Below are 144,179 nucleotides of genomic sequence, written 5' to 3'. Positions count from 1 at the left end.
CACACACACACACACAGCAGAAGGATGAAGTAGCCCTCAGAAGGACTGTTTGGGGTGCTTTAACAGCAAGTAAGTCAGCGAGGATCAAAATAAACAGGCCTAGCTAACGCTTTCCCTATCTTCAGCAAGCTCTGTCTCTTCCTCTTACTATTCCAGGCAAAGGCAGACTGTAACATGGCGGGCGCTGCAGCGTTATTATAGGGGGTGGAGTGGTCTGTGAGGGAGTTCAGGCTGATTGGCTGTCATGTGCCTGCTGACTGTGATGTAAGGGGTCAAAGTTTAGCCCAATGATGCTGTATGGGGGGCGGGTCGAATATCGCCATGGGTTCATAGCGAACATAAATACCCAATCTTTGCGGAATAGTGCTTGCCAGCGAAGCTTTCGGGCCATCTCTATTGGCAGCCTCCATATCCCTCTTACCTCAGGTGTGCTTAAATGGAGTACTAAAGTGAGGATATTGTAGGCCCTTCTTACTAGTCACTTAAAAATATTAGATCTCCACCTAGCTTATATCTATATTTCATCTCAGAGGTATAAATCTAAGTTTTTGAATCATTATAAACCTAGAGCAAGCATGCTGCCAGTGCTGTTTCAGTGAGGTCAAAACACTTTAACCATTTAAGCCTTCTGGAAGTAGAAGGTTCAAATGGCCATGTGCGCTCCCAGCTGCGGATCAACAGCCCAGGAATCAATCAATCGGGACAATGATGCCCAATGATTGATTCCACTCCCCTACAGAAAAAGCGACCGCTTCTCTCGGAAGCCTCGCTTTTTCTGCCTCTTGCGTCCCCCTATGTCCCTCTAAGCGTACATGTTACACTTAGAGTGACGTCATGTTAACAAACTCATGGCTGCCATCTTGTGGCCAAAAAGTAAAACTACATCTACATGTAAAAAATAAATAAAAATAAACATATTTACAATAAAAAATTACTGTTTACATCCCACCCTCCCACCCTCCCAAAAATACCCAAATAAAATGTTTAATAATAAAAAAAAAATTGTAAAAACATGTAAATATTTACCTAAGGGTCTAAACTTTTTAAATAACAATGTAAAGATGAAATATTTCTATATATTTTTTTTATTATAAGCTTGTAAATAGTTATGGATGCAAAACGGAAAAAAAATGCACTTTTATTTCCAAATAAAATATTGTCGCCATATATTGTAATAGGGACATCATTTAAATGGTGTAATACCCGGGACTATTAGGCAAATGCAATACGTGGGTTTTAATTATGGAGGCATGTATTATTTTAAAACTATAATGGCCGAAAACTGAGAAATAATGAATTTTTTCCATTTTTTTCTTATTCTTCCTGTTAAAATACATTTACAGTAAAGTGGCTCTTAGCAAAATGTACCACCCAAAGAAAGCCTAATTGGTGGCGGAAAACAAGATATAGATCAGTTCATTGTGATAAGTAGTGATAAAGTTGCAGGCTAATGAATGGGAGGTGAACATTGCTCGGATGCATAAAGTGAAAACGACTGAAGGCTGAAGTGGTTAAGTGCATACTAATTAGAGATGACTAGCAAAGCAGCCTTGCTTTTTCAAAATTTTATCAGCAGGTATTACTTGAGTACCCCAGGTGAATATCAGCATTTTAAATACCAGTAATGACTGTTTTAGTGACTAGTAATGGATGGGTATTTGAAAGTGTTGAAATTGAATTTGCATAGAACTTGTCATTTAATTTTCAGCAAAATCTTCCCCCAAAATTGCATGTAATTATTTTTTTTCTAACCTGAACAATTCATTAGGACAGAGATCAGGATTATCCTATGCCTGGTGTAAATTGCTCACAGTGGGCCCAGGCGTTGCCCTCTCCTGGGTGCCCATTAGGGAAGCACTGCCACTACTAAATAGGCAATCAGGGCTGCCTGAAGGAAAACTAGGAGGAGGTCTATTATGAAAGATGTGATGAAGGCACTCTGGCTTAGCAATATGCTATATTGTCTGTGCTGCACATCATGTTTGGAGTGCTTTTCTCTTCTTCGGATGTACATCTGAAGGGGAGCAAAGCACTTGACATATTCTTTTTGACAAAACAATATGGCCAATCAAAAGTGGCGGCTCCTTTGCTCGTTTCTTTTGTGTGGAGTAGTGAACCACTGAGGGGGTGTATCAGCAGTCAGGTGTGCTCCAATTCAGGTGCTTTAGCTGTTCAGCAACTCTGAAACTAATAAAATGATGATAACCCCATTATTGGCACAAGCAGCGTGGGTTAATTTTTGTGAGTGCCTGCTACGCATAGTCTTGTCAGCGTTGCGTGTGCTCTTAATTTACACACAATCCTTCCAACTGCCACACACTGTGCTTGTGTAAGAAACATGGAGGAAGCAGCTGCGGGCGGTCTGGCGTCCTCCGCAGCTGCCTCCATTCCGTTGCCCAGTGGCGTAGCTAAGGAGCTGTGGGCCCCGATGCAAGTTTTACAATGGGGCCCTCGAAGCACTCTATACATAACAATTTATATGACGCACCAAAACCTGCCAATGGCAACTACAGTGTCAGAGGTGCAAGAAGGGGATGGGGAGCAGTTTGTTAATGATTACCACTATTCAAAGTATCTATAGAAGTGATTATTATGAGCACAGGACCAATAGAGGGGTAATACTGTAGTTGAGGGAGGGCCCTTCGGGCCCGGATGTGGTCGCAACCTCTGCAACCCCTATTGCTACGCCCCTGCCACTGCCCAATATGTCACCCGTGCCTCCGGCGTCTAGCATGCCGAGGATGGGTTTGTCAGCCGCACATAGGGTTGCATTGTCGCGTGCGAGCGCGCACAGACAGGACCTTTATGCGGGGAGGAGGCGCGTCAGCTGACCAGAGGGTCGGCTGATGTCAGAGGAGACATTCGCCGCTCCTCATTGGCTCAGAGGAGTGGGCGTGCCAATTGGGTCTCCTTTGCTTCTTAAGCCTCTCGGCTTCACTTGCAAACTGTCTGCTGTTGCGAATGCTACGTGTTAGCACTCAGACCTTCGATAGATCCAGTGTGCTTTGATCCGGGAGGAAACCAGGGATTTCACGCAAGACTAGGATTTAATATTGTTATTGATATATTGCTTGATATCCTGTGTTTGACTCTGGCTCACTTCTGACTTCCCTTTCGCTTAACGACTCTGTACTTTAGCCCATCTGATCCTGTTGCTAACTCTGCCTGAATTATCTCTATCCTCTTGCCTGCCGATTTTGTACTGTATCTTCCTGTCTGTTGCCGATCCGATCTGTCTGACTACTCCACTCACCAGTGAGTCCTTGTCACTGGTGAGGTTCACCGTTCATTACTGATAGTACCCACCAGCTCCTCTGGTGAGGGCTTCTGTACTGATATTACCCACCAGCTCCTCTGGTGAAGGCTTCTGTACTGATAATACTCCCCAGCTCCTCTGATGAGGGCTTCTGTACTGATAATACCCTCCAGCTCCTCTGGTGAAAGCCGCTGTACTGATAGTACCCACCAGCTCCTCTGGTGAGGGCTTCTGTACTGATAATACCCACCAGCTCCTCTGGTGAGGGCCTCTGTACTGATAGTACCCACCAGCTCCTCTGGTGAGGTATTGCCAGCTATCAAGTACTACTGCTGCACCAAGCACTATACATTGTATACCTCCTGTGTGTGGCTACACCTGTTACACCATCTGTATTTGTTGTCACGGCAGCTTCTGATATACCAGCATTATAGGTGATTCTGCAGATCACCTTATAATCAGGTATTTATCTGCATTATAGGTGATACTGCAAATCACCTAATAATCAGATTCTGCCTCTTGCTGACACAGATCGTTACAGCTTGTAACACGACTGCAATACTTCACTAGCGCGGCTGCTACTACTTTAACGTAGCTAAGTAGCTAAGGACCTTTGCTAGTCCACATGTTCCCATTTTTGAATTTATAAACCACTGCGTGTATGGTTTGTAAAAAATATGGAAGATTTTCCAAACTTTGAAGTGTGTGTCCTGTATTGTATTTCACAGTGGGACGCACAGTGCGCTCCTAGTGGAGCGGCGGAGAGATTGTGACGTACGCCAGCGCTGGTGTGTTTTCCAAGTTACCTCCCACTGTTACCATCACCCAGTCAGCATTCTGGCCGCTAGTACTCATGACAACTTCCTATTTCCGGTACATGGAGCGCCGATGCGTCTCCAAGAAGTGGCTCAACAGAGGGGATTGTATTCATCTTCTAATGAGTGAGTATATTTAAGGGCTTGTTGTTGGGGGGGATCGGTGTCCTGAGGAAGTGCCCCATTGCAATGTGTGCGAAACAGCTGTCAACCTCCTTTCTTGCTGTACCCTCTCTCCTTTGCTACCGTGGCTTGTATCATGGATGGATCTTTTAATGATTTTTGAATAGTTAGGTGTTTTAATTGGAAGTGCCCAACAGCTTTTTCTCTTCATACAGTTGCAGTTGCATTTACGCTGGGCTTTGAGTACTGCAAAAACGCTACTATAGCTGGCTTGTGCACCATTTCTTACGACTGCGTGGATTACAATTGATTTTGTTTCTTGGGCCGCATGGACTGGCTTGTTACTTGTGTGTTCAGCAAGTGACTTAGAAGATGTCACAGTCAGCATTTAAAGAAGGCCGCCAAGATGTGGAGATTTTTCGAGGATGATAATATTACACCCAGAACTCAGGAAATAAAAGGCCTGGAAAGTCACCTCTACAATATTATGGAAAGAGAGGTGAGAAAATACTGGAATATTGTCACCTTAAAAAAGTACAAGCATGTTAGGAGAGATCCGAGAGGAGTTAGATTTTATAAGAAACTTTTACAGGCCAAAACTAGGCCTTCTGCAAAAGAGAAGTGTGATGCCCTGTTCAAAAGATTAGTTCTGCAATACCTTGATGTGGTGATTGAAGAAAACTAAATTGATTATGCTGAAATTACAGCTGAAATAGAAAAAGTCAAAGCTATGATTGCTGCAGTTTCAATTGAAGACCATTTGCAGAAATGTGTGGAGCGAATTGAACAAAAATTGATCTCAATCCAGGAACAAGTTAAAAAAGACAAAAATGAAAAATTCATCAGGGACCGCTTGGATTACGAGCAAGACAAGGTTTTTTCTTGGAAGATTGGCTTTTCAAGTAGAAATTACTCCAGCCAAAGAAAAGGCAGAAGAAAGAGACATAACTCCAAAGGCAGGGCACCTCGGGGGATCCTCGGGGGGTTCTCTCATGTCGGGTAGAGAGGCTAACAGTTCTTCAGATGAAGGTTCCCCTTTAGGAGAAGGAAAACCAGGTGGGGGAAGAGGAGGCACAAAAGGCATTCTCAAATATGTATATTGGAACAAGAATCATCCACGGAGATCGAAACACAACAGGAGGAAATAAAAGTATACCATCTATCCGGTCACAATTTGGATGCTGCCTGCCTCTCCCTGCTCTCGAAAGGTTTAACTTTCTGTCCGATGTCCTCCTTCGATGCCTTTAAAAATTTGAGCAGGAACTTTTCCTTAATACCAGAAAACTTACACTTCACCATTTTTTCCAGAGTCAAAAGAGATCTCAGTCACAAATTACTCCACACATAGTTTCGACTATTGGCTCCTTGACAGAGGCTCTTGACCAATTCCTAAATTTTAAACTGAGACCCCTTCTCAGATCCATTCCATCTTATGTGGGTGACACAATAGAGGTGTTAAATGTGTTGAATTCCTTTGAATGGCAACCAGGGTTTCACTTGGTCTCCATTTATTATGTTGTATCTTTCTTTATACAGTAAAATATGTCATATTGATGGTCTAGAGTCAGTTCCCAATTTTCCTCCTGTCGTGCAATACTCGGCATGTGAACAGCATTTTCTTTTGGCGGGTCTGGAGTTTATCCTTACTAGGAATGCGTTCCTGTTTGACCGCCAGTGGTACCGCCAGGAGGTCGGCACGGCAATGGGGAGCCTGGTGGCGCCCACCTATGCCGGCCTCTTCATGGGCTACTGAGAGGCCAACTACATCTTTTCGGTGGGGAACGCATTCCTGGTGAGGATTAAACTCTGGATACGTTTTATTGATGACAACCTGCTTGTTTGGGAGGGGGAACGAGACTCATTTGAAGAGTTCATGGGATGCATCAATCACAATAGTGTTAACATGGCATTTACCCATACGTGGTAGGGTTAGAGGATAGAATTCCCAGATTTGGATATAGATGTCAGTAGGGACTCCCTGGTGACTAAAACATACAGGAAACCTACGGCTGTGAACTCAATCTTGCATGCAATCATCTAACACCTTTTTTTTGTTTTTTTATTTTCGCTGCCATGCCTGCAGGTTACCTAGGTGACCGAGTAGCTAATTCATGCCCCTTCATTTGACACGCCTCCTAAGTGTGTTCATTGTGGGCATGGAGAAGATATTCCTTATTGCTAACCCTTAGAGCGGATAGCAGGCAGCGCTGATGGCACCATTTATCTCACTATGCCGTCGCCTCTTATGGCCGGTATATTATTGGCTGTCCTCTGTGGATTTTTTTTTCATATTGTATTTCACAGTGGGATGCACAGTGCGTTCCAAGCGGAGGAGAAGAGAGTTTGTGATGTACACCAGCGCTGGTGTGTTTTCCAAGTTACCTCCCACTGTTACCATCACCCGGGCAGCCCATTGGCCGCTGGTACTCATGAAAACTTCCTATTTCCGGTACATGGAGCGCAGATGTGTCCCCAGGAAGTGACTGACGTCCTGGCTGCACAGATGTAGCGTGGTCTGGCGTCCTGGCTGCACAGATGCATTTCATCTTCTAATGAGTGAGTATATTTAGGGGTTGTTGTTGGGAGTCTTGGTGTCCTGAGGAAGCGCCCCATTGCAGTGGGTGCAAAACAGCTGTTGACCTCCTTTCTTGCTATACCCTCTCTCCTTTGCTACTGTGGCTTGCATCATGGATGGATCTTTTAATGATTTTTGAATAAATAGGTGTTTTAATTGGAAGTGCTCAGCTGCTTTTTCTCTTCATACAGTTGTGTGTCCTGTAGCAATGTTATATCTGTTTTAATTCTGAATGATTTTTCAATAATCCTGCCTCTGTTGCACCCCAAAGTGGTATCTTTTACATTCAATATTTAGGATTCCAAATGACCAGTGTACCATAAAAGACACACACAAACACCATCCATCCACACTGAAGGTTGTGTAACTCTGCTTTAATTTTCTTTGTTGGGTGAGAAGGGGGGGGGGACCTACTACACATAGTTTGCACCCAAGATATAAGCCAGTATTTTCCTGGCACACCTGTTAAGGTGCTAACAGGGCAGGGTGGCCTATGATGCCAGGTGACGCAGGTGCGTCAGGCGGCATAGGCCCTTGGGCAGCATCCAGCCCCCACTCTCTCCCCACAGCATCCTGATCACCCACCTGCCCCCTTCACTCCCCGCGGCCGCCACTCGTGTTACCTTGTGAGCTGGCGGCCGCTTCCTCTAGCAAAGTCCCTGGCTGGATCCTCTTGTCAGTCATAGGCTGGAACCACAGCAGCACGGCCCGCGGCTGCTGTGTGCAGAGGAAGTAGGACAGTGGTTCCCCTGCTAACGGTGATATACATGAAGTTCCACCAAGATCCTAGACTCTCTCCAGGCCCTAAGCAACTGCCTTGGATTGCGTTGTGAATGATCCGGCTCTGATCGTGACAACAAGAGTCTTATTTCAGGACATCTGTGTTCTTGATTTGAGCACAAATTCTCTTCCTACCCATTTTGTGACTGTGAGCCTGATTGTGATGACTGGGGGTTATACTTTATGACCACCAAGAGCAACAAGGCTAGTGGCTGAATAATGGAAGAGGCTACACAGGTTGCCCAGAGCAACTTCAGCTCTGGGCTTTCGATATCGCTACAAATAAGACACAATGGCAGCGCAGTGCGATGTTGCGCTGCCTATGGTCTGACTAACCAGACAAATAATGAACAGACAGACTGACTAACTGACTGTTGCCCAGGGCGGATGCCGTCTGAGCATCTGGCTAAGTAACAAAACAGATACAAGAAAGACAGACGGAACGCTTGCAAGACTAAGCGCTGCCCTAGCGATAGCAAGTATTCAGACAGGTACAAGACAGGACTATAGATTGGAGCATAACTAGTAGCAACCGCAGCTCACAGTCACGTCTACAGAAGCAAAGCAAGCAGGTTAGCAACCAGTCACCAGTAAGCATCCACACAGACAAGACTACAGGAAAGAACGTAACTAATAGCAACCGCAACCTATAGTTGCGTTCCCAGAACTAGAGTAGCAGGAATACTACCAGTCACTAACGTGGTGATAGCAGAATCCAAGCTATCAGGATAGTGGACTTCACTGAGCCACCACGGATGCAGAGAACGTCCATCAGGCATGGAAACAAGGCAATACACAATAATACAGAAAAATAACAAACAGCTCAACTAACGGATAAATATATATTAGCAAGTCTGCATATATATTTATCAAGAAACTAGCTAAAGCACAAGTAATAAGGTTGCATTGAACTACAATAACAGATCTATTACAGAGTGACAAAGTGCTCAGCAGACCAGCGTACTGACCGCTATGTCAGTCTGAAATGGGAGGCAGACTTTTATATGGACCTCAGCCAATGAGCGCAGGCATGCAAACTCCCACACAGCTGAATGGTAATCACTCAATCCTGAGTTAGTCTGATCTGCTAGCTGGCTGCGAATGCAAAGGACCTTCATAAGAAATACATGCAGTATTATGTAACAACATGCATGCAGGAAATCCAGGGCTATCCGGCCGCAGCTCAAATGCAGCAAGCTATTGGTGGAATGATGACAGCATCCTAAGCTGCCCTGAACTGCAGAGCGATCGCAAATGACAATGAGACGCATTGCAAATGCACAACCAAATGCAAGCAGATAAGTCAGAACTGCCCAATTTCAGCTCCACTGCAAGCAAGGCCGGCGCTACCATAGAGGCAAAGAGGGCAATTGCTCCAGAGCATGTAGGGGCCCCCAAAGTGTCTCCCCCATCTTAACTGTTGCTCCCTGGGGCCTCTGTAGAGTCTTTGGCAGTTTAGCGTCGCACCTGTGCTGGTGGGCAGGTGAGACACTACACTACCAAAGATTCTGCAGGGGCCCCAGGGAACACAGTTAAGTTGGGAGGGTACACAGCTGGCCCAGGGGGGAAATTTTGCTGCAACAAAGAACCCCTAATGCCGCTTTTTGGTCGAGGGGTGTCTGTTGGGCAGGCCCTGGGCTCATTTTGCCCTGGGGCCCCATTGTTACTAGAACCGGCCCTGACTGCAAGCGACAGAACATGCTACAGGAGAGATTCTGACACTGATACATTTTTACTTTAGATGACATCTCTCCTTCAAGGGCACACTGAAAAATGTTGTGAACCGTCACTGATAAATTTCTTTAGGGTATCTGTGAGGGGAGACCCCTTTTTCTGAGGATGTTTCTTCTGCTCCTGTTTTCCTGATTGTTGTGTTTTGTAGTAAACTCTGTAGAGAATCAGTATAGTACCGCGGAAATCAGAATTCTGCGGAACACAGAGTACCAAGACTCAACATTTTTAGGCCAATCACAAAACTCAGAATTATTAGGCCAATCAGAGAATTTGGAAGTGTACTGCCGTTGCCAGTCAGAAATGAACAATACGCAGATATTGGAAAGACAATTCTCGGAATGCGGAATTTCATTGGAATCAGAAATTGTCATTTCCAAAACATTCCTAATTGTCAAAGAGATACAAATAATTTTGAATTTGCACTTTAATTTCATGTAAATTGAATTCTACTGTAAATTGGATCAATAAAAATCAACAGGAAGTTGTTTACATTGGTCAAATACTTTCAAGCTTCATACACATTTCAGGAAATTTGATTTGCAGTCAAAATGATTTGCATGCACTTACCATTGCTAAAGTGGAGCAGAGGATTCTGATTTGTCACTTATGGTACCCATACATGGTACAAAAAAAAAGTTTGCTTTTCGTGTTTATTCGACCAAAATTATCAAATGAAAGTAGAAAATAATCTTTTTTTCGATCAAGAAAAATGAACGTTTATCCCGTTTTTCTATAAAAATCTGATTGCACATGTTGGAAAAATCTTTATAATCGATCTAACAGAATAATTGAACGAAATGATCCAATCGAAAAAATAAAAAAAATTGTACCATGTATGGGAACCGTTAGGCCTTGTTCTTATTCCCGTTACGCTCTTGCCCGCACTGATGCATTAATATTTTTTGAATGTTAACTGAATGTTATAAGTGCTTTAGCAGAGCCAGGGCCGGATTTACCATAAGGCACTGTAGGCACGTGCCTACAGGCGCCTTATATGGGAGGGGCGGATCCAGTGCCCGAATGGCCGCCTCCTCCTCTTTACCAATGCAGGGAAGGATGCTGTTGCGCTCCCTTCTCTGCAATACTATGCGGCCAGCCGCTCAGCTCCGCCCCTCCCTCGGGTGTGCGCAGGACTGGGGAAGTAAGATTGGAGAGAAGAAGCTACTCTCGTGGGGCGGAAGGGGAAGATTTGTCAGCCACTTCCGTCTTTGTTTGTCACTTCAGTCCCCGAAGACTCAGCAAACAGGAGGCCGCCGAGACCACAGCCTAGCTGGGACAAAGCCTCCCCCCCGGAAGACATCAGCAGGCAGTGATGGTAGCCTGTCTCCCCTCGTGCTCCACACACCTCAGACCTCACTGGAAACCCCGCCCCGGCAGCCAGTCCCGGCAGAAGAAGTGTGTGAAGTGTGCTGCAGTGCCCGCCCACATGTCACAGGAACACAGCTGAGTTCCAGGAGCAATACAAGGAGGAGTGCAACCCCCTGCCCAGACCAGCTGCAGTCCCTGACAGGAGAGGTCACCGAGCAGCAGCAAAGCTACAACTTTCAGGTGATCTCCCATCATCCTTCACTGCTCTCTCCTCTTCTGTTCCTCATCCTCACTGCTCAATATCATCCCCATCCTTCACTATCATCCTCATCCTTTACTGCTCTGTCCTCATCCTCCTGCTTCACTGCTCTGTCCTCATCCTCCTGCTTCACTGCTCTGTCCTCCTCGTCCTTCTGCTTCACTGCTCTGTTCCCATCCTCCTGCTTCACTACTCTGTCCTTCTCATCCTCCTGCTTCACTACTCTGTCCTTTCCATCCTCCTGCTTCACTGTTCTGTCCTCCTCATCACCCTGCTTCGCTGCTCTGTCCTCCTCATCCCCCTGCTTCACTGTTCTGCCCTCCTCATCTTCCTGCTTTCACTGCTCTATCCTCATCCTTCTGTTTCACTGCTCTGTCCGTATTCTTCTCCTTCCCTGCTCTGTCCTCATCATCAGCCAGCTTTCGCTGCTCTGACCTCCGCATCCACCAGCTTCACTTCGCTTTCTTCCTCATCTTCCAGCTTCACTGCTGTGTCTTCCTCATCTGCCACAGCTTCACTGTTCTGTCTTCCTCATCCCCAGCTTTTCTGTTCTGTCCTCCTCATCCTTCTGCTACACTGCTCTGTCCTCCTTATTTTCCTGTTTCACTGCTTTGTCCTCATCCTCCTGCTTCACTGCTATGTCCTCCTCATCTATCCGTTTTACTTTTTTTTTTCCTCATCATCCTGTTTCAACGCTCTATCCTCATCCTCCTGTTTCACTGCTATGCACTCCTCATCTTTCATTGCTACACAGCTTTGTCCTCCTCATCCTTCACTGTTATACTGCTTTGTCTTCCTCATCCTTCATTGCTATGTCCTCCTCATTCTCCTGCTTTATTGCTCTGTCATGCTCATCCTTTACTCCTCTTCTCTCCTCATCAGCCAGATTCCCTGTTCTGTCCTCCTCATGCTTCACAGCTCTGTCCTCATGTGCCAGCTTTACTGTTCTCTCCTCCTCTTCTGCACTGTTTTGACCTCCTCATCCCCCAGCTTCACTGCTCTGCCTTCCTCTTCCCCCAGCTTCACTGCTCTGTTTTCTTCATCCCCCAACTTCACTGCTCTGTCCTCCTCGTCCCCCAGCTCCACTGCTCTGTCCTCCTCCTCCCCCAGCTCCACTGCTCTGTCGTCCTTATCCTTCACTGCTCTTTCCTCTATCCTTGCCTTACATCACTGACTTCATGATCTTACATTCTAATCCCTGCCTGGCATCACTGACCTCAGGAGCTTACACCATAACCCTTCAAAAATATATTCTAAACTCTGATCCCTGTGTCATGTCACTAACTGTCCTTAGGATCTTACACTCTAAGCACTGTCTTGTGGCATCTTTAGGACACTTAGGACAAGGACAGTTAGTGACATGATGCAGGAATTCAAGTTAAGAATATTTTTATTTGGGGTGTGGCCTGTGTTGAGGGGCGGGGTTCAGGGCGCCAGAACATCTGTGCCTACAGGCTCCTAAATTGTAAATCCGGCCCTGAGCAGAGCAATTATTTAAAACACTTCCTGACATCAGTCAGGAAGTAATTACTTTGCCCCCGGAAATGAATACAACAATGTATTTATTCATTAAAGCGCTGGGGAAATTGCTATACAAAGCGCTTTTTCAAGCACTTTGCAATTTCCCTAACCCTCCATTCAGGGCAAATCACCCTGAAAATGGTACATGTAGCGCTTTTGTCAGCGGCAAGCAAACGGAACGCCCCAATGAGAACTATCTCATAGAAAGCATAGTGTAAGTTCTTTTAGGGCGACCTAAAGACCGCCCCACGCCAATGGGCGTGGACGCAGTGGCAGCCCCAGGACAGCCTAATGCCAGTTGGCGTCAGGTCCTGGAGCCGGCTACTGAAGGAGATCGCGCGTAGGGTGCACGTGCATCTCCTTCTCGGGGGCGGAGCTCCGCCCCCTCTTCAGTCTCTGTTTTGGGAGACTGTTAGACGACGTGATCGCCGTCTATTTACATAGTGCAGCGCTGCAATCAGCAGCAGCGCTGCACTGGAGACAGCCCTGTGACACGGCTGTCCCCCTGGGGGACAAGAGAGTGATCGGCTCTCATAGGCAGAAGCCTATGACAGCCGATCGCAGGATTGGCTGGCTGGGGGGAGGGAGGGATTTACAAAACAATAAAAAAGGAGGGATAGTAGAAAAAAAAAATCACCAAGATAAATATTTATTAAAAAAACAATAAACACAGGGGGGGCGATCAGACCCCACCAGCAGAGAGTTCTGTTGGTGGGGAGAAAAGGGGGGGGATCACTCCTGTGCTGTGTTGTTCGGCCCTGAAGCTTGGCCTTAAAGCTGCAGTGGCCAGTTTAGTAAAAATTAGCCTGGTATTTAGGGGGGTTTAGCACTGTGGTCCTCAAGTGGTTAAAAAAATCCCCAAAACGCCTCTAGTGTGAACGAGCCCATAGAGAAGCTTTTCCCATTTCCCACCAGCTTTGCACCAACTTTCCATGCATGGGTTTTGATAAATCTTTCTGATGGTGCCCATACACGGTACAATAAAAACGTTCAATTTTTCTGTTTATTCGACCAAAATGATCGAATTGAAACTTTTTTTTTGATCAAGCAAAATTAAACGATTATTCATTTTTTTCAATAAAAATCCAATCGGACATGTTGGAAATATCTTAATATTCAATCTAACGGAATAATCCAACAAAATTATCTAATCGAAAAAAATGAAAAAATTGTACCACGTATGGGCCCCATGAGTGAGATGAATATATCAGCTTTGATATTTGTAACAACAGTAACCTGAAACTGACCTCCTGAAAAAAAACAGGACTTTTAAAAAATGTCATTGCTATTTGTCTCTTGCAATTAAGGAACAAGGAATTAAACTGAAACAATGCAAAGACATGCTGCTAATTACATAGTACCTTATGCTGGGAAAACACCATACAATTTGCTGTTAGATTTACCTGCCAGATAGATAAAGTTCAACATGTTGGAAATGTATCTATCTTACCATCTATCTGTGAGCAATTAGGCATTGTTCTACTCAGCAGGAGATAAACAGAAGACAATGCACAAGAGATAATGACCAGTCTCTACAGAAAAAAATCGAATTATGCATACTAACAGAAAATCTAACAGAAAAATCTAACAGAAGAATCTAACAGAAAATGTATGGTGTATTCCGAATCCCAGCATAACACTCCAAAATATTCCTTCGCTGTTATATTGTCGTCAGCAGCACAACAGTTGCCTAGTTTTTAAAATAATGTTTATTCTTTTTGTATGGCTACATTTTCCCATACCATGTCCATGAATATATTATTATAGGTGCATCTTGATGGTGTCATATCATTGTAGCGCTAGTGATATACATTAAGGGCTTGTTCACACTATGAGCATTTGCATATTTTTTTAAGCGCTGATGATTTTAGAAATCACCCTAAAAACGCTTGTGCAATTCCAAATGAGTGTGTTCACATATGATCGGTTCGATTGCGATCCGCTTCCAAAAGCACTGCCTGTACCATTTTCTGAGCGCTTTGGCTCAATAGAAGGTACAGGGAAATCGCAAAGCGCTTGAAAGAGCGCTTTTTATAGCGATTTCCCGAGTGCTTTCACGAATAAATACATTGGGCTCGATTCACAAAAGCGTGGTAAGTGTTAGCACGCCTGTGAAAAGGCCCTTAGCACGCCTAAAGGGCTTTAGGTCGCGCTAAGCTTTGCGCCAAGTTATCGCATGCAAAGTTTAGCGGTGCGCAGTGCGGGCGGAATGTGGCATCAGGTGAGCTGAAAACGGCCTATAACGTTGCAACGGGTGCAGGGGCGTAGCTAGGGGGGGTCAGGGTAGGACACGTGCCCCCGGGCGCTAGGTCCCCAAGGGCACCCAGCTGAGCTGCAGGGGTTTTTTTGGGAGGGGAGCAGCGCAGAGAAGAGGGAGAGCTGTGAGCAGCGGTGGAGAAGGGGGGCCATCTCCCCCCCCTTCCCTCACCTTAGTGCTCTCCCTCCCTCACTCTCCCCTCCACAACTAATGTCCGGGTAGCTGGTGCAGCGGGCGGGACTTACCTCCGTCTCGCTCCTGCGCCGGAAGTTCGGGTCCTGCAGCCGCTGCTCTGGACCAGACCAGAGTAGCGGCAAATCCATCCCGCGCTGCGACGAGACGCAGGTAAGTTCCGCCCGCCGCTGCCAGCCACCCGGACATTAGTTGAGGAGGGGACAGCGAGGGAGGGAGAGCCCCCTAAGGTGAGGGAAGGGGGGGGAGACGTCCGCCCTTCCCCACTGTCCCCATAGCTCTCCCTCCACTGCGCTTCTCCCCTCCTGCTGGGTGGACACCTGGCTACCTAATCTGGGGACATATACCCCTGCCTACATATACTGGGACATATACACCTGCCTACATATACTGGCCACATATACCCCTGACTACATATACTGGGCACATATACACCTGCCTACATATACTGGGACATATACCCACTGACTACATATACTGGGCACATATACCTCTGCCTACATATACTGGGACATATACCCCTGCCTACATATACTGGGCACATATACCCCTGGCTACATATGTTGGGCATATACCCCTGCCTACATATACTGGGACATATACCCCTGCCTACATATACTGGGACATATACACATGCCTACATATACTGGGACATATACCTCTGCCTACATATACTGGGACATATACCCCTGCCTACATATACTGGGCACATATACCCCTGGCTACATATGTTGGGCATATATACCCCTGGCTATATATACTAGGCACATATACCCCTGGCTATATATACTGGACAAATATACCCCTGACTATATATACTGGGCACATATTATACCCCTGGCTACATTTACTGGGCACATATAACCCTGACTACACATACTGGGCACATATACCCCTGGCTACATATACTGGGCACATACACACCTGGCTACATATACTGGGCACATATACCCCTGGCTACCTGTTCTGTGGACATCTCTACCCCTGGCTACCTGTTCTGGGGACATCTATACCGCTGGCCACCTATTCTGGGGACATCTATACTGCTGGCCACCTATTCTGGGGACACCTATAGACCTGGGGCTACCTATTTTTGGGGAACCACTGCTGTCAGATTGAGTGTATTTTGGAGAACTGCTGCCAGGTGAGAGGTGTCTACCATATTAAAGGGGCATTCTGCCTATTTATGTGAAATGCTGTCTATTTATGTACCCCATGACTGCTGAATTTGTCTTGTTGGGGGCCTCATGGTTACTGAATTTGTCTTGTTGGGGGCCTCATGATTTGTTGGGGGACTCAAGATCGCTGAATTTGTCTTGTTGGGGGCCTCATGATTGCTGAATTTGTCTTGTTGGGGGCCTCATGATTGCTAAATTTGTCTTGTTGGGGGGGCTCATGATTGCTGAATTTGTCTTGGAACGTGCTGGAAGGTACATACTGAGGGAGGGTGGGTGAGCGTGAACCTGCTAACTTCCTGTACATTTGGCTCCACCCATAACCACACCCACATTTTTATGTGGCCATGCCCCTTTTTTGGCGCTGCGCGTGGCGCAGCCTTCACCTTAGGGGGGCGCATTAATAGTATTTGTCCCCGGGCGCTGAAAGCCCTAGCTACGCCTCTGAACGGGTGCGCCCGAAACGTCGCACGGTGCGACGATTTGGGCGCACCCGGTGCAACGTTATAGGCGTACCCAGTGCGCCGTTTTTGGCGCACCCGATGCCACGTTCTGCGCGCACTGAGCGGCACTAAACTTTGCGTGCGATGAGCTAGAGTACTTAGCACTGTAGTTAGCATACCCAAAGCTTTTAGGCATGCTAACTTAGTTAGCATGCTTTTGTGAATCAAGGCCATTGTATTTATTAATTTCCGGTTGAAAGAGATCACTTCCTGACTGATGCAAGTTAGAAAAGAGCTTAGAAACGTAGAAAAGCGTTTAGAAAGCGCAGGGAAAAGCAATTAAAACAATCTCAATAAATCACTCAGTGCTTGCAATAGCGCTGGCGATTTATAATGTGAACATAGTCTAAAAGGATATTTTTGTTTTTTATTTATTTATTTTTAGTGGCTTTCAGTTGAAGAGATGAGAGAGTTTCCAGAAACTGATTCTGACATGACTGAGATCTAGTTTTTTACCATGTTTGTATTTCTTCAGGAGATCCATTTAAAATCCAGCCATGTGGGATTCTAGCAGTACATGTACTATTCCTTCCTGGTTCAACCTTAGCCAATGCGGTGTTCCCAGGTGTCATGCAACCCATCCTTCACAGTGGCGGGCGCACGCCAAGGCACGCGGGGGCACTTCCCTCCTTCCCCAGGAATCAAATCACTGCACCCCCCACACACACACTTAGTATCACACAGTTAGCCGTTCCAGGCTCCAGCAGCGTGCAGTGAACAGGATAGGATCTGTAAAAAACTCTCCATGTCAGCCTGAGTCTATGTAGGGGTTAACTAAACAAAGGGTCTTATCTATCTGCAATAAACACCTCACATTAATTTCAAGGGAACTGGCAAGGATTGTATCTGGATGACTCTAAAGGTAGCCATACACTGGTCGATTTGCCATCAGATTCGACCAACAGATAGATCCCTCTCTGATCGAATCTGATCAGAGAGGGATCGTATGGCTACCTTTACTGCAAACAGATTGTGAACCGATTTCAGCCTGAAACCGTTCACAATCTGTTGTGGTGGTGGTGGTGCTGCCGCCGCTCCCCCCACCCGCATACATTACCTGCTCCGCCGGTGCGACTCCAGTCCCCAGGTCTCCGCTGTCTTCTCCGCTCTGGTCTCCAGGTCCGGTATGCTTTACTTCTTCCTGCCCGGCAGTAAGTTTAAACAGTAGAGCGCCTTCTACTGTTTAAACTTCCTGCCGGGCAGGAGGAACTGAAGCATGCCGGAGACCAGCGCGGACACGGAGCAGCGGTGACCGGGGGTAGTCAAGCCAGCGGAGCAGGTAATGTATTGCCGCTCTATTGCGTCGGTCGTCGGGCACTCGAACGCCGCTAGCGATGCGCTCCCTACCCGCGGGCGATCGACGGTAATTTTCCGCATGGAGCGATCGACGAGATCGGACGAAATGGATCAAAATTCGGCGTGTAGCGCGAACGATTGGCAGCAGATTCGATCCCAGTGATCGGATCTGCTGTCGAAACGGCGGCAAATCGGGCCAGTGTATGCCCAGCTTTATGCTGGGAACACACGTTTCGTTTTTGCGGTAGAATCGTTCTGATAGATGCCTTCGATTGAAAAATTCTGTCATGTCCGATTCTCCGATAGATTGTTTTCCGCTCGATTTCTCATAGAAGTGATTGGAAAAAAGATAAGAAAAACGAGTGGAAGATAAGAGAATCGAGCAGAGGATCGAATGGTAAATCAATCGCGCGGAGAATCGACCACAAAAACATATTGTGTGTTCCCAGCATGAAGCCTGGTACACACCATGCAATAGATGAGTCAAATAGATCATTTCTGACAGGTCCGATCTGATTTCAGATTGTTTTTCTAATTGATTTGCATAGAAGTGATCAGAAAATTGATCAGAAAAACAATCGGAAATCCGATTTGTTGGAAATTATCTATCGACTCATCTATCTGATGGGAAATTGCATGGTGTGTACAGTCATTTACACTCACCTAAAGGATTATTAGGAACACCTGTTCAATTTCTCATATAATGCATTAAGGCAAGGTCCACACTAGACCCGGTTGCAGGACGGACACTGCAGTCCGGATCAGGGGAAGTACCCACCATACTGCAAACTGATGAAAGTGCATCAGTTTTGCATCAGTTTCCGTTCAGGTTTTTCCCTGACAGAAAACGTCTCCATCATTAGGAAGGAGTGGGAGGATTTTTTTGGGCCAATCATAAAGCTCAGGCTATCCGTTTTAACATCCGTTTTTTGCCTGTGGAGCTGGAGATGCGTTTTCTCATTACTTTCACTACCCCTGCGTGTATCCGTGGTCCTGATCCGTTGCGTGAAAATGCAGCAGATCCGGACCTTCCGTTCAGGTTTTGAAAACGGATCCCCGCAAACGCAGACGGATCCGTTTTTTACTTGGGTGAGGCTGGCTGCTATTTTCAACATTAGTATCCGGGACTCCGTTTTTCATCAGGTTTGAAAAACGCAGCCACGGATACGTTTCTGGACCTAGTGTGGACTGGCTCTAATGCAATTATCTAATCAACCAATCACATGGCAGTTGCTTCAATGCATAGGGGTGTGGTCCTGGTCAAGACAATCTCCTGAACTCCAAACTTAAAGGTGATTTAAGCAATGTTGAGCGTGGCATGGTTGTAGGTGCCATATATGCCGGTCTGAGTATTTCCACAATCTGCTCAGTTACTGGGATTTTCATGCACAACCATTTCTAGGGTTTACAAAAGAATGGTTTGAAAAGGGAAATGCATCCAGTATATGGCAGTCCTGTGGGCGAAAATGCCTTGTGGATGCTAGAGGTCAGAGGAGAATGGGCCGACTGATTCAAACTGATAGAAGAGCAACGTTGACTGAACTAACCACTCGTTTTAACCAAGGTATGCAGCAAAGCATTTCCGAAGCCACAACACGCACAACCTTGGGTACCACATATCTCCACTACAAATAGAAAAAAGAGGCTACAATTTGCACAAGCTCACCAAAATTGGACAGTTCAAGACTGGAAAATTTTTGCCCTGTCTGATGAGTCTCAATAGAGTCAGAATGTGGCGTAAACAGAATGAAAACATGGATCCATCATGCCTTGTTACCACTGTGCAGGCTGGTGGTGGTGGTGTAATGGTGTGGGGGATGTTTTCTTGGCACACTTTAGGCCCCTTAGTGCCAATTGGGCATCATTTAAATGCCACGGGCTACCTGAGCATTGTTTCTGATCATGTCCATCCCTTCATGACCACCATATACCTATCCTCTGATGGCTACTTCCAGCAGGATAATGCACCATGTCACAAAGCTCAAATCATTTCAAATTGGTGTCTTTAATGTGCTACAATGGCCCCCACAGTCACCAGATCTGAACCCAATAGAGTATATATGGGATGTGATGGAACGGGAGCTTCATGTCCTGGATGTGCATCCCACAAATCTCCATCAACTGCAAGATGCTATCCTATCAATATGGGCTAACATTTCTAAGGAATGCTTTCAGCACCTTGTTGAATCAATGCCATGTAGAATGAAGGCAGTTCTGAAGGTGAAAGTGTTAGTATGGTGTTCCTAATAATCCTTTAGGTGAGTGTATATTTGCAAAAAATCTCTCTGCCTCTTTTTGTGTATTCAATGTTCGTAAACTGTGTGTTCTGACATTGTCAGCCTACAGGAATAGAATCTGCAGAGGCTTATTAGGGAAAAGCTTAGTTTTTCTTTCAAGCTAGCAATACATGATGAATTGTCTTATCCTGATTCCAAACTTACTCTCTCTTAAAAAAACAAACTCTCTGACCAGCTAAACCAATAACAGACACGGGGCTTGATTCACTGAAGTGTGCAATGTGTTAGCATGCCAGTGAAAAGCCACTTTGCACGTGCTAACATGCTTTGCACATGCTAACTAGGGTGCTAAGTAGTTAGCAACACGTGCAAACTACTTAGCAACGTAGTTAGCACGTGCAAACTACTTCGCACCCTATTTAGCACATGCAAACTACTTAGCACCCTTGTTAGCACATGCAAACTACTTAGCACTGTAGTTTGCATGTGCTAACTAGGGTGCTAACATGCTTTACACGTGCTAACTACGGTGCTAAGTAGTTTACACATGCTAACTACGGTGCTAAGTAGTTTGCACGTGCTAATTACTTAGCACCCTAGTTATCATGTGCAAAGTTTTTAGGCATGATAACTGAGTTATCACGCTTTTGTGAATCAAGCCCACTGTTTATCTCCATCCTTCCTCCTCCCCTCACCTTAGATCAGCTTGTAGAGTGGCAGCCACAGGCTGGGGGCTGAAATGATTGGTGTGTGGTCTGTCCACGCAGACAGGAGAAGCTTGTTAGTGAGAAGGAATTGAAGCATGCTAGCCATAGGTAAATCATGCAATGTCTGGGAAAAAAAAGCAACATGGTGTCAGTTTTTTTTCCAGTGCATTAAAAAAGCATTTGGTGTAAGCCAGTCAACTGGTTAACAACAGGGACTGTCAGAACGAATGCATTTTCGTGTACAGGAAAAATGCAGACAGCCACATGTAGAACAAATGGGGTCTTATTACGGAGGCATTAGCAAACTGCTGTCTAAAGTTTGCTTAGCCATGAACTGTAACGCTTTAACAGATTCGATGTTTGAGGTGCTAAAAAATGAAATTGAAAAAAAAAAATCAATGAAAGCCTGTTCAATAGATATTGAACATATTGATCAATCATTCATCGGAAATTCCTTTCTTTATCTCAATCAAGCACAGGCGACAGAACAGAGGTAATGAAGTATGCGTACCTTTGTACGTCACTGAGCTCTATAAAGTGGTGGAAACACTTTGATACATTTTCAAACTGATTTTTATTTTCTTTTGGCAGAAATTTGTTTGATATTGATTGGCTCAAGGTAGAAACCATCAGCCGTGTTCTGATCAGGCATTTCCCAGTGGATGACAGTACAATTGTGGTGCTATCATCAGCACCACAGTGTGGTCAGAGTTTCTGACAATGATCACTCTGTAGTTAGCTACACCCTGTCAGTAGGTACTGCGGGCTCAGAAAACAAGGAAGTGGTCACTAGTTTGGGGGTCAGAAAGGTCATGTCAAGTAAGAGGTAGGTTCATTTGGGATTTCATCTTGAGTTCTGTTCATGTAAAGGCTAAGATCTGCGACCACGGTATCCCTCCCTCCTTTCCCTCCTGATGTAAATGTGTACTAGGCCGCAAGGTATGTGGCATGAAATATCTGTTGGACACACTTTACATACTGTAATAGATTATTATAGGTATATTTTTTCCCTATCATGTGACCAAATGGGCCCCACCAGCAAGCCATCATGCCCCCTTTGTGCCCCCCAAAGATTTAAAGCTGGAGCCGCCACTGTTCAGCCAACTGAACCATTCTCAGGATGGAGCACAGCAGGTATAGTTTCAGTTCTCGCTAAACTGTGCTCAATCATTCCTTTCAGTGTTATAGTGGTATGGACCTACTCATTAACAATAATTCCCCCATTTTGCTAAATTGTAATCTGAGGCATAGCAACAACATTTTTGTGGGACATCAGTGATCCATGATCCAGAGACCCCCTTAGTGATGTTTGTTATTTACTTTATGGGATGCTGTAATGAGAGTGATTTTCAGAATCCTACTAATATAATAAATGGGAAAGTTCGGATGTTTGGATGTTTGGATATTTGGATGTTTGGATGTGTGTTACTCGATCACGCAAAAATGGTTGAACGGATTTGAATGAAATTTGGCACACACATAGTACATTACCTGGAATAAAGTATAGGATCCTTTTTTTCCCATAACCAAAATGGGGGCAGAGACAAATACAAATTTCACTGGAAAATGTAAACTGCAGCCATTCTTACACTGTTAATGGTAGAGTTCTCAAACGTTGCACAGTTGGTGACTGGTATTAATATTCAGAAAAGTGGGTGGAGTCTATAAAAGCCAATCAAAATTAACCTATTGATTTTCCAGAGGAATATTTACATTGCTGCCATTCTTGCACTGTTAATGGCACAAGCCTCAAACCTGGTACAGTTGATCATTGGGTGACTGGGGTTTAATTTCAGAAAGGGGGTGGAGCCACAAACAGCCAATTAGATTTGTTTCATTTCAATGCAAATTATTGATGCCAAACACTGCAAAGATCACAAACTTGGTAATTGATTAATTGTGTGTTAGGGGTAGAAAAGTAGGCACAGTCAACACCAGTCAAATACATAAGCGGGCAACGCCGGGTCATAAGTGGGCGGAGACAAATACAAATTTTACTGGGAAAATGTAAACAGCAGCCATTCTTACACTGTTAATGGTAGGGTTCTCAAACTTTGCACAGTTGGTTACTGGGTGACTGGGGTTATTATTCAGAAAAGTGGGTGGAGCCTACAAAAGGCAATCAAAAATTACCTATTGATTTTTAAGGGGAATATTTCATTGTTGCCATTCTTGCACTGTTAATGGCACAAGCCTCAAACCTGGTACAGTTGATCATTGCGTGACTGGGGTTTACATTCATAAAACAGGGTGGAGCCTAGTGTTGGGCGAACACCTGGATGTTCGGTTCGCGAACGTTCGCCGAACATGGCCGCGATGTTCGGGTGTTCGCGCCGAACTCCGAACATAATGGAAGTCAATGGGGACCCAAACTTTCGTGCTTTGTAAAGCTTCCTTACATGCTACATACCCCAAATTTGCAGGGTATGTGCACCTTGGGAGTGGGTACAAGAGGGAAAAAATTTGAAAAAGAGCTTATAGTTTTTGAGAAAATTGATTGTAAAGTTTCAAAGGAAAAAATGTCTTTTAAATGCGGAAAATGTCATTTTTCTTTGCACAGGTAACATGCTTTTTGTCGCCATGCAGTCATAAATGTAATACAGATAAGAGGTTCCAAGAAAAGGGACCGGTAACGCTAACCCAGCAGCAGCACACGTGATGGAACAGGAGGAGGGCGGCGCAGGAGGAGAAGGCCACGCTTTGAGACACAACAACCCAGGCCTTGCATGAGGACAAGAAGCGTGCGGATAGCAATGCATTTTGTCGCCATGCAGTCGTAAATGTAATACAGATAAGTGGTTCCGTAAAAAGGGACCGGCAACGCTAACCCAGAAGCAGCACACATGATAGAACAGGAGGAGGCGCAGGAGGAGAAGGCCACACTTTCAGGCGCAACCCAGGCCTTGCATGGGGACAAGAAGCGTGCGGATAGCAATGCATTTTGTCGCCATGCAGTCATAAATGTAATACAGATGAGAGGTTCAATAAACAGGGACCGGAAACGCTAACCCATCACAGATTTTCATTGTTCATGTTACTTGGTTGGGGTCCGGGAGTGTTGCGTAGTAGTTTCCAATCCAGGATTGATTCATTTTAATTTGAGTCAGACGATCTGCATTTTCTGTGGAGAGGCGGATACGCCGATCTGTGACGATGCCTCCGGCAGCACTGAAACAGCGTTCCGACATAACGCTGGCTGCCGGGCAAGCCAGCACCTCTATTGCGTACATTGCCAGTTCGTGCCAGGTGTCTAGCTTCGATACCCAATAGTTGAAGGGTGCAGATGGATTGTTCAACACAGCTACGCCATCTGACATGTAGTCCTTGACCATCTTCTCCAGGCGATCGGTGTTGGAGGTGGATCTGCACGCTTGCTGTTCTGTGGGCTGCTGCATGGGTGTCAGAAAATGTTCCCACTCCAAGGACACTGTCGATACCATTCCCTTTTGGGCACTAGCTGCGGCTTGTGTTGTTTGCTGCCCTCCTGGTCGTCCTGGGTTTGCGGAAGTCAGTCTGTCGGCGTACAACTGGCTAGAGGAGGGGGAGGATGTCAATCTCCTCTCTAAAGTCTCCACAAGGGCCTGCTGGTATTCTTCCATTTTGACCTGTCTGACTCTTTCTTCAAGCAGTTTTGGAACATTGTGTTTGTACCGTAGTTCCAGAAGGGTATAAACCCAGTAATTGGTGTTGTCCAGAATGCGCACAATGCGTGGGTCGCGTTCAATGCAGTCTAGCATGAATTGAGCCATGTGTGCCAGAGTCCTGCCAGAATCCTCATCATCCTCTTGTGAGCGTTGTGATAGTTGTGATGCATCATAGTCGTCACCTTCTTCCTGGTCTGCTTCTGCTGACCATTCGCGCTGAATTGTGGAAGTCCAACGTGCACCGCTCTGGCCCTCGTCAGTGGTGGCATGAAATTCCTGCTCCAACTCCAGCTGTTCCTCCTCCTCTTCTTCGTCATAGCTGCTGGGGCCGGCGTTTCCTAAAGCAGATGGCCTGATGTTGGTATCATCACGCTGATCGTTTTCTCCTTCAGATTCCCCCAGTTGCATCATGACAGCTGTTTCCTTGATTTTCAACATTGACTTCTTCAGTAAACACAGCAGTGGTATGGTAATGCTGACTGAAGAGTTGTCACTGCTCACAAGCAACGTGGATTGCTCAAAATTTTGGAGGACTTGGCAGAGGTCCAACATGTTGGCCCAATTGGATCCACAGAAGCTTGGCAGCTGTCCGGATGCGCCTCAGTACTGCGCAATCATGTACTGGACCACTGCACTCTTCTGCTCGCAAAAGCGGGCTAGCATGTGCAGCGTAGAATTCCAGCGTGTAGGGACATCACACAGCAAGCGATGGTGGGGGAGATTGAAGCGCTCCTGCATCTTGGCGAGTGCCCCCGAAGCAGTACTGGAATTTCTACAATGTTTGCCCACTCGTCGCTCCTTCAACAGAAGATCGGCCATGCCTGGGTATGTCCTCAGGAACCGCTGAACTACTAGGTTCATCACGTGCGCCAGGCAAGGGATGTGTGTCAGCTTAGCCAACCTTAAAGCGCGAATGAGATTACTCCCATTATCACACACAACCATGCCCCGTTTCAGGTCCAGCGGTGCCAGCCACAAATCCGTCTGTTCCTTTATTCCCCTCCAAATTTCCTCCCCTGTGTGCTGCTTATCCCCAAGGCAGATCAGCTTCAGCAATGCTTGCTGACGCATGCCAACAGCTGTGCTGCACTGCTTCCACGATCCTACTGCTGCTGGGTTAGCGTTTCCGGATGAGGTACAGCTTTGAGATGCGTTGGAGGAGAAGGAGTCAGAGAGGTAGGTGCTGCTGTTGTTATCCAGTGGGAGGGACGGCGGTGCAGCTGTTTGCGGCGTGGGCAACACCCGCGCCGTAGCAGGTGAGGAATCGCTGCCAGGCTCCACAAGGTTCACCCAGTGCGCGGTAAGGGAGATGTATCGACCCTGGCCGAACGCACTCGTCCAGGTGTCAGTGGTGAGGTGAACCTTGCAGGCAACGGCATTCTTCAAGCTTTGGGTTATTTTGCTGACCACGTGCTCATGCAACTCAGGCACTGCAGAGCACGCAAAGTGGTAGCGGCTGGGAACCACATAACGTGGGATGGCCACTGACATCATGCCCTTGAAGCTGTTTGTCTCCACCACTCGATATGGCAGCATTTCGCAGGCCAGAAGCTTGGCTATGCTGGCTGTTAGTGCCACGGCCCGGGGGTCATTTGCTGGCAATTTCCTCTTGCGCTCAAACATCTCCGAGACAGACATCTGAACCGTAGGGCTGCACACTGAAGGGCTGTTGGTTGTTGTGTTTGATGAAGACTGGGAGACCTCAAGAGCACTATTCCGGAAAGTGACAGTGTCAGCGTCGTCTGATGTTTGTGAATGTTGTTGTGAACCACGCAATGGCTGGGCTACTGCTGCTGCTGAGGAGGGTCTGGTGGTGAGTCTGGTGACCCCAAGGGAGGCAGTGTTGCTGGTACCCTGTCCTGCCGCGTTTGCCCACAGAGTGGGATGTTTGGATACCATGTGGCGGGTCATGCTGGTGGTGGAGAGGTTGTTAATATTTTTCCCCCTGCTCAGGCGGGTCTTGCACACCTTGCAAATCACCATGGTACCATCCTCACTGCAGTCTTCAAAGAAAGGCCAGACTTTGGAGCACCTGCCTTGCTGGCGATTTCTGTTTGCGCCTCTTTTGCGTCTCACTTGAACTTCCACGCTTGTGGTGCCTGAAATTTCGCGCCGCCTACCTTGTGGCACAAGGCGAACTCGTGCAGCAGTGGGTTCTTCAACAGACTCATCTGTGCTGCTACGACGGCGATGTTCTCCTTCACATACAAAATCTGGGTCTGTGTCCACATTGTCCAAACCCTCCTCTTCCATCTCCTCAAACTCGTCGTATGTGATTGTGGGCCGCCGCCGTGGAGTAGAGCTCCCCAGAACAACCTCTGCGCAGCTCACTCCAACGTAGTCTTCCAGATCTTCTCGGCCGACCTCCTGCAATTGAAACCCCTCCTGCCCAATTTCCTCTGGGATTTGGGTTTCAAAGTCCTCGGACTCGCCTTGCATTTCAGTGCGCGGTGCATTTCCCACAGTAAATGGTTGTGAATCCGGGCACAACATTTCTGGCTGTTCCATTGACCTTTGAAAGGTGGAAGTTTGTTGGGCTGGGAATAGCTCCTGCGAATACCCCATTGTGTCCTGAGGAAATTCTTCGGACTGGTTATTTGGCAGTTGTGTGCGTGGTGTCGCTGCCGGTTGTGTCAGCTTTGTGCCCACTGGCTCCTTGTAACTGGCTGAGGACTCGGACCTCGTGCGTGATGTGCTGGTGCTGCTTAACCTACTGCTGGACGCTTGAGAGGTCATCCAATTAATTATCTGGTCCTGTTCTTTTGGATTTGTGAGGGTTGATTTCCTGGACAACATGGGCGGTATTGAGTGGGTTTTCTTCGGTGCTCCACTGTGGCCTGTACGTGAACCGTCAGGGGAAACACCTCTTCCCTTGCCCCTCCCTCTTTCACAGGATTTCTTCTTCATTTCACTTATCCTTAAAGTACACGCTGACTGGCAGCAGTACAGTGGCAGTACAGAAATGCTATATAGTGGTGGGTGAGCGGTGTACTACTATTATCAGCAGCGACACAGAGCACAATGCTATACAGTGGTGGGTGAGCGGTGTACTACTGTTCCCAGCAGCGACACAGAGCACAATGCTATACAGTGGTGGATGAGCGGTGTACTACTATTCCCAGCAGCGACACAGAGCACAATGCTATACAGTGGTGGGTGAGCGGTGTACTACTATTCCCAGCAGCGACACAGAACACAATGCTATACAGTGGTGGGTGAGCGGTGTACTACTGTTCCCAGCAGCGACACAGAGCACAATGCTATACAGTGGTGGGTGAGCGGTGTACTACTATTCCCAGCAGCGACACAGAGCACAATGCTATACAGTGGTAAGTGAGCGGTGTACTACTATTCCCAGCAGCGACACAGAGCACAATGCTATACAGTGGTGGGTGAGCGGTGTACTACTGTTCCCAGCAGCGACACAGAGCACAATGCTATACAGTGGTGGGTGAGCGGTGTACTACTGTTCCCAGCAGCGACACAGAGCACAATGCTATACAGTGGTGGGTGAGCGGTGTACTACTATTCCCAGAAGCGACACAGAGCACAATGCTATACAGTGGTGGGTGAGCGGTGTACTACTATTCCCAGCAGCGACACAGAGCACAATGCTATACAGTGGTGGGTGAGCGGTGTACTACTATTCCCAGCAGCGACACAGAGCACAATGCTATACAGTGGTGGGTGAGTGGTGTAATACTGTTCCCAGCAGCGACACAGAGCACAATGCTATATAGTGGTGGGTGAGCGGTGTACTACTATTCCCAGCAGCGACACAGAGCACAATGCTATACAGTGGCGGGTGAGCGGTGTACTACTGTTCCCAGCAGAGACACAGAGTGGCAGTAAACACAATGCTATACAGTGGTGGGTGAGCGGTGTACACAGAGTGGCAGTAAACACAATGCTATATAGTGTGGGTGAGCGGTGTACTACTGTTCCCAGCAGCGACACAATGACTGGGGGGACCCTGGCTAGCCTGGCTGGAGAGAGAACTACCCTGCCTGCCTACCCAAAGCTAAACTCACAGACAAATGGCGGAGAAATGACGTGGATCGGGTATTTATTTACCCGAACCACGTGACCCGTTCGGCCAATCAGAGCGCGTTCGGGTCCGAACCACGTGACCCGTTCGGCCAATCACAGCGCTAGCCGAACGTTCGGGGAATGTTCGGCCATGCGCTCTTAGTTCGGCCATATGGCCGAACGGTTCGGCCGAACACCATCAGGTGTTCGGTCGAACTCGAACATCACCCGAACAGGGTGATGTTCTGCAGAACCCGAACAGTGGCGAACACTGTTCGCCCAACACTAGTGGAGCCACACACAGCCAATATGATTTGTTTCATTTTAATGCAGGTTATTGATGCCAAAGACCGCAAAGCTCACAAACTTGGTCATTGAGTAATTGATTAATTGTGTGTTAGGGTTAGAAAAGTGGGCACAGCCAACACCAGCCAAATACATAAGCGGGCAATGCCGGGTAATAAGTGGGCGGAGACAAATACAAATTTTACTGGGAAAATGTAAACAGCAGCCATTCTTACACTGTTAATGGTAGGGTTCTCAAACTTTGCACAGTTTGTTACTGGGTGACTGGGATTAATATTCAGAAAGGTGGGTGGAGCCTATAAAAGCCAATCAAAATCCATCTATTGATTTTTCAGGTGAATATTTAATTGCTGCCATTCTTGCACTGTTAATCACCTGTACCTGGTACAGTTGGCCATTGGGTGATTGGGGTTCAAATTCAGAAAAGGGGTGGAGCCACATCCAATCAGATTAATTTTATTTCATTGCAAATTATTGATGCCAAAGACCGCAAAGCTCACATACTTGGTCATTAAGTAATTGTGTGTTAGGGTTAGGAAAAGTGGGCAGAGCCAACACTAGCCAAATATATACCCGGGCAATGCCGGCCGTCCAGCTAGTATACTATAATAAAGACCAGTCATCTTGTATACCACAGAGGCAGGCTTTAAGAGCTAGTAAACAAGCCTCTCACTGGGGGTCTAATGACAGCTAAGCCACCGATTGGCTTGGACATTCTTTTCATCCACTGGCTTAGTTGTCCTGAGGGGTCAATCAGAGATTTTTGGGACTGCGTGATTTTACAGACTTTTCTATACACTATAAACATCGTCATAACTTTCAGTTTTGTACACAGTAGAAAGGAATGGCAGCGCATCTAAACCATGCTTCACCTGACTGACACATCCTGCATAGAGCTGCAGGGCCTCTTAAAGACCCAACTGTGGTGGTTACAGCTGAGACAGGTGCTGCTGAACAGCTAATGGAGGATGTTTGCTTCCAAAATAATTTGCATGCAAAAGATTTCATATTAGACCCTTCCACCATGATGAGGTCATCCTGTCGTAAGGGACCCTAGCAACTAGCTATTCAAATGTAGGAAGGGGTGCAGCGTGGGCCTAGCTCAAGTCTAACCTCTGTTTAAATTGACCCAAAAGACTGATATGCAAACATAAGTGTTGACCTAGGAGCAACTAGCCATTAAAACTGAGTAAGGGCCCCGATGAAATAATATAAGATGACCATTTAGCATATAAGGGGACCTTTTAAAAGTACTTTGTTGCTAGTTAAATGTTATGGCTGATTCGCAATGGATGTTGCTAAAGTTTAAAGCTAAGGTTTATTGGCAATGCCACATACAAAATTTAGACAATACTGAGGGGCTGTGTGGGCGGAGGTATGCTCTACTGAGGTTGGTACTTCACTCATGACCAATGGCATCTTCTTTCCCACATAGGGTACACAAACTATCCCATTGCCATACTACGGTGATGGTTAGTGTTTTGCATTTCTTCCACTGGAAGAATAGATCTACTTGGCCCAACTCTCGTTTGGGCTATGAGCTTCCTGTACAGACAGGTTGTTATACAAGTGTGGCGTGTCGTCTCCTAGTTCTCTCTGCTCTCTTAATATGGCGCTCATGAAGGTGATCTCAGTCAATTCCAGAGGACTGAATATTCCTGAAAAAAGGAGAATATTATTAAAGGATATGAGGAAACAGAGGGTGCAGATCGTCTTCGTGCAGGAGACGCACTTCCAAGGCAACAATGCCCCTAAGCTAACAGACAGGAACTTTCTTATCAGCTACACCAGCAATTCCCCTGACACAAAAACAAAAGGGACTGCAATCCTCATTAGTAGAGACCTAGCAGTTTCCGAGTTGGGAAAGCTAGTGGACCCCAATGGTAGGTATGTGTTTCTTAAATGTTTGATTAACGAACAAAAATACACTTTGGGCTCAATCTACGCCCCTAACTCCGAACAAGACACATTTCTAGTAAAAACTCTGCTGGAATTGGACTCTTTTTCGGAGGGTAGTGTCATCCTGGGCGGAGACCTTAATATGCCTCTCAATCCATCATTAGATACTTCTCAGGGTAAGTCTTTGATAGCCTATTCTAAGCTTAACAAAGTGAAGAGGGCACTACACGACAGACAGTTAGTGGACGTCTGGAGAGTGACACATCCCACGGACAAGGACTATTCATTCTACTCTCCAGTACACAAGGCCTACCCGCGCATCGATTATATACTGATGTCACATAACTTGCTCTCTGAGCATATACAATCAGACATCGGAATAATTTCTTATTCCGATCATGCGCCGGTTAGTGTATCTTTAAACGCTGCAAACAAAAAAAGGAAACCCTTTACGTGGAGAATGAATGTCTCATTACTTCAGGATAATCAAATTTCAGAAGAGTTAACGCAACAAATTAATGAATACTTTAGTCTAAATGATACTGGGGATGTGTCACTCCCGGTTCTATGGAATCCCACAAATGCGTCCTCAGGGGGACATTGATCAAATTTGGCGCTAAGCGGAAAAAAGAAAGAGCAGAGGCTATAATTAGGTTATTAAAGGAGATTCGAAACCTTGAACGTAGACATAAACAGAATACTTCACAGGACAACCTGATCCCTCTCCTAGACTCCAGGAAAAAACTAAACACAATTTTACAAGATAATGCAAAACATGCAGCACATAGATGTAGACACACCTTCTTTATGTACGGAAACAAACCTGGAAAGCTGTTAGCCAGAGCTCTAAGACAGCAACAGCAAAAAACATATGTCGCACAGATTATAGATTCTAAAGGCAACAGACATAACAGAAGTGAATCTATTGCTCTGGGCTTCAGAGAATTTTATTCTAAGTTATATAACCTAAAACAGGCTTCAGGAGCTGACAGACAAGATAGTCTCGTAGTCGCTATAGACAAATACCTTGATCAAGCTAACATGCCTAAATTGACTGCAGATATGATCAAGGATATGTAAGCACTTTTTACTGAAACTGAGATTAGAAAGGTGATAGCGGGCATCAAACCAGGTAAAGCCCCAGGACCTGATGGTTACCCTATCGAATATTATAAAAAATTTAAAAACTTACTGGTCCCCTATTTATGTAAACTGTTCAATGCCCTCGCAGATAGCGATCAGAAAGAGATATTACCTCTCCAAACTTTAGAATCGCATGTGACAGTGATAGCGAAACTAGGTAAAGACCCCGCGGCATGCAGCAGCTATCGCCCTATATCCCTTTTGAACCTAGATCTGAAGATCTTCTCTAAAATTATAGCCCAGCGTCTCTCAGAACATATGGAATTCCTTATCCACTGGGACCAAGTGGGCTTTGTCCCCCATAGAGAGTCCAGGGATAACACTATTAGGGCATTGGACCTGCTCCAGCTCGCCCGGTCTAAGAAAATCCCATGTATGTTACTATCTACAGACGCTGAAAAAGCCTTCGACCGGGTGAGTTGGCAATGGATCCATTCTGTCCTGCATAAAATAAATATTGGAGAGCACCTGATGTCATGCATTGGGGCCTTATATTCACACCCCACGGCACGAATCAAGGTCAATGGCCTTTTATCAGATCCCCTTACAATAAAAAATGGAACGAGACAGGGATGCCCGCTGTCACCTTTAATCTTTGCCCTGGCTTTAGAACCCTTTTTGCGCCATGTGCGAGCAAAAGAAGACATAAAGGGTATTGAATCTGGTAAGACTAACCATAAAGTCGCTGCCTATGCTGTTCTTTCTAACTAATCCCCTGATCACGTTGCCTAATCTATTACGGGAATTTGACACCTTTGGTAAACTCTCCTACTTTAAAATTACCAAAGACAAATGCGAGGCTTTCAATGTAGGCCTGCCACCTGAGACCAAAGAACAATTAGAACATAACTTTCCATTTAAATGGAAACACCAACACATAAGATATCTTGGGACGAATATCTCAGATTCCCTGAGCAATGTCTACACACATAACTTTCCCCCGATCCTACAGCAATTGACGGCAGACTTAAAAAAAATTGGATCTCCCTCAGCTTTCGTGGCTAGGCAGAATTGCAGTCATAAAAATGAACCTCATGCCCAGACTGTTATACCTCTTCCAAACACTCCCGATCCCAATACCAATGTCATTCCTACAAAAAGCACAGTCGACATTCAACAAATACATCTGGAGAGGCAAACACCCGAGGATTAGAGGAGAGATCTTGTATAGGCCCAAACAGAATGGAGGGTTGGCAGTGCCAAACGTGGCTTATTACTGTTATGCCGCAGTTCTTACTAGGGCAGTAGATTGGATTAGGCACACTCAGTCTAAACAATGGACAAATTTAGAACAAGAGCTATCACCCTATAACCTATGTAATCTGATGTGGCTGACCAGATCTTCTTCTAATCATTAGTGTCTTCCCCCTCTGTGCGCTCGGACGCTCCAAGTATTTGCGAAAGTGAGGAAACTAGCGGAGATCTCTCCCTGGCCTTCCCCTCTATTACCACTGATTGATAATCCTGACTTCCCAAAGTGCAGTGGGACGGGTGCACACGGGACCTGGAAGGAGCTTAAATCCCTAAATTTAACTAATATCGCGGGAGAAGGAACATGGCTGTCCCTATCAGACCTTAGGCGCATACACGGGAAACCAAATCTAGATTGGTGGGGTTATTTCCAAATTAGATTCATGATTCATGCTAAGACGCAAGGTTAAGGAAATTAGCTGAGTTTGAGGACCTATGTAATGGATCTGATCCAGTTGAAAAAGCACTCTCCAGGATCTATCTCTTACTAATTACACAAATCGACCAAAGTGCACCATTTTTTGACAAATGGGAAAGAGAAATTGGTAAAACATTTACTCTAGCGCAACAAGAAAAAATATGCATATATGCCCATAAGACTTCCTTATCGGCCAAAATCCAGGAAACCAACTATAAAATTTTATCTCGGTGGTATAATACACCTAGTAGGTTACTGTAATGATCCGCTCAGCTGCCTGCGCAGGCAGGCAGTTTTTTGACCACTGTTCAGGTCTGCATTCTGAAGGTCTCTGGAAGAGAGACCTTTTGTCAGTTTTGCAGCTTGCTGCTGCTGAGGAATTTGCATACGTTTGTCATGCAAATTGCCTAGCCACATCCTCTGGAGGTTTGTACTATAAATACCATGTGATATCACAGACCTGGGCTGGTCATAAGGGTTTGTCCTGTGAAACACTCCTGGAGTGTCAGCCATGCTTATCGTTTGAAGATTAGCTTAGAGTAATTCCTGGGACTGCGCTAGGCATCCTTGCTAGTGCAGTCAGGATTGTATTATTTGTATTGCCTGTTCTGTCTCTCTTGCTGTATTTGGATCGCACTTGCTCTGGCGGAAAGAGCAGTGAATTCAGCTCGCTCTGTTTCTATACTTGGATCACACTCGCTCTGGCAGAAAGAGCAGTGGATCCTGCTAAAGCTATCTTGCTGTACTTGGATCGCACTTGCTCTGGCGGAAAGAGCAGGGGATCCTGCAAGCTTTGTTCCTTACTTGGATCGCACTCGCTCTGGCAGAAAGAGCAGTGGATCGTATCTCTCACTTATTCCTGTTTTCGTGTATCTGTCTTGTCTGATACGAACGTTTGCTGGAGGCTCGGTGAGGTAACCGTTAAGCAAGCGCTCGTGTCCTATGTTTCATGTTTGTCTGTCAGTGGTTAGTTAGGCGTGCTTGTCTCTGTTGTGCTTAACACGCGGATACCGCACAGTAAACGCGTTCGCTGTTGCGAATGAGTGCGGTGTTCGCGTTTAGTTAGCGTTTGTTATTTTCCTTATCTTCTCATTGTATGATTTGCTGTGCCTTTGCTACTCTCGTGCTCTGCCTTGCTGTAGCCTTGTGTCACCTCTGGCCTCTCTCGCGATTGCGTTCCTACTTCATATCTGCTGTTGGGTGTGCACCGTCATGGGTTGGCTACTAGATTGGGGCACATACATACATTCTATCCCTGTGCTCATTCTCTTTCGCAATCGCTTTTCTTGCGATTGCGTTCTCACTTGGTTTCCTCTGTTGTGTGTCCGCCGTCGCAGGTTGGCGGCTAGATTGGTGGACATACATACATTCCTCATCTGTGCTTATTCGGTCTTGTGTCGCTGTTAGCAACCGCCATCTCTGGCGATTGCCTTCTCACTTTATCTTCCTGGTTGTGTGTCCGCCGTCGCAGGGTGGCGACTAGATTGGTGGACACATATACCCTCTGTCGCTTTGGTCTCTCTCTTTCAGGGCTATCTTGCCCTGCGTTTCTTCCCTTCGTGCAATTCCTGTCTGGCGTCTGTGGCAGGGCAGAGGACCTGTTCCTCTGTACTCCACAGCTCCACCTGCCGACAGGAATTTCCCTCTACAGGTGCATTGCACCTTTTGCTGGGTTCCCTCAAATTATACGCTTGTGGAGGATTTCCGCAGTGTCAGCGCACGTCTTGTGCGCTGATCACGGAGAGAATTCCACAATCGTTACAGTTACATAATATATTTCCAGAGTTGGATGATAGATGCTGGAGATGTGGTGGAGACACTGGCTCACTTCTACATCTCTTATGGACCTGCCCACTCCTTTCAGGTTTCTGGAAAAAAATAGAAAGGCTTCTGAAACACGTTACCGAACGAGAGGTACCATTCTCCCCGGAATTTTACCTCTTACACCACAATTCATGGTCAATGAAGGCCTATAAAAAAATCGGTAGTGTGACACATATTAAACGTGGCCAGATGTGTACTAGTGCGGAAATGGCGAGACGTTACTGTACCTAGCACAGGGGAATTAATAACAGAACTAGATCACATATACTCAATAGAACAACTAACACACTGCGCCCTGAACAGATCAGAAGCCTTTCGCAAAACGTGGTCGTTCTGGAGTATGTTTAAGGAATCTGAAGACTTTATCAAAGTACTTGAGGGGTTAATGTGAATACAATGACACAGAGGTCCCTGGGGATTCCCTGGAGTTGACACTGGAGGTTTTCTTTTTCAAACTACTTGAATAGATTGGGGGGGGGGGGGGGGGGAGACGACGCGCCACACCTAATTGGGGCATGCAGAACTGCATGCTCACCTTAGTTTGATTTAAAAGTGTAATTAAAAATGTTTACCTTTAATGTTTATGCTTTTTCTGCTTAATAAAATCTTCACTTGTTGTCTATATTAGGACTTCTGTTAATAGGTAATACCACTCCAACGGTGTCTCTAACTTATGCTCATATTAACGGAGCTGCGTCCCCAGATGTTTCATATGTTAAAAGCTCGCCTGTGGATAATTATTTGCTGTCCTGAAAATTATAACTCTTTCTGTATCAACAGTTTAAAACAAAATGTAATAAAGAATATTAAAAAAAAAATTGAGTAAGGGGTACAGCGTGGACCGTGCACTCCCTTTCTCCATTTTAATGACTAGTGGGAGAGTGCCCACTGCACTCCCGCAGGACCATCTCACACATGTTCAGTAGGTGGAGTAGCACTAACAACTTTTCTATGGGAGCAGAATATATATAGTGCATCTGTTTAGGTGCAGTGGGCACTCTCCCATCGTAAAAATGTGCTACTTTTACATGGATTGGCTGGGAGAGGCAGTTTAGGGATAGATGATGAAAAACTGCCATTTGTTTTGAAAAGCTAGTGTTAGGCATCAAAGAGGAGAGGTTAGTGTTAGGAGGAGGGGAGGAGAGGTAAGTGGTAATGTAACCGTCTAAAAGAGGGTAATGTTCTGTGTTAATGCATTTGTATGTGTGAGGTAAACTTAGCATCTAAGGTTAAAATTCGCTCAGATGGTTGCATAGACTGGTTGCTAAGGCGACCATATCAACAAAGCAGTGGAACCTTCTGGAAGCTCCACGCGGCCAAGCAAAGAGCACAGAGCAGGCGCGGAGGGGCAGAGCACGTGAGACACAGCCAGAGGGAACCGGTTTAAACCAGTTTCCAACTTTCCATCATCGCTATCGAGTCAGTCAGAAGGCGGCGGTGAGAGGGGAAGGAGGCTGGATAGAGAACCTCCACAGCAGTCACCCCATGAGGCAAAGCGGGGACCCGGCGGCAACCTAGAGACCACCAGCAGAGAGAGGAGGGCAGCGGTAACAGAGCCAGGCAGTGACCAGAGGCCAAGTGAAGTGAAAGCAGGCAAGATCCGAGCTAGTGCGGAAGGAGAGAAATCCTGTCAGGCCAGATGAGTTGTAGGCTCTGCGCCAGCTTCAAGCCACAGTGTGTGTTCAGAAAATGGCCAGCGTTCAGTGGAGGTCAGTGGCGTACCTAGGGTATTTGACACCCAGTGCTAGGTATTAAGTGACACACCCCCCATAAAAGGGAAAGCAGTGAGTGCAGCCTATCGAGCGCACCATGGGGGGGGGGGTAAAGCCAGGTATAGATCGAATGGAATAGTTGCTGCCAGGTATAGGTGCCCATTGTACAAATGATTGAAGTGTCTTGCTGGGAGCTCTATTCTATTGTGGAGAGCCAGGTGATCAATGTACCAAGTGAGTTCAGACCTGAACTGAAACGGATATGGATGCTGACGTTTATTTCCTTTTAAACAATGTACATTGCCTGGCTGTCCTGCTAATCTCCTGCCTCTAATACGTATAGCCACAGACCCTGAACAAGCATGCAGACCAGATGTTTCCGATTGAAGTCTGACTGGATTAGCAGCATGCTTGTTTCAGGTGAGTGATAAAGACACTACTGCTAGTATTGTTTAAAAGGAAATAAATATGGCAGCCTCCATATTAGATTGTGAGCTCCTCAGAGGACAGTCAGTGATATGAGTATGTACTCTTTAAAGTGCCGCAGAAGATGTCAGTGCTATATAAATAAACTACTACTATGCTACTAATAATAATAAAAATAATAATATAGAACATTAGATTAGCTATGGAAGGATTTATCAGATCGCAGGCAAATGACAAATACAGCAACCATGAGCCCTCCAAGTGATCAACGCAGCAACCGTGAGACCTCCAAGTGACCAACGCAGCAACCGTGAGCCCTACAAGTGATCAACGCAGCAACCGTGAGACCTCCAAGTGACCAACGCAGCAACCGTGAGACCTCCAAGTGACCAACACAGCAACCGTGAGACCTCCAAGTGACCAACGCAGCAACCGTGAGACCTCCAAGTGACCAACACAGCAACCGTGAGACCTCCAAGTGACCAACGCAGCAACTATGAGACCTCCAAGTGACTAACGCAGCAACCGTGAGACCTCCAAGTGACCAACGCAGCAACCATGAGACCTCCAAGTGACCAACGCAGCAACCATGAGACCTCCAAGTGACCAACGCAGCAACCATGAGACCTCCAAGTGACCAACGCAGCAACCATGAGACCTCCAAGTGACCAACGCAGCAACCATGAGACCTCCAAGTGACCAACGCAGGAACCATGAGACCTCCAAGTGACCAACGCAGCAACCATGAGACCTCCAAGTGACCAAAGTAGTAACCTTGAGACCTCCAAGTGACCAACGCAGCAACCATGAGACCTCCAAGTGACCAACGCAGCAACCATGAGACCTCCAAGTAACCAAAGTAGTAACCTTGAGACCTCCAAGTGACTAATTTAGCAACCATAAGGCCTCCAAATGACATTTTTAGCAACCATGAGGACTTCAAGTCACCATTTTAATAACTGTTGGCACACAAGTGCATATGGACATTGCCATTTGGCTGCAGTAAAGTAAATGGGAACCGCTATAAAAATAAAAAAAATAACCAGATACTTACCCAAGGAGAGGGAAGGCTCTGGGTCCTTCCTGTTCCTCTCATGGATCCGTCATTCCAGCACTAGTTCCCCCGGTGACAGTATTTGATTAAATTAGTCAAATACAGCTTTCTGCTGCCAAAAGAGGCTTCAGAAGTCTTCGGGGAGCCCCAGTGCTCACGAAGATGAGCGGCTCCGTACTGCTCGATCACGCAGGCGCAGTAAAGAGCAGTCGGTTCCTGAAGTCTTCTGAAGTCCCCTCGGCAGGGGATTCAAACGGGGGAGCCAGCGCTGCAACGAGGGACCCGGAAGAGGCTCTATAGGACCTAGAGCTTTCCCTCTCCTTAGGTAAGTGTCTGCTTCATTTTTTTAAGTGATTCCCATTAGCTTTAAACTGCCAGATGAAGGCATTCTTTGGCTGGAAAATTGCAGGCTAAACCGCATGCTTGATCCAGTCTGCTGCCTGACATCCTACGTATGATGGCAATTTAATACAAGTCTAGCAGAAGGTTTATAACCATGTGTGTTTGTTAAAACACAGAATGCTTACATGGCAACACAAAAGCAATTCTAGGTGCAGCTACAACACAGCTCAAATGTGCATGAAGAAATGGGTGTCACACCCCGGTCCATGCCAAGCAGTTGCTAGTGCTTCACAGTAACATGAGAGCAGCTGACAGTTGGTAGATGTGCCACATCAACTACTCATCTAAACAAGACCTAATGCCTGGTACACACAATGAGATTTTCTGCCAGATTTACCGCCAGATCAATTATTTCCAACACATCTGATCTGATTTCTGATCTACAGTATTTTCCATAGAAGTGAATGGAAAATTGATTTGAAATCAGATCGGACATGGTGGAAATAATTAATCTGGCAGTAAATCTGCCAGAAAATCTCATTGTGTGTACTAAGTATGAGATAAACTGGAGAGGGAGGGGAGACAGGAACCACCTAGGCAGACAAGTTAGGAATAATCTTTGCCTGGCTATACAGAAGGATGCACATGGCTTATTAAAGCAATTGTGATGGAGGAACAAGCTAAAGGTGCGTACCCACGCACTACTGTAATTAACGACTGGTCCATCAGACCCTCCCGCTGGGCGTGCATTCTGCCATCAGAGCGCAGATCATTCAGAAACAGCCTTATCAATCTGCTGACAGACTGTACACACGCACTACTGTCGGCAGAACGCCCGCCCAGCCGGAGGGTCTGACGGACCCGTCGTTCATTACAGTAGTGCGTGTGTACGCACCTTAACTCACACTATTCCTGTACTGTGATGATGATAGGCTTACACACACTTCACTGAGAGCTAAAGCCCCTTACAAGTTAGATACAGGGATCCCAGAAGTACCTCTGTCACATTATGATTTCCCTATGGAAAAGACAGTGGAGACTTCTCTCTGTCCCATCACTTCCTCACACTGTGCCTCATGTTCTCCTGAGTCTTCCTGGAATGTCTCTGGCTGTGTGATCAGTGACAGTCTGTCAGTGAAAAGTCCCCCCTCCCCCCTCCTCGGCTTGGCAGAATGATTGATAAGCCCTTACACAGCGTGGCAGCCTGTCTGCTGGCTCCAGACCTCCTCCTTGTCACAGCTGACTGCTTCTAACCTTCATTCTTCCCTGTACCTCACTTTGTGCAGGTTGGCTTCTTCTCAGACTTGAATTTCATGCACAAATACATGACACGCCCACCGGCGTACCTACCGGGGATGCGACCCCCTCAGCCGCAGGGGGGCCCGGGGCTGCTCTGGGGCCCGCTCACTGTGCGTGGGGGGAGCGCTGCTCTGGACCCCCCAGCAAGGTGCTCAACTGGCCGCAGTGTCTAATAGAGGCTGCGCCAGTTCATTCCCCGCAGCCCCGCTCCAGCAGCCTGCATAGTCTCCGGCAGGCAGAGCAGGGCTACGGCAAGATGACCGCCGAAGAAGCCCTACACTGGAGACTATTTGTGTCTCTAGCACAGGGCTTCGGCAGCCATCTTGCCGTAGCCCTGCTTTCTGCCTGTCAGCGAGGGAGATGTGCTGCAGGAGGACTCGGGGAGCTGCGAGCCAGATGCCTGGGAGAGGAGAAGACTTCTGTCAGGTAAGTGAATTGTTTTTTTTTTCACAGGTGCATTTTTTTTTCTAGTGTCTGCTGCCTACATTGTGATTTTCAGGTGTCTGCTGCCCACATTGTGATTTTCAGGTGTCTGCTGCCCACATTATGATTTTCTGGTCACTGCTGCCCACATTGCGATTTTCTGGTGCCTGCTGCCCACATTACGATTTTCAGGTGTCTGCTGCCCACATTACGATTTTCAGGTGTCTGCTGCCCATATTATGATTTTCTGGTGCCTGCTGCCCACATTGTGATTTTCAGGTGTCTGTTGCCCACATTATGATTTTCTGGTCACTGCTGCCCTCATTGCGATTTTCAGGTGTCTGCTGCCCATATTATGATTTTCTGGTGCCTGCTGCCCACATTACGATTATCTGGTTTCTGCTGCAAACATTACGATTTTCAGGTGTCTGCTGCCCATATTATGATTTTCTGGTGTCTGCTGCCCACATTACGATTTTCAGGTGCCTGCTGCCCACATTACGATTTTCAGGTGTCTGCTGCCCACATTACGATTTTCTGGTGTCTGCTGCCCACATTGCGATTTTCAGGTGTCTGCTGCCCACATTACGATTTTCTGGTCACTGCTGCCCACATTGCGATTTTCTGGTCACTGCTGCCCACATTGCGATTTTCAGGTGTCTGCTGCCCACATTACGATTTTCAGGTGTCTGCTGCCCACATTACGATTTTCAGGTGTCTGCTGCCCACATTACGATTTTCAGGTGTCTGCTGCCCACATTGCGATTTTCAGGTGTCTGCTGCCCACATTACGATTTTCAGGTGTCTGCTGCCCACATTGCGATTTTCAGGTGTCTGCTGCCCACTTTGCATTTTCTGGTGTCTGCTGCCCACATAAGGATTTTCTGCTGACTGCTGCCCACATTAGGATTTTCTGGTGTGTGCTGCCCACATTATCATATTCTGGTGACTGACTGCTGCCCACATTAGGATTTTCTGGTGACTGCTGCCCACATTACGATATTCTGGTGACTGCTGCCCACATTAGGATTTTCTGGTGACTGATGCCCACATTGCGATTTTCTGGTGACTGCTGCCCACATGGCGATTTTCTGGTGACTGCTGCCCACATTGCGATTTTCTGGTGAACTCTGCCCACATTACGATTTTCTGGCCCACATTACGATTTTCTGGTGAACACTGCCCACGTTACGATTGTCTGGTGAATGCTGTCCACGTTACGATTTTCTGGTGAACGCTGCCCACATTACGATTTTCTGGCCCACATTACGATTTTCTGGTGAACACTGCCCACATTACGATTGTCTGATGAATGCTGTCCACGTTACGATTTTCTAGTGACTGCTGCTCACGTTACGATTTTCTGGTGACTGGTGCCCACATTACGATTTTCTGGTGAACTCTGCCCACATTACGATTTTCTGGTGAACTCTGCCCACATTATGATTTTCTAAAGGCCCACATTACGATTTTCTGGTGAACTCTGCCCACATTACGATTTTGTGGCCCACATTACGATTGTCTGGTAAAATGCTGCCCACTTTACAATTAATTTACAGTGAAACGCTGCCCCATTACGATTATTTGGCACCTTTAGGGGGGGGGGCCCCATCCAAATATTCGCAGGGGGGCCCAGTGATTTCTAGTTATGCCCCTGGACACGCCTGACATCACATAGTAGTCACCCGTTCAGTGACTACTGTGCTAGAGGGAGGGAGGGAAGAGAACTGACTCCAGCTATAGACGCAGAGAGAGTCGTCAGGTCAGCGTGAACCTGAAGTCTCTCTCAGTACCTTTATGGGAGCCGGGGGGAGGAGGAAAGATGGGGGTGGTGCCAAACAGCCGCTCGTAGCTGCCTGCAGCTCTCTGTGTAGCAGAGAAAGCCCAGTCCTGCGAGCCGCCTCCTCCTCATCATCTAGCACAGCAGCATGATTAATTGGACTTTCTGTCCACTCTCTGCAAGTGCGTGCAGTCAGGGATATAATGTAAATATACTGGGCTAGGCTGGCCTTTCTGACACCCCCCTCTAGGCGTGTCACCCGGTGCGCCATGCCCCCTAGCGCCCAATTAACAAAACGCCACTGGTGGAGGTTTTCTGAGTATAGAGACAGTTAACCCAAGTTACTGAAGGGCATATTCTGATGAAAGTGGTGTGACTAAAATCTGCCTGTTTGATAAAGCCTTAAAGCGGATCCGAGATGAAAAACTAAATATAACAAGTGACTTGTCTATATATCTTATCTAAAGTTTAGATAGTTTACACAGCAAATCTATCTTCAAACAGCTTCAACAGTATATTAATATTTTTTCCTGTGATACAATGGGAGCAGACATGTTTTCTGCTTGTCACTATTACACAATTACACACACAGGCAAGCTTATCTGTATCAGGCATGCTAATCTGCATATTCTGTGAAAACTCCACTCTTATCTCCTCCATTACACAAGCAACTGATCTGTATCTGCACTGCAGCTCTCAGATTGTGAAAACTCTGCCTCTGAAATCTATAGCTAGTAACACCTTTTTTACCTGCCCAGACTGAAATCCCACAATCCCTTGCAAGCGCCAAGGCACTCTGGAGAAGCTGTGGGTGTGGCTTGTTTAGTTTATAGGAAATTAGGGTATTAAAACAAAACAAAACAAGTATTTGGCTTGAGGAATGCCCTATAAACTATATGTAAGGAACACAATTATGCAAGGAGTAAAAGTTCATCTCGGATCCACTTTAAAGAGACAGTGACATTGTGATGATAATCAGCTTATTGATGCAAGATAGTGCTGCCCTGCCAAAGGAGTAGAAACTGCAATCAAGTATATTAAGTGTGAGTGCCTTTCTGTCATCAGAAAAGTGATCAGCCTTTATTAAGTCCCCTCATAACTAACGCAGTTCAACCGTAAATCTGATTCAAAGACATTGTTCCTGTCAATCTGCTCAGTTCATAGTTCATCAGTTCATCAGTTGATGTGTTCTGCAGTGTTTACTAAAAGCTTGATATGAGAAGTGAACCAAAGTGTGATTTATGTGTTACCTAAGCGCACAGCCTGAGAGAGAGAAAGAGAGAAAAAGCTGTGGAGATAAAGAGAACCTGTCAGTGAGAGACAACTAAATCTGTTAACCTGTCAGCATTAAAGGAGAAGATTGGAGGAGGAGTTTCACTGCATCTTGTGTTACTAAAGTGAACTACAGTGAAAAGCAGAGTGATATCTGACAGAAATAAAGTGTCAACAGAGTTGGAGTTACAAGTTTTGCAACATAACAAAATTAGAGCTTATTCAGCATAAAGTTCAAATAGCATAAGAAAAGAGTTATATTGAAGAAGTGAGATATTGATGGTATAGTTGGGTGCATTGGTAAATTTTGTGATTTTGTTTTCTTTATTTTTATTTCTCTAACCCCTTTTCTGATTATTTGATTCTTTATTTACTATGTTTATTCTTTTGGGAAGCCCTATCCAAACAGGTGGTGCTTAAGAGTATAGTGAGTTGAGAAATACAGTATAAAGAGCAAAAGTCTGAGAGATCTTCTGAGTAAAGTAAACATTCTTTTGGATGCCATATTGCCAACCAACAAACTGTGTTCAGCACCATATTGAAGAGAGTCACAAGTTCCCTAAAGGTTTTGCTGAGCAATATAGCTTGGACTTGGCTACAAGGGACTGAGACTGTATAGGAACTGAATTGCTCAGTAGACCTCTCCCTGCCCAAGCCCCTATACCTTAGTAATGGTACTGTGATTTAAAGGTGTTGTATTGTAAAGTGGTTGATGATTGTACAAGAAGACCTGTTGTAGCTCAAATTCATCTAAACGTTTCTGTGTAACCTAAACTTTTTATTTACCGGTGCACCGGCTGTGAAGAGGAGAAGAGTGTGTATTTTGACCTATGATGTGCAAGGGAAGTGTATTTTGTTGTTGAACCGTAACTGGTTGAGAAAAGTTACCAGTTGAGCACTGTTAGGTCACAAATAAATCCTTGATAATCGCATCTGAGTCAGTGTCTGGTGGAATCCTCTCAGCCGGGGCCGAGTGCTAGGGATAAATCGGGTTACAGTAGGTATTGGAGAGAAGATGGTAGTGCCACCTTAGGGTATCACAAACTTATACCATAGATATTGTTTTTTAAATATAACAGTGCTTATATTTTTAATACCAGGAGTAACAGTTAAGATATGTGATTATATGATTTGATATGAAGATGGCCTACCTGACTTATTTAAACCCTTTGTCTTCCATATAACACAAGGCAAAGAAAAAAGATATTTGCTAACTTTAAAACCCAGTTAATGATTTTTAAGGACATTGAAGAATATTGCTGCAGCACAAGTACATCTCTCCTCCCTTCCCCCAGAGAGCACCACTATATGGCCTCTCCCTGATCCCTTTATGCGCTAAATGTGTTAAATGTGAACGGGCAAATTAGCACTATTTGCCGGGAACTGTACACCTGGTGAAAGGTTCTGCCATCTGTAACCACTACTATCCATAGCCTGTGGCAACCCCCAGTGAGGAGAGGAGGAGGCAGTCTTGGTGGAAAGGGGCCCATGTGTTGGCAGCAAAAATGGAGGTGCTTGAGCAACTCAAGCCCTGCCCCGTGCATGTGCCTGGCTGTGTTAGACCCACATTGCACAACCAGCATGTTTATGACCATACTGTATTTATAATAATAACAATAACATTTTATAGCGCTTTTCTCCCTGGGGACTCAAAGAGCTGTGACCTGCACTTACACAGTCTCAAAGGCTCGGGAAAAGAGGTGGGTTTTTAGCCTTTTCTTAAAGCTGTCCAGAGAAGAAGCCTCGCTCTCACACTGACTGTGGAAGCGAGTTCCATAGAGTAGGGGCTGCATAGGAAAAAGGCCCGAGCACCACATGTTAAGGATATCCTGGAAATAACCAGATTCATCTTGTTGGCAGAGCGAAGGGTGCGTGGGGGGCATAAAGTTCCATTAGATCCGCTACGTATTTGGGTCCCACGTGGTTTAGAGCCTTGAATGCCAGCAGGCAGATCTTAAAATGCATTCTCCATTTTACTGGCTACCAGTGAAGAGTTTGCAGTATTGGGGAGATGTGTGAGTTGCAGGGGACATTGGTTAGGAGTCTGGCTGCTTCATTCTGTACTAGCTGTAGGGGGTGCAGAACAGGGGCGTAGCAATAGGGGTTGCAGAGGTAGTGACCGCATTGGGGCCCTTGGGCCAGAGGGGCCCTTAAAGGCCCTCCCTCAACTACAGTATTAGCTCTCTATTGGTCCTGTGCTGGTAATAATCACCTCTTCAGATGCTTTGAATAGTGGTAATCATTAACAAGCTATTCCCCATCCCCTTCTTGCATTTCTGACACTGTAGTTGCCATTGGCAGATTTTGGTGCGCCATATCAATTGTTATGTATAGAGAGCTTGGGGGGCCCCATTGTAAAACTTGCATCGGGGCCCACAGGTCCTTAGCTATGACACTGGTGCAGAACCTTATCTGGGGATCCGACGAACAGGGCATTGCAGTTCAGGAAATGCTGTTGAAAACAAAGAAAATCCTGAGAATCCCCCATGAAGAGATGGTCCAAAACCTGTCAGTTCTATGATATTTTAACTGCCTACTTTTTTTTTCGAGATAGTGGTCCTTTAAGCTGTTAACTGAAGAAATTGTATCTTTCTTAGAATGCCCTTAAAGTGTACCAGAGCTGAGGGACCCTGAAGATGTTATACTCACCCGGAGCTTCCTCCAGCTCCATAAGCATGTGTGAGTCCCTCGCCATCCTCCCTGCTTATGGAGCTGGAGGAAGCTCCGGGTGAGTATAACATCTTCAGGGTTCCTCAGCTCTGGTTTCCTTTAAAGCTGCAGAAAATAACCATAGCTCCAAAGCTGTATACATTTTTTTACCCCCAAAAATAAACTCTTGCTTAGCTGAGCTCAGGGCCAGATTTGGACTTCCCAGTGCCCTAGGCCCGGTAACACACACACACACACACGCACGCACGCACGCACGCACGCACGCACGCACGCACGCACGCACACACACACACACACACACACACACACACACACCACTGTCTCATCGCACACCACGAAGTAAGTAAAATACACAGAGCTCTGGAATTCTGACTGTGTGTGCAGCACAGCAGGGTGGCTTCGGAGCAGGAGAAATAATTTATTTTGACATGCAGCCTCTTATCTCTCTCAGGTCCTGCCGCCCTTTTATCCTTCTGATTTTTTTCCGCCCTAGGCCGTGGCCTTTGTGGCCTTTGCAGAAATCCGGGCCTGGCTGAGCTACAGGCATGGATGAATGATAACTGGTTGAAACTGAATGCTGACAAAACTGAGGTCCTGTTTGTCCAAAGCCAGCACTCGCCATCAAAACAGCTCTATCCTAAAGCAACACCAATCAGGATTGGGAATTCAGACATAAACAGCTCCAACCTCGTGCGCAGCCTTGGAGTACTAATCGATGGGGAATTGAGTTTCAGAAACCAAATTTCATTTGTAGTTAGATCTTCCTTCTTTCATCTGAAGAACATTGCAAAGATTAAACATCTGATTCCCCCAGAGGATCTTCCAACCCTAGTTCACGCCTTCATCACATCACGGCTGGACTACTGCATTGTCCTTTATGCTGGCCTCCCCAAAAAGGACCTGCGTCGCCTGCAATTAGTGCAGAATGCTGCTGCCAGATTGCTAACAAACCAGACTCGCCACTGTCACATTACACCGATCCTTCGCTCACTGCACTGGCTACCAGTAGAATGGAGAATACTCTTCAAGATTGGACTGCTGACATTCAAATCCCTGCACAATCTGGGCCCTGGATACATGAAGGACTTGCTGAAGCTGCACCACACCTCTCACAACCTCAAATCAGCAAGTTCTATAAACTTGGTCACTCCCAGAGTGCACCTCAAAAAATCTGGAGATAGAGCCTTCTGTCATGCTGCCCCTACTCTTTGGAACTCCCTGCCACACCCAGTAAAGACAGCACTTTAAAATTCTTCCTCTGTACCACGATGGTCGGAGCCATGCTTATGCGCTTTGAGTCCCATGGGAGAAAAGCGCTTTACAAATGTTATTTGTTGTTGTTGTTGTTAAATAATTACTTGTTCCATAGACATTTGAGGATTTTCTTATGTAATTTTTCATTTATTTTTTAGGGTGACAGCTGCAGCCTTGGTGTTAAAAAGTTTACAAAATACAAGCTGGACTAATTTTTCTCGGCTAAAATCAAATCTTTCCAAATCACTTATTTCTTCATGCTCCACTTCACTAATATGTGTGAGGTGGTTCATCATAGATATGTTCACGGATGGTTTCACTTCATAATTCACACAACAGAACAATAGCATGTCTGTGGCCTCTATAACTGGGTAGGGCAGCAGTGCCTCAAGCGTCTCACTAACGTACTTTGATGACTCAAAACTGGTTGTTCTAAACTATATTGAGAAATTCTCAACTAGCAGCTAAATATATAAATGGGTACAGTGAAAAATGGCGCCAGTTAACCACATAAGGACTGCAGTCTTTTCACCCCTTAAAGAGAACCTGAAGCGAGAGAAATTATTTAAAATAAACACATGATGTAGCTGGAAATGGATATTACATACTTACCTCACCGTCAGTTCCTGTCAGAAGCTCACCATTTTCTTCTTACAGTGATCCCTTTCAGATCTGACAATATTTTGTCAGAACTGAAATATACCAGTTGCTATCAGTTATATATCAGCAGCTGTCAGTTACAACTGCATGTCCAAGGTAATGTCCATGTTCCCCTATGGCTCAAGTGGGTGATATAACAGTGTGCTGTCTAGGAAGCTGTTATGGGGTAATGGACATTTTTAAAATGGAGGACGGAGAATTACATTGATCACAGTGGACAAATGGGATTCAGGAGAGGAGAAAGAGATTCAGGAGTAGATTACACGGGAGGCAAGTATGACCTGTATATGGTTATTTTGACTTTTTATTTTCAGTTCAGGTTCTCTTTAAGGACCAGAGCCTTTTTTTCCATTCAGACCACTGCAGCTTTAACGGTTTATTGCTCGGTCATACAACCTACTATCTAAATGAATTTTACCCTTCTTTTCTTGTCACTAATACAGCTTTCTTTTGGTGCTATTTGATTGCTGCTGCGATTTTTAGTTTTTATTATATTCATCAAAAAATGACATGAATTTTGTCAAAAAAATGCTTTTTTTTTAACTTTCTGTGATAACATTTTTCAAATATTATATGCTTATGCCGCGGCAGATCGAGGGTTAACAATCCGCCGGCGCTGCTAATTGGCCGGCAGGTTGACGTTGTGGGTGGGACGGAGCCTATTGCCGGTGGATGCGCGCGCATCCAACGCGCGTTACCCGGCCAGCTAGTCTGCAACGAGCCTCCGCCCATCGGCGTATTGCGGTCGTTGCGGCCTCAACTTTGCCGCCGCCCGTGGCCTGTGGGCGATCGGCAAGTGGTTAAATAATGGCGGCGCTAAAGGTCCTTTCTGCAGGCTTCCTGAGTGAATAGCGGTGACGTCACCTCTCAATATGACAGGCGCTCCCTCTGTGTCTGAGCGCGGCTATATCAGCGCTCATTTGGAACAGTCGATGGAGGCAGGGGTGAGAGAGGTATTCTTACTTTGCAACTGCCGCTTGTACACCCCTATACTGTGACTTAGTCTACACCAGGTCGCCGTCGCCAATACAGGGGGGGGGGGGGGAGGATTAAATGCATAAACTAAGTTTTAATTTTTCATAATGCACAATAAGAAAAAATAAATGCTGGTAACTACTACTCATATTACACCAGCTCTTAAGGTATCTATTTGTAAAAAAGACAATTTGTGATACTGGTCCTTTAAGCTTCATAACAGGGATTAGGAAAATCATACAGCTATGCCTAGGTGAACACCAGGAGATTAGCAGGGTTACAACTGGATGCTTGTCACAACCAAGATGTAAAAAGAGCAGCCCTGTTTTACCATGGTCCTGACTGGTTGACCGGGACAGCACAGGAAAGCCATGACGTTATGGTACAGCCTGCTCTATTCACAAAAAGCAAGGTTAACACTGGTAATTTGACCAGAATGAAAGTTAATCAGGTTGAATTTGAGAGAGATCCAAAGCAGAAAGTTTAGTAGGGAAGCAGGTCAGAGCAGGATCATTCACCAGTAGAGGTGTAGCGAACGGTTCGCCGGCGAACGGTTCCCGGCGAACATTGGGGGTTCGCGTTCGCCTGCGCCAGGCGAACTTTTACGGAAGTAAAATGCACTATGAGGGTCAACTTTGAGCAGGCACATTGTAGCCATTCAGGCTACAGTAAGCCCTGGAGCCCCACCCCCCTTATATAAGGCAGGGTCCGGTGGCCATTACACTCACTCGTGTGCCAGCTAGTGAGAGGAAAGGGACAGCTGCTGCAGACTTTTTGTTCTAGGGACAGATTAGTTAGGTTCTTGGCTGCTTACTTTGCTCCTGGCTGATTGTTATTGCTTTTATAGCACCCTAGCTCTTGTCAGAGCTCATCCTGTACTTTTTTTTTTTTACTGTGTGTCAAACTGACACTTTTGTTGCATGCACAGCCTTGCTAATTGATAGTGTGTGTGTGCCACTGCCAGCAGCCCAGCACATTCAGTGACTGACTGCCTGTGTGTGTGACAGGGAGCTGCACATTGTACTACCCAGTACTGCATATACCCAGTACCTGTTGTGTTTACTTAACCCACCTCAACACTGCATATACCTAGCTTTGTGTTGAGTGAACCCAGCTCACTGCATCTAACTACCCAGTACCTGTTGTGTTTACTTAACCCACCTCAACACTGCATATACCTAGCTTTGTGTTAAGTGAACCCAGCTCACTGCATCCTACTACTACCTGTTGTGTTTACTTAACCCACCTCATCACTGCACATAACTACCTGTAGTGTTGAGTGAACCCAGCTCACTGCATATACCTACTACCTGTTGTGTTTACTTAACCCACCTCATCACTGCACATAACTACCTGTTGTGTTGAGTGAACCCAGCTCATCACTGCACATAACTACCTGTAGTGTTGAGTGAACCCAGCTCACTGCATATACCTAATACCTGTTGTGTTTACTTAACCCACCTCATCACTGCACATAACTACCTGTTGTGTTGAGTGAACCCAGCTCATCACTGTACATAACTACCTGTAGTGTTGAGTGAACCCAGCTCACTGCATATACCTACTACCTGTTGTGTTGAGTGAACACAGCTCACTGCATAAACCTACTACCTGTTGTGTTTACTTAACCCACCTCATCACTGCACATAACTACCTGTAGTGTTGAGTGAACCCAGCTCACTGCATATACCTACTACCTGTTGTGTTGAGTGAACCCAGCTCACTGCATATACCTACTACCTGTTGTGTTGAGTGAACCCAGCTCACTGCATATACCTACTACCTGTTGTGTTTACTTAACCCACCTCATCACTGCACATAACTACCTGTAGTGTTGAGTGAACCCAGCTCACTGCATTTACCTACTGCCTGTTGTGTTGAGTGAACCCAGCTCACTGCATAAACCTACTACCTGTTGTGTTTACTTAACCCACCTCATCACTGCACATAACTACCTGTAGTGTTGAGTGAACCCAGCTCACTGCATATACCTACTACCTGTTGTGTTGAGTGAACCCAGCTCACTGCATATACCTACTACCTGTTGTGTTGAGTAAACCCAGCTCATCACTGCACATAACTACCTGTAGTGTTGAGTGAACCCAGCTCACTGCATATACCTACTACCTGTTGTGTTTACTTAACCCACCTCAGCACTGCACATAACTACCTGTTGAGTTTACTTAACCCACCTCATCACTGCACATAACTACCTGTAGTGTTGAGTGAACCCAGCTCACTGCATATCCCTACTACCTGTTGTGTTTACTTAACCCACCTCATCACTGCACATAACTACCTGTAGTGTTGAGTGAACCCAGCTCACTGCATATACCTACTACCTGTTGTGTTGAGTGAACCCAGCTCATCACTGCACATAACCACCTGTAGTGTTGAGTGAACCCAGCTCACTGCATATACCTACTACCTGTTGTGTTTACTTAACCCACCTCATCACTGCACATAACTACCTGTTGTGTTTACTTAACCCACCTCATCACTGCACATAACTACCTGTAGTGTTGAGTGAACCCAGCTCACTGCATATACCTACTACCTGTTGTGTTTACTTAACCCACCTCATCACTGCACATAACTACCTGTAGTGTTGAGTGAACCCAGCTCACTGCATATACCTACTACCTGTTGTGTTGAGTGAACCCAGCTCACTGCATATACCTACTACCTGTTGTGTTTATTTAACCCACATCATCACTGCATATAACTACCTGTAGTGTTGAGTGAACCCAGCTCACTGCATATACCTACTACCTGTTGTGTTGAGTGAACCCAGCTCATCACTGCACATAACTACCTGTAGTGTTGAGTGAACCCAGCTCACTGCATATACCTACTACCTGTTGTGTTTACTTAACCCACCTCATCACTGCACATAACTACCTGTTGTGTTTACTTAACCCACCTCATCACTGCACATAACTACCTGTAGTGTTGAGTGAACCCAGCTCACTGAATATACCTACTACCTGTTGTGTTTACTTAACCCACCTCATCACTGCACATAACTACCTGTTGTGTTGAGTGAACCCAGCTCATCACTGCACATAACTACCTGTAGTGTTGAGTGAACCCAGCTCACTGCATATACCTACTACCTGTTGTGTTTACTTAACCCACCTCATCACTGCACATAACTACCTGTTGTGTTTACTTAACCCACCTCATCACTGCACATAACTACCTGTAGTGTTGAGTGAACCCAGCTCACTGAATATACCTACTACCTGTTGTGTTTACTTAACCCACCTCATCACTGCACATAACTACCTGTTGTGTTGAGTGAACCCAGCTCATCACTGCACATAACTACCTGTAGTGTTGAGTGAACCCAGCTCACTGCATATACCTACTACCTGTTGTGTTTACTTAACCCACCTCATCACTGCACATAACTACCTGTTGTGTTGAGTGAACCCAGCTCACTGCATATGCCTAGCATCCCCCCGAGATGGACAGAATGGACAAACCAGGTAGAGGAAGAGGTAGAGGCAGACCCACAGGAAGGCCACCAGGCACCGGCAGGTCTGTGCGAGGTGGTGTTGCTGTGATTTCGTGCGGACCTGCCCAAAATACAGTGCTCAGAAGAAGGCACGTGCCATCACTTCCCAAAATCGTGAGGAGGTGATTGAGTTTTTAACACAGAACACCTCATCTCCCGCAGCCACCAGCGCTACAACAAGCACCACATCCCCTGCATTTGACACTTCCCTGGAGTTATTTGGTGGTGGTGGTGGTGGTGGTGAAATCACCGATTCACAGCCACTACTGCAACAACAAGAAGAAGGCGCAGGTACACTACCTCCTACGTCTGAGTTAGGTGGCAATAGTATGGACGTAACGTGTGTGAATGTGGATGATGTACCACCTGAAGTTGGTGCAGTTGAGGAGGTTTCTGAGGAAAGCGCAGCTGGCCAGGAGGATTATGATGACGATTATACGGATACCACATATGTTCCCGGTAGAGGATATGACCAGGGGGACAGTTCAGAGGAGGAGTTAGAGAAGACTAGGAGGAGACGAGTCCATGATAGAAGCAGAGGGAGCTCGTCCTCAGAAACAGCAGGGGGCAGTGTCCGGCGCCATGTATCGCCAGCTATGGCCAAACAGCCAACATGCCCTTCAACGTCAGCTGCTGATGACACCGTAGCGCCATCAGCCCAGGGGGGCTCAGCGGTTTGGAAATTTTTTAACGCGTGTGTCTCAGATCGGAGCAAAGCCATCTGTTGTCTCTGCCAGCAAAAATTGAGCCGTGGAAAGGCCAACTCTCACGTAGGGACAAGTGCCTTATGAAGGCACCTGGAGAGAAGGCACAAACAGCTATGGCAAGAACAGCAGAGGAAAACCAGCACCCCTCAAAAGACAAGCCACCCTCCTTCTCCTCTTCCTCCTTCAGGTGCATCGTCTTCATCCACTTTCTCCCTTGCACCTTCACAGCCACCCTCCTCCACACCGCCTCTTCCCTTCAGCGGTTCCTTCTCCTCTGCCCACAGCAGTACCCAGCTGTCCGTGAAGGAAGTATTTGAGCGGAAGAAGCAAATGTCTGCCAGTCACCCTCTTGCCCGGCGTCTGACAGCTGGCGTGGCGGAACTATTAGCTCGCCAGCTATTACCATACAAGCTGGTGGAGTCGGATGCTTTCCATAAGTTTGTGGCCATTGGTACACCGCAGTGGAAGATACCAGGCCGCAATTATTTTTCACAAAAGGCCATACCCAAACTGTACAGTGCAATTGAGAGGCAAGTGGTGTCATCTCTGGCACACAGCGTTGGGTCAAGGGTCCACTTGACCACGGATGCCTGGTCTGCCAAGCACGGGCAGGGCCACTACATTACATACACAGCCCATTGGGTCAACCTAGTGACCGATGGCAGCAAGCAGGGAGTACGTGGCTGCGCAGAGGACCGACTTGTCACACCTCCACGGCTTGCAGGCAGGCCTCCAGCCACCTCCTCTCCACCTGCTATCACCGCTTCGCTGTCGTCATCCTCCTCCTCCTCCTCCTTGGCTGGTGCCGCCATCTCCTCTCCAACTACACAGCCCCATTACCCCAGGGCCTATGCTGCATGCCAGGTGCGACGGTGTCATGCAGTGTTAGACATGTCTTGCCTGAAAGCGGAGAGTCACACTGGAGCAGCTCTCCTGGCTGCTCTTAACAAACAGGTGGACCAATGGCTGACCCCGCACAAGCTTGAGATCGGCAATGTGGTGTGTGACAACGGCAGCAATCTCATTGCTGCGTTGAATTTGGGAAAGCTGACACACATACCCTGCATGGCACATGTGCTTAATCTGGTCGGGCAAAGATTTGTGTCCAAGTACCCAGGCTTAGAGGACGTCCTGAAGCAGGCCAGGAAGTTGTGTGGGCATTTCAGGCGCTCTTACAAGGCCATGGCACACTTTGCGGAGATTCAGCGTAGAATCAACTTGCCAGTGAGACGCCTGATTTGCGATAGCCCGACTCGCTGGAATTCCACCCTGCTGATGTTCTCTCGCCTGCTAGACCAGGAAAAAGCCGTCACCCAGTACCTGTATCATTACAGTACAAGGACACAATCTGGGAGGATGGGGATGTTCTGGCCCAAAAACTGGACACTGATGCGAAGTGCATGCAGGGTCATGGAGCCCTTTGAGGAGGTGACCAAACTGGTGAGTCGCGATGAGGGCACCATCAGCGGCTTGATCCCCTACGACTACTTCCTGGAGCGTGCCGTGCGTAGAGTGGTGGATACAGCTGTGGAGGAGCGTGAACAAGAAGAGTTACGGCAGCAGGAGTCATGGGAGACATTTACACCCGAACCCGATGTTTCCACAACACCGGCGGCAGCACAGAGGGGGGAGGAGGAGGAAGAAGAGGAGTCGTGTGGGGAAGGAGAGGAGTCAGGCTCGGATGATGGTGATGATGAGGAAGGTGTTTCTGTGGAGGAGGAAGAGGCGGCGGAAGGAGAACAACCGCGGCAGCCATCACAGGGGGCTTCTGCTGCTCCACGTTACCGTGGTATTGTTCGTGGCTGGGGGGAGGAAGAAGAGTTGCGACCCGTCACTGAGGAAGAGCAAGAGGAGATGGAGAGTATGTCTGCATCCAGCTTTGTGCAGATGTCCTCTTTCATGTTGTCCAGCCTGTTGAGGGACCCCCGTATCAAAAAACTCAAGACGAATGACCTGTACTGGGTGGCCACGCTACTAGACCCTCGGTACAGGCAGAAAGTGGCAGACCTGTTATCAACTCAACAGAAGGCGGAAAGGATGCAGCACTTGCAGAACAAGCTGTCGATGATGCTTTCCAATGCATTTAAGGGTGATGTGGCTGCAAAACGCAATCAAGGTACCACTGGCAGTAACCCTCCTCCTCCCAAGTCCACGCAGGCAAGGACAGGACACTCCAGCGATCTCAGGGTGATGTCGGACATGCGGACGTTCTTTAGTCCAACTCCTCGCCATAATCCTTCCGGATCCACCCTCCACCAACGCCTGGAGCGGCAGGTAGCCGACTACTTGGCCTTGAGTGTGGATGTAGACTCTGCGAAAAGCGACGATGAACCCTTGGACTACTGGTTGCGCAGGCTTGACCTGTGGCCAGAGCTGTCCCAATTTGCCATACAACTTCTCTCTTGCCCTGCCGCAGGCGTCCTGTCAGAAAGGACCTTCAGTGCAGCTGGAGGCCTAGTTACTGAGAAGAGAAGTCGCCTAAGTCACGACAGTGTTCAGTACCTGACCTTTATTAAAATGAATGAGGAATGGATCATGGAGGGCTACTGCACGACCGAAGACTAAGTCAGTCCCCACACACAGCATCTTTGCCTGCAGGCCGCTTGACTGCCTTCTCCGCCACCACCAACAGGGTCCAGGACTCTAGGCGGATTCCTGAATTTTTAAGGCCGCTGCTAGCAGCGGCCGCTACACTAATTTTTCTGGTGCGTGTACATGCCTGCCTAATTTTTCTGGCTGCACTGTGGGCGGCTGCAACAAAAAAACAAAAGGCATGTACATGTGCCCATCCCCCTTCGTGATCATTACCTTGCCGCGGTGAAGGGGCTTGCACATCACAATGAAGCAATGACCGCCGGCTATTTGAGTGTCTCGGGTGGGGGTGGCACACAACAGATAATAAGGTCATTGCTTCATTGTGGTCAGACCAAATTTGATCAGCTGGACAGTCACTGTTCTGTCATTCAGCTACATTAGCCTGGCGAGCATATGGGCTGAAAAGCCACCATCACCTGCACTCTCGTCATGGTGCGCACCAGTCCAGCACGCCCGTCACTACACAAACAGCTGTTTGCAGTCACTGCATACCTTTCACTGCATCTGTGACTGCACATTATACCTGGCAGTCAGTGCATAACTTGCACTTGAATGGATACACTTTCAAACCATTTAAAAATACAACCATCTAAACTTTCAAACAATTTAAAAATACAACCATCTAAACTTTCAAACAATTTAAAAATACAACCATCTATCATTTTCAAAAAATTTAAAAAAAGGGCAAAAAAAACTTGCCCTCCGTAAAACATTCTTGGCAAATGCTTTCAACTTGGTTTGTCTTCCGCTGGCTCATGAGTCCATCTGACCACAGATGCCTGGTCTGCAAAGCACAATCAGGGCAGCTACAGCATGGGTCTCAGGCTCAGCAGGCTCCCACTTCGGGCCGGAATCCAACTTTCATACCCCGCGGTGACAATGGCAGACTTGCCCTCCATAACGGATTCCCGTTAAAGGATTTAAAGTTGATTCATTACAATTAGGGCCGCAAAAGGTCCTCCTGAGTCCTGTATTGTTATTTTTGGTCACTACCTCGGGGCGGGCGTGCATGCCTGCCTGCCTCCCTCCTTGCCTGGATGTGTGGTGGTAGCCGTTGATCAGGCTCCAACTCCGGAACGCAATACAAGAGGAAACTCGTCCTCAGAAACAGCTGGGGGCAGTGTCCGGCGCCATGTATCGCCCGCTATGGCCAGACAGCCAACATGCTCTTCAACGTCAGCTGCTGATGCCACCGTAGCGCCATCAGCCCAGGGGGGCTCAGCGGTTCGGAAATTTTTTAACGTGTGTGTCTCAGATCGGAGCAAAGCCATCTGTTGTCTCTGCCAGCAAAAATTGAGCTGTGGAAAGGCCAACTGTCACGTAGGGACAAGTGCTTTACGAAGGCACCTGGAGAGAAGGCACAAACAGCTATGGCAAGAACACCCGAGGAAAACCAGCACCCCTCAAAAGACAAGCTGCGGTGAACAACCACGGCAGCCGTCACAGGGGGCTTCTGCTGCTCCACGTTCCCATGGTATTGTTCGTGGCTGGGGGGAGGAAGAATGGATACACTTTTAAACCATTTAAAAATACAACCATCTAAACTTTCAAACAATTTAAAAATACAACCATCTATCATTTTCAAAAAATTTAAAAAAGGGCAAAAAAAACTTGCCCTCCGTAAAACATTCTTGGCAAATGCTTTCGACTTGGTTTGTCTTCCGCTGGCTCATGGGTCCATCTGACCACAGATGCCTGGTCTGCAAAGCACAATCAGGGCAGCTACAGCATGGGTCTCAGCAGGCTCCCACTTCGGGCCGGAATCCAACCTTCATTCCCCGCGGTGACAATGGCAGACTTGCCCTCCATAACGGATTCCCGTTAAAGGATTTAAAGTTGATTCATTTCAAATACACAGCAGGGCCTCGAAAGTCCGCCTCCTGTATTGTTATTTTTGGTCACTTCCTCGGGGCGGGCGTGCATGCCTGCCTGCTGCCCTCCTTGGATGTGTAGTAGTAGCCGTTTCTCAGGCTCCACACCGGATTCCATCCCTCATTCCCCGGCCATTACCCGGGGTCACAAATGGCAGACTTGCCCGCCTCTATATGATTCTCGTGAAAGGAATGTGGTGTCATCTTTGCCCGCCAAAGCTGGTTCTTGTTAAAGGATTTAAAGTACATTTATTTCAAATACACAGCAGGGCCTCGAAAGTCCTCCTCCTGTATTGTTATTTTTGGTCACTACCTCGGGGCGGGCGGGCGTGCATTCCTTCCCGCTGCCCTCCTTGGATGTGTAGTGGTAGCCGTTGCTCAGGCTCCACACCGGATTCAAACCCCTCATTCCCCGGCCATTACCCGGGGTCACAAACAATGGCAGACTTGCCCGCCTCCACAGGATTCTCATTGTAGCGGTACTGAACAAGTACACAGCAAGTAGAAAATGTAATTTAAAAACAAAACGTAAGCTTTTTAACAATGCCATGGAAAGTTGAGAAGGAAGTCACACATTACCTGACATCACTGAGTGAGGAAGAGCAATCTCGAAATGTTGCGCAGTAGTCCAGCATGGCCGTCACTACACAAACAGCTGTTTGCGGTGCGTTACACAGTGAGTTTGGTGTGTCAGTGTGAAGCAGTACTCTAATTACACTCCCTGATTGATGTATACACATGCAAGATGTTTTAAAGCACGTTAGGCCTGCAATTTAGCATTCAATGTGATTTCTGCCCTTAAAACGCTGCTTTGCGTCACATCCAGATTTTTCCCCGGGACTTTTGGCATGTATCCCACTCCGCCATGCCCCCCTCCAGGTGTTAGACCCCTTGAAACATCTTTTCCATCACTTTTGTGGCCAGCATAATTTTTTCTATTTTTCAAAGTTCGCCTCCCCATTGAAGTCTATTGCGGTTCGCGAACTTTTCCGCGAACCAAACCTTCCACAGAAGTTCGCGAACCCGGTTCGCGAACCGAAAATCGGAGGTTCGCGACATCTCTATTCACCAGGCAACCTAGGCAGGTACTTGGGGCCTAGTGGGTGTCAAGGGGGCCACCTGCCACTTCGTTTGACCTCTCCCACGTCAGCTTACCAAAAGAACTTCAAGGGGGCCCCAAATCTACTACCTTGCCTAGGGCACCATTACTTCTTATTCCATCTCTGAATAAGGTCTATGGTTTGGGGTAAAATAATTGGATGTATATTAAAATAAATTTGAGAACTGTATCTAATAACTGAAAAGGTATGTGCAGTGTTCTAAGAGTTATTTAAATGCTTTGTCTTTTTTATACTTCCTGGTTTACTCCCATTTTTGATACATATCTTTCATTTTTAAGAGATGATGCATGGTATGTGGCTAGTGTTATAAAACACATACTATATCCTTAGCCATGGTTGTACTGAGAGTCAAGTCTTAAGTTATTTAGTAACAAAGAAAAGGGTGTCTAACCTATCCATGTCTTAGGGAACAATATGTTGGCACTTTATAAATACAATAAATAAATATATAAAATCACGAAGACTTGCAGATTAATAATAAAAGAGAGGATCAGGAATAAATAGATAAGTGTGAATGCTCTACTATCCAGACCACTATGTAAAAAATTGGATCTTTAAGAGGAACACTAGTAATATATAATAGAATGTAGTAAAATATTCCAGATTCCCACTTCCCAGTGGACTCTGGGAGACCAGGTGTTATTTCTACTGACTTCTTAGCACACAGTAAACAGGCATAAACAAAGTAAACAGTGATGCACCTGCCAGGGCTAGAGATGTTGGCACCAATGATACAATTCAGAATGTAAATCAGAGTGAGGAAAGATATTGCAATGGGCAAAAACTGACTAAATATTTTTTTTATTCATTTTTTACAGATTCTTTACTTACAGGTCTTCGAGGCGAAGGGGCAGCAATCTAGGTTTACTCACCTGGGACTTCTTCCAGCCCCTAGCAGCCATTTCAGTCCTGCAACGCAGCCCCGGTCATCTGGCGAGTACTACACACTAGTTGTGGAGGTGTAGTATGTGCCAGAGGATGTGGACATGTGGACATGAGTGCCCGTGCAGGCGCAGACATCGGGTTGCCAATTATTACAGGTGGCCAGCGGAACACCGAGGAGGACCAGGGCTGCGACGAGGGACTGAAATGGTTTCTACGGGCTGGAAGAAGCCCCTGGTGACTAAACCTAGATTGTTGCCCCTCTCCTCGGAAGTCCTTAAAGAAGAAAGTTTTTACATTAAAGCAATCACAATGCAGGCTGACGGCCAAGAGTGTTAACATGTCAACATGTACTTACAGTACATAAATCAATTCCACAACTAATGAGATCTTGGACACATAGGATCCATCAAGCATATATCTAATAACGTTGATGAGTGATATGTAGTGGTGCTCGTAATGGGTCAATCACGATTATGTGAAATTTCACATAATTGTTTGCAATTACACATTGCATAATTGCGGTTACGTTACGTACAGCATACTACATTTGTGAACCGTAATTATGCCTGTAATTACGCAATAACATGTAATTTGCGTTCAACGCGTAAATCTTTTTGCATCTATTCACCAGTGTTCTGCGCATGCGCGGATATTAGTTAAATATTCAATGCAAAAAAATGCGTTCGTATGAGAAAAAAAAATATTTCGCCAGCCAGTATACTGCACATCCGTAGCTATTGTTTAAATATTCAAAGCGAAAAATGTGTTCGTATGCAAAGAAAAAAAAATGCATTCATCAGCCAGTATCCTACACATGCACAGGTATTTAATTAATAAATGCAAAAAAAAACTTTAGTATGTGTAAAATCGTCTGTGAATGAAATTACACTTAAATTAGGCTATTATATGTAATTACGGTTATTGAGCATTGGCATAATTTCTGCCTACCACTAGTGATATGCCATAAAATGCCCATATTGCTAGCAGAATCTTCCAAAGGTAGTCTCCGAGTAACCTGATTCCCTGCAAGACCGAACTTGAGATTCCCACCCACTCATTCCTAATGATGATCCACATTAGAGATGGCCCGAACATCATATTTGGGGTTCGCGAATCGCAAACGCAACCTTCCGCAAAAGTTTGAGTTTGCGCGAACCGGGCGAACCGCCATAGACTTCAATGGGCAGGCAAATTTTAAAACATACAGGGACTATTTCTGGCCACAAAAGTGATGGAAAAGTTGTTTCAAGATGTCTAATACCTGGAAACCCCCCCGCATGTCGGAGTGGGATACATGCCAAAAAATTCCTCGGAAAATTACACATTTGACGCAGAGTAGGGTTATAATCCCTAAAGGGCAGAAATCACATTGCATTCCTAAATTGGAAGCATAAAGTGCTTTAAAACATGTTGCGTGTGTATGCATGGATCAGGTAGTGTAAGTAGTGTACTGCTTCACACTGACAGCCCAAACTCACTGTTCAATGCACCGCAAACAGCCGCAAAGGGTTGTCATTAGTTGACACTCTCAGGACATAAATGTCAGTCCTCTTTGTGGCAATGTTTGTGTAGTGATAGCCGTGCTGGTGCGTAGGTTGGCGAGAGAGCAGGCGATGGCAGTTTTCCAGTCCATATGGTCGGGCTGAGGTAGTTCAGTGACAGAACAACAGTGACTGTCCAGCTGATTGAATTTGGTCTGTCTACAATGAAGCAACGATCATGAAGGGGAATTGACACATGTACATGCCTTGTGTGTTGTTGTTGTTGCAGCCACAGTGCAGCCAGAAAAATTAGGCATGTATTACACACCAGAAAAATTATTCTTTTTGGTAGCAGCCACTGCTAGCAGCGGCCTTAAACATTCAGGAATCCTCCTGGAGTCCTGGACCCTGTTGGTGGTGGCGGAGAAGGCAATCAAGTGGCCTGCAGGCAGAGATGCTGTGTGGGGACTGACTTAGTCTTCGGGCAGGCAGTCGCGTGGCGTTCAGGCAGAGATGCTGTGTGGGGACTGACTTAGTCTTTGGGCAGGCAGTCATGCGGCGTGCAGGCAAAGATGCTGTTTGGGGACTGACTTAGTCTTCGGACAGGCAGTAGCCCTCTGGGATCCATGCCTCATTCATTTTAATAAAGGTTAGGTAGTGAACATTTTTGTGACCTAGGTGACTTCTCTTGTCAGTGACAATGCCTCCTGATGTGCTGAAGGTCCTGTCTGACAGGACGCTTGAGTCGGGGCAAGCCAGAAGTTTGATGGCAAATTGTGACAGCTCTGGTCACAGGTCAAGCCTGTGCACCAAGTAGTCCAGGAGTTCATCGCTGCTCAGAGTGTCTATATCCGACCTTAACCTATTTTGGTTCCTGGACGTAGTTTCTACGTCCATGAACCATGCGCGCTACCGCGCGCTCCCGCGGCTGATCGCGCGCGTGCACGCGCACTCCCGGCCGCGGATTCGGTAGCCAGGGAATCAATGTATCGGGCTACGGTGCCCGATCATTGATTCCTCTCCCCCGCTGAAAAAGCAACAGCTTCTCTCAGAAGCTGCGCCTTTTCTGGCCGTTCCCTTCCCGATGCGTCACTGTAAGCGTATGTTACGCTTAGAGTGACATCAGGTAAACAAACTCATGGCCGCCATCTTGTGGCCAAAACGTAATACTACACCTGTAAAAAAAAAAATTTAAATTAACACACATTTACATTATAAATCTATTGTTTACCTCCCACCCTCCCAAAACTACCCAAATAAAATGTTTACAATAAAAATAAAAACCATTACAATAAAAAAAAAAAAACATGTAAATATTTACCTAAGGGTCTAAACTTTTTAAATATCAATGTAAAGATGAAATATTTCTATATTTTTTTTTATTTTAAACTTGTAAATAGTGATAGATGCAAAACGGAAAAAATGCACCTTTATTTCCAAATAAAATATTGTCGCCATACATTGTGATAGGGACATAATTTTAACAGTGTTATACCCGGGACATATGGGCAAATACAATACGTGAGTTTTAATTATGGAGGCATGTATTATTTTAAAACTATAATGGCTGAAAACTGAGAAATAATGAATTTTTTCCGTTTTTTCTTATTCTTCCTGTTAAAATGCATTTACAGTAAAGTGGCTCTTAGCAAAATGTACCCCCCCCCCCCCAAAGAAAGCCTAATTGGTGGCGGAAAAAACAAGATATAGATCAGTGCATTGTGATAAGTAGTGATAAAGTTATAGGCTAATGAATGGGAGGTGAACATTTCTCACGTGAAAACGACGGAACCTGAATGGGTTAAGGCCAGGTAGTCGGCTAACTGCCGGTCGAGGCGTTGTCGGAGGGTGGATCCCGAAGGGCTGAGGCAAGGCGTTGGACTAAAGAAAGTCTGCAATGTACAACATCACCATCAGATGGCTAGAGGGTCCTGTCCCTGCCTGCATGGACATGGGAGTAGGAGGAGGAGGAGGAGAATTACTGGCACCGTTTTCCCATTGTGCTGTGACATCACCCTTAAACGCAGTGCAAAACATACTTGCCAGCTTGTTGTGCAAGTGCTGCATCCTTTCTGCTTTCTGGTAATTTGGTAACATTTCTTCCACTTTGTGCTACCGAGGGTCTAGTAGCATTGCCACCCAGTACAGGTCCTTCTCCTTGAGTCTTTTTATACAGGGGTCCCTCAACAGGCTAGAGAGCATTAAAGACCCCATCTGCACAAGGTTGGATGCCCACCTAGTTATCTGCTATTCTTCTTCCTCACTGATGTCATGCAAGTTCTCTTCCTCCCCCAGCCACAAAAAATACCACGGGTACCCGACAGGTAGACAGAAAATGCCCCCTGCGATGCCTGCTGCAGTTATTCTTCCATCTCCTCCTCAAAGCCACATTCCCCAGACTCCTCCTCCTCCCCCCTCCTCTGTGCTGCTGCAGGTGTTGACGACAAATCTGGTTATGCTGGTGATGGTTCCCACAACTCTTCCTCTTCCTGTTCACGCTCCTCTACAGCGTGATCCAACACTCTAAGCACGGCACACTCCAGGAAGAAAGCATATGGGATCAGGTTGCTGATGGCGCATGTACTACAACTCACCAGGTTTGTCACCTCCTCACACGGACACATGCGCTTGCAGGCATTACGCATGAGTGTCCAGTACCTCGGCAAGAAAATCCCTAGCTCCCCAGAGCCTGCCCTAGCACCGTAGCTGTACAGATACTCGTTGACAGCTTTCTCCTGTTTTAGCAGGCGGGCAAGCATGAGGAGCGTTGAATTCCAGTGAGTCGGGCTATCGCAAATCAAGTGCCTCACTGGCAAGTTCTTTTGCCACTGAATATCTGAGAAGCACGCCATGGCCGTGTAGGAATGCCTGGCATGCCCACACACTTTTCTGGACTGCTTTAGGACCTGCTGTAAGCTTGAGAACTTACACACAAGTCATTGGATTATAAGATTCAGCACATGTGCCATGTCCGCTGCACAGCCACATACTTCATGCTTGCCAGCGGTCAGAAGGTTTACCCAATGTGCCATATAAGTAATATAGCTGCCATGACTGTGCTTTGCAGACCAGGCATCCGTGGTCAGGTGGACCCTTGACCCAACGCTGTGTGCCAGAGGTAACACCACTTGCCTTTCAACGTCATGGTACAGTTTGGGTATCGCAATTTGGAAAAATAATTGTGGCCTGGTATCTTCCACTGCGGTGTCCCAATTGTCACAAATTTTCGGAAGGTCTCAGAGTCACCAGCTTGTATGGTAAAAGCTAGCGGGCTAACCGTTCCGACAAGCCAGCTTTCAGACACTGGGGAAGGGGGTGACTGGCAGACATTATCTTCTTCTGCTCAAATTTCCTTAACGGACACCTGGCTGCTGTGTGCAGAGGAGCAGGAACTGCTCAAGGTGAGAGGCGGAGTGGAGAAGGGTGGCTGTGAAAGTGCAAGGGCAGCAGAGGATAAAGCGACTAAAGATGCTGCACCTGGAGGAGGAAGAGAAGGTGGAGGGTGGCTTTGCCTTTGTGTGCTACTTTTCCTTATGTGCTCATCCCACTGGTGTTTGTGATGGAAGATCATGTGCCTTCGTAAGGTAGTTGTCCCTAAGTGGGTGTTGCACTTTCTACGACTCAGTTTTCATTGGCAAAGATTACGGATGGCATCGCTGTAATCTGAGGCAGAGACACAAAAATATGCCACATTGGTGAGCTCTGGGATAACGGCATTCTGGTGGTGGCAACAGCAGGCGTTGAAGGACGTGTTGGCTGGCTGACCCTAGGTGGCAAAACATGCCGTCAGGCGTCAGATGAGCTGTTTGCGACGAGCTTCCCCTGCTGATTACAGCAACTTGTCTCCTCCTCCTTCTCTCTGTCTCCCCCTCTAAACTGTCCCCCTGTTGATCTCGTCTTCCGGGATCCCACGTGACATCCATGCCATGATCATCATCATCATTATCCTCCACAGCTTCTCTTGTATCAGACACCTCCAAAACTGCACAAACGACAGGTAGTTCATCATCATCCTCACACCTTACGTCCATCTGTGTAGTGACGCCTAACTGAGACATATGAGGTGGTGTAACATCAGGGTCGGACTGGGCCACAGTAGTACAGTCCCCCCCCCCCCCCCCTTCCTTGTCTGACAGAGCTCCAATTGCTGCCTGCAGCACAAAAATCCTCTTCTCAGTGCTGTAATCACTCATGCTGAGAGCAGTGGCGTAACTTAGGAGCTGTAGGCCTCGATGCAAATTTTACATTGGGGCCCTCCAAGCACTCTATACATAACAATTGATACGACACACCAAAACCTGCCAATGGCAACTACAGTGTCAGAGGTGCAAGAAGGGGATGGGAAATAGCTTGTTAATGATTACCACTGTTCAAAGTATCTATAGAAGTGTTTATTATGAGCACAGGACCAATAGAGAGGTAATACTGTAGTTGAGGGAGGGCCCTTAGGGGCCCCTATGGCCCAAGGGCCCTGATGCGGTCGCAACCTCTGCAACTTCTGCGGTCGCAACCTCTGCAAAGTAGGACTTTACTTTATATTGAAGGAGGGGACTTTATGCAAAGTTTTGCTGGGCAGCAGTGTCTCTGAATTACAATGCTGCTAAGATCATGTACATTTGGCCCTGTCCATAATACATCATGACCACTCCCACCTTCCGGTGCATGACCACGCCCTTTTTTCACCACAATCATGGGATGTGTGGGCCCCAGGTTGAAATTTTTTTGGTGGGCCCCCAGTGTCCCAGTCTGACCCTGTGTAACATCCTTAGTGCCTTCATTTTGTACCAATAGTGCTCGTGCATCAGTAAATTCACCACAAACACGTGAATAACTCCTGCGACATCTGAAGTGGAGCGGCTGTGGTGCCAGTAGTAGTGGTGGCTTCCGGCGGAGTGGTAAGTAGTTGTGGGGTACCCGAATCAGAGCAGGAAGATATGTCACGGTTCCATGTGGAAGCTGAGGAAGATGAGGTGTTCTGTGTTAACCAGTCAACTAAGTCCTCAGAAGTTTGGGGCTTGAGGGTACATTCCCTCTGAACACTGTGTATTGGTCGAGGGCCACACGAAATCACAACAGCACGACCTCGCAAAAACCTGCGGGGTGGCCTGCCGCTGCCTGTCATTTTTTTCATATTGGGGGTATGCAGTACTACTAACAATATTCAATAGTGGTAGAAAGTGTGTGTAATCACAAAGAGGCACACAGTCAGTGTCAAATACACAGCAGCTGTGTGTGTGTATCACTGGGCTGTGTACTTTAACACACACACACTCACATGCAAATGTTCAAACAAATGCATTCACAGATTTACTCATCCAGGCACAACTGTTATCCCTACAGCTAAATTAAAAGCCAGGGTTTTAGTTCACAGAAGAATGCATTCTTATGCTTAGTCACCTATACTGCGTAGAAGTACCCAGGTAAACATAGGTGTCCTAACTCTGGCCCTGTAACATGCATAGTGCAGACATGCAAACACATTCATTGCATCAAACCTATCAATGGATTAGGAGCACACATCCTAACTTCCTCTCCTGGGAAAGACAGTGCATCTTACCAATCGCACAAGGGAGCTAATGTTATGTGTCCATGTGCACCATGCACATACACCAGCATAAGCTGTCTGCATGCTGACAAACATACAGGGGAAGGGGGGAGTGCACCGAATTGGACCCTAGCCACAGGGGTCAATGATAAGAATAAACATACATATATCCAGGCACATCGCCTCTAGTTAGGACATTAAATAAATTATTAGGGAAAGGGAGGTGCTGAAGGGGGTGTGGCTAGAAACAGCAAAAATCAATTAACCCTTCGCACACTCACATGCAAATGTTCAAACAAATGCATTCACAGATTTACTCATCCAGGCACAACTGTTATCCCTACAGCTAAATTAAAACCTGTGGCTAGGGTCCAATTCGGTGCACTCCCCCCTTCCCCTGTATGTTTGTCAGCATGCAGACAGCTTATGCTGGTGTATGCGCATGGTGCACATGGACACATAACATTAGCTCCCTTGTGCGATTGGTAAGATGCACTGTCTTTCCCAGGAGAGGAAGTTAGGATGTGTGCTCCTAATCCATTGATAGGTTTGATGCAATGAATGTGTTTGCATGTCTGCACTATGCATGTTACAGGGCCAGAGTTAGGACACCTATGTTTACCTGGGTACTTCTACGCAGTATAGGTGACTAAGCATAAGAATGCATTCTTCTGTGAACTAAAACCCTGGCTTTTAATTTAGCTGTAGGGATAACAGTTGTGCCTGGATGAGTAAATCTGTGAATGCATTTGTTTGAACATTTGCATGTGAGTGTGCGAAGGGTTAATTGATTTTTGCTGTTTCTAGCCACACCCCCTTCAGCACCTCCCTTTCCCTAATAATTTATTTAATGTCCTAACTAGAGGCGATGTGCCTGGATATATGTATGTTTATTCTTATCATTGACCCCTGTGGCTAGGGTCCAATTCGGTGCACTCCCCCCTTCCCCTGTATGTTTGTCAGCATGCAGACAGCTTATGCTGGTGTATGCGCATGGTGCACATGGACACATAACATTAGCTCCCTTGTGCGATTGGTAAGATGCACTGTCTTTCCCAGGAGAGGAAGTTAGGATGTGTGCTCCTAATCCATTGATAGGTTTGATGCAATGAATGTGTTTGCATGTCTGCACTATGCATGTTACAGGGCCAGAGTTAGGACACCTATGTTTACCTGGGTACTTCTACGCAGTATAGGTGACTAAGCATAAGAATGCATTCTTCTGTGAACTAAAACCCTGGCTTTTAATTTAGCTGTAAGGATAACAGTTGTGCCTGGATGAGTAAATCTGTGAATGCATTTGTTTGAACATTTGCATGTGAGTGTGCGAAGGGTTAATTGATTTTTGCTGTTTCTAGCCACACCCCCTTCAGCACCTCCCTTTCCCTAATAATTTATTTAATGTCCTAACTAGAGGCGATGTGCCTGGATATATGTATGTTTATTCTTATCATTGACCCCTGTGGCTAGGGTCCAATTCGGTGCACTCCCCCCTTCCCCTGTATGTTTGTCAGCATGCAGACAGCTTATGCTGGTGTATGCGCATGGTGCACATGGACACATAACATTAGCTCCCTTGTGCGATTGGTAAGATGCACTGTCTTTCCCAGGAGAGGAAGTTAGGATGTGTGCTCCTAATCCATTGATAGGTTTGATGCAATGAATGTGTTTGCATGTCTGCACTATGCATGTTACAGGGCCAGAGTTAGGACACCTATGTTTACCTGGGTACTTCTACGCAGTATAGGTGACTAAGCATAAGAATGCATTCTTCTGTGAACTAAAACCCTGGCTTTTAATTTAGCTGTAGGGATAACAGTTGTGCCTGGATGAGTAAATCTGTGAATGCATTTGTTTGAACATTTGCATGTGAGTGTGCGAAGGGTTAATTGATTTTTGCTGTTTCTAGCCACACCCCCTTCAGCACCTCCCTTTCCCTAATAATTTATTTAATGTCCTAACTAGAGGCGATGTGCCTGGATATATGTATGTTTATTCTTAACACACACACAAAGATATCCTATCGTACATTCAATCACAAATTTAGTTGCAAGCTACGCATAGCTTATGATAGACAGTGTGCTGGCTTTTAATAGATAAAAGAGGATATTACAACTACAAGGCCCAGCAAATGACTGTGGCCTGTATGCAGTGTCTCACACAAAAAAGAAAACAAAAAAAACCCACAACAGAACGATATGAGCCGTCAAATGGGCTTTTGTTTTGGGGCTGCTTTCAGCAGAAAAGAACAGCCTAGCTAACTGTCCCTTTCTCTCTGCAGCAATCTCTCCCTTCCTCTCACTATAGCAACAGCCAGAGACTGAGAACATGCCGGCGCTGCTGTGTTTTTATAGGGGGGGAGTGCAGCCTAATTGGCTGCCATGTGTCTGCTGGCTGTGATGTAGGGGGGTCAAAATTTAGCCCAATAACAAGGTATATGGAGTGGGTCGAATGCGCTATGTGTTTGCGTAACGCCGCGGGAGTGAACAGCTGAATTTCACCAGGAACTATCCGCCGACGAACCGTTCGGTCCATCTCTAATCCACATTTTGCACTGATGAAGTGAAGTCCAGTCTAGCCTGAAACAGCTGCCTGCAAGTTGGAGGTAAGGCACTGTAAAATTAATAGGCTATTGGCACTACGCACACTATTATATACCACGCTAAACCTTTCGTGCATAGCACAATAAACATATGATGTAAACGACATTGACACACGTTTCTTGCAAAAGGTATTGGTGTATTAAAACAATACTATAACCTGCTATATAAACGTACCCCATATATTGCACACACCCATATACAATGGACAGGCCCTACTATTGCTTCCAGCCTATCCTATACTTGCTGTGCTGCATAACAGTCCTTGCTAACTGCTGCTTAACTGAAAAGTCCAGCCATATTTATTAGGACTATAACAAGCAGAACTATGCAATCTTCGCTGGCCAGCAAAAAAAAAAAAGCCTTCACATGTCCATAATTATAGTGCTTTGTTAAAAGAAAAGCCAGGATCTCACCACTCACTCCTACCCTCACCGACGTGCACATGGGGGGTAATCGCGTAGTCTCCAGAAGCCTTGCGGTGGTCGCTTGTGACGGTGGCCACACCCTCCCCTTCTCACATGGACTTGCAAAGTGCGGGCGTCCCCACATGCCAGGAGGGGGCCACTATTAGTGTTGTCCGGATCATGAACTATTCGGATCTTTGATCCAAATCTCTTTTGTGAGTCGAATCATCCGAATCATCAAAATGAGTGATTCGGATCGCAAAGGGGCGGGGCCAGGAGCGACATGCCCCCCTCTCAGCGGGGCAGCGGGGTCCTGGAAGCAGAGCAGAGATGGATCGCTCTGTTGGAGGGGAGCCAGCCTTACAGGGACAGGTAGATGAGAGAGAGGGGACATGGGTGCCACTGCCAGATATGTGTAGAGCACACATACTGGCTATAATGTGCTGTTCATTATAGGCTGTCTGTTCCGTAGTTGTGCAGTGAACAAATTTGAAACTTTTGGCTCAGCTCAGTAACTTTGCAGGCAGCGTGCTGGGCTAGGGCAGGACAGGCACTGTGATTGCTGTGCAATATGATCCTCCAGCACTGCTCTAAACAGCTGCACTTCACTTCTGGGAATGCTTTGGGGAGTGCTTTCTTTCACTGTGCGACGTTTGCATTTAAAGTATACAGATGAACATATAGGTGAAATATATGTAAAGCATATGATTGCAGCATGTGGGTATTGTGTGCAAACAAACATTTCTGCTCTCTGCTCGTCCCTCCTCCCTTCTCCGTCCACTCCCTGCCCTCTGTCCATCTTCTCCCCTTCCCTGTGTGTCCACCCCTCTTCCCTTCTCTGTCCACCGCAGGGAAAGTCCTGTCGTGCTATTCATTTCACCCCCGAATGCTTCCGTAGTAAAATGATCCGAGATTGGGATCAAAGATCCGGATCTTTTCAATGATCCGATTCGAATCATCCGGATCAGTGAAAAGATCCGAACTTCGCATCTCTAGCCACTATGCTGCAAACAATGTCTCTTCCAAACCGCACCGGCTTCAGGCCTCTGGATGCTGGGATAGTGTGGTTGGAAAACTCACAGCAACTTCCTGGATGAGAAATGGATGGTAGCCTGGCTTAGCCAAACTTAGTCGACCGGTTTCATTGCATAACCAGCAATTTCTTCAGGACATAAGGGCATAATTACACTTGGCACCATCTAGTGGTTCTTTTTATAGCTGCATGCCCTTATCAAATCATTTGCATTGGAATTCAATTATACGACAAGCAAAAGTGTGCCAGCACTCCATCTTGTGGATTTTTGCATAATTACACATATTTTACAAATACTTACATTTATATTGCATCCCATTTATGCATTTAAAGCTGCAGACCCATACCAAGCTCAAATACCATTCATTGGCCTAATACTAAATCTTATAACGGGGCGGGGGGGGGCCCGGGGGGGGGGGGAAGGGACCACGAGACACCCGCCACAACCTACCAGATAAATGAAACCCCCCCATGTACCAACCCACACAATTTATGCTTATGAGGTCAATCATATCGCAAAACATCGGCGCAATCTCACTGACTAGCAAACTGAATGCCATTCAGAGGAACACCCCCAGATTTAGGTCCACATTCAAACCATGCGGACTCATAGAATTGCATTTAAAAATCCACATGCATTCCTTTTGCAATAGAATTTTATCAAAATCTCCGCGCCTAGGACTTACGTTCAGTTTATAAATTCCTATATATCTAAGACCTCTATTATCACTGTTATGGCATTCAGTAAAATGCTGTGCAACAACACTTTTTTCATCTTTATTTTTTATATTACTGAGGTGTTCACCTATCCTGGCATTCAGCTCTCTTCCAGTTTTACCAATATATATCTTGTTACATGGACAAGTTAATTGGTAGATCACTTTTTTGGTCTCACACGTAATGTAATCCCTTATTTTGAAATTCACTTGACCCAAACTGTCGATGAAGGTATCACCCTCTATGACATGACCACAATATTTACAATTCTGACATTTATACATCCCTTTATGCAGGGGTCGAGTGGGGCGTGGACGCGGGGGGACGACGTCCACTTACTATTTCCCGAGGGTGGACGCCGTCCCCCCTGGCATTTGTGGAGGGGAGCAGCGGAGTGGAAGGAGAGCTGTAAGCAGCAGTGGGGGAGGGCGGACATCTCCCCCCCCCCCTCCCTCACCTTGGGGCTCTCCTTCCCTCGCTCTCCCCTCCAGAAGTAATGTGCGGGTAGCCTGCAGCGGGAGGGACTTACCTCTCCTCGTTCCGGTGACGGATCTGCGTGCTGCTGCTCTGGTCTGGTGCAGACCAGACTTGCTGCACGCAGATCCGGTGTTCCGACGACGAGGAGAGGTAAGTCCTGCCCGCTGCCGGCTACCCGCACATTACTTCTGGAGGGGAGAGCGAGGGAAGGAGAGCCCCAAGGTGAGGGAGGGGGGGAAGATGTCCGCCCTCCCCCACCACTGCTCACAGCTCTCCTTCTACTCCGCTGCTCCCTTCATGCTGGGGGGACATGAATACATATTCTGGGGACATATACCCCCTGACTACATATACTGGGCACATATACCCCCTGGCTACATATACTGGGGACATATACCTCCTGACTACATATACTGGGGACATATACCCCTGCCTACATATACTGGGGACATATACCCCCTGGCTACATATACTAGGGCACATATACCCCCTGGCTACATATACTGGGGACATATACCCCCTGACTACATATACTGGGCACATATACCCCCTGGCTACATATACTGTAGTGCAGCAGTGTGTGTACAGAGCATGGAGCAGCAGTGTGTGTACAGAGCATGGAGCAGCAGTGTGTGTACAGAGCATGGAGCAGCAGTGTGTGTACAGAGCATCTAGCAGTGTGTGTACAGAACATGGAGCACCAGTGTGTGTAAAGAGCATCTAGCAGTGTGTGTACAGAGCATGGAGCAGCAGTGTGTGTAAAGAGCAAGGAGCAGCAGTGTGTGTACAGAGCATGGAGCAGCTCTGGGGAACTTAACAGATTCAGGTATGAGCACAGCCCTGTGCCCTGCTGTGTGCATGCTTCACTTTCCCCTTCATTACCAATGTCGGCTGTCCTCATTATTATCTGTATCCAAACAGCTCCTGATCGATCCTGTTGTCGATTGGGAGCAGATCGGTCATTTAGGAAATAATTGACAGATCCTGTCAGTCGGATGGGAAATTGCACTGTGTGTACCGAGCATGATGTTCTACCATATTATTATGCTGTAATGTGTGTGGCTAAGAGAGACCTTTCAGGAATCCCCCCCTTGAAAATCCTGGGTTTGCTCCTGAGAGACGTAAAAAAAACATCTTTTTATTTATATTCTTGAAAGTCAAGGGGCATTTTGTATCCCTGCTGATGCCCAGTGGGGACACAGACAGTGATAATCTCATGAACTCTTTCCTTCTGTATTACATTTGTCCTCTTTGTGTCCTCTTTTCACTGCTTGTGGTGATGACACATACAACTGGGATAGAAATAAGGCACATGCCATCATTTCTGACATACAGACATATAGAAGGCTTTTATTTTTGTGTTTTTAGCAAGCTTAGAATTTTTTTGTGAAGCTGAATTAACCATGAGCTAAAATTTGCCATGAAAACTAAACTTAATCAAAAATATGAGTTTATTGCAAATTCTCTGAGCATGCTGCTGTTCTGAAACCTGCTACAGAATTTGGAGCACTTGTTGGAAAATGTCCAAAGTCAGGGGTGCTTTTAGGCACAGGCAGTACAAGCCATTGCCTGGAGTGCCATTGGTCTAGAGATGGCCCGAATAGTTCGTCGGCGAGCAGTATTCTGCGAAGATCAGGTATTCATGCTCGCCGTGAGCAGCAAGCACTTGGCTCTATTCAACCATTCGTCCCGCCCCCATACAAAATCATTGGGCTACATTTTGACCCCTTACATCCAGTGGCATAACTAGGAGCCACCGGGCCCCCCTGCAGAGATTCTGATGCCCCCTCCCCCCCCCCCCCCCCCAGGGCCTGCTCAGAGCCGTTTTCGGGGGCTGGAGGGGTTGCAGCATGAGGGGAAAGCCATGGCCACAATCGGCGGGGAGGGGGGACAGTCCCCCCCTCACCTCGGGCTCTCCTCTCAGCTTAAATTAGTGTCTGGGCAGCGGGCAGATACATACCTTCCTTGCGTTCCACCGCGGATACTCCTAGTGTCTGATGCTACTTCCTGTTTATACAGGAAGTGACATCACACGCTAGAAAGAGGATTATTCTCGCAAGGAAGGTATGTATCTGCCCACTGCCCGCCGCTGCCCAGACACTAATTTAAGCTGGAGGGGAGCGCAGAGGGGAGAGCCCGAGGTGAGGGAGGGGGGACCGTCCCCCTCCCCACCGAGTGTGGCCATGGCTTTCCCCTCATGCTGCGTCCCCTCCAGCCCCTCAAAACGGCCCTGAGCGGGCCCCCGTGGGAGCAGGGGCTGCAGGCCCTATTGTTACGCCCATGCTTACATCACAGTCAGCAGGCACTTGGCAGCAAATCAGCGTGCACTCCCTCATGGACCCCCTCCCCCTATAAAAGCGCTGCAGCACCCGTCATGTTACAGTCTGTCTTTGGCTGGAATAGAGAGAGTAAGGGAGAGACATTGCTGGAGATAGGGAAAGTGTTAGTTAGGCTTTGTTTATTTTGATCCTTGCTGGCTGATAGCAGTTTAATCATCCCAAACAGCCCTTCTGAGGGCTACTTCATCCTTCTTCTGTTTTTTTTTTTTTTTTTTTTTGTGCGACACTCCACAGCCCTTAGGCACCCACCATTGTGCCCAATGCTCACTACAAGCACAATAGTGCTCCAGGGCCTGTGTTATTATCACTGTATTGTGTTTGAACTACTATTGCAGCATTTGTCAGTGTCTGTGTGTTAGGGCACAGACAGCACACTGGCGCAGAGGACAGAGCCACACACAGGCCCACTTACTCTGATATCGAATTGTGTGCCATATAAAAGCACCTTTTTCTACAAGTGCTGCAGGGCCTCTGTTATTATCACTAAATTGTGTTTGAAGTGTTGGTGCATATTCTCAGTGTCTGTGTGTTAGTGCAAAAGTTCAAAAATCCTCTGTTCTCCTTTCATTGAATAAAAGCATTATTCCGTTTATTTAATCATTGTAGAAAAATAGCAAAAATATGACAGCATGCAAGCTGACGCGTTTCTGACCCTACCGGGTCCTTAGTCGTAGCTAAAGTGACATGCACAGGTCTGTCATAAATACCTAGAGACCACTCCCCCTGTCCACCACACCTAGGCAGGTGATATAGCTGTCTTAAAGGGAAATACCCAAGGTGGAAAGAGAGTGGATTCCAGTGTATTGCACAATAGTTTACAATAATACATATACATAACATTTCATAAAAAGACAATGTAAGGTAGGGCTAATCTTATGATCTAATTCACCCCAAGCATATGAAAAAGAAAAAGGGGGAGGGGGAGGAGAGAGGAGTGAAATCGGACAAGAAAAAAAAGGAAAAAGGAGGAAAACATGCATAGTCTGTACGGTGTACGACCCCAAACCCGGCACTGTAATTCCTAGACTGTAACTAGCACATGTAATGGGAAAGTATAATGAATGTTCCATATAAATAACACATTAACCATAGGTCATTTCTAGAAAAATATTAGTATTATGCGGTGCAAACTAAGCAATCAGAGGAGCATCATAGACGTACCAGAGATACCCTTCCTAAGACCCCCTGACCATTTAAACAAATAAGTTCACATCCCATCTGTGATTTAATCCCCTGGATTCCCTAGTACCCAGGTTGAAAATTTTCCGTACTTCATGTTCAAGTAATTTCTTTTCTAGATCCACCACCCCTGCTATCTAGATAGATCCTCCTCAAACCCTGGAAATAGAAATGGCTTAAATTTCCATCATGGCAGGAGCGGAAATGCTTCACCACTTTATAAGGATTCAAGCAATTAACATTGGCAGCACCACGGTGATGTTCCGCAATCCTGGAGTGACAAAATGACTAGAATAAAAAAATAAATAATATAAATATAATTACAGTGGAACGCGTCAGCAGCCCCAGGACCGACCCATGCCGATTGGCATGAATGGCTTTCTATGGGGCTTGCAGGGGAGCCCGCGCATCTCCGCTCTGATGACGGAGCTCCACTCCGCCTTCAGTCTCCCAGTGGTGATTGCTGCTCGGAGACTATTAGATGGCAAAACTGCTGTCTAATAACTATGTCCAGCGCTGCGATCTTAGGCAGCGCTGTACAGGGGACAGCCATGTCATACGGCTGTCCCCCTGGAGGACACAGAAGTGATCCGCTGTGATAGGCTGACTGGGGGAGGGAGGAAAAAATAATTTAAAAATAATAAAATTTATTTAAAAAAATATATATATATATATATATATATATATTTACAACAACAAAAAACACTGGGGGAGCGATCAAACTCCACCAACAATAGGCTCTGTTGGTGGGGAGAAAAGGTGGGGGGGGGGAAATCACTTGTGTGCCGACATGTGCGGCCCTGCAGCTAGGCCTTAAAGCTGCAGTGGCCCATTTAGTAAAAAATTGCCTTGTCACTAGGGGGGTTTAACACCACGGTCCTTAAGTGGTTAATAACAAACAGGGTCTTTCTTTGCCAACCAGATCTCTTTTTTCAACGTACAGCTCGAAAAACTAAGTTCATCATAAATAAGAGGACCACCAGGATTCCCCAGGTGATGCCACTATCTACAATAAATTGGCATTCATGATCAATTGTGCAGCTGAGGGGAAACTAAAATTCAGATCAATATTGAGGTAAAATGACAAAAGTAACTCCCTATTCTCCCTAAATTACAGTGACCCGATGGGGGTGTAGCCATAATCCTGTGCAGTGCTACTGATTTTTGGAGGACAACAGGGCCACTTTCAGCATAGCACACACTCATCTCTATTGGAGTGCTGGTCACAACTTGTTTTTCTCATCAAATAATAAACACAGAAAACATTACCTCTGACACATGCAATGAGGCAAACGTTACCCCTCATACGTGAAATGCAACAACCATTACCTCCAACACATGAAATGCAACTATTACCTCTGACAAATGAAATGCAGATAACTTTATCTCCGACACACGAAATGCAGCAAACTTTACCTCCCAGACATGCAATAAGGCAAACGTTACCTCCCACACATGCAATAAGGCAAACGTCTCTTCTGACACATGAAACGCATCAAAAAGGAAATGTGGCAAACATTACCTACCACACATGTTAAAAGGCAGTAAACTTTACCTCCTACACATGAAATGCAGCAAACGTTATCTCTCACACATGCTATAATGCAGTAAATAATTACAGAAAACACATGCAATGCAGCAAACATGTGAAATGCGGCAAACGGTACCTCTCGCACATGTGGAATGCACATACATTACCCCACATATATGGAATGTGGTAAATGTTACCTCAGACATACAGTATATGCATTAAACGTTCCACCCACTGGGTGCTGGTGGGGTGGGTGGGATGGAGCTGCTGTGTGCTGTGAGAGGGTGACCATGGGAGCTGCTGGGAGGGCAACACTGGGGGGGGGAGTGGGGGAGAGTGACACTGGGTGTGAGATGAGTGACACAGGGTATGGGGAGGGTGATACTGGGTGGGGAGGAGCGTGACACTGGGAAGGCTCCCCTACCTACTCCTCTCATGGCCGTGCTTGCTGGGCTGCTGTTGCAGCGTTACGTCCAGACAACAAGCAGCCTGCTAGGGGCATAGCTGGGAACGGAGCTGATGTGTATGTTATCCAGCTGTGCTTTTGTATGTGGCTAAACACCTTTTAATCTGGGCAAGAGGTGGATTAGAGGTAGACAGGAGGTGGGGCACGCAGGCCACACAGAGTCCCGCAGCCGGGAAGGATGTCCATCAACCAAACTGTTAAGTTGCCGGGGACAAATTTCTGCCAAGGAAGCAAGACTCTGAATCAGGGATGTGTCCCGGGTAAAGGGGGACGTCTGGTCACCGTATCTGAATATACTTTGTGTATAGTGAAGGGAAGTATAGTGTATATGAAAGCATATACACATGAATAGGTGCTCTGAATATACTTTATATAGTGAAGGGAAGTATGGTGTATATGGAATGGAAGCATACACTGGGGAGATAATTGCTCTGAATATACTGTGTATATAGTGCAATAAAGTATAGTGTATATGAAAGCATGTACTGAGCAGATAATTGAATATACTGTGAAAGTGTAATGTACATACACGATATATACATATACATAGGACTCTGGTAGGGCTTAGATTGTGAGCTCCTTTGAGGGACAGTTATTGACTAGATTATATACTATGTACAGCACGCGGAAGATGTCGGCGCTATATAAATACTAAATAATAATAAAAGCATACACTAGGGGGGCAAGTGCTCTGAATATACTGTAAATAGTGAAGGGATTTCTAGTGTATACAGTGAGATCTACTAGGATTACATCGGGGTGTCCAAACTTTTTAGATCAAGGGCCATATCGCCATTCCTGAAAGTGTTATGGGTCAAAATAAGCAACATTAAATACAGTTTTTGCACTATGCCTGTGACATTTGGTCAAATAAAACATTTCCATGGGAAATAACACATATACACACACAGTGGCAGTTAGCACAGTGGCAGCTGCTAATCGGTGGCTTTTACTTCTTCTGGCATAGTGGCAACTGCTAACCAGTGGCTGCTACTGCTATAATGGTGACTGGTAACCCACAGGTGAACTCAGGGGGAAGAAAATCTGTGACACAAGATGGCCCCTGCATGCGGCACTGCAGCTACAGCCTGCAGGCCGCATAGAACTGTAGAGAGCTTTGGGGGCCACCAGAAAAAGCTTGGCAAGCTGCATTTGGCCACCGGGCTAGACTTTGGCATGCCTGGAGTGCATGATGAGGGGAGGGTATAAGCAGAGTACTATATATGAGATTAGAATATAGAGCCATGTACACAGCCATGCACCTCCTCCTCCCCGGTATTCACATACAGGTATCTCACCGTATGCATTTACATGATTTGGGGTCAGAGCTGCTCGGATACCCCTTTTCAAAATCCAAATTGAATTCGGATCCGAATCGGTCAACCGAATCCGAACTTTTTGGCATCCGAGTAAACTCGGATATCTGAACCCAATATCTTGGATTTCCGGACGGATTCTGATATTCAGGTAGAAAACTGGAAGTGACTCTCTCTCTCTCTCTCTCTCTCTCTCTCGCTCTCTCTCTCTCTCTCTCTGGGCCATATACAATTGCCTTTTTCTCATGATTTTTCTCCTAGGTGATATTTTTAACAACTTGTCATAAGATGCCTTTTAAGCCACCAGCAAGCAAGAAAATACTCAAAATACATTTGATAGTACTTTTTCACCAACATTTGGGTACATTTGCAATTGTAAAATGCTGAAAAGTAGGTTTAAAGAGAAGCTGAAAATTATCTCCTAGGAGATAACTCAGGTGTAAAAGACAATTGCATATGGCCCCTCTCTCTCTCTCTCTCTCTCTCTCTCTCTCTCTCTCTCTCTCTCTCCCTCTCTCTCTCACTCTCAAATGCTTCAACCAATAGTGACACAGCATCCTCTTTTTTTTTTTTTCTGAAAAAAAAACTTTATTGAAAAGCATCTTGTCGCACTGATTTGATATTTATTGTATTTGGGCGTGGTTTACTCTGTCCGGCCGTGCTTTCTATGTGGCTAAGCACTTTTTGATGTAAATATTCTGTAAGCACTTTTTTTATGTTCAGAATATAATTGCTTAACTAATAATATTTTGTGCACAGTGTGTAAACGTTATTTGTACATGAATAACATTAACATCATGTACGCTTTGGACCATTGAGGTAATGCTCATGCCATTGTGATGTTACGATAGCTATGTCCAAGCAACATTTTGAGGTTGTCTGCTTTAGTAATCTCTGGAATTTTTTTGAAGTACTGTAGTATATCCACAATATTTCAGTATAGGTGACCTTCAGTAATACAAAATCCGGTGTGCTGCACTAAATGCCTTCACCTTCATAACAATAGAAGGTGGACATTGTGAGCAAGCTATTCTTCTGCTACTGCCTTTAGCTTGACATGTCATTGTGCCTCTAGACCAAGGGTCCCCAAACGTTTTGGGTCGAGGGCCGGGTCAACATACTTCAGACTGCTGGGGGGCCTGAACATATATAAAATAATGTACAAGTCTTTACGGGCCAGACAGGGAAGCATACCCAGGTGACAACCTGCAGTCCAATTGAACAACAGTGTCACCTGATGTGGAATTTGATTGGAAACCAGCAAATTACTGCTTTCTGGCTTCATTCTATATGCAGACCACCAATATTTAAAGATGTAGCTGACTGCATCTATAATACATTTTGTGTGTGGGGGGCCGGTAAAAAAGCCCCAGGGGGCCACATTCGGCCCGCGGGCCTTAGTTTGAGGACCACTGCTCTAGACAGACTGGTCAGTGATGAGGAATCTAATGGACTTTGAACCTATAAACTTAACATTGAAGTCTGTACACGAACAAAAAATCCCATGTTTAATCCCATTTAACCCTTTCCAATCCTATACCAAATGAAATCTGGCATAGGCATTTTCCAGCATAGGCTCAAATAGAGCAGCATCATCCACAAGGCAACCTAGGCAGGTGTTTGGGGCCTAGTGAGTGACTCCACTTCATCCTACCAAAAAGACAACAAGGGAGTCCCAAATGTACTACTTTGCCTAGGGCCCCATTACATCTTAATCCATCTCTGGGTTCAATGTCAAAGTCCAACACAGGACAACATGGCTCCCACTGGGTGCGCTGTATCCCAGATAAAAACTAACCGCTGGTGCACACCAAGAGCGGTTCTGAGCATTTCTTAAACTGCTTTCGGGGCGAAAACCGCTTGTCTAATGTTAGTCAATTGGCTGGTGCACACCAGAGCGACCCGTTTTTCCCCCAAACGCAAACTCGGGTCTTGCAGCATTTTTGAGATGCATTTCTGCCTCAATGTAAAGTATAGGAAAGTGGAAAACCGCTCTGAAAAACGCTAGATCAGGGCGGTTTTCCAGGCGTTTTTCTTACAGAAGCTGTTCAGTTACAGCTTTACTGTAACAAAATATAAAATCTGCTACACAAAAGCACTCCAAAAAATGCTAGGCATGTTTATAAAATCTCTCTAAACAGTAGAATCGCTCTGAAAAACAGCTTCAAAACCCATCAGCGTTTGCGGATCCGCTAGCGGTATTTGGTGGGCACCAGCCCTTATACAGCATCAGCTCCTTCAGATCAAAGTGTCAGATTAAGTCTGACACTTTGATCAACGCACCCTATACACGCGCACACACGCACTCCAACACATAACTTAGATATTATGTGGGTAGATTTGGGATAACTGCTAGGGGGGGGGGGGGGGGGGGGCATTGCCGCATTTAGTCCGGCTTCTTGTCAGATTCTGTGGATCAAAGTGTAGAGACTCAGCTGGGCAACGCGCACATATTCACGGACCTTTCATGACTATTTTGTGTATGAGGCGCAAATGCTATTAATTTGTACATGAACAAAAAAAACATAATGTGCTCTCTGGATTACTGAGGTAATGCTCATGCCACTGTGAACTTATGATAGCTGTGTAAAAGTAATACTTGAGGTTATCTGCTTTGTTAATCTCTGGAATTTTTTAAGTAGTATACTCACAATATTTCAGTTTAGGTGGCCTTCAGTAATACAATCTCACATCACTGCACTGAATGCCTTTCATCTTCATAACAATAGAAGGTGGACATTGTAAGTCAGCCATTCTTCTGCTACTGCCTTTAGCTTGACATGTCATTGTGCCTCTAGACCAGCTGGTCAATGATGAGGTATCTAGTGGACTATGAACCTGGACGGACTTTGAACCTGTGAACCTGACATTGAAGTCTACACATAAAAAACACTATAATCCAGTAATGTGTTTGCTGACAAATAATAATAATAATAATCACATTTAAGAAACAGCCTGTATCACGGCAACACTCTCGCCTTGCAGCGCTGGGTCCTCAGTAGTAATGAGCGTAATGACCTAATTATGATTACCCAAAATTTCACCTAATTTGAGAAATTACAATTACGGCTGTAATCAGAAATTCGTAACTTTGTAATTGTGATTGTTTTTTTCTTAATTCCGATCCTTTCCGTAACAGAAAGAAATTTTGTGTTTAACCCGGAAGTTCAGCTGTTCTCGAAATTGAGTTCCAGTTCAGAGCCTCCTGACACATTTAAAGTGACAGCACGTGCAGGGACCTTTGCATTATAAAATATTGCAAGGCCCAAAACCAAGTGCCTCAGCATGCATGACTGCTATATGCACCTTGACAAAGAGCACCTATCTAGGAAGTGGCTGCTGGTAGAGCCTCCTGATACATTTAAAGCGACAGCACGTGCAGGGACCTTTGCATTATCACATACTGCAAGGTAGGGGTTAGATCGGGAGCTCCTTTGAGGGACAGCTACTGAAATTACTATATATACTCTGTAAGGGCTGGTTCACAGTGCTCAGTTTGCTGATGGCCAGCAATCGGAAAGCGCTAAAACAGTGTAATCCTATGAGGTGTTCTTACTGCAGGGTTTTGATTTTAATAAAATTTAAAATGTGCTCCCTGTTCCATTTTTAGAGCTATTTTTCTTAAAGGAATGTGCAAAAATGCACATTGTTTTAAAAACGCTTGGAAAATCACTTAGCAAAAACGTGATAGCTAAGCAATTGCAAGTGTATTTTGTAGTGTGAACTAAGCCTAAAGCACTGCAGAAGATGTCGATGCTATATAAATACTAAATAATAATAATAAATACCTGATTCTGTCACATGAAGGCCTGCACAATGATAAGTTTGCTAGAATGGCCTGGCATTCAACTGCTTGTTAGCTTAACTAGTAAGTCTGTATACCCTGACACTAGTGGTAGACAAGGCTGTCCTATAGGGCAGACAATGTTGCTACCTGTGTTTACCCACATACCACTTGACCTAATACAAACCCTATCCAATTACTTACCACTACCTTTAGGGCAAGATTTATACTATTTACCCCTCTTGGATAGGTGAACTTTTTGGGCCACTCCCTTTCTTTCAAGTGAAGCCTTTCTTGCTTCTAATGTGTAGCTACAGCATCCCCTCTTCCATATGCAGCCCTCTCTTCCATGTACAACCTCCATTAACAGCAATACAGTTTATATTATTGTTTATATTATCATTTATGTAGTAACAATATGTATTTTTTACAGCAGATTTGCAGTGTGGAGGACAGTTAAGAGGTTAGGCATCAGGAAGGGAGTTTGTGCCGGGGGGAATGGTTAATGTTAGGCATCAGGAAGGGGATTTGGGCCAGGGAAGGGTGGGGGTGGTTAAGGTTAGGGGTGAGGCAGGAGGGTTTAGGTATTGTTTAGTGCCCTATACTCTCCTTGTGGTTTTGGGTCACTCTGAGCTGCTTGGGCTACTGTGTTTAGAAGTAGGAAAGCATTGGTTATTTACTGATATTTTACTAAGAAAACTTAACATTCTAAAATAGTAGAATATCAGTAAATGTTACTGATATTCTACTATTGGTTATATCCTGGTGACCAAATTTCCTGGCGCTTTTATGTTTATGTACGCATACCAGAGTAGCAGGGAAAAATGTCTAAAAACTAACTTGTGCCATGAATACTAGGTTTTGTTAGTTAGCCATGCCTCCTTATTTGAAAAACTGTCATGGCATTTTTCTGCCTTTGCAGAAACTGCTATCTGTGGGTGGGAGGAGCCTCATAGTGTGGCCTTAGGAGTACTCTGCTTCTACCTGTGTCACTGAGCTAGTCTCTCAGACAGGAGAAGTGAAGAGAGATGTAGTGCAGTGCCAGCCCCAGCATGTTGCATCTCAGAGCTGCCACAATCCTTCCGTGCTGCTTAAAGTAAATCTGCACTGGTCAATACTTGCCTGTCAATTGACCTTTTACTCTATCATTCTACCTCTCATATTCCTATTTCAGACCTCTACTTACCCACTCATCCAGTATATATCTTTCCACCTCTACTGACCCTCACCTTCATCATATTATTATCATATTACATGGTTCCATAGTTTGGTTGAATAAAGACATCTTTCCATCATGTTCACCCACAGAAAAAGTTTGTACAACACTGTCCTGCACTTTTACATATCCCATGTGATTCTGAAGAAGAAAAACCCTTCCAAAGCTTGGGCTAGATGGCAGTCAGATAAAATTCCTGAATCAACACGGCTGGGGATTATCTAGTAATTATAGACACGGATGTCTTTCAAGAAAGGCATCCAAGCCTCCTCTGAATGCGGGTATAGAATTTGTCTTAACTGCTTCCTGTGGTAAGATATTAAACATATTAATAGAGATGGGCCAAACCTCCGATTTTAGGTTCGCGAACCCTGTTCGCGAACTTCCGCGAAAGGTTCGGTTCGCAAAAAAGTTCGCGAACCGCAATAGACTTCAATGGGGAGGCGAACTTTGAAAGTTTAAAAAAATTCTATCAACTGGAAAAATGATAGAAAACATGTTTCAAAAGCTCTAATTCCTGGAGCCACACCTAATTGAGTGAAATACACATCACTGCTGGAGGATCCGCCCACCTCCAAGCAAGGTCCTTTATACCATTTGCCTACCTACACTAATTAGTTATGGGACAGCTGCTATACACACTCTGCTAGGGAGATTTTAATTTCCCTCCACCCTCCTACCCTTCTACCTATTTGGAGGAGGGTCTCTTCTGCCAGGGAATTATACTATTTTAAAAACCAGTATACATCATACCATAGCTGGGAACCGAACCCAGATCTCACTGTGTGGTGGGCACGTCACCCTAAGCACTGTACCACTACAGAAGTAAGTGAAGCTAGCCTAAAATTTAACATTTATGCTCAATGCAATAGAACCATTAGGTTGCTTAAAGGAGAACTGTAGTGAGAGGTATATGGAGTCTGCCATGTTGATTTCCTTTTAAGCTATACCAGTTGCCTGGCAGCCCTGCTGATCTATTTGGCTGCAGTAGTGTGAATCACACCAGAAACAAGCATGCAGCTAATCTTGTCAGATCTTACAAAAATGTCAAACACCAGATCTGCTGCATGCTTGTTCAGGGTCTAGGGCTAAAAGTATTGGAGGCAGAGGATCTGCAGGATAGCCAGGTAACTGGTATTGCTTAAAAGGAAATCAATATGGTAGCCTCCATATACCTTTCACTACAGTTCTCCTTTAAAGGGAACCTTAACTGAGAGTGATATGGATGTTTCCTGCAAACAATACCAGTTGCCTGGCAGTCCAGCTGATCTTTGTGACTCCAATAGTGGCTGAATCACACCCTGAAACAAGCATGCAGCTAATCAAGCCTGACTTCAGAGCACCTGATCTGCATGCTTGTTCTGGGGCCGTGGCTAAAAGTATTAGAGACACAGGATCAGCAGGCGATTCAGGCAACTGGTATTATTTTAAAAGGAAAAATCCATATCCTTCTCCGTTTAGGTTCCCTTTAAGGATTTGTAGCATAAAAGCTAACTCACATTGGCTGGGATTTGAACCTGGGTCTCACTATATGGTGGACAAGCACACTAACCACTATACCAACTGAAGCTGACCTGAAATTGCCTGCCTAAAATTTACTATTTATGCTCAATACAAGAGAAAAAGTAGACAAGACAATAACATTTATATCACACTTTTCTCCTGGCGGACTCAAAGGACCAGAGCTGCAGCCACTAGGGCATGCTCTATAGGCAGTAGCAGTGTTAGGAAGACTTGCCTAAGGTCTCCTACTGAATAGGTGCTGGCTTACTGAACAGACAGAGCTGAGATTTGAACTCTGGTCTCCTTTGTCAGAGGCAGCGCCCTTATCCATTACACCATGCAGCCACTGCATACAGATATTTAGCCAGACATGGCCTTCTCTTTTGTGTTATTTGTCTTGTCTACTTTTTCTCTTGTATTGAGCATAAATAGTAAATTTTAGGCCAGCAATTTCAGGCCAGCAATTTCAGGCCAGCTTCAGTTGGTATAGTGGTTAGTGTGCTTGTCCACCATACAGTGAGACCCAGGTTCAAATCCCAGCCAATGTGAGTTGGCTTTTATGCTACAAATCCTTAAAGGGAACCTAAACGGAGAAGGATATGGATTTTTCCTTTTAAAAGGAGGAGGGGAGGGTGGGAATAGGTAGAAGCCAATTAAAATCTCCCTAGCAGAGTGTGTAGCAGCTGTCCCATAACTAATTAGTGTAGGCAGACAACTGAGTCAAATGGTATAAAGGACCTAGCTGGGAGGGTGGGCTGGTTCTCTAGCACTGAAAGCAGTGTGTTTAACAATAACATGTCTGCTGACAGTGAAATGGAGGGTAAAAATTTTGCTCAATACAGCATTATGGGGCGAATCGAACTTCCGCAAAAGTTCGCCTGATGCAGGCGAACGCGAACCCCCAAAGTTCGCCTCGAACCGTTCGCCGGCGAACCGTTCGGCCCATCTCTACATATTAACCATTTTTACTGTAAAAACAAAAACAAAAAACAAACCTTTAAAAACAGATGGCTAAACTTTTTTTTCAACTATGCAGATCATGTCCCCTTGTATGCATAATCCTAGGGACAAAAAGGTCATCTGCCAGGCTCTTGTATTGACCTCTGATCTATTTATACATGTTAATCAGATCACCTCCCAGTCATCTTTTTTCCAAGCTAATTATTAATCTCATAATGCATTAACATAGCGTGATTATCTTCTGCAGACTGTCCTCTGATGAGCTCACAATCTTATCAATCTAATCCCTACCATATTAATCGTTGGATATCTTTACTATAGACCTTTTGAGGGAAAAAACAGTTAACTTATTAGTATTTTTTATGTGGGAGGAATACACAGTGTCCGAATGAAACCCACAAAAACATAAAGAGAACATACAAACTCCCTGCAGGTTGTGTCCTGGCCAAGGTTCAAACCTATCCACTATACCACAGTTCCAACCATATCTGCCCAACCCTATGTTACCTTCCCTGACCCTCATCTAACCTTTCATCCTCCTCCTATTCCACCTCACCTACTCTCCCAACACACTGTGCTTGCACTCCTGTTATAATTATTAATTTGCACTCCTGTATTTGCTTGTTCTGTTACCTATACTTCCTATCACCACTCTGAGCAATTGTATGTGCCAAACCCAATTCCGGGCACGACCCAGTTGTGCTTGGTGATTAAAATATTTCTGACTAGCTGGTCGCCCGGCGTTGCCCGGGTATGTAATTGGCTAGTGTTAGCTCTGCCCACTTTTTCTAATCCTAACACACAATTACTCAAGGATGACCTAGTTTGTGAGCTTTGCAGTCTTTGGCATCAATAATTGGCATTGAAATGAAATAAATCTAATTGGCTGTGGCTCCACTCCTTTGAAAATCAATAGCTGAATTTTGATTAGCTTTTGTAGGCTCCACCCACTTTTCTGAATATTAATCCCAGTCACCCAGTGACCAACTGTGCAAAGTTTAAGAACCCTGCCATTGACAGTGTAAGAAAAACAAAAGTTTGCTTTCTTAAAACAGAAAGAATTTGCAATAATTCAGGTTGGAGTGAGCTTAAAATGTCACCCAGTGCATCTCTGTTGAATATATGCAAGTTAACCATTGTTACCCTTAAACGCTAAACACACCTCCAGAACTGCTGGAATGCAATGATGTGTCATTTTGTTAATTTGTACAGAGCCATAATAATCCAACAAGCACACAGACTGTTTTGGATTGTTTGATCCTCATCAGTGCATGGCATGGATTAATTTGGCTCTATGCAGTAGGGCTTGTAACACCGAGAGGTACAGACTAACCAGCAAGCTCATGGTGACCCAGAACTCATTGTATTGTGTAAGGGACTACAATGGTCCTAAAATCACCTTTACTAAGATGTTAAGAAAAACAAAAGTTTGCTTTCTTAAAACAGAAAGAATTTGCGATAATTCAGGTTGGAGTGAGCTTGAAATGTCTCCCGGGGCATCACTGCTGACTATATGCAAATTAACCATTGTGCCCAGGGGCGTCTCTAGCCATTTTGTCACTCCAGGCGAGAAATCCTGTGGCACCCCCCCCCCCCCCCCCCGTGATTGCCCCCAGTCCCATACCCTGCACCCCTCATGGTGAACACCACTCCTGTGGTGAACCCCACCCCCAAGACCCCCGAAAATCATAATGCAGCAGCGTTTCACCAGAAAATGTACTTATTGCGGCATGCACTCACACACACCACACACAGTACACACACACACTATACACACACACACACACACACAGTGTACACACACACACACACACACACACACACACACACACACACACACACAGTACACACACTGCACACAACATACACACTATACACAGTACACACACACACACACACACTAGACATGCACAGCACAGTACACACACTATACACACACACACACACAGTACACACACTGCACACAACATACACACACACACACACACACAGTACACACACTGCACACAACATACACACTATACACAGTACACACACACACACACACACACACACTTTAGACACGCACAGCACAGTACACACACACACACACACACACACACAGTACACACACTGCACACAACACACACACACACAGTACACACACTGCACACAACACACACACACAAAGGCCTCGATTCATAAACAGCAGTGCGATAACAAAAATCTTGTCGGGAAAATACCGCACTCGGTATTTTCCCGGTCTGTGTGCTAATTCATAAAGATTTCCCCAGCTGCCCTTGGAGGTCGGTAAATTACCGCAGCCCATTGAGCGGTAGAGTAAAGCAGTGTCCCGATTCCCTCTTTGCTCTGCAGAAATGAATCACACAGACGGCTCTCTCTGGCTCTCCCACTGATGACTCAGACAGATGAGTCACACAGTCTTTCCCTGCCTGCAGAAATTACTCACACAGCCGGCTCTTTCCACTGATGACTCAGACAGATGAGTCACACAGTCTTTCCCTGCCTGCTGAAATGATTCACACAGAGGGCTTTCTGGCTCTCTCCACAGATGAATCAAACAGACTTTCGGATCTCTGCACTTTGCATTAATCAGAGCTGTCAGAGCAGTCGGTAACTTGTTAAGACCTCACCAGAGGTGTCGGTAACTACCGCCAGGCTTACCGCATGTTGAAGGCTTTATGAATTGACATTTGCTGACAATTTACTGACATGTGTTGTCGGTAACTGCAGCCAAGTCGGTAATTTACCTCCCTGGTCGGTAATGTCAGCTTTTCACGCGGTAACAGCCTTTATGAATTGACATTTTGCTAAGTGGTCGGTAAAGTCTGCTGTTTTCAGCATTACCGCATGAGGTAATGCTTTATGAATCGAGGCCACAGAGAGCACACTATACACAGCACACAGTAGACATACACTATACACATACAGAGATAGGAGGAGTGGAGTGAAACTGAGAATAGCCTGAGATGGAGCAGTTTATCTGTATTGCAGTCCCACATTACACAGAGACTAGTTGCTGGTAATAGGACTGCTGTCCCTGCCAATCTCTTACACAAGTCAGCAAGCAGCCCTCCTGAAGTCTAGGGACTGTCAAAACTTTTCAACCTGTTTAAGACCTTATCTGCACATGCAGTCATTATAACAATGGAGAGAGACCAGACAGATTTTTTCCCACTGACCCTCCAGACGAGTTCTACATCATGCTGTGTATATTTACCAGCTAGCCTGCCCTCTAATTGCACTTTTATCAGCTAGCCTAGTATTTTACATTGCCTTACATCAACAAACCTGAATACAGCAGACACAGGACCAACCCTAAATCATTGAATGAAAGGCGGCCTGGGGGGAAGTCAATGCCTGGCTGCTACACAGTCTCTACATCCACACAGTTAGCAGTAGCAGAGAGAGAGGGACTGAATTCTCAGGAGTTGGACTCAGGAGCTGATGATGCTGTACTCCTCGGATCCCTGACTAGGATGAGTGCCTTCTCTCACTGACTCATTCATTACTGTGGTTCTTTGAATCATTGAGCTGAAGTCCAGTCAGCCCCGCTGCTGCTGTGTAAACTGACACCTGAGTCAGCTGAGAGGCATTTCTTCTCTCACTACTCAGTGCAGAAGCGCCCTTGCCTCTTCCTGTCGCCTTAGGCGAAAATTTATAGCTGCCTAATGGCTCGGACGCCTCTGATTGTGCCCTTAGAAGCTAAACACACCTCCAGTGTAACAGTGTAAGAATGTCTGCAGTTTACATTTTCCAGTGAAATTTGTATTTGTCTGCGCCCCCTTTTTGGTTATGGGAATAAAAAATATCCTATACTTTATTCCAGGTAATGTACTATGTGTGTGCCAAATTTCCGTTTACATTTTAGCAGTGAAATTTGTATTTTTCTCCACCCACTGATGTCCTAATGTTTCCCGGGTATGTATTTGGCTGCTGTTGGCTGTGGCCACTTTTTCTAACCCTAACACACAATTGTCAATAGTCAATGACCAAGTTTGTGAGATTTGTGGTCTTTGGCATGAATAATTTTCATTGAAATGAAACACATCTGATTCGCTGTTTGTGGCCCCACCCCTTTTCTAAATATTTAACCCCAGTCACCCCATGATCAACTGTACCAGGTTTGAGGCTTGTGCCATTAACAGTGCAAAAATGGCAGCAATTAAATATTTGCCTTGAAAATCAATAGGTGAATTGTGATTGGTTTTGTAGGCTCCACCCACTTTTCTGAATATTAATCCCAGTCACCCAGTGACCAACTGTGCAAAGTTTTAGAACCCTACAATTAATAGTGTAAGAATGGCTGCAGTTTACATTTTCCCAGTGAAATTTGTGTTTGTCTCCGCCCACTGATGACTTGGCATTGCCCAGGTATGTATTTGGCTGGTGTTGGCTCCGTCCACTTTTTCTAACCCTAACACAAAATTACTTAATGACCAGGTTTGTGAGCTTTGCGGTCTTTGGCATCAATAATTTGCATTGAAATAAAATAAATCTGATTGGCTGTGGCTCCACCCCTTTTCTGAATTTAAACCCCAATCACCCAATGGCCAACTGTACCAGGTACAGGTGATTAACAGTGCAAGAATGGCATCAATTCAATTTTCCCCTTAAAGATTAATAGGTGGATTTTGATTGGCTTTTGTAGGCTCCACCCACTTTTATGAATATTAATCTCAGTCACCCAGTGACCAACTGTGCAAAGTTTGAGAACCCTACCATTAATAGTGTAAGAATTACTGCAGTTTACATTTTCTCAGTGAAATTTGTATTTGTCTCCACCTACTGATGACCCGGCATTGCCCGATTATGTATTTGGCTGGTGTTGGTTGCGCCCACTTTTCCTAACCCTAACCCTAACACACAATTACTCAATTACTCAATGACCAAGTTTGTGAGCTTTGCAGTCTTTGGCATCAATAACCTGCATTAAAATGAAACAAATCAAATTGGCTGTTTGGGGCTCCACCCCCTTATATAAATTTAAACCCCAGTCACGCAATGATCAACTGTACCAGGTTTGAGTCTTGTGCCATTAACAGTGCAAGAATGGCAGCAATGAAATATTCCCCTGAAAAATCAATAGGTAATTTTTGATTGTTTTTTGTAGGCTCCACCCACTTTTATGAATATTAATCCCAGTCACCCAGTAACCAACAGTGCAAAGTTTGAGAACCCGACCATTAACAGTGTAAGAATGGCTGCTGTTTACATTTTCCCAGTAAAATTTGTATTTGTCTCCGCCCACTTATGACCCTGCATTGCCCGCTTATGTATTTGGCTGGTGTTGGCTGTGCCCACTTTCCTAACCCTAACACACAATTAATCAATCACTCAATTACCAAGTTTGTGAGCTTTGTGGTGTTTGGCAACAATAATTTGCATTGGAATGAAACAAATCTGATTGTCTATTTGTGGCTCCACCCCCTTTCTGAAATTGAACCCCAGTCACCCAATGATCAACTATACCAGGTTTAAGGCTTGTGCCATTAACAGTGCAAGAATGGCAGGTTTGAAGCTTGTGCCATTAACAGTGCAAGAATGGCAGAAATATTTCCCTTGAAAATCGACCAACTGTGCAAAGTTTGAGAACCCTACCATTAACAGTGTAAGAAAAACAAAAGTTTGCTTTCTTAACACAGAAAGAATTTGCGATAATTCAGGTTGGAGTGAAATTGAGATGTCACCCAGGGCATCACTACTGAATATATGCGAATTAACCATTGTTACCCCTAGAAGCTAAACACACCTCCAGAACCGCTGGAATGCAATGATGTGTCATCTTGTTAATTTGTACAAAGGCATAATAATCCAACATGCATACAGACTGTTTTGGATTGTTTGATCCTTCAATGCATGGCATGGATTAATTTGGTTCTATGCAGTAGGGCTTGTAACACCGAGAGGTACAGACTAACCAGCAAGCTCATGGTGACCCAGAACTCATTAGAGTATGTAAGGGACTACAATGGTCCTAAAAGCCCCTTTACTAAGATGTTAAGAAAAACAAAAGTTTGCTTTCCTAAAACAGAAAGAATTTGCGATAATTCAGGTTGGAGTGAGCTTGAGATGTCTCCCAGTGCAACACTGCTGAATATATGCAAATTAACCATTCTACCCTTAGAAACACACACACCTCCAGTGTAACAGTGTAAGAATGTCTGCAGTTTACATTTTCCAGTGAAACTTGTATTTGTCTCTTTTTGGTTATGGGAATAAAAAGTATTCTATACTTTATTCCAGGTAATGTACTATGTGTGTGCCAAATTTCATTCAAATCCGTTCAGACGTTTTTGCGTGATCGAGTAACAAACATCCAAACATCCAAACATCCGAACTTTCCCATTTATTATATTAGTAGGATTCTGATTCTTATCTTGAAGGTTAGTTACAAACCCCTCAATTATTTTGTCACTTTACAATGTCAGCTCCTACTTACTGTGATACACTCACTCCTCAATTATTCTTGGTCATAAGTTTGCATGTACCATAATGTTAATTCAAATGTGTTCTGAAATGAAGGCTTCCGTAGATCTCAGAATACTGCAGAAACTTTAGACCAATCACAAGACTTGGTAAAACTCGGTAGTAACCGAGTCTTGTGATTGGTCTAACATTTTCATGGTATTCCAATTTCTACGGTAAACCACCACATTCTCTGATTAGTCCAACACTACCGAGTACTTCTGAATTTTAAGTTTTGCCATTGGCCTAAAATTGGAAATTTTAGGCCAATTACAGGACTTGTAAACAGGGGTGCTCGCCACAATTCGAATTTACCTGTGATCGCGGGTTGTTTTTCATGATTCCCGAACTCGAATTTGAAGATCGCTACTGATCCCGAATTCGAATTCAAATGTATGCGAATAGTCACTCTCGAATTCGGCCGTGATCACGGGTGTTAACTCGTGATCACGAATTTGGATTTGGTATCCAGGGAATGACGTCATTTGGCCAATCAGAAGGCCCCCAACTGAGGCCCTAGCAACCAATCAGAGGAGGAGAGCCTGGCCCTCCCCTCCTCTATATAAGGCGGCGGCCATCTTAGGGACCGCGTCCTTGCTGAGTGACTCTGTGGTACTGAGATCATCTCCAGTGCTGTTGTGTGCCTTAGCAAGTGCTTTTAAACTGTTTAACCCAGCGGTTTATATTGTATTCACCTCCTGAACACATTGATTATATTGATTTATAGATAGTTAGTGATTTGTTTGTTATAGTTCAGTCAGCTAGTGTAGTGTATATACTGTATTCTGTGCTAGTCTAGTGTTAGGTCTGTGTGCAGGCTAGGGCCTGCTAGCCTATGTAGCCTTAGCCTACTAGCTTAGATAGGTTAGGGATTATAGTTAGTTGTGTACTAGTACTAGTTTAGTTAATTTGTACTGTTAGTCTGTGAGTTTATTAGCTTCAGTACTGTGTTAGTTACTTTACAGGCCAGCATCTGTTGTGATCTGTGACTGCCTGTCATCTGCCTGACCCTATTGATTGCATCCGTGTGTGACAGACTTTTATTGTCACTGTCTGTCACCCGAGTTAGTTATCGACTACTACACTACTACTAGGGATTATAGTTAGTTGTTACCTACGTACTAGTTTACTTAATTTGTACTGCTTGTCTGTGGGTTTATTCAGTGCAGCTTCACTACTGTGTAAATTACAGGCCAGCATCTGTTGTGATCTGTGACTGCCTGTCATCTGCCTCACCCTATTGATTGCGTCCGTGTGTGACAGACTTTTATTTGTCACTGTCTGTCACATGAGTTAGTTATCGACTACTGTAGACTACACTACTAGTATTAGCACTACTACTATTTAAAAAAAATATATATATGTATATATATATTTTTTTTTCCTTATTGTATTTGTATAGTATTGCACAATGACTGGCATAGGTAGAGGGCGAGGCACCACCAGGAGAGGCAGCGCCATTGCTGCAGCCACTGCTAGCACCAGCAGGTCTGTGACTGGTCCGCCGCCAGCCACTAACCGCAGAGTTGTGGAGGAGGGAGCAGAGGCGCAACAGCAGCATGTTGCGACCATCTTTGAGATGGGTCATCGACCCCGGCCCATTGCGGAGAGTCAGGCACAGGCTGTGGTAGAAATGATGGCGGAGCAGCAAGCCACCGTTTCCAGCCAGACCTCCATCGCCAGCGAGATCAGTGCCACCACAGGCACTCCGGTCCGCAGCATCAGCCACCCTCCACCACCGCTTGAGGTCACGTTGACCCCAGCGACCAGCCTGCCCTCACTGACCTCCATTTCACCCCAGGGACCGCAAGCGTTTTGAAGGATGTTGTGGAACAGTTTGATGATGAGATCATGGGGACATGCAAGGAGGAGGAGGAGTTTGTTGTTGGCCACGCACAACAACTGGAATTTCATGAGAAGGAGGAGGGGCCTGCTGCAGGGGATGTTGGGGCAGAGGAGTTGGTTGAGGGCTCAGAGGAGATGTTTGGGGATGATGATGATCAGGTGCTGGATTGTCCCTATGTGCCACCACCAGCACAGTTGGGTGAAGGCAGCTCGTCATCGGAGGAGGAGGCATCTCTGGCACAGAGGCGCGGCAGCAGCATGGTGGCTGGAACAGAGCATGGAAGGCAGGAGCCACAGCCTGCTGCTTGAGCTGCTACCACCACCTGCACCAAAGCTCCTCCAAGCAAAGGGAAAAAAAGCAGCCCTCCAAAGGCAAAAAAGCTCCTCAGCCCTCAAGTTCGAAGGGCAAGTTAAAATCCCCAGTCTGACATTACTTCACTGTAAGCACTGATGATAAGACCCGTGCCGTTTGCCACAGTTGCGGTGACAGCCTGAGCAGAGGTTACGATCTGAACAAGTTGGGTACCTCGTGCCTGCAGACCCACTTGCAGACAAAACATTTTGAGGACTACAGTGAGTTTATGAGGCTGAGGGACAGTGGTGCAGGCAGTGGTCAGAGCCAGACAACCACTGCACAGCCTTCAGCAGCAGCATCAGCAGCAGCATCCCACCATCCTGCTTATTCAGCATCAGCAGCAGGAGCACAGAAACTCACTGCTCCCCCCAGGCTGCCAGTAAACAGTGGCCTCATCTGCTCCCTCCACAGTCGCCTCCTCTTCCTCCCGTGCAGGCAAACGCCGCCAGACCCTTCTCAGCAAGTAATTTCCCGGTGTGACCAAGATTCTGCCTGCCACCAATGGGCTGCATCCCTCTGCCAGTGGGTGCCTTTTGTTTATCTGCTGGACAGGGCACTTTGTGATTTGATGGATGTGGGAGAGGAGGCTCTGATTCAGCTGGAACAGCAGCCGCCTGCACAGTCCACTTCTGCGCAGGAATTTGAGTTGTTGGAGGAGGAGCAGTTGGAGGTGCTGGATGTTGCTGTTGAGGGGGAACAGTGGAGCGCAGCAGCAGTGGTGAGAGGGTGAAGCGAGGAGGAAGAGACTCAGGGGCCAGAGGAGAATGAGGAAAGCGAACTTGTGGCCACTGACCCTGATGTCTCTGCTGGACGGTCCACCCTGTTCCCCTTGTCAGCGCACATGCTGTGGTGCCTGCGCACAGACCCCAGGGTTAAGCAGATGTAAGCTCGGGAGGACACCTGCATCAGCATGATCCTGGACCCATGGCTGAAGGGGAAGGTGGCTCAGTTCCTGCTTGCTGGAGACAATGAGCAGTGAACAAGGGAGTTGCAAGAGATCCTTGTTCGGCGATTGGAGGAATCCTTCCCCCAGCCTTACACCCCCTCTGTCCCTGTCCAGCCAGCATAGCAGCCGGTGCCTGCAGCCAGCAGCAGCATCAGGTGCCCAGGAGTAGAGATGGCCTGAACGGTTCACCAGCGAACGGTTCCAGGCGAACTTCGGGTGGTTCGCCTTCGCCGGCGAAGGCGGACTTTCCCGGAAGTTCGATTCGCCCCATAATGCTCTATTAGGGTCAACTTTGACCCTCTACATCACAGTCAGCAGGCACATTGTAGCCAATCAGGCTAGACTCAGCCCTGGAGCCACTACCCCCCTTATATAAGGCAGGCTCCGCCGGCCATTACACTGATTCGTATGCCTGCAATAGTCAGAGTAGGGCAAGCTGCTGCAGATTGTTTCTCCTAGGGAAAGATTAGTTAGGCTCTTGGCTTGTTAGCTTGCTCCTGGCTGAATCTTATTGCTGTAATATCACCCCACAACAGCTCTTTTCAGAGCTAATCCTGTTCTTGTGATCTATTTTTTTTCTTCTGTGTGTCCCACTGACACTTGTGTTGCATACACAGCCTTGATAATTCACACTGTGTGTGTGCCACTGCCAGCGGCCCAGCACATTCAGTGACTACCTGTGTGACACAGGTGCACATTTAATACCCAGTACTGCATATACCTAGTACCTGTTGTGTTTAGTTAACCCACCTCATCACTGCATATACCTACCTTTGTGTTGAGTGAACCCACCTTACTGCATCTACCTAGCTGTTGTGTCGAGGGAACCCACCTCACTGCATCTACCTACCTTTTGTGTTGAGTGAACCCACCTCACTGCATCTACCTACCTTTTGTGTTGAGTGAACCTACCTCACTGCATCTACCTACCTTTTGTGTTGAGTGAACCCACCTCACTGCATCTACCTACCTTTTGTGTTGAGTGAACCCACCTCACTGCATCTACCTACCTTTTGTGTTGAGTGAACCCACCTCACTGGGTCGAGCGCTTGCAGATCTGGAGTGAGCTGGCACAGTACGCCCTGGAAGTCCTGTCTTGCCCCCCTTCCAGCATGCTGTCCGAGAGGTGCTTCAGTGCGGCCAGTGGTGTGGTCACCGAGAAACGCTCTCGTCTGTCCACAGAGTCCGTGGACAGACTCACATTTTTGAAGATCAACCAGGCCTGGATTGAAGGCACATTCCAGGCACCTGTTGTCAGCGACAGGAGGACATTAGTTGCCTGGGAATTATTTTTTCAGAACATCAACCTTCAATCCCCTGCAAATTTGGCCTGGTTTTTCTTTAGGTGCTGTGGTATCACCACTAGGTGCCATGACCTAGGCTGCCTGCTGCCATGTATGTCCTTCTGCTGCTGCATTAAACCTCCTGTCTGTGTTCCCACCACCACCACCAGGGTCCACTCCGTTATGCGCTGCTGCCACTAGCTATTTAACACACCCTCAAAATAGCTACTATTTCTGTTCTTGTGTAAAAAAAAAAAATACATTCTGAGGTGTCTGGGTAGACTGGGTTGAAAACTGTGCTGTCCCAGTTGTGTATTGGACACAATGTGGGCTTCACGACTGCTGTCCGGAAACTCCTGCTGTATGGTGTTTATTATTACAGCCGTGGTACCAACGCTAGGTGCCATGGCCTGTTACATTGCCTGCTCACTCTTCCTCCTCCTGCTGCTGCATTTAACCTCCTGCTGTCTGTGTTCCCGCTGCCAGGGTCCACAGAATTATGCGCTGCTGTCATGCGCCACTAGCTATTACGCCACAAATTTAGCTATGCTGTTGAAGAAAAAAAATGTAAAACAGTGGAGTTCTGTAAGGGAAAAAAGATTAAGTTGGGTACAAGAGGAAGAATATGAACAAAAAAATTGAAGAAGAAGAAGTAGAAGGTGTTCCATCATTTTTTTTATTTTAATTACACCTCCACATATATTTAATTGTGGTTTCCCTTTAAAAAAACAAGATGCTTTAAGGCTATTCGAATTTGTGATCACGACTCATTATCCAGATTCTATTCGTTCGTATTTGAATCAAATTCTATGGTCGCAATCACGGCCGAATCCGGATTTGACCCGGATTCGGATGTACTCGAATCGAATTTCAGTGCATTCGAGCAACACTGCTCACAAGATGCACACACTACAAGAGTTTGAAAATAAAGTGCAGATAGGTAGATCATGCACTAATCCATTTGCCTTTAGTTTAAATTTTTTTGTTACCTTCTAGCAAACAAATACACTTGATATAAATTTCACAGCATCCTGTTAAACTCCAGAAAGAAAAATATACATTTATACCTAATGTGTCAAAGATCAACCAAAAAAAGAGGAAGAACTCAACAGCCGCAAAACAGGAGTGTATAGTTGATGTTTTTTCAGGTTTCTGTATTGTTATTGTTGTTTTTATTATTAGTAGTATTGGTATCACTATTAGTATTATTACTATTTGTATTATTATTCAACAACATAGTACTGAAACTGTGCTGTACATGGGACATTAAATGACAGACATCACTAGCAGTTCCTTAAGAATCTATTACAAAATTAAATAAACTCATGTATAAAAATGACCATGACATTAGTCCTATTATTGATTTGGCAGGGTTTTTTTTTTTTGGGGGGGGGGGGGGGGAGACTGGTTGTTTGAAACTGTTCTTTATGTAAATGAATTTTGGAGATTGCTGCTCTGTTTTGACATTATTAGTATGACTTTCAGCATTGTCTGTAAAATATTAAGATGGCCAAGCATTAATCATAGATAGTTTGTAAACTGTTGTAGTCAAAAACAGGACAAAACCAAGACACAGTATCTATAGAGTGGTACTGCTAGGTAACGTGCATGCCATTGTATTGTTTTGAAAATGGCTGGTAAAATTATCTAGTAGACAACAAAGATCTTTATGAGGATTAAGTTAAGTGTCATTGTAAAACAATGATACATTCACAGAACAGCATTGGCAGGGCGGTATCTTTAATGACATGGTCATAGACAATAGAAAACTTGCGTGTTACATCCAAATGTACCCTTACAGCAACTGTTACTCAAGTGATTCACCAAGTTTGTTCTTGTTTACTTAGCATCTGAACCTACTGCAGTCTTCACTGATCTGGTAATGTGGTCAAAGTGGAGTACATGATCTTGAAGCCTCGGATCCTGATTCATTAATGTTCTCAGGGCAAGGGATGAATAGCAGAAAATATAAGTGATACAGTCAATTAGTGATGGTCATGTCTAGGAGAACTGATGGAGAAGCATGGGATTTGTTTGCCCAGCTGATATATGCTGATTTGCTGTGATCGCATCCTGCTTTAGCACATGATCATGACTAGCAAATCAAAGATGTATAAAGCTATCACCTGACCAAGCTGATCACATGCTTCTCTGTGAGTTCTCCTAGATATGACCACAATATGACCTGAACTACAGCTAATGTTTCTTCAAAATCGTGGCAAAAAGATACAATTCTCTTGTGAGTCATTTCAAGCCCTACCAAGAATTGCTTGCAAATTAGCGAGGTAGTATTTATAAATACATGCATTTACAGTGCAAATTGTTTTTAATCAGTCCAGACTTCCTATATTTATGATTGCAATCAATCTTGTCTGCTTATTTACTATTCCTTCAGTAACCTTTGTTATAGTCTGTTGGGACCTAAGCATAAATTTACATTTTTTTGCAGCTAATATTATACAGTTTTAGTGAATATGCATGTTGGGCAGTGGGCACAATAACATAATAATTGATGTGAGCATGCAAGAGACATACATAGACTCGGCAGGGCTGCTAAGATGTTGACAGAAAAACACATACTGAAGTTAGATAGGAGATCACTGCAGTACTAATTAATACAATAGGTTGGGTCAGAAGAACACAGAATGGCAAATGAAGGACAAATGGTCATGGGGAAGTAAAGGTGAAAAATGTTGAGGATGTCAGGACACATAGTTCATACACTGAGGTTAGAAGGACAGATAGGGCGCACTGAGAGTGACATTGATTGGTGGAGCAAATAAGGGATTTGGTAGGCTGGGATGAGGATGGGGATGGAACATACAGTGAAGTGTAGCAACCATTAAGAGTGGAAGCATACAGCTGAGGAGTGTTTGCTAATTAGCTGTTCATGAAGTAGCACGTAATTATGAATCTAGTGTAAGAATATAGTGGTGACTGTGGGGGTAATTAGTCTTAACCTTCCTGTTAATGTGTGGATGCAGATAGTGGTAGGGGGGATGAAGGCTAAATTTGAATAGGAAAGAGATGGGAACCTTGTGAGTGTAAGAATGTGGGTAAAAAGTGAGCAGCAGTCTCCTTCCCATGCATGGTGGGGCAGGGCAGGAGGCAGACAGCATAGCTGTTTGGATAGGTTGGAGGTGGACATCTAATAAAATACTCTTAAAGTGATCCTGAAGTAAAAAAAATGAAATGATTTTTACTCACCTGGGGCTTCCAATAGCCCCCTGCAGCTGTCCGGTGCCCTCGACGTGTCCCTCCGATCCTCGTGTCCCCGCCGGCAGCCACTTCCGGTTTCACCGTCAGGACCCAACAGGCTGGGAACACCAGTGATTCTTCGCGTTCCCAGCCACAATAGCTCCCTCTATGCTGCTATAACAGCCCTCTATGCTGCTATAGCAGCATAGAGGGAGATATTGTGGCTGGGAACGCATAGAATCACTCGCGTTCCCAGCCTGTCGGGTCCTGACGGCGAAACCAGAAGTGGCTGCCGACGGGGACACGAGGATCGGAGGGACACGTCGAGGGCACCGGACAGCTGCAGGGGGCTATTGGAAGCCCCAGGTGAGTAAAAATCATTTTTTTTACTTAAGGTTCGCTTTAATGGTACACAAGGAGTGCATTTGTAAATTGTATAACTATGTTCTTAATCCTATAGTTTGGCCTAGCTCATTCATACATGTTCTATGATTGACTGAATATCTAGCAGTAGAGTACAGCACTGAGTTATACTGGGAATACATGATTCTTTTTTTTGGCAGATTTAATTTCTGATCGATTTTTATGATAGTTTTTCTGATTGATTTTCTGATCATTTTTCTGATTGATTTCCACTCACTTCTGTGAGAAAATCGAGCTTCTCTGAGCACTCTCATAGATCTTTTGCCTGAGTTTGCTCCAAACAAAGGTTCTCAGTAGGATTGAGGTCAGGGGATGATGGGGCCACACCATGAGTTTCTCTTCTTTTATGCCAATAGCAGCCAATGATGCAAAGGTAATCCTTGCAGCATGAGATGGTACATTGTCATGTGTGAGGATGGTTTTATCATGGGAAAAAAAAACAGTTCTTTTTGTACCATGGAAGAAAGTGCTATGTCTGCAACTAGAACAACAGAGCAAGCAAATAAGATGAAGTAATCCAACATAAAGGCTGACCACAACAAATAACACTAGAAACAGATGCCCATGTGTAAACGAAGAAAACATACTCCTTTAAATAATTTCAATAATAGTACATATTTTATTAGGTTGAAAAGCTGAAAAAATAATAAAATCATATTAAAAGGGGATAAAATTACTCCAAGTACTGAGTGTAGTCAGACGATCTTCTGCCAAGATTTGTATATGTATAAATGCAGATTATGATTATTCAACAACTGGCAAGCCAGAAAAAGTTAATACAAGTACAATATGATGAGTTCCTGTATCCAGTATCAATAAATACTGGATAAATGAATATGCTAAAAAAAAACTACAATGCATACACATCTATGCAAAATGCTCATACTTTACAAAACCACACTGAACACGATAGAAAAAAACAATAGCATACAATGAATACAGTGTAAAGTGCCAAATTGATACCATCAAATAAAGTGCTATGCATATGAAAAGGTGCTAAGTGTAAAAGGAGGCTTACCGGGTGCTGGATGGGCAGACAAAGGAGTGAAGAGCTATGTAGCTATGTCTGGTGCAATCCCAACACAACCCACCACCCCAAGAACAACATTGCCAGAGTGAAACATGATGTTTTTAGCAGCAGGGACGGAGAAACTGGTCCAAGAGAAGGGAAAGATAGATGTTGCTAAATGCAGGGGTATTCTTGAGCAAAACCCTTGTCAGTCTGCCAGTAATATGACAGGGTGAAAGGGACGGAGGTTGACCTTCCAGTGGGACAATGACCCTGAGCAAAATGCTGAAGCCACATTCCAGTAGATTAAGGCTGCTTTCACACTTACTCTGTCACATTGTGTCACGGTACTCCCCCCCCCCACTGCAATGTAATTCTATGGAGAATTACACACTATTGTGACGAAATGCGGTGCAGCACAAAATAGCGAATTGCCAAAAAACTGCAGTGTGTTGCTGCATGATCCAAGCCTACTGCATGGATTATGCAGCAATGTAATGGTGACACATGGAGACATAGTAAGTGTGCATGAGCTATTGCGGTAGAGGCTCGGCGCACAAGTGCAGATTGACGGTAATAGAGTGACATACTTCCTGTCCAGCAGGGAGTTTGTCACTGAGCGGGGAGAGGCCCTCTGCATATTACCCTGTTGGTGCACTTTGCCGCAGGGTAATATCATATGGATTGGAACATGGTGCAGTGGAATCGTCCTGTGCAGGACTCCCCTGCCAAAAGGTGATCACATTGCTAAATATGTGAAACTAGCCTAATGGGAAATTTACTTTATTACTAACAAGTAAGTCCTGGCCTGGCCTTGATCCAATTGAGAACCTGTGGTCAGACTTAAAGATTGCTATTCACAACAGAAAACCACCCAACATCGGAGCAGTTTTGCCTTGAGGAATGGGCAAAATTCCCAGTGGTAAGATGCAGCAAGCTCATAGAGACTAGGGATGGTCGGAAATGCCAATTTCCGATTCCGCAGTAAATCCGCATTCCGCCATTGCAAATTACCGATTCCGCTTTCCGGCACCAATTTCCGCATTCCAATGCGGAATTTCCGTCGGAAATCGCGGAAATTCCGCCCGACTTTAACATCGATTTTCTCAAAAACTATAAGGTCTTTTTAAAAACAGATTTTTACTGTAGATTTGATCGGCAGATTTTTACTGTAATATAAATGCAGAAAATAGGCAGATGCAGATTTTCTGCATTTTACTTTACTGTAAAAATCTGCTGACTTTAGCGGTTAATAGCAAAGCCCCCGTAAGTCCTAGAAACACCAAATTTTCAGGGTTAATTAAACTGAATCTTGTGAACAAGATGCAAAAAAAGTTTTCAAAAAGACCTTATAGTTTTTGAGAAAATCAATGTTAAAGTCGGGCGGAATTTCCGTGATTTCCGGCAGAAATCCACCTAACACACTTGCATTACCGATTTCCGCATTCCGATACGGAAATGCAAATTCCGATCGGAATTTCGGAAACTGCATTTCCGCGGAATCCGAATGAGCATCCCTAATAGAGACTTATCCATTTTAGTTCTAGTTTGTGAGGCAACAAAATGTGAAAATTGCAGGGGGGAGGGGGGGGGGGGGAGGGGGGTGTGCGGGATACTTTTGCAAGGAGTTGTATTTTCTGTTAATCCAATAAATGTAATACTGTATGGCATGGCATATTAAAAGGACGTTGTTGTTTGAAATGTTTAATAACATGCAAAAAACTTTAGGGCATATCCCATACTTTTTCATGAGTGTATATGACAAGGAGTACTCAAGAGGATATATCCTCAACAGAGGGTACTTAGGGGTGTAGTATGTCAATAATCTTGAGAAACACCAACTATAATGCACAGAGGCCTAACAGCTAACACACTGCTGTCTGCACCTACACTACACTACACCAAGATAATGCTCCAAAATGGATGTTGATCCAGCCCACAGCTCCTTTTTCTTCACATGTACGACTGGATAATCACAGATGATCAGTAGAAATGCCTGTCACCATCAACATGAAGAAGAGACATCCCTGCTCTTCCCCGGTCCTGTCTGGTATAACGGGGCAGCATACAAGTGTTACAGTGTTAAGGGGAAGTGTGGCCAATGTCTGCCCTATGTGCTGAACAACACAGACAGTCAAACATCAGTTTAGTTGTATTTTCATTGGCCCAGATGGCCAATTTGTCGATTAAACTTATAAATGAATCAAGGCCAAACGGGTGCATGAAAAGGTGCCAGGAGAAAAGAACCCAGCTGGATAAAGATCGTTAATGAAACTGGTTGATTAACGATGGACGATAATAACGAAAATGTACTGTATTAGTGTTAAAAATCTTTATGTAATTCAACAATATAGCTTAACCCAACCCTACTCTCAAACAGAACCCTCCCCTGATATCGGGCACCCTTTTTTCTGCTTTGGGCACCGTATTAATGATAAATGCATTAGAGTCTATGGCGGTGCCCTGCCTTTTCGTCCACTAGCCGCCGGCACCAATTTTTCCGCTTCCGGCCAAACACCAAACCTGCTTCTCAGTATGTCTAGTAATACATTTGTTACCAACTGTTAGAAGGATTCCTAAAAAGATCATATGTGGACATTAGTTACAATGTGTATAATGCCGCTGATTCCAAATTGCTAACTTGTAACACATGAATGAGGTTTTCAAATATTTGGTGCCTCTAGGAAATTGTTTTCAAATAATTTGTTTCCAAGGTGCAAGTAACATACGATAGTAACAGAATACAATGGTAACAATGTTCTTTCTCAACCCCTAATTGTTGGTTAAATCAGCCCAGACTATATATATGACCTGCAGCCAGCCAGTTAGCGATTACTGATATACATTGACTTTGCAGTGTGCAAGGATGAGTATTATGGCAGTGACATTGAAAAGCTTAATAGCTTTACTTCTTCTAATACATCATACAGAATGTCAGGAAACAACCACTACTTCTGCACCCACTACCACTACCACACTAGCAACAACACCAGCAACTGATACAACAACATCCACAGCTCTGACAACATCCATCATAGCATCTCCAACAACAACCACAGCAGGTGCAGAAACATCCACAACAACAATCGCAGCAGGTGCAGAAACATCCACAACAACAATCTCAGCAGGTGCAGAAACATCCACAACAACAACTGCAGCAGGTGCAGAAACATCCACAACAACCGCAGCAGGTGCAGAAACATCCACAACAACAACTGCAGCAGGTGCAGAAACATCCACAACAACCGCAGCAGGTGCAGAAACATCCACAACAACAATCACAGCAGGTGCAGAAACATCCACAACAACAACTGCAGCAGGTGCAGAAACATCCACAACAATCGCAGCAGGTGCAGAAACATCCACAACAACAACAACCACAGCAGGTGCAGCAACATCCACAACAACAACTGCAGCAGGTACAGAAACATCCACAACAACAACCGCAGCAGGTGCAGAAACATCCACAACAACAACCGCAGCAGGTAGTACAACATCCACAACAACTCCAACAACTTCATCAACTACACCAACTTTAACAGACACTTCTTCCAGCACATCTAGTACAACTTCCACAACAGGCACCACAACTGCTTCTACATCTAGTTCCTCTGGAACAACAAGCACATCAGGTAGTACAAGTACTGCAACTAGTATAGCATCGACTGCACCCCTGGATCCATCCTGTAGCATTGTGAACAACATCCTAATTAATAGCAATTTCCAGCTCAGTGTCAGCCCATCTATCCTCAACAGCAACACTCGGTATACTGGTAAGTTGTATTTACATTTGTTACGTAGACCTTTCCTATGTCTTCTAGCTGTAAAGCTGGCGCTGCATGCCCCTTACTATTAGTTTGAAAGAAGATCAGTTATTATATAACAATATTTGGCCATAGGCATGTGCGGTCACAGTTTCCTGAGAAGTGTGTGCAAAGAGGAGGCTATGGCATAAAGGTTTAATTTACCTATATCACCGTCTCTTACCACTGTTGCTACATGCTGCTCTCTATCTTCCTAACAGCTGTTTTCACAGCTGAGACTTCTGCTGTGAAGCATGAAGTGTCGGGAGGATGGAGCACAGCATGTAGCACAGTGGAAAGAGACGGTGATGCAGGTAACTTAAACTTCTCTTCTGCAGCCCCCTCCTCATACACATATTGGTACAGTTTTGCTTTTTGCTCGCTCAACCCAGATTATTATTTTGCATACATGTTTCTAAAGCTGTTGGGATTATGAAGGTGATCCCTTAAGAATGCAAAGGTAGGTGCTGCCATCCCTGATGTTAAGGTGTGAAGTCTGTGGCTTGTCTTCCAAATCCTCATTACAGCACCTAGTAAGTTATTAACATAAAACAACCACATTGAACAGTCTTGAACAAAAATTACACTTCTGTGACCTAGAATGGTTATTAGTAATTGTTTTTGTTTAGACTGATGTACATGTGTCCCATGTGTTCAGCCACCACCTTATCTTGGACTTTTTACTCTGCATACTCCTACAGTGAGCGTTCTCATACTCCTCACTCCTTTCTTCTACATAGGACATTAAATGGCATCTGGCAGAACCAAGGCTGCCTGTCCATACACACATGAAACACATAATTACAGTGCAGGCTGTTGATGATAGCCAAACCCATTTCTGCATTGCAGAACCCAACCAGTGGCATAGCAAGAGCCACTCCTCAAGCGGAGTACAACAATTTCACTGACCATCTTATCTTTCCAATCTTCATCACATAATCTGTGACTGCTCTTTTCTGTTTGCAGAGCCATGGAAACATAGAATATAGAGTTCCAATATGTAGGGCCATCTCAAATCAATATTTTTGTGGAAGATTGAATTGCTGCTGGATTTCCACCATATGTATCCCAAGTAAATAGTGGCTATGTATGATTTTTTTCTTGGCCTTTTCCAATAATGGCTGGAGGCCTGGGTACTTGGGTAGAAAGTATTGCACTGTGAGGGTCATGACACTGGCCACGCAAGCTACATGTGTAAGTTTCCCAGGGCTGCCAGCACATTAGCGTTTTTATCACACATGGCCTTGTCTGAACTTAAGTTAGGAGGTGTCAGCCATATTTTATTCTGCTTGGACATGTAGACTGCTTAAAATTTCCTGGACTATGTGGCTGCAGGCACAGAGACAGACAAACTTCATGACAGTACAGTACCATTAACTTGTCCATTGTTAACCAATTTAAGCCATTTATATTAATTTAAATTGATGATCATCTGTTCATAAACTGGTCACATATGTTATAGACAGTAAACATTTGTTAACAATCCTTAATGGCCTGTATTTACCCAAAGGCACATTGAGGTTCAACATATAAATACCCGGATCAGTGAATAATGGCGCACAGCGCCTATGCATAAAAATGGCACCACATTAAAAATATACGCGTATCGCTATTTATCGTTAGTACTGCATAATAATGGCGCACAGGGAAAAGAAAGAAAGAAAAACGGCACACAGTAACGTTATTTATCAATAGTGCCATTCATATGCCAAACAGCAGATGTTATTGAGCACAGTAACGTAATTTATCAATAGCGCACTACATAAGCAAAACTGCAGAAGTTATTTAACTGCAAAACGGTAAATGGATTTAATGTAACACTGTCAAGGTTAGGGTCAGGCACCACCGGGGGAGATTTAGGTTTAGGCACCACCAGGGAGGTCTTAGGGTTAAGCAACACCAGGGAGGTGCTTAGGGTTAGGCACCTCCAGGGGGGTGGTTAGGGTTAGGCACCACCAGGGGGGTCTAGGGGTTACGGATAGGTACAGAGAGGGCTCTGTGTGTTAACGCTAAATAACAGTAAGGCTTTAACGTTAAATAGCGATGAGCGACAAACGGATTAGCGGCAACACTGTGCGCCATTATTCACAGGCGCCATTTTCAGATGGATCCATACCCCATGAGAAGGGTGTAAACATTTTAAAAAATCTGGAAGAAATACATATTGATACATATGAAACAAAAATAGTTTATGCTCAAATTACTCACTTTCTTCTCACATGTTGGGCCTTATTCAATTCACTTCTCCAAAGTTTTCTCCCAGGAAATAATTTTTCAAAATAACTTCTAGGCACTCTGCGACTGAAATAGTACCAAAAAGTATGTAAAAAGTACTGTAATTTTTTTTAATTATTATTATTAAAGGACAACTGAGGTGACATGTGACATGATGAGATAGACATGTGTATGCACAATGCCAAGCACACAAATAACTATGTGTTCCTTTTTCTCTTACTCTGCCTGAAATAGTTAAACATCAGATACGCAAGTGACAGTTTCTCTTTCTTCCTGTTAGTAAATGGCTTCTGAGAGCAGGAAAGACATAAAAAGGGTCAATAATTCATAGATTTGAGCTCTAACATACTTCAATGAAGGTGTCATTGAGCAGAGACAATGAAACAGTAAAAACTAGATTCAAATATAAAATAAAACTGTGGGCTATCTAGAAAAAAAGTCATTTTTACTAGAAGGAGGATAGATACAATTATTTTTCCCATCAGTTTATTTTCACCTCGGATGTCCTTTAAATATTTTCTTACTGAACAGTGACTGAAAGGACTCACAAGGTGACAATAAAAACCTAGTTTTACTTACCTGGGGCTTCTTTCAGCCCCTAGAAGTCATTTTGATCCCTCACCGCATCTACGGTTTTCTTCCTTGTTTCCGCTGACAACCCGCTGAAGATCGCTGGCCCCAGATGGGTTGGTGTCTTCTGCGCTTGCTCGACCATGTCATCAGCAGCGTACTGCATCTGAGCATACTGTGCCTGTGAGTCGCGTCATCTCCTACTCTCAGCAGCCACTTGCCCCCTCTGGCTCCTAATTACATAATATGCATTGGAAGCCTGAGCCTGCCAAACCTCAGGAAAAGAAGAGGAGATCTCATGGACAGGTACATATTTTTACACAGCACTCTGTTGCACTTACTCTGCAAAGGGGAAGGAAGGAGGAGCAGGCCCCCAAAGTCCTGGGAACCAGGGGGGCAGTGCTGTGTTGTAGGAGGCCCCCAAAGCCCTGGGAACCAGGGGGGCAGTGCTGTGTTGTAGGAGGCCCCCAAAGCCCTGGGAACCAGGGGGGCAGTGCTGTGTTGTAGGAGGCCCCCAAAGCCCTGGGAACCAGAGGGGCAGTGCTGTGTTGTCGGAGGCCCCATGATGCAGTAAAGCATTCAGAATACCCACTTTTACATTAAATATTCGGGTTTCAGCAGAAGCAACACTTACTATAGCTATATACTGTATTTCTGAGGGGATATATTGATATGTAGCTCCACCCTTCCCACTGAGGCTTAGCCTAGGCTGTTTATTATGCAGAATCCCCCACCCCCAGCGTTCTGGGAGGCCAGAGATGTTTTATACCGGCATTAGAACTCTCAGTAAAATACCATTGTGCAAATGTCACCTGCAAGAACTAAGGATCTTTCCACCTGTGATGTGATAAGTTTCAGAAAGTAACGTAAATCAGGGATAGAAAGATTTTACAATGGGAAAACACTCACTATATAATTGAAAAATGAGTATTGTAAAGCAATTTTATTCATTATGTTATTTTGATTACAGTTCCTCTGCAACCACTCAGCTACCATGTGGTCTAAAATTGTGTTTTGTTTTTTTCTAAAACTGAGAATCATCTATACCATTTAATTCATTATGTTTTATGATTTTAGTTACACTGACAATCAACGGAAGTGGAAATGCCACCACCGTATTTCAAGCAAAAGCTGCTGCAGCCTTTGTGGGATCCTGGTTTGCTGGCAACAAAACCTGTACTGGAGGCTCACCCTTGTTTACAATTTCCTCTGCAACCGCTGGTACCACTTTGACTGCATACTGGACATCTCCCAGCACTCTTAGTCCTGTTGATATAAGGTCAGTGTTTGTGAGTCAGCTTTTATCTGTGTTAACTAGAGAAGAAAAATACTAAAAAGAAGTGTTAACCTTTCTCAGTTGAAACCTTTAAAGAGGAACTTTAGCGAAAAGGGTAAAAAATAAATCAATACATTGCAAAGTGAGAAGTTAAAAAAATAAAAGATCAAGAAATGATTGATATTTGCCATGTAATTTTTTTTATATTGTTTGATCCACAATCAGCCTGCAGGTAATCATCTTTACTCCTGGCAGACATAAAAACAGACAGCACCAACAATTTTCTATAGCCACACCTTCTAACAATGCAATAGGATAAAAGGTTCTACAGAACTACTATCTTACCTTATGAAAGATTCTATTCCTTTGATAGTAAGTTTATCCATCATTTTTAGCAATGGGCCAGCATCCTTTAGTGCAGATGGCCACTGAACAACTTAAAGAGAGCCCGAGGTGGGCTCAAAAAATGAGAAAAAAAAAAAGGTAGGCTACCTGATGCACAGGGCTGAGCGGATCAGGTAGCCGCAAAAAACGCCACTCCTGTGGGCCATAATGGCCCACTTTCACTTTCATGACCTCTGAGTCATGACGCTGCACTGAGAGACTGTGTCTCTCTCACAGCGTGCAGGGAAGTGTGGGGATGGCAGGGGGCGTGGCAAGGGAAAGAGCCCCAAAAACCCTGTAGGAATGCCCCTGACAGGCACTTGAACAGGGAAATCCTCTCCCCTGTATTTACCTCTGAGTTAGCGACAAATATTGTTGCTAATCCCGGGGGGGGGGGGGGGGGATAGCCCACCAGGAGGGGGGGGGCAGATAGCAGCGGTTGGGGACACAGAGGCATGTCATGAGGCAGAGAACATGCCTCTGTGTCCCATCTGCCCCCCCCCCCTTCCCTTCCCCCCGAAGACTACCTTGGGTTCTCCTTAAGCCTGTTCACAAACTGATGTGTTTGGCTGTTGATGAATGGGCACCATGCAAGTGTACGTTACTTCAAATTTACATTGCCAATTCCAGCAAAGCTGACCTTAGTTATAAGATCATGCTGGGCATTATGCAGAAAAAAAATATTTTGGACCATCTCCGGCTCTATGAAAGTTTATTTAAGAGAAAGCAGAAGATTTCATCATTATAACAAAAGACTTTACCCTGTCCTCTTAACACACAGTAAGTTAGGCCTGAGACACACTGCGGAGTGCTTTTAAACTCGTCCCATTGACTTGCATAAAAGTCAAGGTTGCAGTGATTTTGTCCCTTTAACCACTTACCGACCGCGCACTCATACCGCGCGTCGGCAAAGTGGCAGCTGCAGGACCAGCGACGCAGTACTGCGTCGCCGGCTGCAGGCTAATTAATCAGGAAGCAGCCACTCGCGCGAGCGGCTGCTGCCTGTCAATTCACGGCAGGGGGCTCCATGAATAGCCTGCGGGCCGCCGATCGCGGCTCGCAGGCTAAATGTAAACACAAGCGGAAATAATCCGCTTTGTTTACATCTGTACAACGCTGCTAACAGTAGCAGCGTTGTACCAGATCAGCAATCCCCGGCCAATCAGCGGCCGGGGATCGCTGTCACATGACAGGTAGGAGCCTGTTAGAGGCTGCACAGGACAGATCCGTTCCTGTGCAGCCTCTGATCTCCGGGGAAGGGAGGGAGGAGAGGGAGGGGGGGGGGAAATCTCGCCGCGGAGGGGGGCTTTGAGGTGCCACCCCCGCAACACCCAGGCAGGCAGGAACGATCAGACCCCCCCAGCACATCATCCCCCTAGTGGAGAAAAAAAGGGGGGCGATCTGGTCGCTCTGCCTGGTGTTTGATCTGTGCTGGGGGCTGCACAGCCCACCCAGCACAGATCACCTAAAACAGCGCTGGTCCTTAAGGGGGGTAAAGGGTGGGTCCTCAAGTGGTTAAAGGGATACTGTAGGGGGTTGGGGGAAAATGAGTTGAACTTACCCGGGGCTTCTAACGGTCCCCCGCAGACATCCTGTGCCCGCGCAGCCACTCACCGATGCTCCGGCCCCGCCTCTGGTTCACTTCTGGAATTTCAGACTTTAAAGTCTGAAAACCACTGTGCCTGCGTTGCCGTGTTCTCGATCCTGCTGATGTCACCAGGAGCGTACTGCGCAGACACAGATCATACTTGGCCTGCAAAGTATGCTCCTGGTGACATCAGCGGGATCGAGGACACGGCAACGCAGGGGCAGTGGTTTTCAGACTTTAAAGTCTGAAATTCCAGAAGTGAACCAGAGGTGGGGCCGGAGCATTGGGGAGTGGTTGCACGGGCACAGGATGTCTGCGGGGGACCATTAGAAGCCCCGGGTAAGTTCAACTCATTTTCCCCCGACCCCTACAGTGTCCCTTTAAGTTTTAATGCAAGTCAATGGGAGCATTTAAAAAAAAAAAAAAAAAAAAAAAAGCTCTCTGCAGTGTGTCTCAGGCCTTAGCATTCTTCCTACCCCAGGATGCAATTTATTTATTCATTTACTAACCTAGTTTTATTTACCATGGCGATAGACATAATTGTAATCCAGTGTGGCAAAACAATCAATTCCTTTCTGATCTAAATGTGATTAGAGAGAGATTGATTCATACTACACAAAGCACATCTAGGCATATTTGGATCCACCTCTACCTACTTAACATTGAGGGTACCTCTGGCTTCTTAATACTGGATGGCACCTCTAGCTACCTACACAAGGGCAGGGGAATCAGGAAACAGTAAATTCAGGCGCCTGAGGCAAGTGGACAAAAAGGGCGCCGCCATTCACTCCCATAATAAATATCGTTTAATGGGCGCCCAACAGGAAAAAAGGGCGCCGGGGAAAAATAATGTTTTACAAGCGGCGCCTGGAGACTTTTACTGTTTTATAACTGCTTCTCATGATTACACATTATTTAATGATTTATAATTTTTTAAACATTATTTTTAAACGAAAAACAGTACAATCTTTTTTAAAACATTATTTTTAAACGAAAAACAGCACAATATTTTTTCAAACGTTATTAATGCTTATCACAGGGGGGTCTTAGGTTTAGGCACCACCAGGGGGGTCTTAGGGTTAGGCACCACCAGGGGGGTCTTAGGGTTAGGTACCACCAGGGGGGTCTTAGGTTTAGGCACCACCAGGGGGGTCTTAGGGTTAGGCACCACCTGGGGCTCTTAGGGTTAGGCACCACCTGGGGGGGTCTTAGGGTTAGGCACCACCTGGGGGGGTCCTAGATTTTAGGCACCACCTGGCGGGTCTTAGGTTTAGGCACCACCAGGGGCTCCTTAGGTTTAGGCACCACCAGGGGGGTCTAGGGGTTAGGGGTAGGTACAGGGAGGGTTTCTGTATGAGAGTAGGGTTAGGTATAGCTTTAGTAAAATTCTTATTAATCTTTTATAAAACGTTATTATACATTTCACTTTTAACCCTGCATTTCAACTTTGCTCTAAAACATTATTTATAGTATATTATATGCAACCAGCATTTTTTTTTTTACTAGACCAGCATTGGAAGGGTTACACAGGGCTTTAAAGTTCCTGGAGATTTCTGCAGACGCATCCGAAGCTGACATAGATACATTTTGTTTACATAAATGTATCTAAGTGTGGCATGTGACTCACTCTCTCTGACTGAGAAGGAGCTGGAGGACAGCCAAAGAGTGTGTAACATTTCTCAATAGATACATTTAACTAAATAGAATGTAACAATCTGAACTTCTGCATATCTCTCCACGGAACTTTAAACCTCTGTGTTTAACCCTTCCAATGCTGGTCTAGTAAAAAAAATGCTTTTTGCATATAATATGCTGTAAATAATGTTTTAGAGCAAAGTTGAAATGCAGGGTTATATTCCGCTTTAAACAGGGAAGATTAACGTTTTTACAATTGCAGATTTCAGACACATTATTTAATGATTTATAACTTTATAAAACATTACTTTTAAACGAAATATAGCACAATTTTTTTTAAATGTTATTCATGCTTATTGTTTAAAACCCTGCGCCCTTTTTTCCCGACGCCCTTTTTTAACGTAAGCGGGGAACCAGGGAAGAAGTGACATCCGGGCTATCCAGCAACCTAGTTGTGTGGTTTCGGCTGGCATTTTTGGGTTCATGGAAGGTGGAGTCTAGGGTGCCAAAATGTCTGTGCCTTTAGACTCCTGTTATGTAAATTTGGGCTTGGAAAGTCTGTTATACTTTGTTTCCTGATCTTTTATTTCAAAAACCTATTTTTTTTTCCAGTGTCTACATTCAGCAGTCTGGTAATACCTCCAAAGTTACAAAGACACTTTCTGCTGGTAAGTCCACTTCAGTATTGATTTCCTTCATTAAAAAAAATTATATTGGACCAGCTCTGTAAAGAAGGCATGCTAACAAAAGGTGTTTGGTAGTAGACATACAATAAGGCTTACAATTAGTACATGAAATTAACATAAGGCAATCCCATTTGAACAGAAAGCTGTTCAGGACTTTACCACCAGTGGTGCTCAGCAAGATTTCGGATATCCGAGTTACCTAGATAATCCGAACTTTTTCAGCTATCCGACCGGATTTGGATTCCGGATACCTGGGCTCAAATCTGGATAGAAATCCGCGGATAGTGGTCAGGCAATCCGGATATCCATGGATATCCGACTATTGAGATACTGTAACTATGAAGATGACATCCATGACGTTATTGAGCCAATCAGAGGGCTCCCAGGGGCTCCCAGCAGAAGACCTAGCAACCAATCACAGAAGGTAATCCTGGCCAGCCCCACATGACCTCATTGAGTCAATCAGAGGGCTCCCAGCCTAAGCCCTAGCACCCAATCACAGAAAGTAACCCTGGCCAGGCCCCCCTGTATAATAAGGAGGGGTGCCATGATGAGAAATATTGTCCTTGCTTGTCACTGCTCACTGAGAGACATGCTTCAGTGCTGCTGGCCTAGCAAGTACTGTATACAATGATAAACAGGGCCATATTTGCAACTCTGGAGCCTGTAGGCACAGGTGTTCTGGCGCCCTTAACTCCGCCCCTCTAATCAGGCCACACCCCCATGTCACTGTCCTTAGAATCTTGCACTCAAATCACTGTCTCATGTCATCCTTAGTGACATGATACAAGGATTAGAGTGTTGGCTCCTGAGGTCAGTGATAAGATGCAGGAATTAAACTGTAAACTCCTGAAAGCAGTTGCTGGCATTAGGCAGGGAGCCCCCTCTATATCCCTGTCAGTTTAGGGATTCCCCGGGCTTCCCTCCCTCCACACTTAGAGTTGTGTCTCAGTGCTGAGCTACCCTCCCTACCCAATAGGCTTTCAATACAGATGTATGATAAAAGGCAGTGGCACTTGACTCACTCAGTTCCACTGGCGGTCCTCAAGCGAGGAACCTAGGGTCTGTTTCCACTGTCATATACACAAACTTGACTGCCGGCACACACACATAGACGCACACACTTGAACACAGGCACACACACATACTTGAACACAGGAGCACACACACCACACCACACACACACGCACACGCACGCACGCGCACACACACACACACACACACCACCACCGCCGCCACCACCACCACCACCACCACCACCACCACCACCACACACACACACACACACACCACACGCACGCACACACGCACGCACGCACACACACACACACACACACACAGCACCACCACCACACACCCACACTTGAACTCATGCACACACATATACTTAAACACAGGCACACACATATACTTGAACACAGGCACACACACACCACACTTAGGGATGAGCGTAATGACCTAATTACGAATTTCCGAAATTTCGCGAAATTACTACAATTACGATTTCAGCAGTAATCGAAATTTCGTAATTTTCGCAAATTACGCAAATTTTCGTAATTACGATTACGAAATTTAGTATTTTAAAGTTTTCAAAGGTTTCTATCCCTCTAGATGCCTAAAATGAATAGCCCAGCTCCTCCTCCTCCTCCTCCTCTCTCTCTCTCTCTCTCTCTCTCTCTCTCTCTCTCTCTCTCTCTCTCTCTCTCTCTCTCTCTCTCTCTCTCTCTCTCTCTCTCTCTCTCTCTCTCTCTCTCTCTCTCTCTCTCTCTCTCTCTCTCTCTCTCTCTCTCTCTCTCTCTCTCTCTCCAGAGATTTGTAGTATTTCAAAACCATACTCACATTCATGACATGTCCAGGGATCAAACCCAGGCCAACCACATGGAAGACAGCTATGCTCACCACCATACCACCAAACACACACTAAATAGACTGCTAACCTAAATCTTACTTGTAGACAGTCATATGAGACACATGCTGGGTGCAGGGCTTTGTGATTGGACCATGCGATAGAGTGAGGTGCAAAAATGAAATCATGCCTAGCAGAGGATGGTTTCACAGTGCTAAATGCTAGGCTGGCTGTGGTGCAATTGGTTAGTGTGTCTGGCTGGTAACAGCAAGGTTACAGGTTCAATTCCATCCAGGCATGTCTTTTCCTTTTGCGTTCAACAGTTGTCCAAACAGAGCCAACAGAGCCCCAGATAGCCATGTAGAGTTAGGTCACAGCTAGCCTGGCTGTGGTGCAATTGGTTAGTGTGTCTGGCTGGTAACAGCAAGGTTACAGGTTCGATTCCATCCAGGCATGTCTTTTCCTTTTGCGTTCAACAGTTGTCCAAACAGAGCCAACAGAGCCCCAGATAGCCATGTAGAGTTAGGTCACAGCTAGCCTGGCTGTGGTGCAATTGGTTAGTGTGTCTGGCTGGTAACAGCAAGGTTACAGGTTTGATTCCATCCAGGCATGTCTTTTCCTTTTGCGTGCGCGCGCTGCGCCATTGAACCCCATGGGGTATTTTGCGTGCGTAAAACTTTACGCATGCAAAACTTTGTGCTCGGTGTTTGGACAACTGTTGAACTCAAAAGGAAAAGACATGCCTGGATGGAATCGAACCTGTAACCTTGCTGTTACCAGCCAGACACACTAACCAATTGCACACAGCCAGGCTAGCTGTGACCTAACTCTACATGGCTATCTGGGGCTCTGTTGGCTCTGTTTGGACAACTGTTGAACGCAAAAAGGAAAAGACATGCCTGGATGGAATCGAACCTGTAACCTTGCTGTTACCAGCCAGACGCACTAACCAATTGCACCACAGCCAGCCTAGCATTTAGCATTGTGAAACCATCCTCTGCTAGGCATGATTTCATTTTTGCACCTCACTCTATCGCATGGTCCATGGTCCCAATCACAAAGCCCTGCACCCAGCATGTGTCTCATATGACTGTCTACAAGTAAGATTTAGGTTAGCAGTCTATTTAGTGTGTGTTTGGTGGTATGGTGGTGAGCATAGCTGTCTTCCATGTGGTTGGCCTGGGTTTGATCCCTGGACATGTCATGAATGTGAGTATGGTTTTGAAATACTACAATCTCTGGAGAGAGAGAGAGAGAGAGAGAGAGAGGAGAGAGAGAGAGAGAGAGAGAGAGAGAGAGAGAGAGAGAGAGAGAGAGAGAGAGAGAGGAGAGAGAGAGAGAGAGAGAGAGAGAGAGAGAGAGAGAGAGAGAGAGAGAGAGAGACTGGCCTATTCATTTTAGGCATCTAGAGGGATAGAAACCCTTACAAACCTGAAAAAGTAAAATTTCGGTTGGAGACACGAAATTCGTCATTACGGGAGTGAAATTTCGATTACGAAATTGTAAATTACGATTTGAAAATTAATTACGAAATTACGAATTTGGGTCGTAATGTTATATTTCGCATTCGTAATTAAAGCAGTTCGAAAAAAAATTTCGAAAATTTCGGCTCATCTCTAACCACACTACACACACACACACACACACACTTACACACTTGAACAAATCTACTGAAGGAATACATGTCCAGCCACTACAGAGGAGAAACTTCAGATTTACTGCTCTCCCTTTTATTAGTCATGTACAGTATGTGTTTTGCTTCCCCTCCCTGGTATCAGATGTCCCCGAAAACTGCAGCTTCACTGTCTGCCCTTTGGTCAGTTGTCAACAGAAACACCCCCCTCTGCACTCATGTGCAACAGCTGCAAAAGATAATGTGGGAGATTAGCTGTCAAGCATTAACTATATTACTGTTTTTGGAGCATGGTGTGCATAATTGCAGCCCCTTGTAAGCAGCAGGGAAAACCATGTAAATTGCACATGACCACTATCTTGTGAGTTGCTGCAACTTGAAAAAACACCTGTAAAGTGGTGACATCTTAATTCCCTCTTTTCATCATAATATATAAGGCAGATAAATGCACAGCACATGCATAGACATAACTTTGGAACTCTACAATAGTGTCACCTTAGAGACTACTTCAGTTTTGTAAATAAAATGACGTGCATTCCTCAGATCAATGGTCTGTGACCTGCAGACCACACAGAGGCACGGACAGCATTCCAACATCTCAGAGTACAGAACTCACTTCTGCTGCCTCCCCTGAGGGTGCACCTGACCTCCTCTTGGAACTGTCTGCTCATCCCCATCCAGTTGAAATTGGAGCCGCTCTCCTGTTCCTATAGCTCTTTTACTCTGCACTCTTTACAGGAAGACCAGGAGCCACTTCAGAACCCGGCTTCCTGTGCTTCCTGTTTTCTATCAGCTGCACAGCAGACATTACAGCCTGCCTGCGCGTGTTAGCTCTTTGATGACAGCGCTGAACAAATCAAACCAGCCAGGAGCGCAGACGGGGAGAGGAGGCAGATGATCGTCAAGCAGCTGGGTATGTAGAGGTAGAAAGGCGCTGCGCCCGGCCATACAGATTAGGACGTTTGATTGTAATGAGGGGAACACAGCAGTTATTGTGAGGGGGACATTCAGGGACAGGACCCGCCTCTCATACCTAGCTCCGCCTGTAGACACGTGCCTACAGTGCCTTATGGGAAATCCAGCCCTGGTAATAAACCTAAAGCTGTTCAGTGATTAACACCTTCACTATCACTACACTATTGTTCTATTGTTTATTAGGTAACTAGCTTGATTTCATTCAGTGACAGTCAGTGTGTGCTGCAGGCTTGCAGCAGCTGCTATGTGTCTGTGTGTGTGCTGTGCACAGACCAGGTCAGCTGCTGGCCTGCTATTAGCCTTAGCTACAGTATAGGTTAGGTTAGGGAATAGAATTACTGTGTTATTGTGTAGTTAGTACCGTAGTACTGCAGTCAGTGCTAGTTAGTTGTTAGAGTAGTAGTACAACTGTGTTAGCTTACCACAGAACTGCTGCGCTGCTGAGCAGTACCAGTGTAACAGTTAGTGTGGACTAGTGTCTTCTCCTCTGCTGTCTGACTGTCACTCGGCATGTGGCACTAGGCACGTGGCACTTGGCACGTGGCAGGTGGCACTTGGCCTGTGGCACTTGTCACATGGCATGTGTCACGTGGCACGTGAAACGTGCCACGTAACACGTGCCAAGTGGCAAGTGGCAAGTGCCAAGTTCCAAGTGTCATGTGCCAAGTGCCACGTGCCGGTGCCACTGCCAAGTGCCACGTCCGGCAAGCTCCTGGCAGACGTTACACCTGCTGCTGCTGCATTGCCCTGCTCCTGCTGCCTTTGCTGCTCCCACCGCAAGGGTGCCACAGGCCACTGCTGCTGTGCTGATACCACCTATATTTAACCCAAAACACAATTGCTGCGTAATTTTTTGGAGGTGTCTGGGCTGAAAACTGTCATGTCCCAGACGTGCAATTGGACTTTGGACAAAATGTGGGCTGCATGACCGTTGTCTGGAACCTAGTCCTGATGTTAATTGACAGCCATTTTTTTTTTGGGGGGGGGGGGATTTAAGTCCCCACATCATCAATTAGTGTTTCCTTTTAAAAAAAAACATGATGCTACATGCCTCATTTACCCTAAAAAACGTTTAAAGGCAATTTAAACCCCAATTCCGTTTTTCTATCCGGATATCTGAATATGCCCGGATATCCCGCATACTGGGTATATCCGATTCGGATTCCAAAAGATAAAACTCGGATATCCGATTTGTATCGGATATCTGGGTATCCGGATCCAAATTCAATTTGGATTTTGAAAAGGGGTATCTGAGCAGCACTGTTTACCACTGACCAGGGCCATTTTTAGGCATAGGCATTCCCGGCCATTGCCTGGAGTGCCATGTCCCTAGTTTAAGCCCCACTCCAAATGAAGCCCTGTACCCAGACTAGGCCCCACCCCACAGGTGTTCTATTACCTGCTTCTGCTGTGCCTGGATAGTGTAAGTTCAGGCAGCCACCACTGAGTCCCTTACCCCTCAAATGCATCCCTCTGTCCCCCTGTGACTCCTCCTATCCCCCTGTGCCTCCTTCTGTCCGCATTTGTACCTCCTTTTGTCCCCTTTGTGCCTTTTTCTGTCCCCTCTGTGTTTCATTCTGTCCCACGAGCCACTTCTGCCCTCTTGTGTGTCGTTCTTTCCCCCTGTGCCTCCTTCTGTTCCCCTCTGTGCCTCCTTGTGTCTTTATGTGCCTCTTTCAGTCCCCCTGTGCCACCTCTGGCCCCCTATGCCTCTCTCTTTGTCCTCTTTGTGCCTCCTTCTGTCTCCATGTCTCTCCTTCAGTCCCACTGTGCCACCTCCACCCCAATGTGCTTCCCTCTGTCCCCCTGTGCCTCCTTCTGTGTCCCTGTGCTTGCCTCTGTGTCCCTTCGTGTTTCTTTTGTTCCCACTGAGGCTCCTTCTGTCCCCTTGTGCCTCCTTCTGTCCTCTTGTGCCTCCTTCTGTTCCCTTGTGCTACCTCTCCCCCATTCCTCTTTCAGTCCTCATCTGCCTCCTTCTGTCCTCCTGTGCCTCTTCCTTTTGTTCCCCTTTGTGCCTCCATCTGTCTCCATGTGCCTCCCTCAGTCATCCCTCTGTCCCACTAGTGCCTAGGCTCCTTCTGCCCCCCTTTGTCCCTCCCTCTGTCCCCCTGTGCCTCCTTATGATGGCACGCGTGGTGCCACAAAAGTTGCTATTTGGCTACATTAAAGTGTAGCTAGAATGGATGCATGATCGGCGATCAGAAAGCTAAATCGCCCAATAAGTGTGCAGTTCAGCCTACCATGGAAAAAGGGACCTTATTTTTCTGTGCTTGTTTGACTGCTATCACATTATAGTATTTTTTGTATAGTGCGCCCCTAAGCAATCCCCGATTCCTCAGGTCAGAGTATCTGGTTGTAGTCTTAAAGAAAGCCATGAAATACTCAACTGTGAAAAGAAAAAGCTGTGCAATAGTCAGACTGAACTAATGACAATGCTCCTGACGAAACTTTCAGCTATGCTACAGGGGTTATTTGACTGCCTACGATAGAGGGGTGACTAGCAGCAGATACAGCGGTTGTGTCTGGTGAATACATCATCTGACTACACTACATTACACTACACTACACTACCCTATAAATGGAATTGAAGCTTGTGTAGGCTGTTGTGAACATGTTTCCATCATACTTACCACTTATACCACTACTTTATAGTGATGTTAAGTTTGACTCATTTTTGAGGACATGAGTATCCTGGTGGAAAAAAAACAAACTTAAAATTAGCACACCAGTGACACCGCACCAGGGCCGGATTTCTGGAAAGGCCTCAAAGGCATATGCCTTGGGCGGCTGAAGGCCAAGGGGCACCTGGACAGGAACAAGGAGGACGAAAATGGAAAGCAACAGATGAAATAGGAAACTGATGCTCAAGGGAGCTCCCTCAGTTTTCTATTCATGTTCATGAAAGAAAGGGGCTGCTGTACATGGATGGTACACTTGGAAGATGTAGTTGCGCATGGAATGGAAGGGGCGCTGCAGCACAAAAAAGGGGAGTCACAACATACCTAGGGACACAAAAAGTATAAATCTGGCCTTGCACCTCACCATAACAAGAAAAACAAAAAGTCATGCACTAAAGGTAAAGGCAGCCCCGCTATACAGGTAAAACTCGAAAAATTAGAATATTGTGCAAAAGTTAATTTATGTCAGTAATTCATCTTAAAAGGTGAAACTAATATATGAAATAGACTCATTACACACAAAGTAAGATATGTCATGCCTTTATTTTTTATCATTTTGGCTTGTTTGATTACGGCTTACAGCTTATGACAACCTCAAAATCTCGGACCATTAGATTATTGTGAAAATGTTCAATATTCTAGGCTCAAAGTGTCAGACTCAGTGTCAGCTAATTAATCCAAAACACCTGCAAATGGTTCTTAAGTCTTTACATGGTCTCCCAGTCTGGTTCACAGTTACTGACATACAGGATCTTCTCAAAAAATTAGCATATTGTGATAAAGTTCATTATTTTTGGTAATGTACTGATAAACATTAGACTTTCATATATTTTAGATTCATAACACACAAGTGAAGTAGGTCAAAGCCTTTTATTGTTTTAATATTGATGATTTTGGCATACAGCTCATGAAAACCTAAAATTCCTATCTCAAAAAATTAGCATATCACGAAAAGGTTCTCTAAACAAGCTATTAACCTAATCATCTGAATCAACTAATTAACTCTAAACACCTGCAAAAGATTCCTGAGGCTTTTAAAACTCCGAGCATGGTTCATTACTCAAAACCGCAATCATGGGTAAGACTGCCGACCTGACAGCTGTCCAGAAGGCCATCATTGACACCCTCAAGCAAGAGGGTAAGACACAGAAAGAAATTTCTGAACGAATAGGCTGTTCCCAGAGTGCTGTATCAAGGCACCTCAGTGGGAAGTCTGTGGGAAGGAAAAAGTGTGGCAGAAAATGTTGCACAACGAGAAGAGGGGACCGGATCCTGAGGAAGATTGTGGAGAAGGACCGATTCCAGACCTTGGGGGACCTGCGGAAGCAGTGGACTGAGTCTGGAGTAGAAACATCCAGAGCCACCGTATACAGGTGTGTGCAGGAAATGGGCTACAGGTGCCACATTCCCCAGGTCAAGCCACTTTTGAACCAGAAACAGCGGCAGAAGCGCCTGATCTGGGCTACAGAGAAGCAGCACTGGACTGTTGCTCAGTGGTCCAAAGTACTTTTTTCAGATGAAAGCAACATTTGCACGTCATTTGGAAATCAAGGTGCCAGAGTCTGGAGGAAGACTGGGGAGAGGGAAATGCCAAAATGCCTGAAGTCCAGTGTCAAGTACAGGTCAGGCATTTCTGCCGCTGTTTCTGGTTCAAAAGTGGCTTTATCTGGGGAATGAGGCACCTGTAGCCTATTTCCTGTACATGCCTGTACACGGTGGCTCTGGATGTTTCTACTCCAGACTCAGTCCACTGCTTCCACAGGTCCCCAAGGTCTGGAATCGGTCCATCTCTACAATCTTCCTTAGAGTCCGGTCACCTCTTCTCGTTGTGCAGCATTTTCTGCCACACTTTTTCCTTCCCACAGACTTCCCACTGAGGTGCCTTGATACAGCACTCTGGGAACAGCCTATTCGTTCAGAAATTTCTTTCTGTGTCTTACTCTCTTGCTTGAGGGTGTCAATGATGGCCTTCTGGACAGCAGTCAGGTCGGCAGTCTTACCCATGATTGCGGTTTTGAGTAATGAAAGAGGCTGGGAGTTTTTAAAAGCCTCAGGAATCTTTTGCAGGTGTTTACAGTTAATTAGTTGATTCAGATGATTAGGTTAATAGCTCGTTTAGAGAACCTTTATATGATATGCTAATTTTTTGAGATAGGAATTTTGGGTTTTCATGAGCTGTATGCCAAAATCATCAATATTAAAACAATAAAATGCTATGAACTACTTCAGTTGTGTGTAATGAATCTAAAATATATGAAAGTCTAAAGTTCATCAGTACATTACAGAAAATAATGAACTTTATCACAATATGCTAATTTTTTTAGAAGATCCTGTATATGAAGTTTTGCACAACATTCTAATTTTTTGAGCTTTTCCTGTTCCAATTGAAACTTCATTATTTAAGAAAAAGTAATAAACAATAATGATGGTGTACAGTACAATGTTTAGCAAGAGCAGTGGAACTTATAATAATAAAATGTAAAAGCTTACGACTATATTCTTTTTTTTTTTTTTTTTTTTTTGTTACAGTCACAACAACACCAGCTTTAACAACGAAAAATGCAGGTTCAAAGATACATCCCACCTCTGCTTGCTTGGATCTTCTAAGAGCACTCCTCCTCGTCCTGATAACAACAACACTTTTATTATAGGAATTTTGTTTCAGAAAAAGATGTTTAAAAATGATTACAGTATGTAACACAATTCATAGTTTTAGTCACTCTTCACACAGGCAGCAATATAAAAGTAATATCACTAATGGACCCAGAGGAACTGAAGCACAATGTGGTTAAATAATAGCTAATATGTAAAGAGAACAAAGGGATTCTGTTTTGTGGTATCTCCCATTGGTAGCTGCACGCCACATGGTCTGAGGCCTAGTATTCTCTGGGTGATATGAGATGTATTCTTTTTTGTACATCAAGCTATGTGTCCTATTGTGGTTATGTTCATTTTCGAGACGTAATTTTGGCGCCCACTCGGATTTGGGTGCTGCCACAGGCTATAATGTTAGTGGTGCCCACTATGTTATTTGGGTGTTGGCCGGTTTACAATAATGGGCCTGATGCAATTGTCAGACTCGCCAGCGTTAAATGCTGGTGAGTCCGAAAATCAGGCAACAATGAAGTTGCCTGATCCAATTACATTTAGCCCTAGGCAGGGTGTTAAAAAAACTCGCTTGGGCGATATTATCGTCCAGCAAGTTCCTTACACCCTATCCTATTGCACTTTGCGTGTCTCCAGGAAGCGATGCTTCCCAGCAGACATGAGCGTTAGCTTAGACCAGCAAAAAGCAGGTCTAAACATGCTAACACATGTCATTGCCGCTGCATCTGGGGGTCTCCTTTAATAAGGAGACCCCCAGAGCTCCCCGCCGGCCACCGCTAGTCTCTGCAACTCCCCACGTAGCTGCACAGATAATTGTAAGCCATTTCCCTCCCACCGCTGAGCACCCGCCGCATCTCGCCACATCTCGCCGCAAGTCCCCGCTGTGTAATTACAGCGTATGAGTTACTGTAATTACACTCGCTAATAAGTCCCGGCAAAGCATCTTTGAATCAGCCGCCGGGGCTCCCCATTGGTTCACAGACTGAGCCATTTACATTGGTCCAGCCTTATGTACACATTCATTTTGTAGGAGGCCTCCATGGCAACTGTAATGATGAGATTGTCCTTCCCTCAGCTTCTTTGCTTAGCCCTTATATCTGCAGATATATTTATCTGCTGGTTTCATGATATTTTTGAGATGAGGTCCATTTAAATTTTGTTGTATCACTAATGGAGTCTCTGAATCTTCATACTGGTATGATATGCTGTTCATGGGAGCTTCCATAATCAGAACAAATGCCTTTTCCCCATTTCTGGCTACCCTCCAGGACCAGAAGAAGGCCCTTTAATGGTAAACAAACCTCTGATTGACCATCTCTGATGTAAACAAAAGCTGTCATTGCTCAGTTTAATTGGTTATTTTGAATACATCAGATCTGGCCAACCAGAAAGTTGTTCATCTTTGAAGGCTGACATTTGGAATCTAAATACACATTAGGTACCGTGTTAGTGCTGCTTGTAGGGTTGGCTGAGAGACTAGCTGCTGAGCTGCATGTATATCAGGAATAATCATAGTCTCTGTCCTTAGAGATGAGCGTAATGGCGTAATTACGATTTCACGAAATTTCGCGTAATTAGTGTAATTACGTTTATGGCCGTAAGTACATAATCGTAATGAAGAAGGATTTCGCGAAATTTCACGTAAGCGTAATTTTCGCATTGCAACGGTATTACGAAATTAATGCGTATGGCCATGCTCCCGAAGCGGAAAAGTTGACGCATGGATCAATGTTAGGTAGCCGCCGACTTTAAGGGTTAATAGCAAAGCCCCCTTAAATGCTAAGAGCCTCAAATTTGGAGAATATATTAAGGAGATCAGAAGGAATAAGAGGAAAAAACTTTTTTTCAAAAAGACCTTATAGTTTTTGAGAAATTCGATGTTAAAGTTTCAAAGGAAATATGTAAACATTTAAAAACCCGCCGACTTTAACGGTTAATAGCAAAGCCTGCTTAAAGTTTAGAAACACCAAATTCCCAGGGTATATTAAGGGGATCAGTGGGAATAAGAGGAAATTTTTTTTTTCAAAAAGACCTTATAGTTTTTGAGAAAATCGATTTTTAAATTTCAAGGGCGAAAATGTCTTTTAAATGTGGAAAATGTCAGGTTTTTTTGCACAGGTAACAATAGTGTATTATTTTCATAGATTCCCCCAAGTGGGAAGAGTTTTACTTACTTCGTTCTGAGTGTGGGAAATATAAAAAAAAAACTACGTGGGGTCCCCCCTCCCAGACCTCTTTAACCCCTTGTCCCCCATGCAGGCTGGGATAGCCAGAATGCGGAGCACCGGCCGCGTGGGGCTCCGCACCCTGACTATACCAGCCCGCATGGTCCATGGATTGGGGGGTCTCGGAAGGGGAGGGGCAGCCAAGCTTTCCCCTCCCCCTCCGAGCCCTTGTCCAATCCAAGGACAAGGGGCTCTTCTCCACTTCCAATGGGCGGTGGAGGTGGAGGCCGCGATTTCCTGGGGGGGGGGTTCATGGTGGAATCTGGGAGTCCCCTTTAAAAAGGGGTCGCCCAGATGCCCACCCCCCCTCCCAGGAGAAATGAGTATAGAGGTACTTGTACCCCTTACCCATTTCCTTTAAGAGTTAAAAGTAAATAAACACACAAACACTTAGAAAAAGTATTTTAATTGAACAAAAAACATAACCACGAAAAAAGTCCTTTAAAGAGAACCCGAGGTGGGTTTGAAGAATATTATCTGCATACAGAGGATGGATCTGCCTATACAGCCCAGCCTCTGTTGCTATCCCAAACCCCCCTAAGGTCCTCCTGCACTCTGCAATCCCTCATAAATCACAGCCACGCTGCTGACAAACAGCTTGTCAGAGCTGGCTGTGTTTATCTCTATAGTGTCAGTCTGCTGCTCTCCCCGCCTCCTGCAGAACTCCAGTCCCCGCCTGCATCCCTTCCCTTCCTGCTGATTGGAGGGAAGGGACGGGGGCAGGGACCGGAGCTCTGCAGCAGGCGGGGGAGCAGCTGAGACTGACACTACATATGTAAACAGAGCCTCACAGCATGGCTGTGATTTATGAGGGATTGCAGAGTGCAGGGGGACCTTAGTGGGGTTTGGGATAGCAACAGAGGCTGGGCTGTATAGGCAGATCCAGCCTCTGTATGCAAATAACAATCTTTAAACACACCTCGGGTTCTCTTTAATATTCTTAATTAACCATTAATACTTACCTGTCCCTTTAAATAAATGATCCCTCGAAATAGCCTCGGAAATGTTCTATCAGTTACAATGTAACAAAGTTATTACAATGTAACAACTTTGTTACATTGTAACTACGCCGCACCCGACGTCACTCGCCGCCGCCGCATACACTTACGCGTCCGTGCAGGACGCTAAGTCCCCGCAGCTCCCGCTGTCCACCCCGCCCACATCTGTCACTCACATGTGGGTGACATGTGGGAGAGGCGGGGAGGGCAGCGGGAGCTGCGGGGACTTAGCGTCCTGCACGGACCCGACAGAGCTCTGAGCTATATAGCTCAGAGCTCTCTAAGCATCTTTGTATTTGGGCTCCAAGGAGCCCCATTGGTCCTTAGCAGACCAATGGGGTTCCTTCAAATCAGAAGGAACCCCATTGGTCTGCTAAGGACCAATGGGGCTCCTTGGAGCCCAAATACAAAGATGCTTTAGAGAGCTCTGAGCTATATAGCTCAGAGCTCTGTCGGGTCCGTGCAGCACGGACGCGTATGCGGCGGCGGCGAGTGACGTCGGGTGCGGCGTGGTTACAATGTAACAAAGTTGTTACATTGTAATAACTTTGTTACATTGTAACTGATAGAACATTTCCGAGGCTATTTCGAGGGATCATTTATTTAAAGGGACAGGTAAGTATCAATGGTTAATTAAGAATATTAAAGGACTTTTTTCGTGGTTATGTTTTTTGTTCAATTAAAATACTTTTTCTAAGTGTTTGTGTGTTTATTTACTTTTAACTCTTAAAGGAAATGGGTAAGGGGTACAAGTACCTCTATACTCATTTCTCCTGGGAGGGGGGGTGGGCATCTGGGGGACCCCTTTTTAAAGGGGACTCCCAGATTCCACCATGAACCCCCCCGCCCCAGGAAATCGCGGCCTCCACCTCCACCGCCCATCGGAGGTGGAGAAGAGCCCCTTGTCCTTGGATTGGACAAGGGCTCGGAGGGGGAGGGGAAAGCTTGGCTGCCCCTCCCCTTCCGAGACCCCCCAATCCATGGACCATGCGGGCTGGTATAGTCAGGGTGCGGAGCCCCATGCGGCCGGTGCTCCGCATTCTGGCTATCCCAGCCTGCATGGGGGACAAGGGGTTAAAGAGGTCTGGGAGGGGGGACCCCACGTCGTTTTTTTTTTATATTTCCCACACTCAGAACGAAGTAAGTAAAACTCTTCCCACTTGGGGGAATCTATGAAAATAATACACTATTGTTACCTGTGCAAAAAAAAACTGACATTTTCTGCATTTAAAAGACATTTTTGCCCTTGAAACTTAAAAATCGATTTTCTCAAAAACTATAATGTCTTTTTGAAAAAAAAAAATTTCCTCTTATTCCCCTTGATCCCCTTAATATACCCTGGGAATTTGGTGTTCCTAAACTTTAAGCAGGCTTTGCTATTAACCGTTAAAGTTGGCGGGTTTTTAAATGTTTACATTTTTCCTTTGAAACTTTAACATCGATTTTCTCAAAAACTATAAGGTCTTTTTGAAAACATTTTTTTCCTCTTATTCCTCCTGATCTCCTTAATATATTTTTCAAATTTGAGGCTCTTAGCATTTAAGGGGGCTTTGCTATTAACCCTTAAAGTCGGCGGCTTTTTTATATTATACGGAGCGTTACGGTTTAACACGAAATTACGGTAGCGTTTAATGCGAAATTACGGCATGAACGAAACGCGAAATTACGCGTTGAAAATTACGCTTACGGTATTTTCAATTACGATTTTAATGGCAATTACGCTACCGTAATTTCGCATCGTAATCGCAAATTTCGCATGCGTAATTTTAGTAATGCGAAATTACGAAAATTTCGGCTCAACTCTATCTGTCCTTATGTATATCTGATCAATTAAATATTTAGCAAAATGCTTATTTTAGGTAAATTTGCTTTAAATTTTAAATTGCACATTTCAAACTGAAACACACTTCTCCAGCTGATCTCCATTAGTTTAGCTAGCTAAAGAACGACTGCCGTAGATATGTTGGAAATGTATATAACTACAAAATTATTCTGTGATTTTTTTTTAGCCAGTAGTAGAAGCTTAATGAATAGAATCCACTACAGTACCAGCATTTGTGTTCTAGGCATACCATATCAATGCATCTCAATTGCTAATATTGAAAATTCAACAGAGAATAATGCAGTTACACAAAAAAAGAACACTCGTCATTGCATCAGTCTCACCCACAATGTCAAAATAGAACTTTAGGCAGAATAAAACCCAAGTGACATAGGGAGCAATGCGCAAACAGCGGAACCTTTGCTATGTACACAAGGTATGCATTTCTAATACATTTGTACCAGCAATGCGCCATTGTCTACATAACCTGGGTTACACCATTTGTGCAACACATGCTATGCAACTTCCATGAGTGCCAGTGAAGGGGAGGCTGCGCGGCCTGTATCTTTGTATAGATCCTTTCCAGGGAGTGTGTTTGTAAAGAATAAATTAAATACTAAGAATCCCCCATGAAGAGATGGACTAGTCAAAAACCTGTCTGTTCTATCAGATTTCTACTAACTACTGTAAGTGACAACGACATAGAAGAAAAGTTATTTTTGGCTCATTTAATAATAATAATAATAATAATTCCTTTTTTGTATAGCGCCTTTCTCCTGTCGGACTCAAAGCGCTTGCGAGGCAGCCACTAGAGCGCACTCAGTAGGCAGTAGCAGTGTTAGGGAGACTTGCCCAATGAACTCCTTACTGAATAGGTGCTGGCTTACCGAGTCGGAAGAGCCAGGATTTGAACCCAGGACTCCTACATCAGAGGCAGAGCCCTTAACCATTACACTAACCATTACACTATCTAGCTCTGGAAGAAACATATTTCTTATTTGTATGAGCTTACATGTATTTTAAATTGTATAATTTTTCGCGATACTGGTCCTTTAAGAATAGGAACCAGCTTGCATCCAACAAACCATCTTGTTTCATTCACAACTGAAAATGAAATCTGGCTGATGGCCTTGAGCAACAAGAACAATTTACATGTATAAGATTTGAAAACTCTAAAATGGACATAATGTCAAAAAACCTCAAGTGGTTGAGTGATACAAGTGGGGCTCAAGTTATTCAAAATGCTAAATAAAAAAATGCTAAATCTTTCAAATTCTAGGTAAAAATGTTTAATAAAAAAAAAAACAAATTCAGTTATATGGTTCTAGTAAATGGTTAAATTATTTGATTATCAACTGTGAACTGCACTCAGAACACAAATGTTATTTATATTAAAGAACAACTGTAGTGAGAGGTATATGGAGGCTGCCATATTTATTTCCTTTTAATCAATACCAGTTGCCTGGCAGCCCTGCTGATCTGTTTGGCTGCAATAGTGTTTGAATAACACCAGAAGCAAGCATGCAGATAATCCAGTCAGTTCTGACTTTAATGTCAGAAACACCTGATCTCTCTGCTGCATGCTTGTTCAGGGTCTATAGCTAAAGCTATTAGAGGCAGGGTATCAGCAGGATAGTCAGGCTACTGGTATTGCTTAATAGGAGATAAATATTGCAACCTCCATATCACTATAGCTGTTGTCCTTTAAAGAGACTCTGAAGCGAGAATAAATCTCGCTTCAGAGCTCAAAGTTAGCAGGGGCACGTGTGCCCCTGCTAAACCGCCGCTATCGTGCCGCACAAAGGGGATCCCTTGACCCCCAAACCCACCCCAGCACGACTTGGTTGTGCATTTGGTCGCTCCTGGAGGCAGGGCTAACGGCTGCAGCCCTGCCTCCAGTCGCGTCTATCAGCGGCGCATCGCCGCCTCTCCCCCGCCCCTCTCAGTGAAGGAAGACTGAGATACGCACTGACAGACGCGCGTGGGGCAGGGCTGCGGCGGTTAGCCCTGCCCCAATGCGGAAGCGCTCCCCCGCATTACGGAGGGGATTTGGGGGGACAGGGACCCTCGTGCAGCTGCGGGATAGCGGCGTTTTAGCAGGGGCACAAATGCCCCTGCTATTTAGGAGGTCTGAAGCGAGATTTATTCTCGCTTCAGACTCTCTTTAAGTCACTCTTCACACAGGCAGGAATGAAAAAAAGTTATTTTACTAATGGGGTCAGAAAAATGTAGAATCATTCAATGCAGTAAATATAACTAGCAAGTCAAGAGCAAATAGGGATTCTGTTTGTGATACCTCCCGCTGGTATAGCTGCAGTCTATGAGCTCTGACTTCTTTAACATTGATAAATGAAAAGTTTACATTTCACCCTGGCGTTCTATTAACCACTTCGGGACCACAGTCTTTTCGCCCCTTAAGGACCAGAGCCTTTTTCTCCATTCAGACCACTGCAGCTTTCACGGTTTATTGCTCGGTCATAAAACCTACCACCTAAATGAATTTTACCTCCTTTTCTTGTCACTAATACAGCTTTCTTTTGATGCTATTTGATTGCTGCTGCGAGTTTTACTTTTTATTATATTCATCAAAAAAGACATGAATTTTGTCAAAAAAATGACTTTTTTAACTTTCTGTGCTGACATTTTTCAAATAAAGTAAAATTTCCTATACATTTGAGCGCGAAAGTTATTCTGCTACATGTCTTTGATAAAAAAAAAAACATTCAGTGTATATTTATTGGATTGGGTAAAAGTTATAGCGTTTACAAACTATGGTGCCAAAAGTGAATTTTCCCATTTTCAAGCATCTCTGACTTTTCTGCGCACCTGTCATGTTTCATGAGGGGCTAAAATTCCAGGATAGTACAAATACCCCCCAAATGACCCCATTTTGGAAAGAAGACATCCCAAAGTATTCAGTGAGAGGCATGGTGAGTTCATAGAAGATTTTATTTTTTGTCACAAGTTAGCGGAAAATGACAGTTTGTGACAAAAAAAAAAAAAAAAAAAAGTTTCCATTTCTTCTAACTTGCGACAAAAAAAAATGAAATCTGCCACGGACTCACTATGCTCCTCTCTGAATACCTTGAAGTGTCTACTTTCCAGAATGGGGTCATTTGTGGGGTGTGTTTACTGTCCTGGCATTTGGGGGGTGCCTAATTGTAAGCACCCCTGTAAAGCCTAAAGATGCTCATTGGACTTTGGGCCCCTTAGCGCAGTTAGGCCGCAAAAAAGTGCCACACATGTGGTATTGCCGTACTCAGGAAAAGTAGTATAATGTGTTTTGGGGTGTATTTTTACACATACACATGCTGGGTGGGAGAAATATCTCCGTAAATGACAATTTTTTTATTTTTTTTACACACAATTGTCTATTTATAGAGATATTTCTCCCACTCAGCATGGGTATGTGGAAAAATACACCCCAAAACACATTATACTACTTCTCCTGAGTACGGCGATACCACATGTGTGGCACTTTTTTTGCACCCTAACTGCGCTAAGGGGCCCAAAGTCCAATGAGTACCTTTAGGATTTCACAGGTCATTTTGAGAAATTTCGTTTCAAGACTACTCCTCACGGTTTAGGGCCCCTAAAATGCCAGGACAGTATAGGAACCCCACAAATTACCCCATTTTAGAAAGAAGACACCCCAAGGTATTCCGTTAGATGTATGGTGAGTTCATAGAAGATTTTTTTTTTTTGTCACAAGTTAGCGGAAATTGATTGTAATTGTTTTTTTTCACAAAGTGTCATTTTCCGCTAACTTGTGACAAAAAATAAAATCTTCTATGAACTCGCCATTCTCCTAACGGAATACCTTGGGGTGTCTTCTTTCTAAAATGGAGTCATTTGTGGGGTTCCTATACTGCCCTGGCATTTTAGGGGCCCTAAACCGTGAGGAGTAGTCTTGAAACCAAATGTGGCAAAATGACCTGTGAAATCCTAAAGGTACTCATTGGACTTTGGGCCCCTTAGCGCACTTAGGGTGCAAAAAAGTGCCACACATGTGGTACCGCCGTACTCAGGAGAAGTAGTATAATGTGTTTTGGGGTGTATTTTTACACATACCCATGCTGGGTGGGAGAAATATCTCTGTAAATGACAATTATTTGATTTTTTTTACACACAATTGTCCATTTACAGAGAGATTTCTCCCACCCAGCATGGGTATGTATAAAAATACACCCCAAAACACATTATACTACTTCTTCTGAGTACGGCGATACCACATGTGTGACACTTTTTTGCAACCTAGGTGCGCTAAGGGGCCTAACGTCCTATTCACAGGTCATTTTGAGGCATTTGGATTCTAGACTACTCCTCACGGTTTAGGGCCCCTAAAATGCCAGGGCAGTATAGGAACCCCACAAGTGACCCCATTTTAGAAAGAAGACACCCCAAGGTATTCTGTTAGGAGTATGGTGAGTTCATAGAAGATTTTTTTTTTGTCACAAGTTAGCGGAAAATGACACTTTGTGAAAAAAAAAACAATACATATCAATTTCCGCTAACTTGTGACAAAAAATAAAATCTTCTATGAACTCATCATACACCTAAAAGAATACCTTGGGGTGTCTTCTTTCTAAAATGGGGTCACTTGTGGGGTTCCTATACTGCCCTGGCATTTTAGGGGCCCTAAACCGTGAGGAGTAGTCTTGAACCCAAATGTCTCAAAATGACCTGTGAAATCCTAAAGGTACTCATTGGACTTTGGGCCCCTTAGCACAGTTAGGCTGCAAAAAAGTGTCACACATGTGGTATCGCCGTACTCAGAAGAAGTAGTATAATGTGTTTTGTGGTGTATTTTTACATATAACCATGCTGGGTGGGAGAAATATCTCTGTAAATGACACATTTTTGATTTTTTTTACACACAATTGTCCATTTACAGAGAGATTTCTCCCACCCAGCATGGGTATGTGTAAAAATACACCACAAAACACATTATACTACTTCTCCTGAGTATGGCGATACCACATGTGTGACACTTTTTTGCAGCCTAGGTGCGCTAAGGGGCCCAACGTCCTATTCACAGGTCATTTTGAGGCATTTGTTTTCTAGACTACTCCTCACGGTTTAGGGCCCCTAAAATGCCAGGGCAGTATAGGAACCCCACAAGTGACCCCATTTTAGAAAGAAGACACCCCAAGGTATTCCGTTAGGGGTATGGTGAGTTCATAGAAGATTTTATTTTTTCTCACAAGTTAGTGAAAAATGACACTTTGTGAAAAAAACAATAACAATCCAATTTCCGCTAACTTTTGACAAAAAATAAAATATTCTATGAACTCATCATACACCTAACAGAATACCTTGGGGTGTCTTCTTTCTAAAATGGGGTCACTTGTGGGGTTCCTATACTGCCCTGGCATTTTACGGGCCCAAAACTGTGAGTAGTCTGGAAACCAAATTTCTCAAAATGACTGTTCAGGGGTATAAGCATCTGCAAATTTTGATGACAGGTGGTCTATGAGGGGGCAAATTTTGTGGAATCGGTCATAAGCAGGGTGGCCTCTTAGATGACAGGATGTATTGGGCCTGATCTGATGGATAGGAGTGCTAGGGGGGTGACAGGAGGTGATTGATGGGTGTCTCAGGGGGCGGTTAGAGGGGAAAATAGATGCAATCAATGCACTGGGGAGGTGATCGGAAGGGGGTCTGAGGGGGATCTGAGGGTTTGGCCGAGTGATCAGGAGCCCACACGGGGCAAATTAGGGCCTGATCTGATGGGTAGGTGTGCTAGGGGGTGACAGGAGGTGATTGATGGGTGTCTCAAGGTGTGATTAGAGGGGGGAAATAGATGCAAGCAATGCACTGGCGAGGTGATCAGGGCTGGGGTCTGAGGGCGTTCTGAGGTGTGGGCGGGTGATTGGGTGCCCGCAAGGGGCAGATTAGGGTCTAATCTGATGGGTAACAGTGACAGGTGGTGATAGGGGGTGATTGATGGGTAATTAGTGGGTGTTTAGAGGAGAGAATAGATGTAAACAATGGATTTGGGAGGTGATCTGATGTCGGATCTGCGGGCGATCTATTGGTGTGGGTGGGTGATCAGATTGCCCGCAAGGGGCAGGTTAGGGGCTGATTGATGGGTGGCAGTGACAGGGGGTGATTGATGGGTGGCAGTGACAGGGGGTGATTGATGGGTGATTGACAGGTAATCAGTGGGTTATTACAGGGGAGAACAGATGTAAATATTGCACGGGCGAATTGATAAGGGGGGGGTCTGAGGGCAATCTGAGCGTGTGGGCAGGTGATTGGGTGCCCGCAAGGGGCAGATTAGGGTCTAATCTGATGGGTAACAGTGACAGGTGGTGATAGGGGGTGATTGATGGGTAATTAGTGGGTGTTTAGAGGAGAGAATAGATGTAAACAATGGATTTGGGAGGTGACTGATCTGATGTCGGATCTGCGGGCGATCTATTGGTGTGGGTGGGTGATCAGATTGCCCGCAAGGGGCAGGTTAGGGGCTGATTGATGGGTGGCAGTGACAGGGGGTGATTGATGGGTGGCAGTGACAGGGGGTGATTGATGGGTGATTGACAGGTAATCAGTGGGTTATTACAGGGGAGAACAGATGTAAATATTGCACGGGCGAATTGATAAGGGGGGGGTCTGAGGGCAATCTGAGCGTGTGGGCAGGTGATTGGGTGCCCGCAAGGGGCAGATTAGGGTCTAATCTGATGGGTAACAGTGACAGGTGGTGATAGGGGGTGATTGATGGGTAATTAGTGGGTGTTTAGAGGAGAGAATAGATGTAAACAATGGATTTGGGAGGTGATCTGATGTCGGATCTGCGGGCGATCTATTGGTGTGGGGGGGTGATCAGATTGCCCGCAAGGGGCAGATCAGGGGCTGATTGATGGGTGGCAGTGACAGGGGGTGATTGACGGGTGATTGACAGGTGATTGACAGGTGATTGACAGGTGATTGACAGGTGATCAGGGGGGATAGATGCATACAGTACACGGGGGGGGGGGGGTCTGGGGGGGGTCTGGGGAGAATCTGAGGGGTGGGGGGGTGATCAGGAGGGAGTAGGGGGCAGATTAGGGACTTAAAAAAAAAATAGCGTTGACAGATAGTGACAGGGAGTGATTGATGGGTGATTAGGAGGGTGACTGGGTGCAAACAGTGGTCTGGGGGGTGGGCAGGGGGGGGTCTGAGGGGTGCTGTGGGCGATCAGGGGGCAGGGGGGGGGGAAATCAGTGTGTTTGGTGCAGACTAGGGTGGCTGCAGCCTGCCCTGGTGGTCCCTCGGACACTGGGACCACCAGGGCAGGAGGCAGCCAGTATAATAGGCTTTGTATACATTACAAAGCCTATTATACACTGTTGCAGCGGCGATCCGGATGCCAGTAACCCGCCGGCGCTTCCGAACGGCCGGCGGGTTACGGCGAACGGGGGGCGGAGCCAGTCCCCGGCGGCTGATCGCGTCACGAATGACGCGATCGCCGCATAGCCACTCCCGCAGCCGCCCCCGCCGATGGGCGTATTGCGGTCGTTTGGGCCCAGACTTTGCCGCCGCCCATCGGCTGGGGGCGGTCGTTATGTGGTTAAGATCGCCAGGGCGGCTGCATGAGGGTTTTTTTTTAAATAAAAAAAAAACTATTTCATGCAGCCAACTGAAAGTTGGCTGCATGAAAGCCCACTAGATGGCGCTCCGGAGGCGTTCTTCTGATTGCCTCCGGCGGCCAAAAGTAACACGGAAGGCCGCAATGAGCAGCCTTCCGTGTTTGGCTTCTCGCGACGAGCGGAGTGATGTCATGGACGTCAGCCGACGTCCTGACGTCGGCCGCCTCCGATCCAGCCCTTAGCGCTGGCCGGAACTATTTGTTTCGGCTGCGCAGGGCTCAGGCGGCTGGGGGGACCCTCTTTCGCCGCTGCTCGCCGCGGATCGCCGCAGAGCGGCGGCGATCGGGCAGCACACGCTGCTGGCAAAGTGCCGGCTGCGTGTGCTGCTCTTTATTTCATCAAAATCGGCCCAGCAGGGCTTGAGCGGCACCCTCTGGCGGTAATGGACTAGCTGAGCTCGTGTATACCGCTAAGGTGGTTAATCAAATTCAGCTATATCTTTTATACACTCTTTCTAATAAATAGATACATTATTTGATTAGCTGTTGTGAACAACACTGATACAATAAATAGCATTTGTATTTAAAATTGTTATTATAAGATTAAAAAGTATGACTAATTTGTGTAAGTATCATTCTTCTATTAATTTCATTTTTTTTCATTTGTTATAAAAGCAATCTTTCTTCAATGACAGCTTTGGAACCATGGCACCGTCCTCTTACCATGCACAGATTAGTCCACTCATTCACTACTAATTTCCTGTAGGCCACAACTCTGGACCCCAAGTGTCTATGATTTATTAACTGCCTAACGACCGCTCCACGCCGATTGGCGTGAGCAGAGTGGCAGCTCCAAGACCACTCCACGCCAACTGGGGTGAAGTGCTAGGGGCGAAGATTGCAGGGGATTGTGCGTGCCAATGTGCGCACATCCCTGCTTGAATGACGGCGATCGCCGCTAGGAGACTGTTAGATGGCCGTCTAATAACACTGTACAGCACTGCGATCTAAGGCAGCGCTGTACTGGGGACAGCTGTGTGACTGTGGGATGCACTAAACCGATCCGCTGTGATAGGCTGGCGGGGGGGGGGGGGGGAGGAGGGAGGGAAAATAAAATAAAAAATATACAGTAAAATTTATTTAAAAAAAAAAAAAAGGAAATACATATTTATTAAAAACAAACAAACATCTGGGGAGCGCTCAGACCCCACCAACAGAAGGCTTTGTTGGTGGGCAAAAAAAAGGGGGGGGGGGGAATCAGTTGTTTGCTGAGTTGTACAACCCTGCAGAGCGAGCCCTTAAAGCTGCGGTGGCCTATTAAGTAAAAAATGGCCTGGTCAGTAAGTTTAAGACCGTGGTCCTCAAAAGGTTAAAGGACCACAATCAGAAGAAATTGTAAATTACAAAATACTGTATATTCTGGCGTATATGACTACTTTTTAACCCTTGGAAATCTGAAAAGTCAGGGGTTGTCTTATATGCCTGATGTCATTGATGTCGGGTGATACGCCCTATCCTGTTACCGACTCTCAGATCTCGCTGCTGTGGACAACAGTGAAGCAGTGCAGGCGTACATGTATGAGATCTGAGAGGTAGAGGAGATAAATAGGATACAAGGGTGGGTCAGAAGAGTGAAAGAGGCATGTTTTATGGGCACAGCGCAATCTATTCTTCCATATCGCTCTGATAAAGAGGTAGACAAGGAGAGCTGACCAGTCAACTTAGGGAGAGTTGATCAATCCAACCAGTCAATCGCCTATATACTGTTATACACTGGGTACCACATACAGTACAGCACCAGTATCTGTTCATACACAGCACCAGTATATGATGTTTTTTTTATTTTATTTGGTGGATATTGGAAGAGGAGTAGTCTTATACAGCGAGTATATCCCAAACTCTATATTTTAACTGGAAAAGTTGGGGGGTCGTCTTATACGCCGAAATATACGGTACATACATATAAGATGCACATTTGACCCAGAGAAAAATGCACTATATATATATATATATATATATATATATATATATATATATATATATATATATATATATATTTTATTTTTTTTTTGCATGTCACTGTGACTACCAGAAGATATTATTAATGTGACAGGACTAGTCTAACTTGTTATGGGGTATGGGGTATTCTCAGGAATTCCTTTATTTTCAAAAGCACTCCATGGATAGCAGTTGCACAGTCCATCTGCCAGAATAACGTGTGCATAGGCAGTCTGGCCGGTGTCTTTGTACAGGTTCTTTTCTGGGTGATGGTTTTTGACAAGAATGTAGGAGGATTCAATTCCCCCATAGGGAGTTAAACTAGTTGAAAACATGTTTGTTAGTTTTGTTGAAAAAAAAATACCAACACTCATCAAGTTCAACTTAATTCAAATAATTACTGTCTTACACTCACACATATTCCTGTTGCAGGTGATAACAATAGCCCCCATGACCTCCACCATTGCGGATGGGGGGGGGGGGGGTATTGTTCTTATTTAAACATGACTACATGTATTATGAGACACTGTCTTGGTAAAAGCAGAAGAAAAGTATGCAAATAAAACCTTAAAGAGAATCTGTACTCTAATATTCTTACAATAAAAAGCATACCATTCTATTCCTTATTTTCTCCTGGGCCCCTCTGTGCTGTTTCTGCCACTCCCTGCTGCAATCCTGGCTTGTAATTAACAGTTTTAGGCAGTTTACAAACAAAAGACTGGCTTCTAACCAGAGTATCATAGGCTGAGAACAGCTTACTGTGTGACTCATGCAGAGCTTGGAGGGGGTGTGTAAAGCTTCTGCCAATGACAAGCAGTGTTGCACATTCCACACATTCCAGCCTCAGCCGACAGACACGACAGAGGAAAGGAGATAAGATTTATTACAGAGACAGTGCAACTAGAAAATGCTGCAGTAAGACAGACCACATTAGAACAGGTATAGGAACTTATAGGACAGAAGAAATAAGGCTCAACATTTTGTTACAGAGTCTCTTTAAGCTTGGTCTTTCTCAATTCATTTATATACCTGATCTTTTAAAGTACTATTTTCTCTTCTTTGTTTTTGAATAGTAATGGATGAACATGTTCGCTGGTGGAAAGTTCTCAGAAAACACATTTACAAGAACATTTAACAAAAGATTTTGCAAAACAAACGGAGATACCTGAGAGCCAGGGGCTCCCTGCAAAACTTTGGATGGGGCCCCCTCCCCTCACTTTCTGCACAGTTAGGGCTCAGACACACTATGGGCTTGATTCACTAAACCGTGATAACTCGTATCACGGCCATATCACGGCCGTTTTCATGCACGTTTTCGCATTTGAGCGTGATCGCGAATTTGCACGCATGATCGCAAATTTGCACGTGAAACCAGCAGCGATTGCGCATGAAAATTTGTGATTGCACGCGCAATTTCGCGATCGCACGTAAACGTGAAAACGTGCATGAAAACGGCCTTGATATGAGTTATCCCCATAAGTGCATTGCTGAGCGTTTTCGGATCATCAGCGCTTTCTGAGCGCTTTCAAAAAATCACTCCCATTCACACTGCGATTTGTACGCAATTTTACCATGATTTTAATGCAAATGAATGGGAGCAATTTTTTGAAAGTGCTCAGAAAGCGCTGATGACCTGAAGACGCTCAGAAAAGTGCTTATAGTGTGTCTGAGTCCGTAAACTGAGAACCAATGTTAATCAATTGGCTAGTGCACCCTTGAATGTGTTTTCCCCATGCAGATAAAAACAGACAGCAGTGAAGCACTGCATGCATTTTCTCTATCAATTACAATAGCTTCTGTGATAAAACGTGCATGTTTTCACACATACAGACACACATGGTGTGCAAAGAATGCATACAGAAAACCGAAAGACGAGTGTGCTCCCAGCCTCAGCTTATTACACTCACTCTGCCCATCTCTGGTGGAGCAGAACTGGCTCTGCAGACTCCTCTAGCATCACTACAGTACATAGCACTTGGGGAGGGGGTGGAGAGGCTGGGGGAAGGGTGCTGTACATAACACCCTGCTGCAAACTGATTAGGGACTGTCTACAAATCTTTTTATGATTCATTATCAGTGACTGAGCAGATTCAGTCATTAGAACAATTATGCAGAGAACAGTTTTTTTTTCTGTGTCCTTAGTTGTCAGTCTCTCAGGACAGGGAAAATAAACTTCTCCCCCCACAGAGCCATTTCAGGCTACTGGGCCCCCCTGCAGCTGCATTCCTTGTAGGGTATATTGTTACACCCATGCTGAGAGCCCAATAGAGTGCATATGTTGGTATACCAGGAGATACAGAGGTTAAGAGGAAGTCAAGTGAAAATATACTCACATGTGAGGGTTTCCTCCAAGATAACCACTGTAAAGGCAGGAAATGGAATGGGAGAATAAGCCCAACCTCACTTGAGACTCCGAACACCTCTCATGGGCATGCCTTTAAGACAGACGATTTCCAACGAAGTAGTGCTATAACCCTTCTGGAGGAGTCTCTTGCAGTGGCCATGCGTGTAACTTCCTCTTCCTGCTTCATTCAGTGATGCCCTTCTCTAACAGAGAAGACAGGGGTGACCCGAAAGTTATAACATAGCCAAGATGGCAGCCATAATATTTAAATTGAAATCGAATAAAAACTGTTTGGTGTAGAACGGCGATAAAGGCATCAAATGAAAGAGGAGAGCACAAGCTACAGAAAGGTATGCATTTTTAAGTACTTTGCAGTACTGGTCGGAGTCTTAAAGGCATGCCCATGAGAGGTTCTCGGAGTCCCTTGAAGTACGGAGGCATCGAGCGCACAGAGGTCCTTTCACAGATACTCCTGCTTTTGCCTGAAGATGTGGATTGTGTCTCACAAACGTGCTGCACTTGTGGAGTATATGGTAAATAAAAAGTTTTTCTCTTTTTAGTATCAAATCTTTTGTCAATAGCAAAAGGACAATGAATATTTGCATCAGTATCTAAACATGTTACACAAACCAAATAATAATTTTTGTCCTACAGGACATCTAGTAAGAATCACATTTTTTTTTTTTTTTAAATGAATGATTGTTTGCCATTCAGCATGTTAACCCTTGCTGAACAGGGGTTAATCCCCTTGCCAGTCCAATTCCCATGGCAAGGGGGCAGCGCAGCACTTTTTTAAATTTTATTTTTTCAAAATCATGTAGCGAGCCCAGGGCGGGTAGCGGCGATCGCGTACCACACGCAGCTAGCAAAGTGCTAGCTGCGTGTAGGAAAAAAAAATTGAAAATCGGCCCAGCGGGGCCTGAGAAATCCTCCTACGCAGGTTACCCCGAGCTGAGCTCGGGATAACCGGCAAGGAGGTTAATGTGTGACAGTGCAGGGATGGCCAGGGGTGTCGCAGGGCAGGGTTCAGGGCCGTTTCTTGGGCAGTGTGGGCAGGGCGACCGCCCTGGGCACAGACCAGCAAGTAGAAGAAGGGGGGCGCAGACAGAATGACATAACCACTAGGGAGCCGATGACGCGTGGTTCAGCCAAATGGAAGAAGAAAGAAAATTACCAGTGCAATCACCTTCCTTGACTCCTCCTTGGTTGCCTGCGTCAGACGTCAATTCATCATCACGTCACCACCGTGTGATGACACCTGATGTCCTGTGGCGGTACTGCAGGCTGGCAGTGCAGTGCAGTGCAGCGCCCATGGAAGAGTCGGCTTTCCGGGTTATCTTCACCTGTGTGTTTTCCTGGTCCCTGCTTCCTCCTGGATGAGCGGCTGGTCACTAGTAAGTAGGCAGATCTACTTGTGACCTGTGGCTGTGTGACTTTCCCTAAAGAGGGTACACAAGTCCACGGGGGTGAGGGGGGAAAGGGGGCGCAATTTTTACACCCTCGCCCTGTGTGCAATTTAGCCTAGAAACTGCCCTGGCAGGGTTCTATGGTTGCCCTGATCTGTGTGGCCTTAGGGATGCAGTGTGCTTTTACAGTGGGGAGGGAGGGCGGGAGAGGAGCAGAGAGTGAGAGGTAGGTGCTGCAGTGTCGGGGCTTGCTATACTAAATATAGCAATCACCGGTGAATCTTTAACCACTTCACCACTAAGGTGTTTTTCCCCTCATGGACCAGAACAATTTTCACCTGTCAGCACTCCTCTATTTCATTCGCGGATAACTTTATAAATACTTATCACACCTAAATGATCTATATCTTTTTTTTTACCACAAATTAGGCTTTCTGTGGGTGAAAATTTGTTTTCAGTAATTACTTTACTTTATATGTATTTAAAAGGGAAACCAAGGAAAACAATACACTATCTCTCCAATAGGGATGCTCACCGAATTCCGCAGAATTGAGATTTCCACAATTCCGATCAGAAAATTGCAAATCCGTTCCGGTAAGCCGGAACGGAAAAACTATAGTGGTACACGGTAGTGTTGGGCGAACAGTGTTCGCCACTGTTCGGGTTCTGCAGAACATCACCCTGTTCGGGTGATGTTCGAGTTCGACCGAACACCTGATGGTGTTCGGCCAAACCGTTCGGCCATATGGCCGAACTAAGAGCGCATGGCCGAACGTTCCCCGAACATTCGGCTAGCGCTGTGATTGGCCAAACGGGTCACGTGGTTCGGACCCGAACGCGCTCTGATTGGCCGAACGGGTCACGTGGTTCGGGTAAATAAATACCCGATCCACGTCATTTCTCCGCCATTTGTCTGTGGGTTTAGCTTTGGGTAGGCAGGCAGGGTAGTTCTCTCTCCAGCCAGGCTAGCCAGGGTCCCCCCAGTCATTGTGTCGCTGCTGGGAACAGTAGTACACCGCTCACCCACACTATATAGCATTGTGTTTACTGCCACTCTGTGTACACCGCTCACCCACCACTGTATAGCATTGTGTTTACTGCCACTCTGTGTCTCTGCTGGGAACAGTAGTACACTGCTCACCCGCCACTGTATAGCATTGTGCTCTGTGTCGCTGCTGGGAATAGTAGTACACCGCTCACCCACCACTGTATAGCATTGTGCTCTGTGTCACTGCTGGGAACAGTAGTACACCGCTCACCCACCACTGTATAACATTGTGCTCTGTGTCGCTGCTGGGAATAGTAGTACACCGCTCACCCACCACTGTATAGCATTGTGCTCTGTGTCGCTGCTGGGAATAGCAGTACACCGCTCACCCACCACTGTATAGCATTGTGCTCTGTGTCGCTGCTGGGAACAGTAGTACACCGCTCACCCACCACTGTATAGCATTGTGCTCTGTGTCGCTGCTGGGAACAGTAGTACACCGCTCACCCACCACTGTATAGCATTGTGCTCTGTGTCGCTGCTGGGAATAGTAGTACACCGCTCACCCACCACTGTATAGCATTGTGCTCTGTGTCGCTGCTGGGAATAGTAGTACACCGCTCACCCACCACTGTATAGCATTGTGCTCTGTGTTGCTGCTGGGAACAGTAGTACACCGCTCACTAACCACTGTATAGCATTGTGCTCTGTGTCGCTGCTGGAAATAGTAGTACACCGCTCACCCACCACTGTATAGCATTGTGCTCTGTGTCGCTGCTGGGAATAGCAGTACACCGCTCACCCACCACTGTATAGCATTGTGCTCTGTGTCGCTGCTGGGAACAGTAGTACACCGCTCACCCACCACTGTATAGCATTGTGCTCTGTGTCGCTGCTGGGAATAGTAGTACACCGCTCACCCACCACTGTATAGCATTGTGCTCTGTGTCGCTGCTGGGAACAGTAGTACACCGCTCACCCACCACTGTATAGCATTGTGCTCTGTGTTGCTG

General features: G+C 45.5%; 1 long non-coding RNA gene across 1 annotated transcript; it reads left to right on the top strand.

Moving 5' to 3' along the window:
- Nucleotides 1-69,203: 69,203 nt before the first annotated feature.
- Nucleotides 69,204-123,837, top strand: LOC137522726 (uncharacterized). Its single transcript, XR_011022420.1, has 4 exons — nucleotides 69,204-69,449; nucleotides 109,585-109,786; nucleotides 114,003-114,058; nucleotides 123,738-123,837. It is a non-coding gene; the product is annotated as an uncharacterized lncRNA (long non-coding RNA).
- The last annotated feature ends 20,342 nt before the right edge of the window (nucleotides 123,838-144,179 follow it).

The sequence above is a fragment of the Hyperolius riggenbachi genome, chromosome 6 (genome assembly GCF_040937935.1).
Source record: "Hyperolius riggenbachi isolate aHypRig1 chromosome 6, aHypRig1.pri, whole genome shotgun sequence".
Classification (NCBI taxonomy): Eukaryota; Metazoa; Chordata; class Amphibia; order Anura; family Hyperoliidae; genus Hyperolius; species Hyperolius riggenbachi.
Note: the sequence above shows the minus strand (reverse complement) of the source record. Positions and strands in the feature narration are given on the sequence as shown.